This window comes from Monodon monoceros, unplaced genomic scaffold (assembly GCF_005190385.1).
Source record: "Monodon monoceros isolate NGI ecotype Baffin Bay Population unplaced genomic scaffold, NGI_Narwhal_1 Super_Scaffold_6, whole genome shotgun sequence".
NCBI lineage: Eukaryota > Metazoa > Chordata > Mammalia > Artiodactyla > Monodontidae > Monodon > Monodon monoceros.
In genome coordinates, this window is record NW_021703783.1 from 21,528,703 (window position 1) to 21,652,082 (window position 123,380).

A 123,380-nucleotide genomic window follows, 5' to 3' on the forward strand; every position below is an offset into this window, starting at 1 on the left:
ACTATCCTTTCCTGAAATCATTGTTCAGATGGAGTCCCCTCTCACAAGTTTTTATGACCCCTAGGGCCCCATGCCCCATGCCACAGCATCCTAAGAAACCTAGAGTCCAGAGGAAAGAAAGATGGGGAGTGCCTTTTTCATGTCTATTTGACTATTTATATATGTGTCTAGTATTTATGGCTTGAAACAAACCAGCTGTATAATAAATATTATTAATAATCCGCTTTTAGAAATAGCTAAATTCTAGAAAGAATAACAATGAAGGCAATTATATTCCATCTTTATGATAAATAAAGATTGCTTACCTAAAGCCCAACTTCCACATTTCAAATAGCTTAATAGAATTTTACAAGAACAATTTTTGAACAACTAGTAGGAGAGAAAAATGTCTAGGAGGAAAGAGTATTCTCTGGGTCTATAACATTTGGTTTGGTTATAAGCTGAGTACATTTGATTTACTTTTCACAGAGTTCTATCATAGAACTGTTGGGTCTGTAAAGACTGCTTTTCTTTCTCAAATTATAGCGATAATGCCAAGCCATAGTACCCCATTACACGCTACACAACTTTGTTGCTAAATTACATAAGAAAAGCCAGTATTTTTCTCACACTTTTGTGCCTCTAAATGCATCATCCTGGGCCTCTTCCCTCTTTCCCAGCTTCATCCTTTTTCTTCATAGAAACCATTGTCTGGCTCCATTAAAGGTGCACTTCAGCTTGCTGCCGAATTTTACCAAGGAAAAAACAAAAACTTAATTAGAAATAAAATAAACACTAGGGCTTCCCTGGTGGCACAGTGGTTGGGAGTCCGCCTGCCGATGCAGGGGGCACGGGTTCGTGCCCCGGTCTGGGAGGATCCCACGTGCCGCGGAGCAGCTGGGCCCGTGAGCCATGGCCGCTGAGCCTGCGCGTCCGGAGCCTGTGCTCCGCAACGGGAGAGGCCACAACAGTGAGAGGCCCGCGTAACGCAAAAAATAAAATAAAATAAAATAAAAAATAAACACTAAAAGGCTATCATTAGAGCTTCACTGCTTTAATGTAAAAAGGACTTATTCTAATCATTTCATTTCTCTTGAATTCTCTTTTTCACAAAACAGTGCTTTTCTGTACCTCCTTTCACAGGAAATGTCTCCACGCGATGCATGTATTTTCTACCAGTTGTTCTGCCACCAGCAGGTTCAACCCAGGTGGGTAGTTTTTTGGTTTTTTTTTTTTTGCATAAGTTGTTCACATTGAGTACATACTGACTTCTCTCACCCAGAAACCACAAGTCTCAGTTTCTCCTCAGCTGAGGCAAAATGATTCTCCCCAACTTCTCAGCAGTTTTCCAGCAAACTTACTAAATATTTCATGATCTTTCTGTTTCATAAACTTGACCACGTTAGCTATCATTAACCCGCTGAATTGGCCAAGGCCTACCAGTGTCACCCAAACCTGTCATGAAGTAATTTCTGCTCGGGGTCTACCGTGTACAAGGACATTTTAAACAGATGAATGGAGCCCGAGAGCATTTTTGGAACCCGTAAGATGCTATGTTAAGTGTGGGAAAACTCCTCAATGCTACAGCAGACATGACAGCCTCAGTTCAGAATCTAGTGCCTCCACTTCCTAATTCTGCGACTTTGGGCACACTGTTCAACCTCTCTGTGCTTCACTTTCTTCATGGACTTGTTTTTCTCTGTCCTTGTGCCCTGTACTGAGCTCCATGGTGACTGGTACGTCAAGCCTGTATCACCCAGATGCCCCTGACCTCAGGCTTCTAGTTGTTTCAGCCAATAGGAAATCAGAAGGAGGAAGAGCCCTAGTTTCCCCAACACCTCACCAACCCCCAAGACGTTCACTTCCCCTGCTTCTCCCAACCCCACACCACTGGGGCTCTGGCCTCATCCCTCCATGACTGCCATCGGCCCCTTAGAGCAGCTCTTCCTCGAATGGCTCTTCATCAGGCTCTAACTACACCATTTTCTCACCTGCCATTTTGGTCTAGGAGTAAGAACAGCTTCCTGCTATGGCTAGTCTCCTGTGAGCCTCCATATTCCTGATTGATTCCCTTAAATCTCCCTACACATCTGCAAATAGTACCTTCTTTGAATTCTCTTCAGAATTCCATCTCTGCGTACCTCCTATTTCTTGCTGCAGGCTTGACTAACATACCTCATAGGACTGTTGTAAGGATTTAATAAATTAATACGTATAAAGTACTGAGAACAGTACAGGGCACAGATTAAATACTATATGATTAGCTGTTGTTATCACTAAGGCTGCCCTCTCTTCCTTTCCTATCAGTCCTGGACGACACAGAACTCTGGTTGCCAAAATAAACAGGGGTCCTACCTCTAGAAAGCCGTGGGTGTCTGGAGGGCCTCCTGCTAACCTCCCTCCATGAGGACATTAGCACAGGCTTGGATGGTGAAGCTAGCGGGAAACCGACTCAGATACAGATGGGAAATCAACAAGCTGGGGCAGGTGGGAGTGGGAGGGGAGTCAGGGAGTCTCAACAAGTAAACGGGCAGAGGCTGAAGAGCTCAGTCCTTCTGGCAAGATTTGGGCTCCAGGAATGGAAAATTCGAGGAGTCTTTGGTTGACAGGATACTTAGAGGGTATGGCAGAGTGCAGAGGAGTATAAAATGCCCGAGACAAACTTCCTCTACTTCACAACTTGGCCAAGGCCCAGCCTGGCTGTTTTCCAAGTTTTTGAAGACCAGGTGGATTTAAGTGTTGAGGATGAATAAGATCTTATCTAAAAGAGTGCCAGCTGGCAGAGTTCACGTTCACATATTTATCCTGGTGAAATCTTGTTGGGGCAGGAACAAAGATCATTCTTTATTAACAGGACTGAGGATGTAAATAGAGGATTAAGAGGCTGTATACAGCAGTGGTTGAAAATCAGCTCTACCAACTTTTTAACTGGGCAGCACCGGGCAAGTCACTCAGGCTCTCAAAGTCTCAAAATTTTAGTCTGTAAAAATGTTAATGACAGATTCTACCTGAAAGTGCTTATGAGAACTAAATAAAGAAATTCAGGTGCAGTGCTTCACACGGCTCCTGAGACGTAGTAAGTGCTCCGAGATGTTTGCTTTCGTAATTCTCAACATTATCATGATCTCCATCACGGTTCTTAACAGTCATCTGGTAAAAATCTTGCAGGCACAAATTAATGAAAGGGTAACAAGCCTTGTGAGGATATTATAAAGGAAATGGAAGTTACACTGTATGATGGTATTAAGTCAACCAACTTATTTTTTCTCCTTTTGTCATAATAGCAGATGCACAAAATCCAGACATGGGAAAATTGCAATCATTAGCCAAACCTCAGGATGCACCTGCTCTTTAGCATAGTGATTTAAAAGTCAAGTTCTAGGGACTTCCCTGGTGGTGCAGTGGTTAAGAATCCGCCTGCCAGTGCAGGGGACACGGGTTTGATCCCTGGTCCGGGAAGATCCTTCATGACGCAGAGCAACTAGGTCCGTGCACCGCAACTACTGAGCCTGTGCTCTAGAGCCCACGAGCCACAACTACTGAGCCCATGCGCCACAACTACTGAAGCCTGCCAGCCCTAGAGCCTGCGTGCCACAATTACTGAGCCCGCATGCTGCAGCTACTGAAGCCCGCCCGCCTAGAACCCGTGCTCCGCAACAAGAGAAGCCACCACAATGAGAAGCCTGCGCACCGCAACAAAGAGAAGACCCCGCTCACTGCAACTAGAGAAAGCCTGCGTGCATCAACGAAGACCCAACGCAGACAAAAAATTAATTAATTAATTAATTAAATTTAATTTAAAAAAATAAAATAAAAGTCAAGTTCTAGCCTTTCTGCCCGTGGACGCCACCAAGTAAGCATCGTTAAAGTCTCCCCCCACCCCGCCACGACTGAGGTCATGTCTAAGTCAAAGTCTCCCAAAGAGCCTGAACAGCTGTGGAAGCTCTTCATCGGAGGTTTGAGCTTTGAAAGAGAGCCTGGGGAGCCATTGTGAGCAGCGGGGAGCGCTCACAGACTGTGTGGTAACGAGGGATCCAAACACCAGGCGCTCCAGAGGCTTCCGGTTTGTCACGTATGCCACTGTGGAGGAGGTGGATGCGGCCATGAATGCAAGGCCACACGAGGCGGATGGAAGAGTGGTGGAACCAAAGAGGGCCGTCTCGAGAGAAGATTCTCAGAGACCTGGTGCCCACTTCACTGTGAAAAAGATTTTTGTTGGTGGCATTAAAGAAGACACTGAAGAACATCACCTAAGAGATTGTTTTGAACAGTATGGGAAAATTGAAGTGATTGAAATCGTGACTGACTGAGGCAGTGGCAAAAAGAGAGGCTTTGCTTTCGTAACCTTTGATGACCATGACTCCACAGACAAGACTGCCATTCAGAAATACCACACTGTGAATGGCCTCAACTGTGAAGTAAGGAAAGCCCTATCTAAGCAAGAGATGGCTAGTGCCTCATCCAGCCAAAGAGGTCGAAGTGGTTCTGGAAACTTTGGTGGTGGTCGCGGAGGTGGGTTTGGTGGGAATGACTCCTTTGGTCGTGGAGGAAACTTCAGTGGTCGAGATGCCTTTGGTGGCAGCCACGGTGGTGGGGGATATGGTGGCAGCGGGATGGCTATAATGGATTTGGTAACGATGGAAGCAATTTTGGAGGTGGCAGAAGCTGCATTGATTTTGCCAATTACAACAATCAATCTTCAAATTTTGGACCCATGAATGGAGGAAACTTTGGAGGCAGAAGATCTGGCCCCTATGGTGGCGGAGGCCAACACTTTGCCAAACCACGAAACCAAGGCGGCTATGGCTGTTCCAGCAGCAGCAACAATAGCTATGGCAGTGGCAGAAGGTTTTAATTACTGCCAGGAAACAAAGCTTAGCAGGAGAAGAGAGCCAGAGAAGTGACAGGGAAGCTACAGGTTATAACAGATTTGTGAGCTCAGCCAAGGACAGTGGTGGCAGGGCCTAGCTGCTACAGAGAAGACATGGTTTAGACAACACTCATGTGTATGGGCAATAAAAACCTCAAGGACTGTATTATTGTATAACACGTTATTTCAGTTTCTGTTCTGTGGAAAGTGTAAAGCATTCCAACGAAGGGTTTTAATGTAGTTTTTTGGGTTTGTTTTGTTCTTGTACCCAGGCTGTTGATTGCTAAATGTAATAGTCTGATCATGATGCTGAATAAACGTGTCTTTTTAAAAAAGAAAATAAAAGTTAAGTTCTAGAATCAGGCCCATCTGAGTTCAAATTCCAGCTCTGCCACTTAAGAGCTTTTTGGCCTTTGGGAAACTCACTTTATCTCATTAAGCTTCAGTTTTCTCATCTGTAAAATGAAAGGAGTAATAGTTCCTACCTCCTAGAATAGCTATGGGTATTGAGATGATGCAGCAAACGTTGGCTCTCACTAGTTTACTTCCAGCAGATGAAAGGTGTCAGAATTCAAATGTTAAATAAAATAGAAGACATCCCTAAGAACATCTGGGGGCTTTCACAATAAAAATTCTGCCATATTGGCAGGACAATTGACTGGAAAGGGGTATGAGAGTATTGTGGAGGGAGGTGATAAAAATGTTAAGTTCTTGTTTTGGGTGGTAGTTAAATGAGTGTATAGAATTGTCAAAAACTCATTGAATTGAACACAAGATCTGTTCATTTTACCATATAAAAATTATACTTCACTTAAAAGAGAAAGATAGTTATGAACCCTGCTCTGGATCTAAGATTTTATCTCAGCCAACTCTCTATGTGAAGCCTGGAAAGTATCACTGATAACATTTATTTAGAGAAGAGGTGAGGAGGTACTGTTGTCCATAAGTCACTATTTCTGCTCTAAACTACTTGTTCACTAGAAACCGGTAAGGGCAATGGGGAGGCCCTAGTCGTGAGCGTCGTTCATCAGATCCATGGGAATAGTGACTCTAGGGCTTATCTTCACTGATCTTACTACTTAAGGCTTCCATCTAGAGCTGACTAGATAAATGGCTAGGGCAGTCACACCCATCCAACGACCTAGTTGTAAATATCACAAAACGTTCATTAACAGTGTCTACAGTCTTGCTATACAGGAGTAAGGCATGCATAACTGATGAAAGAAAGGGTGAACATATGAGTGGATAGATGAATGAATGAACAAATAAGAATTTACTGAATGGTTGTCATGAATCACCTTGATTATTTAACATGATTTAATTACCACAGAAAGATTGTGAAGTACAGGTTATTATCTCCACTTTACAAATGGGAAACTCTATGCTCAGAAAGTAAAGCGATTGATGAAGTTCTACAGCCAGATCATAGCAGAGATAGACTCCATATAATCTAATTGTATTCTAAGTAATTTCTGTTTGTTGCATATAATATTTTTTAAGAGCTCCTATGTATTATATGAGAGCATGTATGCATCATTCAGTCATTCATCAAGAGGTTTATTCTGTTTCAGATGCCATTCCAGTCTGTGTTTCAGACCTCTGTTAGGGAATTAATCAGTAGAAAGTTATGAGGTAGGATACAGTTTTGAAGTACTTGCCAATGCTTTCCTCTATTATTTTCTCTACTTCTTCATTCTTACCATCTTCCAAACAGCAGATAGGTTACTTGAATTCTATTACCTTCAGGGAGAATAAGTTAACAGAAAACAGAAAATAATGAGCTTCTTTTGGATTTTGAGTCTCCAAACTACAGGTCCCAAGGGCAATGGCAAATGCGCAGGGCGTAAATAAGATGTAGAAATCTACTCGGTAATTTAGAGGAAGGGCTGCCTCACAAAGATCTCCCGGGGCAGGAAGCCGTCATAACACAGATGCTAATATGGCCCTGGGATGGGCCTGCCCCCTCCCCTTCTCCCTCACCCATTCAAGTGTCAGGTGGGAAGGAGGCATTACCAAAGCTCCAGACAAGTTTGTGGATTCCCAGATCAAAGGGAAAGAGCAAGAATAACCTAGCAGAGAAATGACTGTGAGGTGAGTCCAGCAGATAGATACTGAGGGTATGGTCCCTGTGGGAACTGGAGTGGCAGGAGGTCTTTTACGTTCCTGGCGTTGGCCATCGCAGTGATGCCAGAATGGACAAATGGTGACCAGAGGTCAGACTCAACCTGGTACTCCCACCCCCAACCTCTTGTCACTTGAACATCCTCCAGATATTCAATGCAACTCTGGGAAGTGTGGGAGGAAACCCCTGAATTGACAGAGATTCATTTCTGCTGCATTGGAAGAATGCTCAAAACAGAAATTAGGTTATAGAAAAACAGGCTTCTGGGGACTTCCCCAGTGGCCCAGTGGTTAAGACTCCACACTTCCCCAGTGGCCCAGTGGTTAAGACTCCACACTTCCACTGCAGATGCGGGTTCGATCTTGGTTCTAGGAACTAAGATCGCACATGCCACAGGATGCGGCCAGTAAAGAAAGAAAGAAAAGAAGACTTCTGTGCTCCCTTCTATAGCTCAGCTGGTAGAGCAGAGGCCTGTAGAAAAACAGACTTCTTGCACGGTTCAGTTTGCTGACTGGCATTCATTTTGCTGCAGTTGTATCTGTATTAGATAGTCATACTTCAGATAGAGTGGAGAAAGGAACAGTACTTGAAGCTTACAAACAGAAATCTAGGGGAAAAAAAATTCATTAAAGACAAATTGTCCCTTTCAACTTGGCCCCTGTGTTTAATGCTGTCATACTCAGAGGACTTCCCTGGTGCCACAGTGGTTAAGAATCTGCCTGCCAATGCAGGGGACATGGGTTCGATCCCTGGTCGGGGAAGATCTCACATGCCGCAGAGCAACTAAGCCCGTGTGCCACAACTACTGAAGTCCGCACACCTAGAGCCCGTGCTCCTAAACAAGAGAAGCCATCACAATGAGAAGCCCACGCACCACAGCGAAGAGTTGCCCCCCACTCACTGCAACTATAGAGAAAGCCCGCACACAGCAAAGAAGAGCCAACACAGCCAAAAATTTTAAGAAAATAAAAATAAAAATAAATGTTATCATATTCACTGAGGTCATCCTATTTTGTGTGTATAGCCCCATGTTTATCTTTGCTTGAAAATTCCTGGACCTTATTCCTCATGAGTTACGTGATCTTCTGCTTACTCCCCTCGGAGTCTCTAATTATATTAAACTTTTGTCCTGGAACTTGTTTATTTTGAAGCAGAAGCTGTTAAGATAGGAGTCACTTATTCGTGCAAAAAATCCTCCTGTCCAACATGAACTAGAATATTCTTTTCATGATTCTTCTCTGTGTGCTCTACACTCCATAGCAGCTCCTTATTCTTACTTATGTAGTAATATCTAGTCTCTCATACGTCACCTCTCAGGGATGAGCCAGGGACGACCATCCAGATAAGGCAAAAACAAACCGCGTGAGGGGCGGGACCTCCAAGCCAATTTCCTTGAAAAAATGTTGCCATTTAAACCTCTGGAGACTCAGTGGCCCAACCCGACAGCTGGGTGGGTGGGAAGGTGGTAGAAGGTAGTGGAAGTAAAGAAACCAATTACAACTCTATTTCAGCGGTCCAGGAAATAGTTAATGGTGTTTTGGACTAAGATGTAATGTTGAGACATACTTGATTTAGGAATATACTATATTTTGAAAGTAGAACCGACAGGATTTGGATGTAGGGTATGAGGTAAAGAAAAGGGTCAGGTCTGATGCCCATGCAGGCCACACTTACCTGGAATTTCACATGAATGGATAAAATGTGCCTGAAGGTGAGTTTAAAAACTGAAACTCACTAACTAGAAGCCAAAGAGGAAAAAGAAAAAGGAAACTTGAATGAATTTTTTTTTAACTTAGTGAAAAGTGAACTTTTCATGGACTCAACAACAACAAAAACCTCCGTCTAATCAACTAATCAAGTGACTTAAACTACCATTAAAGATCCACGTAAAGCATGAAGTTGCACCTGATTGAAAAGGTATCGCGTTGGCCAAAAAAGTCGGCTCAGTTTTCTCGTAACATCTTCCGAAAATCCCGAACGAACTTTTTGGCCAATCCAATATATGCAAAACCGAAGTCCCCAAGTTAGTATTGAAAGCCAGCTGGTTTTCCTGCTCCATACAGAGAGTTCAAAATGCAATCACCTCTCTTTGTGACCACCTAGAGGGCTGGGATAGGGAGGTTGGGTGGGAGACACAAGAGGGAGGGGATGTGGGGATATACGTATAGCTGATTCACTTTGTTACACAGCAGAAACTAACACACCATCGTAAAGCAGTTTTACTCCAGTAAAGACGTTAAAAAAGAAAAAAAATGCAATCACCTGATTGTAGTCAGCTAGGGTCCCTGGTGGTAAATAGAAAAAGTACCTCTGGGTAGATGTATACTCAGTGGCCTGTGCTAATTTTGCCCTGAGCAAATGTGAGGTAAGCCAAGTTATCTCTTTTATGTTATATCTCTCCTTTCACTTGATGCCTAACTCACTTCCACCAAGACTATCACCAGCATCCAGGGCTCCCATGCAGCACCCCATCTAAAGTCTATATCCTAAGAAATAACATTGCATTTTCCTGGGACTCTTTATATATATATATATATATATATATCTTTACTGGAGTAAAATTGCTTTACAGTATTGTGTTAATTTCTGCTGTACAACAAAGTGAATCAGCCATACGTATACATACATCCCCGTATCCCCTCCCTCTTGAGCCTCCCTCCCACCCTCTCCTGGGACTCTTGAAAACATCCTTTTATGTCTCATTTGTTAAAACAACTCTTTGTGACAATGTGCAGCGAAGGGTCAAGTACTTTAAATTTGCCTTCTCAATAATGTAATGTTTTTAAACTAAATACAGATTTTTTTTCTCATGAAGAGAGAATAGTGTAAAAATTTCAGATAGGACTAGTGATGAGAAAGGCATACCGATCAGAAGAATATTGTTGAAGATATGAAAAAAATAGAGATTTCTCATCACACCAGGCTATCCTGGTAAGCATGGTGTCCACGATATTCCCTATTTAACACTAGGCTTTTCCACTCCAACACTCCCTTCACCTGCTCCCCCTCAGGGCGAAGGGTGGTTGCCCCAGTCTCCTGACCTAGAGAAAACAGTGCATGGGGAGTGGGCCAGATGGCCGGGGCCCAAGGGAAAATACGGCTGTTTTGGCTTCTCCAGGCAAGATGCGGAGGACAGCTCGGAGACCTGGAGTCAGGCTTTCACTGCAAAACGATACAGGAAGGGTCACTTATATCTTGCAACAGTCACCATGGAGACAGGGAGATGAGCTCGGTGCTTTGTGACCATCTACAGGGGTGGGATAGGGAGGGTGGGAGGGAGAGGCCAGAGGGAGGGGATATGGGGATGTATCTTTACATATAGCTGATTCACTTTGTTATGCAGCAGAAACTAACACACCATTGTAAAGCAGTTATACTCCAATAAAGATGTTAAAAAAAAAACAAAAAAACTTAACTATCAACTTCACTTTTGTGCCCAGAGCTCAAGCAGAGAGAACAGGGAGAAGCCAGGTGCTAACAAGTAGCAACGAACAAATTAGAAGGCGCATACGGAAGGGGGCGCTGGTGAGTACGCCAGCTCTCAGGTTTGATATCTGAAAAAGGAGAGAAAATGGTCTTAATGCCCCAATGGGAGTGCTAAGCTTTATCTATTATTCTTGAGAAAACTTTAACACATACTAGTGCTAGAGCCATTCCTGTTCATTTAAGAGCCTGTGTGTTAATGGGCTTTTTATTCTGTAATATCTGATTCACTTATGTGGCTGCGTTATAAGGGGCTGTGCTCAGAGCTCCCAACCAAGATGCAAAATTTTTTTTTCAAACAAAACTTTTTCTTAAGAGCAGTTTTAGGTCCACAGCAAAATTGAGTGGAAGGTACTGCGATTTCCCACATACTCCCTGCCGGCACAGATTCACGGCCTCCCCCGTTATCAACAAAAGGGGTACATTTGTTACACTGATGAACCAACATTGACACATCATAATCACCCAAAGTCCATGGTTTACGTTACGGGTCACTCTTGGTGTTGTATATTCTATGGGTTTGGAGAAATGTATAATGACATGCATCCATTATTATAATGTCATACAGAGTATTTTCACTGCCCTAAAAAATTGCTTTACATAGGGATTTAATTTTTAAAATAAAGCTATTTTTGTACACATAGAAAAATACTAAAATTTGATTTTTTAGTTCTAAACTAAAAATTTTCTTCACTTCCTTTTCCCACTCTTGTCTAAGAATTACACATGCCAGGCAAATGTTCCAATGTTTTGTTTATTAAACAGCCTTTCTTGATATAATATATTTGAAAGTTTAACCTTCTCTGAAAGGTTAAAAAAAGGTCAAATAATTATTATATTTTCTTCATTATTCATTGCTCCCTTTCCCACCCCACCCTCCATGTCTCTTTTATAGGGACATAGTTTCTAGATACCATTTTATATGCTGCGTTGTGACGTAGTACAATTTTGACTGAAAAGGTCCATGCGGACCCATAAGAGTGAACACAGAGGTGGTTAGGTAGCAGCTTCTACCACCGGTATCCCGGTCCTCATTAAACTTTGGTAATGGAATCGTCCCTTGTCTCATCTGCCCTCCATTCAAGGACTGTGCACTGTAGGAATGGGGTTGTTTTGCTCCCTGTTGTATCTCTAGCACTTATAACAATGCCAGAGACCACAGTGGACACACAATAAATATTTTTTTAAATTATGGAATAAGCTGCTGTTTTGTGAAATCTTTGACTCAGGGATTCCTAACTGCTTACCTGTCTCTTTGAGACCAGCTTTCTAGATTGCCTACTTGAACAGGACTTGGAGGAACAGGGATGGTCTCATCACTGGCCACTCACTCTCCCTACAGTGAGAGCCACATTCAGCTAACTGCTTTCCGAGAGATAGTGGAAGTTTCTATGTATAGTCTGCAGTAAATCAAAGAAATGACAGCATTTTTAAGCTGAAAGAAATCTTGGGTCTCTGTGGGCTACAGGAAGCAGTAGCTGAGTATGGAGTTTCCTTCCTTTTGTTATCTGGTTGAGGAACTCTTAAGACAACAGCAGGTTTCACTGTGTCCTGTAGAGGTAGAAACAGGGATACAGCCATTTGCCTTTTTCTAGGAACATGGTGTTTACCAACTTGCTATTGGCATTAAGAGTAGTCTGTTCATGTAAATTTCCAAAGTGAACTATTTTTCAGAATTGTTCTCAGAAAGCAATACCTGTTTCTGACCTCAGGGCAACTGAGAAAGTCAAAAGAAAAAAGAGAAGGCAAGGAGGAATGCTTTCCTGGGTGTCATCACAACACACCTGGCTATATCCATCCGTGGGAATTCACACTTTCAGACCCAGTATCAAGTATGAACAACTCCCAGTGTGGATCTTGCACGTAAAATAGTATAATTTGTTTATTAATATTAAATTACTAGGAGGGATTCCATCCAAGTCTCTTTTAAAACGTACATTTTACTTTTTCAAGTCAATAATACAGGTCTTGAGTACAGTAAATTCTGAAAGTTGGCAAGTGTCAGGTACTATGTGCCATGGATGTTACAAAAACTAGAACTACGGCCCCATTTACATTGTAATAATTCTCATTTGCTCTTTCTGCTAAGCTTGATCCAAATTGCGTGGCTTTGTAGTCACTGGCATTTTGTGTCAAAAAAGAAATTCTGGGGGCTTCCCTGGTGGCGCAGTGGTTAAGAATCCGCCTGCCAATGCAGGGGACACGGGTTCGAGCCCTGGTCCGGGAAGACCCCACATGCCGCAGAGCAACTAAGCCCGTGCGCCACAACTACTGAGCCCATGCGCCACAACTACTGAAGCCTGTGCACCTAGAGCCCGTGCTCCACAACAAGAGAAGCCACTGCAATGAGAAACCCACGCACCACAACGAAGGGTAGCCCCCGCTCGCTGCAACTAGAGAAAGCCCGCACGCAGCAACGAAGACCCAACGCAGCCAAAAATAAAAATAAAATAGTTATTAAAAAAAAAAAAAAGAAAAGAAATTCTGGTGCCAAAATAAATTGCATTCAACTTGGAATTTTATAAGATTATTCCATTTCCAGCAGTATGGCAGATTACACGCCCTAAATGACTCTCGCAATAGAAACAAAGTGATGGATAAAAATAGGAAGAAAGTAAGAAATATTCAGATCTTCTAACCAAGTAAGAGCCCTCTCTGACAGAAATTAACAGCCTGACTTTCACAGGGACTTATAGCCTGAATTGTGATTTATAATTTGTCGCTGTGATAAAAACAAAACAAAACAAAACAAAATTTAAGATGACAATTTTATTCAAAGTGGTGATATTGTCTCCTAAATGGTTGGCAGAAAAGAGTAAAATCCAGGACTCAAAAATTCCCATACAGAAAGATCCAAGGAAAAGGAGTAACTCACAGCTGAATATCACAACGCACGAGGAAGCTAGGCACCATGAAAAAGAGACAGCAGAAACAACAGGGGAAGAAGATCCCCAAAGGCTTCTGATGTGGGAATGATTAGACACAGAATATAAAATAACTATATTTAATATGTTTAAATAAATAAAAATGAAAACTCAAAATATGAGTAAAGAACAACAGACTTGGGAGAGACCTTCAAGATGGCGGAGGAGTGAGACGCGGAGATCACCTTCCTCCCCACAAATACATCAGAAATACATCTACACGTGGAACAACTCCTACAGAACACCTACTGAACGCTGGCAGAAGTCCTCAGACCTCCCAAAAGGCAAGAAACTCCCCACGTACCTGGGTAGGGCAAAAGAAAAAAGAATAAACAGAGACAAAAGGATAGGGAGGGGACCTGCACCAGTGGGAGGGAGCTGAGAAGGAGGAAAGGTTTCCACACACTAGAAGCCCCTTCGCGGGCAGAGACTGAGGGTGGCAGAGGGGGGGAGCTTCGGAGCCGCGGAGGAGAGCACAGCAACAGGGGTGCGGAGGGCAAAGCGGAGAGATTCCCGCACAGAGGATCGGTGCCGACCAGCACTCACCAGCCCGAGAGGTTTGTCTGCTCACCCGCCGGGGCGGGCAGGGGCTGGGAGCTGAGGCTCGGGCTTCGGTCGGAGCACAGGGAGAGGACTGGGGTTGGCGGCGTGAACACAGCCTGCAGGGGGTTAGTGCGCCACGGCTAGCCGGGAGGCAGTCCGGGGAAAAGTCTGGACCTGCAGAAGAGGCAAGAGACTTCTTCTTCCCTCTTTGTTTCCTGGTGCGCAAGGAGAGGTGATTAAGAGCGCTGCTTAAAGGAACTCCAGAGACGGGCGTGAGCTTCGGCTATCAGCGCGGACCCCAGAGACGGGCATGAGACGCTAAGGCTGCTGCTGCCGCCACCAAGAAGCCTGTGTGCAAGCACAGGTCACTCTCCACACCTCTCTTCCGGGAGCCTGTGCAGCCCGCCACTGCCAGGGTCCCGGGATCCAGGGACAACTTCCCCGGGAGAACGCACGGCGCGCCTCAGGCTGGTGCAACGTTATGCCGGCCTCTGCCGCCGCAGGCCCGCCCCGCACTCCGTGCCCCTCCCTCCCCCCGGCCTGAGTGAGCCAGAGCCCCTTAATCAGCTGCTCCTTTAACCCCGTCCTGTCTGGACGGGAACAGACGCACTCAGGTGACCTACACGCAGAGGCGGGGCCAAATCCAAAGCTGAGCCCCTGGAGCTGTGAGAACAAAGAAGAGAAAGGGAAATCTCTCCCAGCAGCCCCAGGAGCAGTGGATTAAATCTCCACAATCAACTTGATGTACCCTGCATCTGTGGAATACCTGAATAGACAACGAATCATCCCAAAATAGAGGCAGTGAACTTTGGGAGCAACTGTAGACTTGGGGTTTGCTGTACGCAACTGACTGGTTTCTGGTTTTATGTTTATCTTAGTTTAGTATTTAGAGTTTATGATCACTGGTAGATTAGTTTATTGATTTGGTTGCTCTCTTCTTTTTTTTTTTTATATACATACATATATATTTTTTTCCTTTTTCTTTTTTTATGAGTGTGTATGTGTATGCTTCTTTGTGTGATTTTCTCTGTGAAGCTTTCCTTTCACCATTTGTCCTAGGGTTCTGTCTGTCCGTATTTTTGTTTTTTTAATATCGTTTTTAGCACTTGTTATAATTGGTGGATTTGTTTTCTGGTTTGGTTGCTCTCTTCTTTCATTCTTTCTTTTTTCTTTTTTTTATTACTTTTTATATTTAAAAAATTTTTTTATTTTTTAGTTCAATAACTTTCTTTCTTTTTATTTTAGTTTTTTCTTTCTTTCTTTCTCGCTTTTCTTCTGAGCCGTGTGGCTGACAGGGTCTTGGTGCTCCAGCTCAGTGTCAGGCCTGTGCCTCTGAGGTGGGAGAGCCAAGTTCAGGACATTGGTCCACCAGAGATATCCCAGTTCCATGTAATATCAAATGGCGAAAATATCCCAGAGATCTCCATCTCAACGCCAAGACCCAAGTCCACTCAACAACCAGCAAGCTACAATGCTGGACACCCTATGCCAAACAACTAGGAAGACGGGAACACAACCACACCTATTAGCAGAAAGGCTGCCTAAAATCATAATAAGGTCACAGACACCCCAAAACACACCACTGGATGTGGACCTGCCCACTAGAAAGACAAGATCCAGCCTCATCTACCAGAACACAGGCACTTCCTCCACCAGGAAGCCTACACAACACACTGAATGAACCTTAGCCACTGGGAGCACACACCAAAAACAATGAGAACTACGAACCTGCAGCCTGCAAAAAGGAGACCCCAAACACAGTAAGTTAAGAAAAATGAGAAGACAGAGAAACACACAGCAGATGAAGGAGCAAGGTAAAAACCCACCAGACCAAACAAATGAAGAAGAAATAGGCAGTCGCCCTGAAAAAGAATTCAGAGTAATGAGAGTAAAGATGACACAAAATCTTGGAAATAGAATGGAGAAAATACAAGAAACGTTTAACAAGGACTAGAAGAACTAAAGAGCAAACAAACAATGATGAACAACACAGTAAATGAAATTAAAAATTCTCTAGAAGGAATCAATAGCAGAATAACAAAGGCAGAAGAATGGATAAGTGACCTGGAAGATAAAATACCGGAAATAACTAGCGCAGGGCAGAATAAAGAAAAAAGAATGAAAAGAACTGAGGACAGTCTCAGAGACCTCTGGGACAACATTAAATGCACCAACATTCCAATTATAGGGGTCCCAGAAGAAGAAGAGAAAAAAGAAAGGTTCTGAGAAAATATTTGAAGAGATTATAGTTGAAAACTTCCCTAATATGGGAAAGGAAATAGTCAGTCAAATCCAGGAAGCACAGAGAGTCCCATACACGATAAATCCAAGAAGAAACATGACATATTAATCAAACTATCAAAATTTAAATACAAAGAAAAAAAATTAAACGCAGCAAGGGAAAAGCAACAAATAACATACAAGGGAATCCCCATAAAGTTAACAGCTGATCTCTCAGCAGCAACTCTGCAAGCCAGAAGGGACTGGCAAGACATATTTAAAGTGATGAAAGGGAAGAACCTACAACCAAGATTGCTCTACCCAGCAAGGATCTCATTAAGATTTGAGGGAGAAATTAAAACCTTACAAACAAGCAAAAGCTGAGAGAGTTCAGCACCACCAAACCAGCTTTACAACTAAGGCTAAAGGAACTTCTCTAGGCAGGAAACACAAGAGAAGGAAAAGACCTCCAGTAACAAACCCAAAACAATTAAGAAAATGGTAATAGGAACATACATATTGATAACTGCCTTAAATGTAAATGCATTAAATGCTCCCGCCAAAAGATATAGACTGGCAGAATGGATAAAAAACAAGGCCCATATATATTCTGTCTACAAGAGACCCACTTCAGACCTAGGGACACATACAGACTGAAAGTGAGGGGATGGAAAAAGATATTCCATGCAAATGGAAATCAAAAGAAAGCTGGAGTAGCAATTTTCATATCAGAAAAAATAGATTTTAAAATAAAGACTATTACAAGAGACAAAGAAGGATACTACATAATGATCAAGGGATCAATCCAAGAAGAAGATATAACAATTGTAAATATTTATGCACCCAACATAGGAGCACCTCAATACATCAGGCAAATACTAACAGCCATAAAGGGGAAATCAATAGTAACAAAACAATAGCAGGGGAATTTAACACCCCACTTTCACCAATGGACAGATCATCCAAAATGAAAATAAATAAGGAAACACAAGCTTTAAATGATACATTAAACAAGATGGACTTAATACATATTTATAAGACATTCCATCCAAAAACAACAGAATACACTTTCTTCTCAAGTGCTCATGGAACATTCTCCACAATAGATCATATCTTGGGTCACAAATTGGGCCTCGGTAAATTTAAGAAAATTGAAATCATATCAAGTATCTTTTCTGACTACAATGCTATGAGACTAGATATCAGTTACAGGAAAAAAATCTGTAAAAAATACAAACACTTGGAGGCTAAATAATACACTACTTAATAACCAAGAGATCACTGCAGAAATCAAAGAGGAAATCAAAAAATACCTAGAAACAAATGACAGTGAAAACACGATGACCCAAAACCTATGGGATGCAGCAAAAGCAGTTCTAAGAGAGAAGTCTACAGCAATACAATCCTACCTCAAGAAACAAGAAACAACTCAAGGGCTTCCCTGGTGGCGCAGTGGCTGAGAGTCCACCTGCTGATGCAGGGGACACAGGTTCGTGCCCCGGTCCGGGAAGATCCCACATGCCGCGGAGCGGCTGGGCCCGTGAGCCATGGCCGCTGAGCCTGCGCGTCCGGAGCCTGTGCTCCGCAACGGGAGAGGGCACAACAGTGAGAGGTCCACGTACCACAAAAAAATATATATTAAAAAAAAGAAAAAAAGAAACAACTCAAATAAACAACCTAACCTTACACCTAAAGGAATTAGAGAAAGAAAAACAAAAAAATCTCAAAGTTATCAGAAGGAAAGAAGTCAGAAAAATCAGATAAGAAATAAATGAAAAAGAAATAAAGGACACAATAGCAAAGATCAATAAAACTAAAAGCTGTTTCTTTGAGAAGATAAACAAAATTGATAAACCATTAGCCAGACTCATCAAGAAAAAAAGGGAGAAGACTCAAATCAACAGAATTAGAAATAAAAATGGAGAAGTAACAACTGACACTGCAGAAATACAAAGGATCATGAGCAATTACTGCAAGGAACCCTATGCCAATAAAATGGACAACCTGGAAGAAATGGTCAAATTCTTAGAAAAGCACAACTTTCCGAGACTGAACCATGAAGAAAGAGAAAATATAAACAGCCCAGTCACAGCACTAAAATTGAGACTGTGATTAAAAATCTTCCAACAAACCAAAGCCCAGGACCTAATGGCTTCACAGGCGAATTCTATCAAATATTTAGAGAAGAGCTAATATCTATGCTTCTCAAACTCCTCCAAAGTAAAATAGAGGGAGGAACACTCCCAAGCTCATTCTATGAGGCCACCATCACTCTGATACCAAAACCAGATAAAGATGTCACAAAGAAAGAAAATTACAGGCCACTATCACTGAAGAACATAGATGCAAAAATCCTCAACAAACTACTAGCAAACAGAATCCAACAGCACATTAAAAGGATCATACACGATGAGCAAGTGGGGTTTACCCCAGGAATGCAAGGATTCTTCAATATACGCAAATCAATCAATGTGATAAACCATATTAAAAAACTGAAGGAGAAAAACCATATGATCATCTCAATAGATGCAGAAAAAGCTTTCGACAAAATTCAACACCCATTTATGATAAAAACCCTCCAGAAAGTAGGCATAGAGTGAATTTATCTCAACATAATAAAGACCATAGATGACAAACCCAAAGCCAACATCATTCTCAATGGTGAAAAACTGAAACCTTTTCCCCTAAGATCGGGAACAAGACAAGGTTGTCCACTATCACTAGTATTATTCAATATAGTTTTGGAAGTTTTATCCAAAGCAGTCAGGGAAGAAAAAGAAATAAAAGGAATCCAAATAGGAAAAGAAGAAGTAAAGCTGTCGCTGTTTGCAGATGACATGATACTATACATAGTCTCCTAAAGGTGCTACCAGAAAACTACTAGAGCTAATCAATGAATCTGGTAAAGTAGCAGGACACTAAGTTAATGCACAGAAATCTCTTGCATTCGTATACACTAATGATGAAAAATCTGAAAAAGAAATTAAGCAAACACTCCCATTTACCATTGCAACAGAAAGAATAAAATACCTAGGAAAAAACCTATCTAAGGAGAAAAAAGACCTGTATGCAGAAAACTATAAGACACTGATGAAAGAAATTAAAGATAATACAAATAGATGGAGAGATATACCATGTTCTTGGATTGGAAGAATCAACATTGTGAAAATGACTCTACTACCCAAAGCAATCTACAGATTCAGTGCAATCTCTATCAAACTACCAATGGCATTTTTCACAGAACTAGAACAAAAACTTTCACAATTTGTATGGAAACACAAAAGACCCCGAATAGCCAATGCAATCTTGTGAAAGAAAAACGGAGCTGGAATCAGGCTCCTGGACTTCAGACTATATTACAGAGCTACAGTAATCAAGACAGTATGGTACTGGCACAAAAAGAGAAATATAGATCAATGGAACAGGATAGAAAGCCCAGAGACAAACCCACGCACATATGGTCAGCTTATCTTTGATAAAGGAGGCAAGAATATACAGTGGAGAAAAGACAGTCTCTTCAATAAGTGGTGCCGGGAGAACTGGGCAGCTACATGTAAAAGAATGAAATTAGAACACTCCCTAACACCATACACAAAAATAAACTCAAAATGGATTGAAGACCTAAATATAAGGCCAGGCACTATAAAACTCTTAGAGGAAAACACAGGAAGAACACTCTTTGACATAAATCACAGCAAGATCCTTTTTGACCCATCTCCTAGAGAAATGGAAATAAAAACAAAAATAAACAAATGGGACCTTAAAAACTTAAAAGCTTTTGCACAGCAAAGGAAACCATAAACAAGATGAAAAGACAACCCTCAGAATGGGAGAAAATATTTGCAAATGAAGCCACTGACAAAGGATTAATCTCCAAAATGTACAAGCAGCTCATGTAGCTCAATATCAAAAAAACAAACAACCCAATCCAAAAATGAGCAGAAGACCTAAATAGACATTTCTCCAAAGAAGATATACAGATTGCCAACAAACACATGAAAGGATGCTCAACATCACTAATCATTAGAGAAATGCAAATCAAAACTTCCATGAGGTATCACCTCACACTAGTCAGAATGGCCATCATCAAAAAATCTACAAACAATAAACGCTGGAGAGGGTGTGGAGAAAAGGGAACCTAGTTGCACTATTTGTGGGAAAGTAAATTGATACAGCCACTATGGAGAACAGTATGGATGTTCCTTAAAAAACTAAAAATAGAACCAGCATACGACCCAGCAATCCCCCTACTGGGCATATACCCTGAGAAAACCATAATTCAAAAAGAGTCATAAACCACAATGTTCATTGCAGCTCTATTTACAATAGCCAGGACATGGAAGCAACCTATGTATCCATCAACAGCTGAATGGATAAAGAAGATGTGGCACATATATACAATGGAATATTACTCAGCCATAAAAAGACACGAAATTGAGTTATTTGCAGTGAGGTGGATGGACATAAAGAGTGTCATACAGAGTGAAGTAAGTCAGAAAGAGAAAAACAAATACCGTATGCTAACACATATATATGGAAGCTAAAAGAAAAAAAAAAGGTTCTGAAGCACCTAGGGGCAGGACAGGGATAAAGACGCAGATGTAGAGAATGGACTTGAGGACACGGGGAGGGGAAAAGGTAAGCTGGGACAAAGTGAGACAGTGGCATGGACATATATACACTACCAAACGTAAAACAGATAGCTAGTGGGAAGCAGCCGCATAGCACAGGGAGATCAGCTCGGTGCTTTGTGACCACTTAGACAGGTGGGAGAGGGAGGGTGGGATGGAGATACAAGAAGGAGGAGACATGGGGATATATGTATATATATAGCTGATTCACTTTGTTATAAAACAGAAATTAACACACCAATGTAAAGCAATTAGACTCCAATAAAGATGTTTACACACCCAAAAAGAAGAACAACAGACTCAAAAGATGAACAAACAGATTTTAAAGAGAACCAAACAACTGACATGTACACAGTGCTATATTTAAAATACATAACCAACAAGGACCTAGTGTATAGCACAAAGTCTGCTCAATACTGTGTAATAACCTAAATGGGAAAAGAATTTGAAAAAGAAGAGATACATGTATATGTATAACTGTATCAATTTGCTGTACACCCGAAACTGAGACAGCCTTGTTAATCAACTATACTCCATTATGAAATTAAAATGTTTTAAATAAAATAAAATGCATGAGCAAAACATAAATACATAAATAAATAGAACCAAACAGAATTTCTAGAGGTCAACAATTGAATTAATAAAATATCCGTGGACAGGAATAATTGGTTAGCTACAGCTGAGAAGAGAATTTGAGAACTGGAAGAAAGACACAAAGACGTTCAGGAAATATCCCAGACAGAAATGAAAAGTATGAAATAGAAGTTAAAAGACATGGAGTGTAGAGTGAGGTCTAACTACCATTCCAAAATGAGGTAATAGAATAGGTTATAAATAATATTTGTCAGGATAATGGCTGGTAATTTCCAGAATGGTTAAAAGACACAGATCCAGGAAAACCAAACCAAATGAAAACAAAAACAAAAAGCAGGATGGAAAAAAATTCCATACCTAACCACAACCGCAAAACACCAATAGACAAAAAGCCTTCAACAGCCCACAGGGAGAAGACACAGCACCCACGATGGAATAACAATGAGGCTGACAACTGACTTCTCAACAGTAGTGAGACAAGCCAGAGGTAGTAGAATATCTTCAATAGACTGAGATAAAACAATTGACAATCTATTACCTTTAAGAAAATAATTTTTAGACAAATAAAAACTGAGAGACTTTACCACCAATGAGCTCACTAAAGGAATATTAAAGGAAGGACTCTGTTACTAAAGAAATGGTGATCAAAGACACTGGTAATATATGGGTAAAATAAAGCAACATCGATGGTTTATAATAATTGGCTACATTGATTGTCACATAATAAAAATCAATGGGAATAATTGACCCAAAAGACCATTATAGTAGCTCATAAATAGTGAGGGGGTGATCAGAATTAAAACACTCTAAGGTCTTTGCAATTTTTGGAAGGCAAAAATATTGAACAACTATAAACTCTGACAAGCATTCACATTAAAATAATCTGAGGGACTTCCTGGTGGCACAGTGGTTAAGAATCCGCCTGCCAATGCAGGGAACACGGGTGTGATCCCTGGTCCAGGACGATCCCTCATGCTGTGGAGCAACTAAGCCCGTGTGCCACAACTACTGAGCCTGCGCTCTAGAGCCTGTGAGTCACAACTACTGAGCCCGTGTGCCACAACTTCTGAAGGCCTTGTGCCTAGAGCCTGTGCTCCGCATCAAAGAGAAGCCACCGCAATGAGAAGCCCGTGCACGGCAACAAAGAGCAGCCCCCGCTCACCGCAACCAGAGAAAGCCCGCGCGCAGCAACAAAGACCTAACACAGCCAAAAATAAAATAAATTAATAAAATAAAATAATCTGAATAACCACCAAAATAAAAGACACAGAGCTTATTATTTCCAAGTTAATATATGTAAAAGACTCAAATAAGAGGAGGAAGGGAAAACTCAATGAATTTGAAAGACAGCAATAATAAAGAGGGGAGGCAGAAAAGGCAGCACAAAGAGAAAGGACATAATAAGACTTATTTCTACAATCCTAATATTTTAATAACCACAATAAAGGAAAATGTATTAAATTTTCCCACTAAATAAAAAAGCAAATGTCAGTCTGGATTTTTTTAAAACCCACTGGTACTTACAGAACGTTTGAAAATCAAACTGATAATCAATGAAATAAATCATTTAGTGTTTGTGTTTTCCCTGAATTTTCTTGTTTTAGAATCAGGCTACAGTGAAGTGGCCCCCGTAGTCACTGTAAATAAGCAGTTACTAGGCAACCGCTGCACACAGCATATCTAACCATGCGCTGCTGAGGTTCTGAGCAGGAAAAGAAGCAACCTCGAATGTTTTTAAGATCAAAACTTTATGAATTTTCTAGCCACAGTTTTTTGAGTTGTATGATTTTTAGATCTTGCACATGAAATATACTTTTCTTTTGGAAAAGTATCTTAAAATCAAGATTTTAAGAATGAGATCATTCTCTGTTGTTTACTTCTTCGATCATCCCGTTCACCAACAAAAGGAACACAGAATCTAAAACTCTGGCAAAGTTATTCTATTATTTATATTCTAATTGTTATCACTTGTTGCAGAGAATAGAGAGTCCATTAAGTTCCTACCTATTTAAATGAACGGGACTTCCCTGGTGGCACAGTGGTTAAGAATCCTCCTGCCAATGGAGGGGACACAGGTATGAGCCCCGGTTCGGGAAGATCCCACATGCCATGGAGCAACTAAGCCCGTACGCCACAACTACGGAGCCTGCGCTCTAGAGCCTGCGCGCCACAACTACTGAAGCCCGTGCGCCTAGCGCCCGTGCTCCGCAACAAGAGAAGCCACCGCAACGAGAAGCCCGCCCACAGCAATGAAGAGAAGCCCCTGTTCGCCGCAACTAGAGAAAGCCCGCACGCAGCAACGAAGACCCAACACAGCCATAAATAAATAAATAAATTTTAAACTAAATAAATAAATGAATGAACAGTAGCTTTCTGACGGACTCAATCACATATTCTCAAGCTCTCCAGTAAATCTGTTTCAGGGTTTCTTTAACCCTGTGTGTCATGAAATGGAATTTGAAGTGCTCAGTCTGTTCGACACTCTGGAGTCACTGAAGTGCTTCCAAGTAAGACAGCCAAGTCAGCAAGGGTAGTTATTTCTGTTAATTCTCTTATGATTGCCACAGGGAGAAGGATTCACTTTAGTAAGTTCTTGAGGCCTATTACTACAAAATCATAAAAGGTGAAGAATCAAAAGAGACCATAGGGAACTTCTGGTCTGACCCTCTCTAATTGAACAACTGCAAAATCTGAGACCATGGGAAAGGAAGTGAGGCTCCCAAAGTGTACTAGCTGATTCATTGTGAAAGGGACAAGAACCCTTTGACTCCCTCCAATTCAAAGAGCTTTCCATTCACTCCCCCACTTTCCATTGATCATTTCTGTTGATAAAGCCTTGAATGCCTAATACGCAGAGTACAAACTGTTGAGTGGAGGGACTTCCGGTTTTCAGGACTCATCAGAATGATGGATTCTAACTTTCTTGGGTCATTGATTCCCAGTGAAACAGCTGGCAGTTTGTCCGGGTCCACATTCCCTTTCTGAGACATACGTGCATTCCCTCCTGGCACCACCATCCTATTCACAGGGAGTTCAAAGGGTGGACCCCGGCAGGTGTGGGAAACCTGCAGGGGTGGCAGTCATGCTCATACAATCAGCTACTTTCCCAAAGGCAGCTTCAAATGTTGCTAGTGCTTTGCCACATTTCCCCCCAGTCATTTTTTAGTGAAATTGTCTTTTTATATTTAGACAAGATGAAACCCTTCCTTGATGTTTACTTTTACTCTCTTCATGTGAAAGGATGATGGAGATATTAAAGAGGGTCTAAGATAAGTAACTAAAAAGCCTAAAGGACAGGAAGTGGTTTCTTTGCAGGAGTCGAATGAGCTGGGGATGTTTACCTAAGAAGAGACAGCTAAGTGATGATTTAAGTGCAGAAAAATACGTTAAGGAGGAATTGCCTCATTAAAAAGCAAAGTGCTAATCCTTAAGGTAACTTCAAATTCGGGATTCTGAAATGTTATATTGCCACTAGAAATAATAACAAACTGTATATTTGATAAATTCTATATTTATGTGATTAGCTCTATCAGTGTGTTTTTCAGTGTCTGTGGCATTTTGTAACTATATTAGCAATGTATGAGAGTTCCAGTTTTCCCACATCATTGCCAGCATTTGATACTGTCAACTTAAAAAAAATTAATCATTTTGGTAATTATGTGCTTTTTATATCCTAAGAATTCTTTGTCTAATCCAAGGTCATAAAGCTTTCCCCCAAGTTTTCTTCTAGAAGTTTTATAAGTTTAACTCTTATATTTAGATATAACCTTGATTTTTCAAACTAAAATTAAGTTCAAGGCACAAGCCAGGGAATGGGCTTAGGAATGCTTTGGCCAAAAAAAAAAAGAAAAGGAAAGCATGGGCAACAGTTATTTAAGTGAGTAGTATTTTATTTTGTTTTTGCAATTTACAAGTAAAACCAATAATCATTTCAATATTTCTCAACATTCTGTGTGTAATACACACAAACAGGAATTGTGGGCAGGGAAGAATCTCAAGAAGTAGTAGACCCACTGACTTTTTCCTAATGTGTTTCCATTTATGTAAAGAGATGAGTCATGAGAATTTAAATAATAGAAAATGTTTTTAAAGCAGCACACATTTCACTGAGAAACATAAGGTATAGACCAGTGATTCTCAACAGGGAAGGAGCCATATCCTTCTATGGAGACATATCAGAATCACTGGGGAGACTCTTTCAAATTATACATGTCCCCCATACTTATGTGCTGAAATTCTGGCAAAAACCCTCCCTTTTCCCACTGAGAATAATGCATATTGAGGCACTGTTACAAAAGGGCATATTTTAACTCTCAGATAAGTTGCTTTGGGAAAAGCTGTGGATCACTGTTCTAAGTGCTTTGGGAGTTGTCTACTGAAGATTCATGGATGCTTTTAAACTGGGTCTTAAAGCATAGGGTTTGGATAGACAAAGAGGGCAAAGATCATTTCAGGTTTGATAATTGGTAGAGAGACAGGAAAATGACCAGGAGTTGTTTACTTTCCCCTGGATCACAGGTTAATGCAGGGAGATACGTCTGGAAGGATAGATTAGGGTTAAATTGTGGAATATAAACTCCATAAACGTAGGGGCTTTACCTATCCAGTTCACTTCTGTATGCCCGGCACCCACAATAGTACCTTGCACATTAAACAGGCCCTCGTGAATGTTGAATTAATGAAGTCTTGACTGTCAAATTAAAAATTTAGGACATTATCTTCCAGCATCTAGACAGTGGAGAATAACTGAAGAGAGTCATAGAGACATAAGCCTAGAGCTCCAGCAAGAGATCAAGACGAAGCTATAGGTATGAGAAGCTAAGGTATAGAGAGAAGGCAAAAGTCAAGAACCAACATCCTGGAAACATGCAGAGAGAGGGTAAGACTAAAGAAAATAAGAGAGAAGGGCTGTTAGATAATAAAAACAACGAATATAAAATGTCACTTCATAATTTACAGACTCTTCCATATGCATGATAACAGGTAAGATAGGCATAGCTTCTCCCATTTTACATAGACTTCAGTGGTGGAATAGTAATAATAAAACATTACCAACCTAAATATAAGAAAAGAACAAAGCCAGTCACAGAAACTAAAAGTAATGTTAAGAATAAGGGGTGAATCAGTCTGGACAATAAGGAAACTGGAAACACAGTATGTTTGAGCAGGGAAGGTTTTATGTAAAGAATTATTAACTTAAAGTAGGAGAGTAGCTAAAAAAAGATGTAAAGAAGACTCTAAGGGTACCTAGGGCTGCTGGAGAGTGCCTAAGGAAGAGAAAACTTGGGGGAAGGCCCACTCTCCAATAGTAAGGTTTAGATCTCTTTAGAGAAAAGGATGGTTGCCACCCATGGGATGGCAGGGAAGTTTACTGGGTTGTCAGATGCGGAGCTGGTCCACAGTCACCAGGCAGCAGGAGACAACCTTGCAGGGTACAGATGCGCCGACGCTGGTGGGAGGATGCACAGACAGGGTCTGGGTGCCGCTGCTGACACGAGGTCTGGAACACACCAGCGTCCAGGCAGGAGGGTCATGGTTAGTGGCCAACTGGGCCTGGGCTGGACTGCAAGGTCACCAAGGGACAGTGTGAGGCTGGTGCAGAGCGCACTGGATATCCGCTTCCACATACAGCCTTGCTGAGCCCTACAGCAGGAGCTACCGAAAGCAAAACAGCGCCCGGAAACCAGACGCCTCCTTCTTCCTGCAGTGTCTCTCCAGTGCCCTCTACTGGCCAAGCTTAACATCGTGTTCAACATAAAGAAGAAATGCTACAGACACTAGTCCATTGGGAGCTGAAAAGGAATACATTGCAACTAGGGCCGTGGGTTATTCCACATTTTCCGGTGTGCCTGCCTGTACATGACTGGGCTGTTCTATAACAAGTTCCAGAAACAAGAGGAGGCTGGGCGCGGGGTGCTGGGAGAGGATTGAGGTGGGGTGGGGAGGGGAAGGCGTAATGATGAAGCGGCAGGTTAACACGCAGCCCTAGAGAAAAGAGAGATTTTATGTCCCAGCACGTCCATGGAAAACCCCAGAAAACAGTAAAAGCCAAGACTGGGTCTCCTCCCCGAACCTGGGCTTTCCCCACAGCAAGAGGCACTGAGGATTTTTTTTTTTTTTTTTTTTTTTTTTGTGGTACGTGGGCCTCTCACTGTTGTGGCCTCTCCCGTTGCGGAGCACAGGCTCCGGACGCGCAGGCTCAGCGGCCATGGCTCACGGGCCCAGCCGCTCCACGGCATGTGGGATCTTCCCAGACCGGGGCACGAACCCGTGTCCCCTGCATCGGCAGGCGGACTCTCAACCACTGCGCCACCAGGGAAGCCCGGCACTGAGGATTTTGACCTACCAGCCCCGAGTTATTTGCTCACCTCTCTGGCCAGAGAAATGGGTGACTACGATTGGGAGCTACATCATTTGGTCATGAGGTAGGCGAGGGAAATTTTCCCAAAGGGAGGTTGTTATGACCAAAAGAGGGACAGGGATGCTGAGAAACCTCTGATGTCTATTATGGGGGCACAGATGAAAATGGGAATAAGGCTATCTTTGCGGAAGGCTTTTTATTGCTGTATTGTATTTGTTTTTACTGTCTTATTACATTAACTCATCCTTTTATGAGCACCGTATTAATCTCTAGGTACCGCTGGATGGAGATCACTAAAGGAGCCATGCAAGGCAGACTCTATGTCAAAATGCATCAGTGGTCTCCCTCTCTCACTTGTGCTTTCACCACAGAGCAGTGATGTTTTGAGATAGTGGGAATCTGTAATTCTCCGTTGATCCAAATGATATGTGAAAACAAAAGGATTCTAAACCCTAAATATTGCTCTGAAGATAGATAAGAAATAATCGGTTGAGCAGTTTGCGGTTCAGTAAGGTGATATCCAGTTACCCAAGTGGAGCTAACTATACAGAAGCCATGGATACCAGTAAGAAACGCACGGGAGTGGACCTTGCCAGCACCCGTCAGTCCCTGGACTGGATCCGAAGAGTTTCAGCAATACCATATCTTGCGCTGGTGCTGACCTCTGTCTCCATGCATGGGCTGGCTGTGACAACTCACTATTCATGTGCAGAGACCCGAGTTCTTCACAGCGTGCCAGACACAGCTGCTCTCATTGGAAAATTATTCTATTATCCAGTTTCTCCATATGCCTTCCAAGGGAAAATAAGTCAGTTTCAGGTAAGCATCTAAGTATCTCTAACCAATCTGTTCAGCACCGTGTTTTGTAGATATTAAAAATAAACAGGGTTCAAGATTTCCAAGTAGTCCCTGTAACCCTGTAATAGTTTATATGTAGGTGTCTCAGGGCACTGTCCAAGAAAATGAAAGTACTTTTAAAGGCTTACAAATAATGAGCTACTGTAAGGAACCTAGTCTGAGAGGAAAAGCAATCCAATATATGAATTTAATAGAATTTAGCATTTTTAGACACGAGCCTTAATTGTCAATCATATTAAATAGTTCCTAGGCTTTGTAAACTTCTTTTAATGAAATACTTGACCCAGTATTTTAATGAGTTTAATGATTATTCTGTGATTTCTACTCAAAGTTTATGTTTTTCAAAAGAACTTTATGAACCTGAGAAGAAAGAAGTATATTCTTAGCATTTAAAAAAAAACTGGTTTATGATTAAACTTGAAATGTATACCTCAACAGAGATCTTTAACTCTTGTTATCAGTGCTCTGGCACAGGGACAGAGCAAACAAATGTAAAACCTCTTCCTAAAGGCAAGTTCAGACTCTATTTCATGTGTAATTGAACAGGTTACAGGGGTTCGTTCATAACGTCAAACTGCCAAGATGGCTGGAATATAATCCTTCTATCAAGACCTTGCAAGGACTGCCCTTAGAAGATGAAGGAAGAGATTACCAAATCATGGCGCTAGTGTCTGGGGATTTCTGTTTCCAGCAAACATGAACAGCCTCCATCACCTTTACCCTTCATGTACTGGATAGGGATGAAGTAAAGGAAGCAAGCTTGATTCCTTCTCCAAGTGGGTAAGTGTCTGCATTAAAAAAGTACCAGGACACCTGGGTGTGGTGCTCAGCCTATGAGTTTAGTCAGAAGAGCAAGGGCAGGATAGGAAGAAGCAAAACCTTGCACTGGAGGAAGAATAAGGAACAGAAGACCATCACAAAAGGGAGAAGTAGACACATTTCACAGTGTTGCTAATAAACAGGCTCTTAGAGCAAAGCTTATTATGGTAATTCCTTGAATTGGAAAACAACCTCCCCAAATAAATGAACTCTTGGGAACTAAGTTTTTATTTCTCATACCATTTTATTTTACACTCATGGACCACGCACTAACTGAGAACAGTCCTTTTCTCTTTTCCTCCTTCAAAAAGCAGCATCTGAATACACATATGCCTGGTAAGCATAGAATACATTGGAATATTATGGTAACAGTAAGGGAGGAAAACTGGGAGACTGGGCAACAAGGATGACGGGCTAAAAAAGGAACACAGTGTATTTTACATGATTTTCATTTTTGTGCCTTGTGAATCTTATATTGTGTTCATGTATTATCTGTTTTAAAATCGATTAAAAGGTAATTCTATATGGTTTAACAATTCACATTTTGAGTATTTTTTATTTTCCTTAAGTTATTTTCCAATATGGAAATTACCATCTTGTTTGCTATCCCTCTTAATCTAAAATTTTGAAGTTTTTCTCTAGAAAGTTGCTTTTTAACTTCTAGAATAATTTTTATGCAAAACTATGAAACCTAGAGTTCAGGCCAATAATAACCAACTCTTACACAGCAACTCACAATTTATAAGGTGTTTTCCCATGTATCATTGCATCTTTTTTCATCTTTTTTTTCATTTACTTATGCATTCATTCATTAAGAATTTAGTGAGTGTCTACTATATGCCAGATCCCTGAGCTGGGCGTAGGAGATAATATGAATAAATTGCTGCTGAGGAACTTGCTCCAGTAGGGTGTGTGGAAATGTAATTTAAAAATGGTAATATGGTGCAAAGAATGCATTACATATATCTTATATATGTAAGATATAGAGGCTAAATTCGTAGATTAACTCACCTTGGGGGAGGATGTTGGCAAAACTTTTTGGATGAGGTAATGTCCATGATGGATATTTAAAGTTGAAGTCAGCTAGCCAAAACAGGAGGAAAGGCACTATAGGCTCAAAGAAGGACCTGTTGAATGGTTACAAAAACATTAAACAGAATGTTATGTTTGGGAAACCACACAAAATTTGGCATTGCTGAAACACAGGGTGAGCTGGGTAGTGGCGGGACATGAAGCTGGAGAAGTTAGCAGAGGCTGGATCTCGAAAAGCCTTATGGGCTCCGTGGCACATTTGAAAGTCTTAGAGATGAAGGGAAGAAATGGAAGCCTTAACAATGCATTCAAAACAGAATCTAATCATTTCACCCTAAAAGTTAATCCTGTTTTCATTTTCTTAAAAGAACTAAATTTTTTTTTTTTATACTTTTTGGTTTAGCATACCTGTTCATTTCAACAGTAAACTAGGGCTATACTGTGCTCACATCCTTTCTGGATCTGTGAGAGTTATTACTTGGGTTTCCATTCAGCAAAGCCACGAGCTTCTAGAGACATTGGCCTCACAACCCCAACTATGGACTAAAGTCAAATCATGGGCTATTACTTAAAAGAGCGCATTTAGCAATTGCAGGGACTACTAACCAGTACTTCCATTTAAGAGGAGGTCCACTGTTGGTCTAGATGCAAAAGATGTGAGATAAAGAAGTACAAGAGAGCAAAGCAAAAGGAAGGATGCAAGGAAAAGAGGGATACAGAAGGATGAAAGAAAAAAAAGAATGCAAGGAAGGAAAGGACACAAGGTAGGATGAAAGGAAGGACACCAGGAAGAACACAAGGATGGGAAGGATAGGAAAGGTCATGGGGAAAAGACGAGAAGGGACAGAAAGGAACAGGACAGGCGCAGTAAGAGTGAAAGTCTTATTGTGTGCCAGGTAATAACTTGCGAAGTGCATATATCAATTAATATTCAAAATAGCTCTGCAAGGGAAATTTTTACACCCATTCTCTATTCGAAGAAACAGAAGCTCAGATCAGTTAAATAACTCAGAACTTTCTAACTCCAAAACAACTTTCCCACTGAAATTCTTACCTTCTGATCGAAGTCAGAACACCTGAATTAGGATCAGGTATTTACTCTGTGCCTTTGGACATTTTTCTTAGCACTTTGAATCTCAGCTTCTTCAACTATAAATTAGGGATTATAATAACTGTCTTCCCTATCCTCCTAGTTATTGGAGGTAACAATAAACGATGTATGAGAGAATGCTATATATACCCGGAAGGCCTACATAAAAATAAGGGATTGCTAATAAAGCAATAATCCATGCTGTATTGTTCTTTTCAATCTTCAGTATTAGGGCTCACGGAGGCTCAAAGGAGTTTTCCACCATCATAGCTGAAATTACTCTTAAAGCAGCTGCCGAAACTCTTGGTGTTCAAGACCGTCTCTTTTTGGTACACACACTGGCAGACTATTTCCACTTGGATCCTTCTTTGGTGACCATGAGCACATTCAGAAGCAAGGTAAACAAGCATCTCTGGAACCTTCCAGTGTTGGCTGAAGATCCTAGGCAAGTCATTCCTTTACAAGGTCACTCTGTACAATTCCACTGGTCTATGGAATATGATGTTTCTACAGCACTGCGAGAGCTAATGCAAGTTTTTCAACAGCATGCTTCCTCTAAGTATCTTGCCCAAATCTTAGGATATAAGATTGAAGGTTGGAGATTACTTCAAAAATCTCAAAGAAGATCCAGGCAGTTAAGGGCTATCCCAGTCCCAACAGTGGGGCCAAATGAAATGATGAGAAAACCAAACAACCCTTTCTCTGTTTCATTACCCACCTTAGTGTCTCCTTGGATCCCTAAAGATGAGGCCCCTTCAATTTCTGGCTTATTTGCTGCCTTAAGACAGATCACTCCTATCCTCCATCCTGCCTTTATTCCAGGTACTCCAAGGTATACAAAGATGACAAGGCCACTGCATACAGTAGCATCACAGAATTCATGAAAGGAAATGTCCTTGACAACAAACCTTGAATATTCTTTTGCTTTTCCTGAGGTCCTTCCTTCTATGGTATTAACAGCTACTTCATTCACAGATTCTGACTTCCTTCAGAGTAGAACTTCTACAGTATCAGTGTTGTTAGAAAAACTAGACTTGACAGAGTGGGAGATAAGGGGGCACACCCCAATCCACGGAACAAAAATACAAAAGCATCCTGTTTTATCTGACCTTGTCTCAGAGTCAGTTAGTCAACCTTGGTATTCACGAGCCTTTCTTGCGTCATCCAAGTACTCTCATTTTCCTGGGTCCTCAGTCTCTGAGGAGGTGATACAGGATGTGGCCACACCTTCCAAGGGACTATCTTCAATGACAACATTCCTCTGCAGATGGAGTGGCTCTCACCCAGTCTACCTGGGAAGGTTTGTACAGTCACCTAACAGTCTCCTGATACCTGCAGTCTCAGCGAGGGAGATATTGGCAGTCTCGCATTTTCCCCTTGAGTTCAGCCAGTTGCCCCTGTCAAGCTGGCTGAGGCAGAAGCATCTTCATGAGCATGGTCATGTGTCTGAGACTCCTGAAGTTTCTCAGTGGACTCATTCATTCCCCACTCCTACAGAGACAGTTTCACCTCTTGGCATGAGCGTAAATACCAAATTTGCATGGGATAGTACATTTGACTCAACTCTTTTGCTGTGGGAAACTGCTCATTTCTCCAGCAACCAATCAGAGGAAGACTCGTCATCTGATGTGATTTTGAAAACTCGACCTTATTCTAAGGAGACCTCATCATTTACTCATTTACCTGATTTATTGGATTCATCCCTTTCTGAGCTGCCCAAATTTGCAAATGCATTTGAGTTACCTGAAAGCATGGGCTCAAAGACTATAATGCGTTTTCTTAGTGACTGGTATTCAGGCATAGAACATTTAGCTTTTAGCAAATTCTCAAGAACCAGCCAAACTTCACCAGGCGACACAATGTTTAACCTGGATCCTACTGGAATGGTGGTAAGTCACCCACATACCACCCAAAGCTTATTGACAAGATATGGGACTATTTCTGACGTTAACAACATGCAAGGTAAGATTGTGGTAGTTGCTTAGTTTTCTATTTGCTGTATTTTTCACTGAATCTTTATACTAACAAGTAGTAACCAAATAATGTTGGTTAAAATATTCAGATTAAAATAGTGTTAAGATTAAAATACAGTGCCTAATGTTAACTGTGATGACGTTATGAGTGCTGGATTTTCTTCTGTCTATATTTTCTGTATTTTCCAATATTTCTACAAGGAGCATAGTGATTTTCAGGAGGAAAAATTTTTAAGAAAATATTATGTAAGAAAAGTCAACAACAAAATGCAGTACCCATTTTATGCCCTCTACACATTAAATACAATTCAGATTTATCAAAGATTCACAAACGTGGAAGGAACTCAAGCCATCACTTAGACCATACTCTGTCTAGTTACTATTATTCCTTAATTATCTCAGAAAGACACTGATAATCTGTTGCAACCTTATGGTTCATCATAATTAGAAAAAGGCTTGCTAACAAATTCAATCTCTATTGGTAAAATTAAGACCATCTTCTCTCTCACCATATACTCTAAACACAGGCAGTACTGTGATTAAGAATTCAGTATCTATAGTCAGACAAGGGTTCAAAATCTAGCTCTATAACATACTATTTGTGTGACCTTGAGTAGCTACTTAATTTTATTATTTTATTTTCGTCATTTATAAATTGAGGATAATCATTATCCCAATACGTTTGTCATGAAGGTAAAATGAAATATGTACTTAGTGCAGTGCCTGGCATTGGGTGAATGTTCTTTAAATGCAACCTGTTATCATGTCTGCCCAGCTTCTCTTTTCTGAACTAGGTAACTCATATCGGAGTGATTCTCTTAGAACTTGTTTCATTTTGAAGCATACTTGTATGGTAACTTCCATGGAAAATTGCATGGATGATTTTTAATTCTGGGGGATTTCCTATGTTTCAATTAAACATCTAATTTAAATTGAGGCTCACCATTTTATCTGGATTCACTACAGAGTTTCCAGAGACATCATTTAGACAAGGTACAACCAGTTTGTCTCTCAGTAAATATGAACTGCTTCACACAACAAAGATTCTGAAGACATGTGCTCTCCATCCTGAATCTCAGAAACCCGAGGACATGTCACCCCCAGGTAAGCAATTCTATCACCAAGGAGGGAAAGCTGATGGAACTTGAGCCTGTTTGAAACTTATCTCCCTGGTAGTTAGAACATACACCGTTAGTCAATCCCATGAAATATGCAACAGTGCTCAGATCTCCCTTCAAAATAGTCTTTCCTTCATCAAGTAATTGTCCCATCCTGTCTTCTAGGTTCACTGCTTTTTCCTAGTATGACACTCTTCTTTCCAACGTAGTGTGACTCACAATATCTAAAGCCACCTGCCTTTGTTATATTGCAGCATATTCCCATTTTTGCGATAGTCACCTACCTCATCGTCTCTCTCAGACAACACCAAACCTTTTCTGTGCAGAGCTTGAATTGTTTTCTAGGTGCCTTGGGATTTAAATGTGTTCTTTGAAATTAGAGCACTAGTTCATTACTATGTTTCTGTTCAATTATACAACTGTTACGTCCTGAACTTTAAAAAATGTCCCTCTTGAGCTTTTTAACATAGACATACAGACACACACACGCACAAACACACACACACAATCAGTTTAGAAATTTGAGCCCACCGCCAAAATATTGTTTTTCTGAAGCCCTCTAACCCAGACTTAGTTACTTGATACTACTAATGAGCTAATCTCAAGATCTTCTTCCATACTATAATTTAAGGCTGAGAGGATTAGGAAATTTGGAAACTAACAACCTCTGTGAATATGTAGAAGTAGCATCAAAGCTATAATGCAGATTCTACCAGTTGATGATAAGACAGAAGATAAAGAAGGTCAGAGAAGAGGGAGAGGGAAGTGAGAGAAAGAAAACCAAAAGAGAAAGTGCAGACAGAGCTTAAGACGGATGAACCTGACCCTTGAGTAGATGGAGGAAGTGTCCCCAAATCAAAGGCTAAAAACAGAGATGAAAGAAGTCAGTCTCTTTCACTCCTTCCTGGAATTACTTATGTGGTACCCAAATACAGGATGTCTGTGATTTCCCACATTCCTATGCAAATCAGGTCCAAAAATGAATATGGGGGGAAATAAGTCAACCACCAAGACAACCTTAAACATCTAAATAAGAATGGTTTTTATTGAAATTTGGTTCTTGTTTGTTCCTTCTAGGTCAACCCAACACATCTCCAACAGTTGTTAATCCAATTCAACTGATAACAGCAACTGTCGGGCACAGACTCCATTTCCCAATCCATCCTGACACATTTTATGATCAGGAAGATGGCAGCTCAACTCATTTGACACTTGCAATAAAATCAGTAGATGCATATCCTTCAGGCTCAGAAAGCTGGCTGCAATTTAATTTGACTCATCAAATACTATATGGATATCCCCTAGAACTGGACTTTCAGTATTCCCCTCAGGACTTTATTCTTCGTGCCACAGATTCTGGGGGCCTGGCTGCTCAGATGCTTTTCACCATTGAACTGAAGCTGCCCAGAAGTACACCCTGCCACACTTACACTCTGCACACTAAAAACAGTTTCTACTCATTTATCAAGAAGAGAGAGAGGATTAGTTTGTTTTTTGCTAAACTCACTGACTATCTAAACTCCAGTAGCCCTGAACAAATTGTATTAACCACCCTGAGACCAGGGTCTACTATTATATCCTGGTATAACAGAACCTTATGTGAAGTCAACGGCAGTTCTCTGAAAAGGTGTCCTAACAGAAAAATTCAGGAAGTGATGTTTAAACTAAGAAGGCCTGATGGGAATGTCCATCCAGATTTTGCATATGCTATGTCACCGGAATACAAAATTGGCACAATTGAGAACATCACATATGGTGGAATCTGCCTTATTCTGGAGCCAGATAATGGGTCGTTAATTGAAAACAGCATTCTTGCCTCATCTAACGTAGAAAATACCCACTGGATTAGAAATCTTATTTTGGCTTTGTTGGTAAGTATGTGTATACTGATTGTGGCAATAGCAGCGAGTGTAGCTTACCATTTCTATAGGAACTATAAGACTTTTCTTATTCCTCAGTCCCTGGTGTTTCAAGGGAGAACCTTAATAAGTAATTCAGACCAAGAAATGTATGTGCTAAGGCCGAGAAAGCCCCCTATCCTGGAGTGTGAGGTTCCACCCTCACCTGGATTATGGAGAGGGACACCGTTGTCTTCTCAACATCAACCTTACAGAGAAAACGTGACCTCTGCCACAGACACAAGAGTAGTCAATCTTCCAGCCTTCAAAACGTCAACTCCCATTCCATGATGAAATGGATCTCACTAGCCAGAGGATAAGTGAGTAATACTATCAGAAATCCAAATGTATCAACAACTGTATGAGAAACAGGGATAACTGATCTAGAAAGCAGGTAAAATAAACAATTGCTGAGTCAAATTGTAAAAAGATAAGCAATAAATAATTCATCCTCCATGTTAACTGTATTAACATACTACCAATTAATTCTAATCACTTATTTCTCCTTAGAAGCCTGATGGTCAATTATAAATTTATGTCACCCAGACCACCACTACCATAAACAAATCATGTAATGAATCATCCATTATGGAAAGAAATTGCATCACTGGCAACAGCATTTCCAAATGTAAAAAAATGCTGTAAACTGCCGGCCCAAGATACTCATCACAACCTTCAGTATGAAGGCATAAATAACATAACTATAAATAACAAATTCCGCAATAGGTTAAGGTTTGACTGTGTATAGGAAAGAATGATTAAATGTTTACCTCTCCATTGTATTTTTTTTTTTTTTTTTTTTTTTTTGCGGTACGAGGGCCTCTCACTGTTGTGGCCTCTCCCGTTGCCGAGCACAGGCTCCGGACGCGCAGGCTCAGCGGCCATGGCTCAGCGGCCATGGCTCACGGACCCAGCCGCTCCGCGGCATGTGGGATCTGCCCGGACCAGGGCACGAACCCGTTTCCCCTGCATCTGCAGGCGGACTCTCAACTACTGCGCCACCAGGGAAGCCCCCTCTCCATTGTATTTTTAAAGTTTTTGTCCAGTTTTATTGCGATATAGTTGACATACAGCACTGTATAAGCAATGATTTCACTTACATATATCATTAAATGATTACCATGATTTAAAGAACATCCATCATCTCATATAGATACATTAAATAAATAGAAACAAATATGTGTCATTGTGATGAGAACTCTTAGGGTTTACTCTCCTAGCAACTTCCATATATAACACACAGCAGTGTTCATTATCTTTATCATGTTCTACGTTACATCCCTAGTACTTCTTTATCTTACAACTGGAAGTTTGTACCTCTTGACTGCCTTCATCTATCCCCCCTCTGGTAGCCACAAATCTAATCTCTTTTTCTATGAGTTTGTTTATCAGTTTGTTTTTGAAGTATAATTGACCTACAACTCTAGGTTAGTTCCTGGTGCACAACATAATGATTCAATATTTCTATAAATTTCAAAATGATCATGAGAAGTCTACTTGTCATCTGTCACCATACAAAGATATTACGTAGTTACTGACTATATTCCTCACACTGTACATTTCACACCCTTCACTCATTTATTTTGTAACTCAAAGTTTGTACCTCTTAATCTCCCTCACCTCTTTCTCTCCTCCCCCTACCCAGCTCCCTTCTGGCAACCACGTGTTTGTTCTCTGAATCTATAACTCTGTTTCTATTTGATTTTGTTTGCTCATTGGTTTTGTTTTTAGATTCCACATATAAGTGAGATTGTACAGTATTTGTCTTTCTCTGACTTAATTTCACCTAGCATAATACCCTAGAGGTCCATTCTTGTTGTCACAAATGGCAAGATTTCATTCTTTCTTATGTGAGTAATATTCTATTGTGTGTGTGTGCATATGGGTGTGTATATATATATATGCCACATATTCTTTATCCATTCATCTATTATGGGTCTCTAGGTGGCTTTTATATCTTGGCTATTGAAAATAATGCTGCAATGAACATAGGGGTGCATATATCTTTTCTAATTAGTATTTTCATTTTCTTTGGATAAATGCCCAGGAGTGGAAGTACTGGATCATATGGTAGTTCTATTTTTGGCTTTTGAGGAATCTCCATACTGTTTTCCACAGTGTCTGCACCAATTTACAATCTCACCACAGGGCACAAGTGTTCCATTTTCTTCACATCCTTGCCAACACTTGTTATTTGTTGACTTTTTGATAATACCTATTCTGACAGGTCTGAGATGATATCTCATTGTGGTTTTGATTTGCATTTCCCTGATGATTAGTGATGTTGAACATCTTTTCATGTGCCTGTTAGCCATCTGTATGTCTGCTTTGCAGAAATGTTTATTCAGGTCATCTGCCCATTTTTAAAATTGGGTTGTTTGGTTTTTGGATGTTGAGTTGTATAAGTTGTTTGTATATTTTGGATATTAACCCCTTGTCAGATATATCATTTAGAAATATCTTCTCTCATTCGGTAGGCAGCCTTTCATTTTGTTGTTAGTTTCTTTTGCTGGGCAAAAGCTTTTTAGTTTGATGTAGTTTAATTTATTTATTTTTGCTTTTGTTGTCCAGCCTGAGGAGACATATCCAAAAAATACTGCTAAGACTGATGTCAGAGAGAATACTGCCAATATTTTCTTCTAAAAGTTTTATGGTTTCAGGTCTTACATTTGAGCCTTTAACCCATTTTAAGTTGATTTTTGTATATGGTGTGAGAAAGTAGTCCAGTTTGATTCTTTTGCATGTAGCTTTCCAGTTTTCCCAAAACCATTTATTGAAGAGGCTGTCTTTTCCCCATTGTATATTCTTGCCCCCTTTGTCATAAATCAATTGCCCATATAAGTGTGAGTTCATTTCTCAGCTCTTTATTCTGTTCCATTGATCTATGTGTCTGTTTTTGTGCCAGTACCATGCTGTTTGATGACTGTAGCTTTGTAGTATAGTTTGATGTCAGGGATGTGATACATCTGTTCCGTTCTTTTTTTTCTTAAGATTGTTTTGGCTATTCAGGATCTGTTGTGTTTCCATACTAATTTTAGAATTATTTGTTCTAGTTTTGTGAATGCCACTGGTATTTTGATAGGGATTGCATTGAATCTGTAGACTGTCCTGGTTAGTATGGTTATTTTAACAATGCTAATTCTTCCCCGAAGACTGAATCAGGAAGAAATAGAAAACATGAATGAACCACTTATCAGGAATGAAGTTGAATCAGTAATTTAAAAACTCCTAACAAACAAAAGCCCTGGACCAGATGGCTTCACAAATTCTACTACACATTTAGAGAAGAGTTAACACCAATCCTTCTCAAACTATTCCCGAAAATTGCAGAAAAAGTAATGCTTCCAAACTCAGTCTACAAGGCCAGCATCACCCTGGTACTAAAACCAGACAAAGATATCACACACACTAAAAGAAAATTATAGGTCATTATCACTGATAAACATAGATGCAAAAATCTTCAACAAAATATTAGCAAACTGAATTCAGCAATATATTAAAAGGATCATACTCCATGATCAACTGGGATTTATCCCAGGGATGCAGGGATGGTTCAATATCCACAAATCAATCAATGTTATACACCACATTAACAAATTGAAGAATAAAAATCATACGAGCATCTCAATAGATGCAGAAAAAGCTTTTGACAAAATTAAACATCCATTTATGATTTAAAACTCTCCAGGAAGTGGGCATAGAGGGAACCTACCTCAACATAATAAAGGTCGTAGATGACGAACCCACAGTTAACATCACACTCAATAGTGGAAAGCTGAAAGCATTTCCTCTAAGAGCAGGAACAAGACAAGGATGCCCACTCTCACAGAGAAGTCCTAGCCATAGCAATCAGACAACTAAAAGAAATACAAGCATCCAAATTGGAAAGGAAGACATAAAACTGTCACTCTGTGCCTTTGACATGACACTATACATAGAGAATTTTAAAGATTCTAGCAAAAAAACTACTAGAACTCATCAATGAATGCAGGATACAAAATTAATATAAAGAAATCTGATGTGTTTCTGTACACTAACAACAAACTATCAGAAAGAGAAATTAAGAATACAATCCCATATACAATAACAACCAAAAGAATAAAATACCTGAGAATTGGGAGTTCCCTGGTGGTCTAGTGGTTAGGGTTCAGTGATTTCGCTGCTGTGGCCCAGCTTCAATCCCTGGTGGGGGAACTGAGATCCCTTAAGCCACAAGGAGGTACGGCCTAAAAAAAAAAAAAGCCTGTCAATAAATCTAACTAAGGAGGTAAAAAACCTGTACTCAGAAAACTATAAGACACTGATGAAAGAAATTGAAGATGACACAAATAGACATACTGTGCTCATGGACTGGAAGAATTGATATTGTTAAAATGACTTCTCCATTGTATTCTTACCTTTGACTCACAAACAAGCACCTCATACTGATCTTTCAAAAAACTGACAAAAGGGCTTCCCTGGTGGCGCAGTGGTTGAGAGTCTGCCTGCCAACGCAGGGGGTGTGGGTTCGTGCCCTGGTCCGGGAAGATCCTACATGCCGCGGAGCTGCTGGGCCCGTGAGCCATGGCTGCTGAGCCTGTGCTCCACAACGGGAGAGGCCACAAGAGTGAGAGGCCCGCCAACCGCAAAAAAAAAAAAAAAGACTGACAAAAAATAACAATAAACCTTCCCTTGATTCTATTCTTTTATTGAGCTACCATAACAGGCAAGGGTGCTTTGGTCACTACACTTCTGAAAGAGCTGACTGATATCCTCTACTTCTAACTTCATTCAAGTAACATTTTAATCACTACAATTTAGTTTCTACTCCCGCTGCTCCATGGCAATGGCTTTTTGGAAGTAATCGCCAGCATCTTGGTTGGCATATCTGTTGGTTGGCCTTGTTTAAGTCTTCAGGCTTCTGAACACCTCTGCAACTTTTGTGGCGCTTCTTCATTCTGACCTCTCTGACCTTTATTTTTCCTTCTCTTCTACCCCTTAAAACATATTCCCAAGGACTGTCCTTGGACTTGGTATGTACATAAATTTAATGTGATGTCTACTTTTAAATAGGACAATATTTTCTCTCTTCTTTTAATATTCTCATCTAAACAGTTATGACCCCATTCCTTACTAAGAAAGAAATTACAGGGGCATTTTAATTCAAAATGTTTTCTCCTTTGAAGCTTTTCATTTTCAGTTGATTCAGAGCAGTGATGGAATTAAATTTAAAATGTTACAAATAAGACAATCCTAATCAGACATTAAGTTTACACATTTCACTAGGAGGAACTTGTTTCAATATACACAACCTGCTAAATTTAGTTTCTACTGAATATTTAGACAGGGTATAAAAACAAATCTATAAATTGAACCATATGAAATGGCCAATATTCAATTTTGTTTTGAATATAAAAATGGCAATTTTGTATGGTTCAATCTAATATGTTCATTTTAATCATGGAAATAGATCTGAATGAAATTAAACCTAATAAGTGTAAATTCAGATCCTGGAGATCTCAAAATTAAGTCTAGTGCTTCAAATCTTTACAATAATATGGAAATTTCTAGATTTGCTCATATGAGCAGCATCTCCATAACAAAGTTAGCATCTGGACACTTTTGTTCTCTACACGTTGTGCAATTATACTGGTGACTTTAATTGAAATATTCCAGAAATAACAAAGCAAATAACACAGTGCCTCATAAAACAAGTTGGCCAAAGTACTGTAGATTGTTTTGCCCTCAATTAAGGGCACCTTAGTACTGTAAAGTCAGGAATACAAGTGCAGTATGCAAGAATTCAAACACTTGGTGACCTTCCTCTAAAACTAAGCTGTGTATTTTTCAGTCTTATTCTTAATACTTGCATGATATACCAGTGTCAATCCATATATTAATAAGTCTATGTATTAATGAGGTTTGCACATGTCCACACAGTGATTTTGAACAATCTCCATATAAACTGGAATTTTTGGAGTAAAATATCACAGTATTTATGACTGTAATAGTTTGTCAAACAAGCCATGCAATTATCAGAGGATTGTGAAAATTTTGCCTTATACTATGATTACAAAAATAAAAGAGCTTTTAGTCAGTAGACTCTTTCCCCCCAGCTTTATTAAGATACAATTGACATATAACATAGTGTAAGTTTAAGGTGTATACTTGATATACTGCACTTTTATATTGCAAAATGATTACCACCATAGGGTTAGCCGTCACCTCCATCACGTCATGTAATTACCATTTCTTTTTTGTGGTGGGAACATTTAAGATCTACTCTCTTAGAAACTTTCTAATATATAATACAGTAATACTAACTAGAATCACAATGCTGTGCTTAGATCCCCAGAACTGATTTGTCTTATAACTGGATTCTGTATCCTATGACTGACATCTCCCTGTTTCCCCCACCCCCAAGCTCCTGGTAACCACCATTCCACTCTTGCTGAGTTTGATTTGGTAGATTACATATATAAGTGATATCATACAGTAATTGTCTTTCTCTGACTTATTTCACTTAGCATAATACACTCAAGGTCCATTCATGTTATTGCAAATGGCAGGATTTCCTTCTTTCTTATGGCTGAATAATATTCTATTATATATATATATACATATATATATTATATATACATATTATATATATATATAATACAATAACAATTTCTTTATCCATTCATTTGTTGAAGGAAACTTAGGTTGTTTCTTGGCAATTATGCATAAAACTGCAATAAACGTGGGAGTTCGGGTACATTTTCAATATCCTGTTTCCTTTCCTTTGGATATATACCCAGCAGTGGGATTGCTGAATTATAAGGTTGTTCTATTTTTAATGTTTTGAGGAACCTCAATAATGTTTTCCATAGTGGCTGTACAATTTACATTCCCACTAGCAGAGCACAAGGGCTCCCTTTTCTCCACATCTTCATCAGCATTTGTTATCTTTTTGATGATAGCCATCCTAACAGATATGAACTGATGTCTCATTGTGGTTTTGATTTGTATTGCCCTGATGGTTAGTGATGTTGAGCACATTTTCATGAACCTGTTGGCCATTTGTATATCTTCTTTGGAAAAAATGTCTTTCAGTCCCTCTTCTGCTATTGAGCTGTATGAGTTCTTTATATATTTTGGATATTAACCCCTTATCAGATATATAATTTGCAAAATTTTCTCCCATTCCAAAGGTAAGGTTGCCTTTTCATTTTGTTGTTTCTTTTGCTGTGCAGAGGCTTTTTAGCTTGATGAAGTCTCACTTATTAATTTTTGCTTTTGGTGTCATATCCAAAAAATCATTGTTAGGAACTTTTCCCCCTATATCTTCTTCTAGGAGTTTTATGGTTTCAGGTCTTGTGTTTAAGTTTTAAATCCATTTCAAGTTAATTTTTATGAGCTAGGGATCCAGTTTCACATGTGGTTATCCAGTTTTCCCAACACCATTTATTGAAGAGACTATCCTTTCCCCATTGAGTATTCTTGGCTCCCTTTTCAAATATCAGTTGACCATATATGCAAGGGTCTATTTCTGGGCTCTTAATTCTGTTCCATTTGTCTATGTGTCTATTTTTATACCAGCACCATACTGTTTGATTACTGTAGCTTTGTATTTAGTTTAAAATCAGGGAGTGTGATGCCTCCACCTTTGTTCTTTCTCAGGATTGCTTTGTGTTTCCATACAAATTTTAGGGCTTTTTTTTTTATTTCTGTAAAAATGCCGTTGGAATTTTGATAGGGATTGCATTGAATCTATAGATGGCTGTTGGTAGTATGGCTATCTTAACAATATCAGTTCTTCTGATCCATGAACATGGGGTATCTTTCCATTTGTTTGTGTCTTCTTCAATTTTTTTCATCAGTGTCATAGCTTTCAGTGTGCAGATCTTTCACCTCCTTGGTCAAATTTACTCTTAAGTACTGATACTTTACTTTTTTAATGCTATGGTAAATGGAATTTCTATTATTTCTTTTTCAGATATTTCATTGTTAGTGTACAGAAATGCAACTGAATTCTATATGTTGATGTTGTATCCTACAACTTTACTGAATTTTTGATTAGTTCTATCAGTTTTTCTTGTGGCATCTTTAGGATTTTTCTATATGTAAGATTATGTAATCTGCAAACAAAGTCAATTATACCTCTTGCTTTCCAATTTACATGCCTTTTCTTTCTTTTTCTTGCCTGATTACTCTGACTAGGACTTCTAGTACTGTACTGAATAAGAGTGGTAAGAGTGGGCACCCTTGTCTTGTTCCTGATCTTAGAGGAAAAGTTTTCAACCTGTCGTCAATGAGTATGCTGTGAACTGTGAGCATTTCATATACGGCCTTTATTATGTTGAGATGTTACCTCTATACCCAATTAGTTGAGTGTTTTTATCACAAAAGAATGTTGTATTTTATCAAATGTTTCTCTTGCATCTATTGAGGTGATTATATGGTTTTTATCTTCTATTCGACTAATATGGCACATCACATTTACTGATTTTCATATGTTGAACCATCTTTGCATCGCAGGGATAAGTCCACCTTAATCATTGTACACTTTTTAATTTGCTGTTGAATTTTGTTTACTAACATTTTGTTGAAAAATTTGCATCTATATCCATAAGATCTAGTTTTATTTTCTTGTAGTATTCTTATCTGGATTTGGTATCAGGGTAATGCTGGCCTCATAGAATGCGTTTGAAAGTGTTTCCTCTTCAGTTTTTTGGAAGAGTTTGAGAAGTGTTCGCATTACTACTTTAAAAGTTTGGTAGAATTCACCAGTGAAACCATCTGGTCCTGGGCTTTTCCTTTTGGGAATTTTTTTTATTATTGATTCAATCTCCTTACTCATGATTGGTCTGCTCAGATCTTCTATTTCTTCATGATTCAGTCTGGGTAGGTTGTATGCTTCTAGGAATTTACTCATTTTTTTCTGGGTTATACAATTTGTTGGCGTATAATTGCTCATAGTAGTCTCATCATCTTTTGTATTTCTGTATTATCAATTATAATGTCTCCTCTTTCGTTTATAATTTTGTCTTCTTTTTTCCTTAGTCTAGCTAAAGATTTGTCAATTTTATCTTTTTAATAAATCCAGCTCTTAGTTTTTATTGACCTCTTCTATTGTTTTTCCAGCCTCTATTTCATTTTCCTATGCTCTGATCTTTGTTGCTTCATTCCTTCTGCTAACTTTGGGCTTAGTTTGTTTCTTCTTTTTCTAGTTTCATGAGGTGTTAAATTAGGTTGTTTACTTCAGATCTTTATTTTTTTCCCTAATGTAGGTGTTTATTGCTACAAACTTCCCTCTTTTGCAGCATACCATATGTTTTGATATGCTGTATTTCCATTTTTGTTTCAAGATGTTTTAAAATTTCTCTTTGATTTCTTCTTTGACCCATTGACTGTTCAAGAGTGTTAATTTCCACATTTTTGTGAATTTTAAAGTTTTCCTCTTGTTAGTGACTTCTAGTTTCATACCATTGTGGGCACAAAAGATACTTAGTATGATTTCAACCTTCTTAAATTTGCTAAGACTTGTTTTGTGACCTATATGAACTATCCTGGAGAATACTGTGTGTACTTGAGAAGAATTGAGTATTTTGTTGATGTTGGATGGAATGTTTTGTATGTCTCCTAGGTTCATTTGGTCTAAGTAATGTTGGTTACAGTCCAATTTTTTTTTTTTTGGTTTTATATCTGGATTATTTATCCATTGTTGAAATTAGGGTACCGAAGTCCCCTACTATTATTGTATTGTTACAATATGATAATATTTATCCTTTCAGATCAGTTAGCATTTTCTGAATATATTAAGGTGCTCAATTATGGATGCATATATATGATTCTTGTATCTTCTTAATGAATTGACCCCTTTACCATTATATAACGACCTTCTCTGTCTGTTATCATTTTTGGCTTTAAGTCTATGTTGTCTGATCTAAGTATAGCTACCCTGCTCTCTTTCGGTTTCCACTTTCATGGAATATGTTTTTCCTCTCTTCATTTTGAGCCAATGTGTGTCCTTAAAGCTGAAGTGAGTCTCTTGTAGGCAGCATATAGTTGTATCTTGTTTTTTTTTTTTTAATCCATCCAGCCACTATATGTCTTTTAATTGGAGAATTCAATCTATTTACATTTGGAGTACTTATTGATAGGTAAGGACTTAGTAATGTCATCTTTTTTCCTGGCTGTTTTGTATTTCTTGCGTTCCTTTCTTCTTCTCTTGCTACCTCCCTTTGTGAACTGATGATTTTCTGAAGTGGTATGCTTCAGAAAGCTCTTTATGTTTTGTGAATCTACTGTAGATTGTTGCTTTGTGGTTACCATGAGGCTTACATAAAATATCTTATACATATATCAGTCTATTTTACACTGGTAATAACTTAACTTCAATCACATACAAAAACTCTACACTTTTACTACCCCCTTCAAGCTTTTGATGTCACAGTTTACCTCTTTTATATTGTATATTCATTAACAAATTATTGTAGCTATAGTTATTTTTAACACTCTTGTCCTTTAACCTTTACACTAGAGTTAAGTGGTTAATACTCCACAATATTATAGTATTATTCTGAATTTGACCATACACTTACCTTTACCACTACATGTTCATGTTTCTATGTTACTAATTATTGTCATTTCATTTCAACTCGAAGAATTCTTTCAGCATTTCTCATAAGGCAGGTCTAGTAGTGATAATTCCCTCAGCTTTTGTCTGGGAAAGTTCTTTCTCTCTCCTTCATTTCTGAACAGCTTTGCCATATAAAATACTCGTTTGGCAGCTTTTTCCTTTCAGCAATTTGGATATATCATCCCACTCTCTCGGCCTATAACGTCTCTCTGAGAAATCCACTGATAATCTTTTGGGGGTTCCCTTATAAGTTACTAGCTTTTCCCCCCTTGCTGCTTTTAAGAGTCTCTGTCTTTGATTTTTGACACTTGTATTACAGTGTATTTTGGAAAGTTAATTTTGTTTGATGACATATGAACTACATGTACTTGGATATCCGAATCTCCCCCCAGGTTTGGGAAGTTCTGTCATTATTTCTTTTTTTAAAAAATTTGTTTATTTTTGGCTGTGTTGGGTCTTCGTTGCTGCGTGCGGGCCCTCTCCAGCTGCAGCGAGTAGGGGCCACCCCTCGCCGTGGTGTGTGGGCCTCTCATCGTGGTGGCCCCTCCTGTTGCGGAGCCTGGGCTCCAGAGCGCAGGCTCAGTAGTTGCAGCTCGCGGGCTCCAGAGCGCAGGCTCAGCAGTTGTGGCTCACAGGCCCAGCCGCTCCGCGGCATGTGGGATCTTCCCAGACCAGGGATCGAACCTGCGCCCTCTGCACTGGCAGGCGGACTCCCAACCACTGCACCACCAGGGAAGCCCTGTCACTATTTCTTTAAGTAAGTTTTCTGCCCCCTTCCTGCTCTCTTCTTCTGGAACTCCAGTAATTCACCAACTGGCTCTTTTGAGGGTAGCCCATAGAACACTTAGGCTTGTTTCACTCCTTTTCATTCCTTTTTCTTTGTATTCCTCTGACTGGATAATTTCAAAGTTATGTCTTCTGTTTCACAGATTCTTTCTTCTGATTGATCCATTCTGTTTTTGCTGCTCTCTAGTACATTTTCATTTCATTCATTGTATTCTTTATCTCAGGAATTTGTATGGTTTATGACTTCCTTGTATTAAACTTCTCATTTTGTTCATGTATTTTTGTCCCTGATTTTGTTGAATTGTCTTTGTTTTCTTGTAGCTTATTGTGTTTCCTGGTCAACAGCTATTTTAAATTCTTTACTGAGTAAATTGCAGATCTCCATGTTTTGGGGTTGTCATTGTGATCCTTTTGGTGGTGTCATGTTACCTTGATTTTTCATGTTTCTTGAAGTTTTGTATTGCTTTTTTTGCTTTTGAAGTAGCAGTCACCTCCTCTAGTCTTTACTAACTGCCTGTAGGAGAGAGATACCTTCTGTCAGCCCTGCTAGGTGTTCAGAGGCTATCTCAGACCTTCTGTGAATACACCTGCTCCACGCTCCTTTCTCCCTCTTGTGGAAAAATTCTTAAGCTTATCTGCCTTCTCTGGATTCTACAATACAGCAGGCCAAGTGCTGACAGCGTCTCTTTGTTTTCCCAAAGGTGGCTAAACCTCAAGTTTGTAGTTTCACCCTTGCCTGCAATTTCAATCCAGCTTTCTGCATGTGCTCACTAGCTGTCTGTCAAAGCTCACTCTCACTGCTGCCATCAGCAGTGCACAAAGGGAGCTGGCCACAGCGTGGTAGGGGTCTCTGGGTGAGGCATGCAGAGCACTGAGTGTTGTCCATGGGCTAGCTGGGCAGACCCAAGGTGAGGTGTTCCCAGCAGCTGGTGGATGGGCTTCTTGATAGTCTACAACACAGTAAGATTCACATCCCTTTAATGCCCTCTGAGAATCCTATCTGCCACTCTCCCAGCATCTTCCCACCCCCTCCCACCAAGCCCCTTGTCTTGTAGCTCACAGTTCAGTACTCTGGATGGGCCAACAAAGAAATGAGCCCCCTTGGCAATGTTCCATACAGCTGGGGAAGTTGGGTGCTCGCTCACACACTCTCACTTTCCCCCACAGGAGAAATCATGGGCTGAGCTCTCTTTTGGCCCTAAGCTGTGTCATCACCTTGGAGGAAGGGTAATGTGGGTAAAGTCAAGCTATTTCTCTTATCTACTCCAGTGCTTCCAGATGCATATTTTTTTTTACTCCAATGGTGTGCTGAAACCTCTCAACTAGACACCTGGAGTTCCACAAGGCTCTCATGTCCATGGATGAGTGCCTAAGATAGTGTTTTCCAGGGGTTCCCAGACTGTGGCTGAGAGGGTATGGAGCCTCTTCATGGGCTACTGCAGGGTCCACAGCTGAGACCAAGGTTTGTCTGCCTATTTATCCAACACACAGGTGGGTGACACCCTTCCCAGGTCACTTGGCATTGGATGCTGGATGCCACAGCTCCCTCAAAGGCACTTTTGTCCATGGATGGATGTCAAGTTTTTGATGTTGTTGGGGAGCAAGCGGACAAAAATGAGGGACATCTTTTGCTACCATGATACTGATATCAGAATTTTATAACTGAAAGGGCACTTGTTCTCTCTAGGGTAACTTTCATTCCCACAATCATTAAGTCTGGAAGGGTAATAATTTTTTTTTAATTTAAATTTTGTCCACTTATCTTGACTAGTAAATCCTCAATATGGATCCTGTTTTAGAAGAGCCAACAACTACCAGTCATTTTTCTATTTCTGTCCTAAAACAGTCACTTCCACCAAAAGGCTGTAGAATGTATCTCAAGATAAGACCAAGAATATATAGCTTGATGCTCTGTGGGAGGTGGAGGAGGAGCTCAATTTTAGGTGCTCAAAAGGCATCTAGTTAAGCACACAGAATGAGTCTGCTGGACAATCTTAACCACCAACAATATATGGAATAATATAGAAAACTACTTGTACAGTAGTTCAAAATGTAGCCACAGAAACATTCTACCAGTTGGTAGAACACAATAACAGCAGTATATATGCAAAAATAATACTTAAAAATGGAGACTGAAATGTAGATAAGACTGTCAACAAGCATGGCCTTAGCACATGGGAAAGGAGGAAGCACAAACTGAGAGTAAAAAAAGGGTCTTTGAAATGGTTTATAAAGAAAAGATTTTTGAATCAAGAACTACAGCAGGGACTCCTACTTGGTACAAGCTGAATGGGTATCAAGGATAAGACACAAAAGGTCAGAACTCAACCACAAGTAAATATGATCCAATAATTGAGTACTGGGTTACAGCTCCTGAAATCTTGCAAGTCTAGGCGCTAATAAGGCCTGGTCATGCTTTTGAGTAGTGTATATCTAAACACAGTGGTAAGGAATAAAAATGGCTCTAGCTTAGGGGAGAGGGCAGATGCAAGGGCTAAGAATGATACAGGAGTTGATAAAGGAGAACAATGTATATTTCACTGGATTGAAAGCCTGCTGAACCCTTATTTAACCACCAGTTATTTTTTTTTAAATAAAAAATACTGAATCTCTATATTTAAAAAAAGAGCTTTTCCTCTTCTCTAATAGATACTCAAGGAAAAATGACAAGCCTAGAATTAGCATTTAACATTGAAATAACATGTTTCTTGCAACATGTTATGAGCTTCCAGAAGCAGCACAGGAAGAAGACTCACCAAATATACACCATATAACCATGACATTTCTGAGAGATGAGGAGACCAAGATTCTTTTCTGGGATTAAAACAAGTAACACAGTAACTTTTCTTTCTTCCAAGTCTGCGAAGCAATCTCCTTCATGCTTCTCTTGCAACATGAAAAGTTAATGAACAATAAGTTTTTAGCATAAAAAGTATATATAACATCATCCAATATGGGTAAACATAAATTTACCCCAACTACCTGAAAACTCTGCTTTTAAGTAGGCAACACACACACAAAACAACTTAAATTAAAATACAAAATAAATAAACAGAAAAACATTATTTCTTGGAAAAGCACTGCATATGCTGCAGGTTCATAGGCAATATTTTATATTAAACATAAATCTCACCCAAATTCTGTTAAAATTTCTTACAATTGTCAGCCATTATATGAATATTATCTTTTTCCTAAAGGAATACTCCGGTATTTTGCATTTCAGATATTTTAAGAGTTTTATTTGGCAAAGAGAAGCCTAAGAATTTTTTAAAAAACATTTCCAGAGGGAACACCCTTTACCATAAAATAAATTTGTTTAATTTGGGAGGACAAATGTATATTTCTGACATATGTGCTAATTTTACAATTAATACAAAAAAGATAAAGTTAGTTGAAATATTTTAAAAATGTAAAAACCAGTCCAGGCAACATAACTATACAATCTTGCTGTAAAAGTTCTTATATCAAATTCCATCCAAAATATTTATGCAATATACTAAATTCAGTTGCTCAAGTCACTCTTCACTGACGGCTGGCTTTTCCATTTTCTGTTGTCTCCATTCTGAAAAATAGGAGGAAAAAATAAGTTGGTAAAAGTAACTAAAATTAACTACTCCTTATCTAACTATTAAATGAAATTAAAATTTAATATAGTCATAGAAGAGAAGAATGTAAGCACTTTAGAAAATGACTAAAATTAGGGTTCCCCCTGGTTAGTTTAACTTCCTCATTTTGCAAATGAGTGAAAATTGAGGCAGGCCCAGAGAGATTACATGACTACCCCAAGCTTTCATTTCAAAGGCCCCTGGTTTTTTTCCACTATACTGCTCCAAGCAAAACTAAGGAAAAAAAATCTCTTCCATTTTGACAAGGATTTATTTCCTCTTCCACTAAAGAAATTCCTTTATCAATACATTTTTAAGAGAATTTCTTCCAAAAAAGATTAAAATAACCATTTAAATTATTTTAGATTTATTCTAATAAATCTTCAATTATTTTTAGATTTTAGATTTATTCAATTAAAATCAATATTCCTAATACTGTATTACTTACTAGGAAAATATTTTCTCCCTTGTTATTTTATACAAGTCAGTGTTGCATACTATGTTTTCTCTACAATTTTTCCCTCTATGATGTTTAATGAACATTCATGGTTACAATCAATAATATCAAGTCTTTTACAAGTACCAAGAATCAAAGAAGGTAATTTTTTTTCTCTTCATAAGTAACATGTATGAGTCCATAATATTGTAAGTAATAAGATAAAAGTTATTATAAGTAATAAAAAAATTGCTGACCACAACAAACAAGCAGCGTTTGTTTTTCTAAACTTACTATAAGGCAATTAACAAAACTAATTTCTACAATAATGAATACAAACCCATTTTCCTCTTTAAGATGTTGATATAACTCAGCTCTGTTATTAACAGAGTTCAAACGTCCAGCAAATTCCTGATGTTTTCTGGAATTGGCAGTATTGATTCTATTACTCCATAAGGATAATAAGGACACTGGCCCTGGTGTAATATTTGAAAGAGAACAAAGGTAGAATAATTCATTACTTCAAAATTTACAAACTTAACAAATTTACCCCTTAGTCTATTGTTCACTTTATATAATTTAAGCAATATCATCTTCCCTTTATTCTAAAATTTGTATGTGTTTAGGGGTCCCCAAGACTAACTACTAGAGGTTCAGTGATTTGCTGGAAGGACTCAAATGACTAAACATAAAGTTACAGTCACAGCTAGGAATCATTACAACAGTATAGTAAGGACACATAGCCAAACCAGTGTGGGGAAAAGGCACAGTAGTCAAAAGACGAGTGGAATCCATTTGCAGGCTTTCCATGCTCTCTCCCTCCCATGAGGGTTCACACAAGAGTACATACTCCCTCCAGCAGCAAAAATGCAGCGATGTGTGTACAATATTTCTGCCACAAAAGCACATTTAAGATTCCAGAGTTCAAGGTTTTTCTGGGGGCTGGTCACGTAGGCATTCCCTGCCTAACTACAACTACCAAAATTCCAGACTCCCAGAAGGAAAGCAGGTGTTCAGTTCAGATATAAGGCAAAATAACTTTATCATTTGGGGAATGTTTCAAAAGCCATATTCCCAGATGTCAGCCAAGGGCCAAACTTGAAAGCAGGCTTTTCTAATAATAATAGCCTCAGGCCTGCTATAGTTAACTCTTTTCTGCACAATAGAAAAGGCAAAAAACATTCTCTAACACCATATACAAAAATAAACTCAAAATGGATTAAAGACCTAAATGTAAGACCATTAACCATAAAACTCCTAGAGGAAAACATAGGTAGAATACTCTTTGACATAAATCATAGCAATTATTTTTTTCTGATCTGATTCCTAAAGCAGAAATAAACAAATGGAACCTAATTAAACTTAGAAGCTTTTGCACAGCAAAGGAAACCATCAACAAAACAAAAACACAACCTACCAAATGGGATAAAATATTTGCAAATGATATGACTGATAAGGGGTTAACATCCAAAATATAAAAACAGCCCTTACAACTCAACATCGAAACAAACAAACAAACAACTTGATTTAAAAATGGGCAAAAGACCCGAATAGGCATTTTTCCAAAGAGGAAATGCAGATGGCCAACAGGCACATGAAAAGATGCTCAAATCAGTAATAATCAGGGAAATGAAAATCAAAACCACAGTGAGATATCACCTCACACCTGTGAGAATGGCTACTGTCAAAAAGAACACAGATAACAAACGCTGGCAAGGATATGGAGAAAAGAGAACCCTTGTGCACTGTTGGTGGGAATGTAAATTGGTGCATCCACTGTGGAAAACAGTATGGAGGTTTCTCAAAAAACTAAAAATAGAACTACTATATGACCCAGCAATTCCACTCCTGGGTATATATCCAAAAAAAACCCAAAAACACTAATTCAAAAAGATACATGCACCCCAATGTTCATAGCAACATTATTTACAATTGTCAAAATATGGAAGCAACCTAAGTGTCCATCAACAGATGAATAAAGATGTGGTGTGTGTGTGTGTGTGTGTGTGTATGTATGTATACATATATACACATACGTACAATGGGAGACTACTCAGCCACAAAAAGGAATGAAATTTTGCCAGATGCCACAACACAGATGGACTTGGAGGGTATTATGCTAAGTGAAAGAAGTCAGACGGAGAAAGACAAATACTGTATGATATCACTTATATGTGGAATCTCAAAAATACAACAAACTAGTGAATATAACAAAAAAGAAGCAGACTCACAGATAGAGAAAACAAACTAGTAATTACCAGTGGGGAGAAGAAAGGGGGAAGGGTTACCAGTGGGAGGAGGGAAGGGGGGAGGGGGTTAAGAGGTATAAACTATTACGCATAAAATTAGCTACAAGGATATATTGTACAACACTGGGAATACAGCTAATATTTTATAATAACTATAAATGGAGCATAACATTTAAAAATTGTGAACCACTATACTGTACATCTGTAACATATAATATTGTACATCAACTATACTTCAATAAAAATAAATAAATAGAATTATAGCACTCCTAAAAGAAAACATAGAAATAAATCTTTGTGACTTTGGGTTAGCAAAGATTTCTCACATATAACACCAAAAGCACATCATAAAAGAAGAAAATTTATATATTGAACTTCATCAAAATTAGAAACTTCTGCTCTGCAAAAGTCGCTCTCAGGAGAGGGACAATCCACAGACTTGGAGAAAACATTTGCAAATCACATATCCAACATAAGATTTGTACCCAGAATAAATTAAAAATTCTCAAAATTCAACAATAACCCCCCCCCCAAACAACCCAATTTAAAAATGAGCAAAATATCTGAATGGACCTTCATCAAAGAAGATATACAGTTGGCAAATAAGCAAATGAAATGACACTCGCCATCATTAGTCATGAGAGAAAATATAAATTAAAACCACAAGGAAATACTACTACATACTTATTAGGAGAGAAAAAAAAATCATGACAATACCAAGTGCTTTCAAGGGTGCAGAACAACCAGAACTCTCACTAACTGCTGGTGGGAATGCACATGCACAGCCACTTGGAAAAGTGAGTTGGCACTTTCTAATAAAGTCAGTCATGTACAGTGGAATAAAAAAAAAAAACTAATGATAAACACACAACACAGATGAATCACAAATGCATTATGTTCTATGAAATAAGCCAACCTCAAAAGGCAGCACACTCTATGATTTTATTTATATGACATTCTGAGAAAGGCACAATCATAGAGGGAAAAAGACACATCCATGGTTATGAGGGATTGGGGGCAGGGCAGTGTAGGACGAGCACAACTGTTCTATATCTGACTGTGGTAGGGGCTGTTACACAACTGTATACAAGGTCTAAACTCACAGACTGTGCACCAGAGAGAGTTTATATTACTGCATATAAATTTTCCATAATAACAAAATTAGAAACATTTTTTCTTATTATAAAACTAATACATATTCATTAGATAAAATGTAGAAAACAGCAAAACATATAAAGAGGGGATAAATCACCCATAATACTACTGCTCTAACAACTATACATATTTTTTTTAATGCCAATCTATAGCAATAAAATTACATTTTGGTTTTTCTATTATTGCATTACACAAAGAGAGGTGAACAGATTTTCATCACATCTATAGGGCATGTTTGGAATAGCCCAACCTTCCATGCAGACTACACAGCAAGCACAAAATTCACTTTGGAGAGTCCTAGGAAGTTATTTTCCAAAGCAGATGAAACAGAGGTACAATAAAAGACCCATATCAAATTGCTGATCAGGAGAGACATATGACTTAGGTTGTAAAATAGAATGAAAAAAGAAACAAAAATACCAGTCTTGAATGGAAAGTTACAAGGGCAGGCAGTGATTTGCAATCAAGTTACTTCTCATACAGGCCACTCTATATAGTGTTTCCAGGGTGAAAAGCTTCAGGGATCTAGTTAATTGAATTATAGCTGATATTTCATCTAAGTGACACGCTCTAGTGCATATGTGTATAAAAATTCCTTTTAAAACAAAGTGGACATCATGGTATATATGGCTGTGTAACCTGCATTTTAAATTTAACTTATTATACATTAATTCATTAATTCTTTCATTTAACAAATAGTAATTGAACTTCTACCATGAACCAGGGACTGTAGTGAGTGCTAATGAAAATTTACAACAGTAAATTTTTAAAAGCCCCGCCTTTGAAATGTTTCAGCCGAATAGTAGAGGCAACATATCAATCAATAATGTCAATGCAGTACTCTTTTAAGTGCTACCATAGTATTAATCATGGGACGCAATGGAAACACAAAGAAGTACCTGACTTAATTGTGAAAGGAAGTCCTCAGGGAAGTCTTTTCTGAAAAAGTAGTTACTTAAGTTAAAATCTGAATGATATACATTAGCAAGAGGAAAGAGTGGGTATTTGTGAAAATAGTTATTCTGGGGCTTTATAAATTCCACCCTATGGACACACCATCATTTAAGTCATTCTCTTGCTAATTCATGTTTCAGTTGCTTGCAACTTTTTGCTACTATAAATAATAATTTTTAGAGTTCTATTTTCCAAACAGTGTTGAAGCATTGCTTAGATTAAACCTAAATTAACCTCATCCTAATCAGCAGTGGCATGTGAGTAACAGAATAATTTACCAATAGACATTTATTTAAATCCCACTATTTTCCAGGTACCCTGGGCAAATGCCTAAAAGACAAATATGATAAGATCTTACCTCTAATTTCAAAGAAATCAGTGAACTGGACAATATTAACATGTATTACAATATATACTACAACAATAGTATATAAAAAAACAAACAATCCCACCTTCTCCCTAGGATGAGCTGCCAATAATTGTAACTAGCTCTGAGGTCTTATGTAAAGGCACAGTGGTAAGAACTCAGTCCTTTGTCATACCATTTCCCATTTACCCTGAAAGAACTGAATTTAGTTTACCTTCAAGATAACTAAAGCCTGCGGTGATTTCAGGCACTCCCAAACCCGAATCCTATCTTTGACTGCTAGAATTCCTCAAGAGGAAATTCAGCTTTTCAGCGTATAAGTAAGACATTAAAGGCATTACAATAAAAATATTGTTTGTAATACCTTTACTGAAACCCATTCACAAGACATTTTAATTTATCAATAAATGGGGATAGTAGATCCTTCCCTAACTTCAGTAACAGCTTAGAGAAAAGAGTCTGTCCTCAATAACCTAGCACTTAGTATAGTGTTAGGAACATACACAGATTCAAGATTATGTAATTAAAATTTCTTAAACCACAGACTTTATAGTAAAAGTGTTTATCTTCCAAAGGCTTCATTAATAAAGCTATGACACTACGTTTCCTTTAAAACTGACAAATGGGACTTCCCTGGTGGCACAGTGGCTAAGAATCTGCCTGCCAATGCAGGGGACATGGGTTCAAGCCCTGGTCTGGGAAGATCCCACATGCCGCGGAGCAACTAAGCCCATGTGCCACAACCACTGAGCCTGCGCTCTAAAGCCCGGGAGCAACAACTACTGAGCCTGTGTGCCACAACTGCTGAGGCCCACGCACCTAGAGCCCATGCTCCACAACAAGAGAAGACACTGCAATGGGAAGCCTGCACACTTCAACGAAGAGCGGCCCCCGCTCACCGCAACTAGAGAAAGCCCATGCACAGCAACGAAGACCCAACGCAGCCAAAAATAAATTAAAATTAAAAAAAAAAAAAAAAGCTGACAAATGTATTTACTGCCTATATTTTCCAAGGCTGTGAACAAAGGGTCTCCTAAACAACATCAGGAGCAGTGAGTAGCTCTTCCTCACACACAACATAAAAGGATACTGTACAACAGAACTAAACTGGAAAACTTTTTACAAACATAGTTACCGCAGTTCTACCTTACCTTTTGATTTTTCTACTGGTGGAGTTTCATCCGTCTCAACAAGAGGCTTTTTATTTGGAGGTTCTGGGGAATCAGGTGAATCTTTGATAATCTCAGCTTCAGCCAACTCTTCTTTTCCACGTTCTAAGATTCCTTTTAATCTTTGAGAGAGACAAATAATAAAAACGTAAAAAGTTTAAATTCTTAGAAATCTGAATGGTTCAATAATTTAACTAGACTTTACATACCAATCAATAAAAGATACCTGGCTCTCACAACATAAGCCTAGGAACAAATCAGAAGCTATACCTCAATTTAAAATCAGGTAAGAGAAGTTAACAAATTTAAACACAAGTTTCCCTTTTCCTCCCTATAATGCAGTAATTCAGTAACGTAGTCAGCTGTAAAAAGGGGCTAAAATTATAAAAGAAAATGAAGAAGAATTTATAAAGGTAAAATTTTAAAGGTCAGAAATAATGTGATCTCTGTTGCAACAAAAAGAATAAAATACCTAGGAATAAACCTACCTAGGGAGACAAAAGACCTATATGCAGAAAACTGTAAGACACTGATGAAAGAAATTAAAGATGATACAAACAGATGGAGAGATATACCATGTTCTTGGATTGGAAGAATCTATATTGTGAAAATGACTATACTACCCAAAGCAATCTACAGATTCAATGCAATCCCTATCAAATTACCAATGGCATTTTTTACAGAACTAGAACAAAAAATCTTAAAATTTGTATGGAGACACAAAAGACCCCGGATAGTCAAAGCAGTATTGATGGAAAAAAACAGAGCTGGAGGAATCAGACTCCCTGACTTCAGACTATACTACAAAGCTACAGTAATCAAGACAATATGGTACTGGCACAAAAACAGAAATATAGATCAATGGAACAGGATAGAAAGCCCAGAGATAAACCCACGCACCTATGGTCAACTAATCTATGACAAATGAGGCAAGGATATACGATAGAGAAAAGACAGTCTCTTCAATAAGTGGTGCTGGGGAAACTGGACAGCTACACGTAAAAGAATGAAATTAGAACACTCCCTAACACCATACAAAAAAATAAACTCAAAATGGATTAGAAACCTAAATATAAGACTGGACACTATAAAATCTTAAAGGAAAACATAGGAAGAACACTCTTTGACATAAACCACAGCAAGATCTTTTTTGATCCACCTTCTAGAGTAATGGAAATAAAAACAAAAATAAACAAATGGGACCTAATGAAACTTCAAAGCTTTTGCAAAGCAAACTACAAACAAGATGAAAAGACAACCCTCAGAATGGAGAAAATATTTGCAAATGAATCAAGAGACAAAGGATTAATCTCCAAAATATATAAATAGCTCATGCAGCTCAATATTAAAATAAACAAACAACCCAATCCAAAAATGGGCAGAAGACCTAAATAGACATTTCTCCAAAGAAGACATACAGATGGCCAAGAAGCACATGAAAAGCTGCTCAGCATCACTAATTATTAGAGAAATGCAAATCAAAAGTACAATGAGGTATCACCTCACACCAGTTAGAATGGGCATCATCAGAAAATCTACAAACAACAAATGCTGGAGAGGGTGTGGAGATAAGGGAACCCTCTTGCACTGTTGGTGGGAATGTAAATTGATACAGCCACTATGGAGAACAGTATGGAGGTTCCTTAAAAAACTAAAAGTAGAACTACCATACAACCCCGCAATCCCACTACTGGGTATATATCCAGAGAAAACCATAATTCAAAAAGACACATGCACCCCAATGTTCATTACAGCACTATTTACAATAGCCAGGTCGTGGAAGCAACCTAAATGTCCAATGACAAAGGAATGGATAAAGATGTGGTACATATATACAATGGAATATTACTCAGCCATAAAAGGAACGAAATTTGTAGAGATGTGGATGGATCTAGAGACTGTCATACAGAGTGAAGTAAGTCAGAAAGAGAAAAACAAATATCATATATTAATGCATATATGTGGAATCTAGAAAAATGGTACAGATGAACTGGTTTGCAGGGCAGAAATTGAGACACAGATGCAGAGAACAAATGTATGGACACCAAGGGGGGAAAGTGGCAGGGGGGTGTTGGTGGTGTGATGAATTGGGAGATTGGGATTGACATATATACACTAAACTATTAGGTAACTAATAAGAACCTGCTGTATAAAAAATAAAGTAAAATTCAAAAAAAAAACAAATAAAGTGATCTTTGGAAGATACTTCACAATTTTAATTTCTAAAGATATAGACAAAATACTATTTCAAATTACAAATAAGATTCAGACATCTACTAGCATTTGTTCCCAAGTTTATGTACTGTGGAAATGTACTTATGTTCCTTAAGGTAGGAACTTAACTCCAAGCTTATTTTGAATTTCATATACTTGAAGATCAGTGGGATCTGAATGAGAATATTCGTTCCCCCCTCTTCTTAAAGCAAGACAATTCTGTTTCAGAAACTCAGCAGCACTAAGGAAGAAGTGAACCTCTAAGGCCAAAAGGAATAAAAGTGTCTTACTTATTTATGAATGAAATAATACACTTTCCAGAATTAGCTTCAAACTATTCGGGTGGGGGAGTTGGAGGGTGGTAGTGGTGAGGGGAATGGATGTGAATATATATGAAATGAGATCTGCCATGAATTGATTAACTTTTAAAAGTAGATAATAGGTAACTCTTTATTCTACTCTTGGATTAAGTTTCAAATTTTCCATAGTAAGTTCTGTTTTTAAGGACTGACTACATTGCCATTGTAATAGTTACCTGGTTCTCTGCCTGATTTCTGGCAAGGAGGTAGAAGATAAAGCCAACTACTGATAATATGTCATGATATTTTTATTTATAGACCTTTATTACTTTTAACGTTTTTTTCCAAATTTAACCCGGACATCACTATATAAATCATGAACTGAGGAAAAGAGTGTACTATTGAGGAAGGTTTTCAGAATAGGACTATGATTTTTCATGCTTTCAAGGGTTTCCTATGCCTATTTTTATAATAGCATCTTCCACACTTTGCTGTAAATTGCTCATTTACTTGCCTACCTCTACACAACACTGTACATTCTTCCAGGGCAGGGATCGTATGCCAAATGCCTGGCACATCATAGGCATTTAATAAGTATTCACTGAATAAAGAAATAAAACTATGCCTTTGATGTTCATAACACATAAAAGCAACTACTGATACCAAAAATCATGTATTATGACTTTCAGAAGTTAATTAGGAAAAAAATTAAACACTATCTTTGCCCCAATAGTAAAAAACAATCATACCTCTTTAAGCCCAAGAAAGACCTTCCAGACGTGAAGAATGATAAAATAATAGTTATAAAATACAATAAACACATATTAAATGAAGTACTAATAAATAAGGTCTGAATGTTCAAATGTGCTACATGTAGAATGGATTATGCCAAAAGGCACCACAGTGCTATGTTAATTTAATTAAGAAATCACCTCTCTGAATCTTGCCAAGATTTCTCCTGTTCATAATCTTTCACTGCTTTCTCTGACTTGTCCTCTTTGTCCTCCCTTTTTCTTCCTCGTTTCTTTCGTTCTTCTTCTTCTGGGGGTTTGCTCCTACATGCCATTAGACATTCCAAGACTCTTTGATGTTTCTCTGAGTTGTTGATATGGGCTCTGACAAGCGTTTCTAATTCATTCCACATGATACGGTACTGTTCATCTCTAAAAGTAAAGATTTAAAATAATGTTCTTACAAAATACTCTTTAAATAATATCCAAGTGTCACCTGTTACTGATAAAGTTAAAAGAAATAATTAAACATGGGTTTCCTTTCTCTTCCAACGGTGCAATTCTAAGTGATAATGTATCTAATTCTGCTATTTTATATCATTTCGTCTTAATCATATGTATGTGTATATACACACTCCCAAACATATAATTTACATATGGAATAAGTTAGCTCAAAAAAACAGTAAGCATCAAGAAAATGTTATATACGAGAAAGAAAGAAAAAAACCCTACCTTTTAGGGCCTTTTCCTCTTGTACCAACTGTGGAAATAGGTAGAGGATCATTTTTTCTTTCCATATCAACTAAGTTGTATATTGTTTTTTGACAGTTTAACACATCTTCTTCTGTCAAAGATTCTTTCACAATAACACTGGCTAATGGAACTACCTGTTAGATTTTAAAAAAAAAAGAAAGAAAGAAAGAAAAAGAAAATCTGTCTGAAAAGTAAGTATTGAAGCATCTAGACAGTACTTGAATTGATTTTAAACATCACCATGGAGAGCTAATCTATAACCATCACTTCCATTTTCTATTACTAATTCTTTAACTGTAGCAAACTCTTATATTTCATTCTTTGCTTGATAAATGTTATTTGTAAAGAATATATAACTAATCTAGAAGAAAAACTGAAACTATTTAACACTTACCGCTTGCATGTTAAAGATGGTGGTCTGTGAAATAATCATAGGCCAGTAACGGGTGTGTTTTTCTAACTGATCTTTTGCTCGTTCCAAAGGGATCTCAAGACTTCCATCGATTTTATATCTGGGGTCTAGAAAAGGAGTTAATCTGTTTTCCCTCATAAATTCACCAAAATCCTAATGATAACCAAATAAGATAAAATTAGAAACTATTTTCTAATGTTTCAGTACGGATTACATGTAACAGTCTGTTCCCCTGAGGTCTTCTGTCCTGTGATATGCAACAAAGCATTTTCTCTGACAGCCCGCCCTCCACACACTAATTTCTTCCTTTCTTTTTGAACATGAAACCTATCAGCTTTTATTCAACAGAGATGAAGAAAGCTTCAAACATTAATACATTCATGGTTCTTTCCACTTCTTAAAAACACTCATTTTTCTTCACTTCTATAATTTAACTCTTTTCTATTATATGCAGATAAAAGAATAAGTTCATCACATTAGAATACCATTTTGCTTACTTAAAAATTACCTTAATACAACATCAAAATGTTAACAGTGGTTATCTTTGAATGATGGAATTACAGGTAATTGATAGTCTTTGTTTTTGCTTTTTTTATAAAAAGAATCTACATTTTCTACAATGAATACTTACTAGCTTTCTCCTTATTTAAAAAATTATGTAAAAATAAAAATGAAAAGCCTAATCAAAAACAATTACAGTACAAAACACTTTGTGGTTTACAAAGTATATTCATATACATCATTCACATTTAATTTTTATAACCACCTTAAAAAGTAGACAGCCATGAAATATCAAAGAGGGGTGGAAGAGTGAAAAATTCAAATCAGAACAATACAATTTCTACTAAAAATAGATAAAATTTCCTTGTATGCACCTCTCAATCATATAAAAATTTATAGTGTTATTTCAAAGTAGCAGAATCCAAACTTTCAAATGTTTATGCTTGGCACTTAAGTTACTAGAAATAAAATTCCACCTAAAATATTAGTTCGAATCAACTTCCATTCTCGCCTATAATTCCAGTGTGTGTCAATGCTATTCAGATACTTCTCAGCATACACTGAGTATGTAAGGAAGACAACATAGTGATATAAACAGCTCTTTTGAGCAAGTACTGCAGGAAATTCACCTAATTAAAACAATAATAAAAAACCAACTTCTCTAAACTTTTTGCCACAGATCTTAGCATATAATAGGTACTCTATGTACTTGCTGAATGACAGACTCAAAATTTATAGATATTAGAGTCTTACTGTAATCCGGTAGTCTGTAACTCTTCCTCCACACCCTTCACTAATTGAAGGCGGATCTTCTAGAATGGATCGAGAACTGCTAAGGACGTGCAAAAAAATCTCTCCTCCATGGCTACTAAGCATATGACTAATGACTTTGGAACCTGACTTTCGTGGTTGTTCCAATAAAACAGAACGACCTGTCAAAAACAAGATTACTCTATCAGTAATGAAATCCCAAGGGCTCTTAGTTCTTCCCTTAAGATTTATGTCTAGATTTTTCATTTTATTTATTGCTCTTCATATTTTAACCAGCATTGCTAATTGAGTGTATCTGCATATCGAGTCCTAAAAATCTGCATTCTAGCCTTAGCTTTCTCTTTGCTTCTCCAAGCTTACATAGTTACACAGTTTTCCAAAGTAAGTACAGTGGTCTCTGGTATAATGTTTGGTTATATTATTCATTCAATTACAAGTTCATACAAAATTTTTCTCCTGGACATCAAGAAGAAAAGTGGGACAACTCTTATATAACCCTTAGGTTATCAAAGCTACAAACCATTTGGGGGAGAAAGCAAGTCTCAATTCACTTCTACAATACCTCCTTATTGGCACTGTTATTTTAACTACTTGCTACTTTACATGACCAAATGTTATTTAATCTGAACATTACATAATCTGATAATCAAACTGTGCTTAATATAACAATGAAATTAACCTTATGATAAAGGCAGAGTAACTCTTTACAACAGTGGTTCCAAAACCTAGTTATTATAAGAATCATCAGAGGAGCCATCAGAATTTAGATTTAGCAAATGGAATTCAATAATTTTTTTAAAAATTTTTTACACAAGGAAACATCGGATTTAAAGTCATATCTATAAGAATAATATGGTATATTATTGAAAATAAGATGTTTATTTATAATAAAGATATAGTGTTTAAAGAGAAATAATTCCATATATATTTTGTAATTTAAAATTCAATAGGCCAAGATAAACAAGTCTATATTATTCTACCTTCCAAAAAAAATTAACTTAGACTCTAAATGTCAAATTTTTAAAATAAAAATTCTAAAAAATATATTAAGTAAATTTACTTAGCTACAATAGTGTGAAAGACAAAGTCAACTTATTTTTAAACATTAGTAAAACTGTTAAAGGGTATTTACCATTATATAAATTTAAAACAGCTTTGGGAAATAAAATGGTTAGACTATATTGAAAAAAACAGCTTTTCGAGAATTCACATTTTCACATATTCTCACTAATGATTTCACTTGTCATAATCTCAGTCAAAACAATTAAATGATGAAAGTTACCATTTAGAAGAAAATTAGTAAGGCAGGAGGAAGGTCTACTATTTACATCTACGGGTGAAATTCGATAAGCGCCAGTGCAATAGTGTAATTCTGAAATAGAAGAAAACACTGATTTGAAAGAATATAAAGAAATATTTCCACAATTAAAAGAGGAAAAACAAGCAAAAACAAAAGCTTGTTCCTTGATCCTCTAAAACAATGAAAAACAAAAATTCAAAAAGAAACAAATAATCCCTACACAATACTTAAAGAATCTTTTGATTATTATTTTCTCTTTCAATTATTTTTAAATACCTACCAATGTTATTTGTCCTTGGTGTGCACCACTTTAATGTTATTGTTTCTTTAAATGAGCCTTCTCTACTGCTTCCACTTAAGTGGTTATCACCTTTAAAAATAAGTTAGAGAAATAATAACATTACTAAATAATCACAAACTTCAAATGTTTGACAAGATTTCCAAGAGTTTAAGGTCTATAAGAGAAAATATCTCTGAGAGAACATCTTTGTTTAGAAAGTCTCCTAGAAAAATACCAAATTGACTTTGGATATCAGTTATTATTAAAATAAGTACTTTGTTTTCCTCCAAATTTCTCATTAATTAATTTAATCATTTCAGTCACTACACTAAAAATAACAGCAAATTTTTAAAAATTTTAAGAATCTACAACTGCTACCCTCTGACACCATTAAATGATAAAATAACATGGTTATGTAGAAAGCTTCAGGAACCTAAAATGCACAACTCATTGTACTGAATCCCAATAAATTTATTAGAAGAAACATAAAATGAGGAATCTATAAGGTAAATATATAAGAAGATGTAACAGTGAGCACTTTTTGCCTTAATGGAGTTCAGAGTAAACAGATGTTAAAATAATAATGAACACTTAAGTCTTAAACCCTCAAAGTCATCCAAGAGGGTTGGAATCAACTTCTTCCAAACTCATGTTAACGTTGATATTTTGACCTCTTCCCATAAAAAACAAATGTTCTTAACAGCATCCAGAATGGTGAATCCTTTCCAGAAGGTTTTCAACTTTCTTTGCCAAGATCCATCAGAGGAATCACTACCTATGGCAGTATAGCTTTATGAAATATATTTCTTAAATAGTAAGACCTGAAAGTCAAAATGACGCCTTGATCCATGTGCTGTGGAAAGGATGTTGTGTTGGCAGGCAAGAAAACAACATTAATCTCATTGTATGTCTCCATCAGAGCTCTTGAGTGACCAGGTGTACTGTCAATGAGCAGTAATATTTTGAAAGAAACCTTTCTTTCTGAGCAGTAGGCTAAATCGTAGGCTTAAAATAATGAGTAAACCATGTTGTCAACAGATGTGCTGTTATCCAGGCTTTGTTGTTGTACTGATAGAGCACAGGTGGAGTAGATTTAGTGTAATTCTTAAGGGTCCTAGGATTTTCAGAAGGGTAAATAAGCTCTGGCTTCAATTTAAAGTTACCAGCTGCATTAGCCCCTAATAAGAGTGTCACCCTGTCCTTTCAAGTCAGGCACTGACTTCTCCTCTCTAGCCATCAAAGTCCTAGATGACATCTTCTTCCAATAGAAGGCTGTTTCATCTACACTGAAAATCTGTTTAGTGCAGCCACCTTCATGAATTATCTGACCTAGATCTTCTGGATAACTTGCTGCAGCTTCTATATCAGTACTCGCTGCTTCACCTTGCACTTGTATATTATGGAGACAGTTTCTTTCCTTAAACATCATGAACCATCCTCTTCTGGCTTCAAACTTTTCTTCTGTACCTTCCTCACCTCTTTCAGCCTTCACAGAATTGAAGAGAGGTAGGGCCTTGTTGTGGATGAGGCTTTGGCTTGAGGGAATGTTGTGGCTGGTTTGATCTTCTACCCAGACCACTATAACTTCCTCCATATCAGCAATAAGGCTGTTTCACTCCCTTATCATTTGTGTGTTCACTGAAGTAGCACTTTTAATTTCCTTCAAGAATTTTTCCTTTGCATTCACAACTTGGCTAACTGTTTGGTGCAAGAGGCCTCGCTTTCAGTCTATCCTGGCTTTTCGACATGCCATCCTCACTAAGCTTAATCATTTCTAACTTTTGATTTAAAGTGAGAGACATTTCACAGCAAAGGAAACCATAAACAAAATGAAAAGACAACCAACAGAATGGGAGAAAATATTTGCAAATAATGCGACCCAACAAGGGATTAGTCTCCAAAATTTACAAACAGCTCATGCAGCTCAATATCAAAAAAAAACAACCCAATCAAAAAATGGGCAGAAGACCTAGAGACATTTCTCCAAAGAAGACATAGCTTCAGCTGGCCAACAGGCATATGAAAAGATGCTCAACATCACTAATTACTAGAAAAATGCAAATCAAAACTGCAATGAGATATCACCTCACACTGGTCAGAATGGCCATCATCAAAAAATCTGCAAACAATAAATGCTGGAGAGGGTGTGGAGAAAAGGAAACCCTCTTGCACTGTTGGTAGAAATGTAAATTGATACAGCCACTATGGAGAACAGTATGCAGGTTCCTTAAAGAACTAAAAATAGAGCTACCATATGATCCAGCAATTCCACTCTTGGGCACATATCCAGAGAAAACCATGGTTCGAAAGGATAAACGCACCCCAATGTTCACTGCAGCACTGTTTACAATAGCCAAGACATGAAAGCAACCTAAATGTCCAGTGACAGAAGAATGGATAAAGAAGATGTGGTACATATATACCATGGAATATTACTCAGCCATTAAAAAGAATGAAATAATGCCATTTGCAGCAACGTGGATGGACATGGAGATTACCAAACTAAGTGAAGTGAGACAGAGAAAAACGAATATCATATGATATCACTTATATGTGGAATCTAAAAAAATGATACAAATGAACTTATTTACAAAACAGAAACAGACTCACAGACTTAGAGAATGAACTTATGGTTACCGGGGGGAAGGGAGAGGGGGAGGGATAGATTGGGAGTTTGGGATTGACATGTACACACTGCTATATTTAAAATAAAATGCCTTTCCATGAAAAAAAAAATAAAGTGAGAGATGTGCAGCTCTTCCTTTCTTAGAGGCCACTGTAGAGTTATTAACTGGACTAATTTCAATATTGTTGTGTCCCAGGGAATAGGGAGGCCCAAGGAGAGGGAAAGAGATGGGGAATAACCAGTCAGTGGAGCAGTGAGAACACACACAACATTTATGGAATAAGTTCTCTGTCTTATATGGGTACAGTTTGTGGAACCCCAAAACAATTTACAAGAGCAACATCAAAGATCATTGATCACAGATCACCATAACAAAAATAATGATGAAAAAGTTTGACATACTGCGAGAATTACCAAAATGTGACACAGAGACATGAAGTGAGCAAGTGCTATTGAAAAAATGTCGCCAAAGATTTGCTCAACCCAGGTTGCCACAAACATTCAATTTGTAAAAGAACGCAACATCCATGAAGCACAATAAAGCAAAGCATGATAAAATGAGGTATGTCTGTATTTGTTCCATTAGCCTAGTCTTTCCCAAAGTAAATTCAATAGAACACTAGTTCCATGGCCATTAATGGGTGATATTGTCAGCTAAGTTTGGAACGGGATGAACTAAAGTCAATCAGGTTTATTTACTCAAGAACTTCTCAAAGCTGTTAGTATGCTTTCATATGTTAGATCTTACAAAATAGTATTTTCCAACGTCTCTTACTTACCACTTTTCAGAAAATCTACATGTGCATCTTTGTGATGAAGTAGCTCCACATCGTAATTGGCAGATGTGTTAGCATGTTGTTCTTCCTTAAAGCAAAATTTAAAATAACTTGGTTTTGTTTTTAAAACAATGAAGTAATTATTCATTTTGCTTAAAGTGAGATCAAATATACCCAACAATAATTAGCTATAATAAGGGGATAGTTTGCTCAGTAATTAATCTATTTAAAGATGCAATAATTTTCCACAGCAATATAAACTATTTTAAAAAACTACTGGCTACATATCAGTAATAAAGTAGTGATTTTTCTTATGTTATGTCAGAATTAACATAGATGGTTCATCTAGAAATTTTAGAAATTTTTTTACTCTGAATGCATTGTCCTGCCAATACTTTTTATACACAAATATGATGTAATTGAAATAGTTTACTCAATGTAAAATAGTTGATTGAAGGATGAAATAGCATCTTTAAATACCTATAGTAAATTAGCAAGCACCAATTATATAAAATAGCAAATACAGACTAATAAACAAGTTTAGTAACTTGTCCTCACTAAACAGTAAATAGAAACTTCAGTATTATCTATTTACAAGAAAAAGACAAAGACTGAGGAGTCACACCAGTAGCACACAAATATGGTCAAATTTAAAAAGCAAGGTATCTGTCACCCTCAGAGTATTTTTCTTATAACTCATGAAATTATATTAAAATACGTCTATCATGCTATTTTAGTTGTTCACTGCTGCCTCACCTAAACTGTTCTACTGGTTAAGGCTATAATTTCTATTAAAGAGCCAGCCAGTGGTATAAGGAGGAAATTAATAATGAAAAGATTACATTTCTCATGCAATTTAGTTTTCATCATATGGCAAAAAAAATGAAACTGGACTTATAAGAAAGCTAATTTAAATTTTTAGATATACTGGCTACTTTATATTTGTAAATATAATCAATACAATTAAATGTAACTCCCTCAGTAAAAATTCATTTGAAGCTTTCTATGGCCCAGACATTGTGCTGGTCTTAGACAACTAAATAACATAATGAAAATGACAAGACAGTAACAGATTCCTAAGAAAATCCATTAGTAAAATCATAAGACTCATATGTTTTTCAGCTAGAATCATAAACTTGTTTAAAACTATAAACTATTTTTCCCTAGTTAGACCTATTAGTTACAAACACCTTTATACTGGGTAGGCAAGAACAAAAATATAAGAAAGAAAAGATCTACTAGAACACACAAAGTGAGTAAAATCTAATAACAACTGTCAGGAAAAGAATCACAGAAAAAGTAATCATTTCAGATAGAAATTATATTTTGATGAAAGTAATGAGAACAAAATTAAAAACAAAAAAGCTGATACAGAATATTCTTATTAGGAAAAAAAAATACAGCACTTTGTTCTGTGATCCTTTCTTGTTGCTTTTCATTATTTACTAACCTGGTCAAAGACACTGAATGTGTGCTAGCAAAACAGAAAATATGATATGGGAAGAAAAAGTTAAGGTTCATTAAAATAAATAATGCATATCAAATATTTAAAAAGCAAAGCAGACCTTTCAAAACAGCAAGAAAAAGAACTGCCTACCTTCATTGGAATATTTGTAATAGTAGTTGAAGCCAAGTCGAAATGCTGCTGTACTAAAATATTTAATTTGGTAGCAAGATGCCGTCCTGCACGAACACTATGAACTTCGCTGGTTAAAACGGGGGACAACTATAGAAAGGTATGAAAAAAAAAACCCACAAAACTTTAAACATTTTAACTTAGTGCTAAATATTTTACTTCAACCCATGAAAATTAAGTACTTTTACTTGTGAGAATTTAGGGGGGAAAAGGTCCATAAATTAACCATAATCATTATTTTAGTAATACATTTTTATACATTCACTCATTCAATGATAGGTATTAAAGAGAACTTACTGTATAAATTGCCAGGAGCTGTGTGAGCTACTGGAGGATACAGCAGTGAACAGGCAAAATCCCTGTCCTCTTGAAACTTAGCGTAGAACAGTCTTTGATTTAAATATATATTTTAATTTATAATTTTTACTTCTATTTATCTATATGCAAAATTGATTTGAAGTGTCCCACAGAAATACTATAGAAAAAATAATTAATTTTGTGGAGAGGACAAACCTCTGCAGATACTACTACTTATTATGAAGAATGAAAATCACTACAATCATCATATTTTGTCACCAAGAAATGTATAAGGCAGCCAAAAGTTACTTATAACAAGGCAACAAAATTTTACTCATTCCAGGGTAATAGTATTTATTGTAAGTAAATTATTTACTTATCTCAAAGTAAAGCCAATATAATGTTATGTCACTAAGAGTCAGAAAAAAGTTAACAAAAAATGGGCTTACACTGGAAACCACATAAAACACAATGATAGAGATAATGACCTAAAAAAGAAATCAGCTATAAAAAAAAAATTATCTAAGTTAATACTTCACATTTATATTAAGTAATGCTAACTAAAAAAAACAAAAATAAGAACATACACATTTAATATAGTTATACAAACACACATATCTCTATTTCTAAACACAGACCACCAATGGAGAATATTATGTGATGTGAATCCATTTAACAATCAACAGACTCATCTCTTCCTTTAAAAGTGTTCAAATTTATTTGAAAAGTAAAACCAAGGTTGGAAATTAGTCTTTTACCCCTCTGGATAGGTAAAGTTAATTTCTTTGTTATAGGAGTGTATTTTGATTAAAGAGTGTATTGTTTTCCTAATGAGAAGAAAAACAGTTCTACAGAGTAAGAAGTCATGAAAGCAATTGAAATCCATTACAGTAACTGAAATTTGAGGAACAATACAAATTGTGTATGGTTTGAGAACACAGTTATTTAAAATAAACATCAACAGGCAAACAAAACAAAATGCTTTCAAAATCTACAATTATAACATAAAGAACTAATCTAGGTACTTTGCCATACAGGTTGCTTTCAAAACTCGAAATATTTTTGTATCAGAAAATGTTGGCAACCTGATCATTCTTATGCTAAACCTTCTCAGCATTTATTATTAATAATTAACAGTGATCTCTTCTTCCATTACTTCTGCACTTACCTCTTTTTTAGGACGATCAGATACAAGGCTGTCTTCACCAACTGGGTAGGTATGGATCAAGACTAGCTCACACTTCTGAATCTGCATGAGACTTAAAGAGAAACTTTTCACTTAGAATATAAGACTATATACTACGTAAAGAATTCAGGCAGGTAAACTATAAAAAGTTTTATATACTAAAACAGTGTGTCTCTATAATCAGATACCACGGTTAACATAAAAGCTAAATATTCAGAAAGACTGTATAACTGCTGTACTTGTATGAACATTTAATAAATAATTTATATGAGTTTAATTCAAATGCAAAAATGATCATTTTGTGTATTCGAAGGATAAAATAAAGAGAAAATTCTTATACTCTGGTATAATTTTCAATAAACTGCCACAGAGAAAATGAATATATTGTGTATTAATTTCCCTTTACTATTATTTTTCAAGAACAAATTATATTACCTATAATTGGTTATTTCCAAGAATACAGAATTTGTAATACTAAAAAGTTACCCCCAACTTTTTATTTTATTTATTTTTTGCCCCCTCCATTTTATTTCTTTTTTTAAATTGAGGTACAGCTGATGTACAATAATAAAAGTTTCAGACATACGACAGTGATTCACAATTTTTAAAGGTTATACTCCATTTATAGTTACTATAAAATACTGGCTATATTCCCATGTTGTACAATATATCCTTATAGCTTATTTATTTTATACATGGTAGTTTGTATCTCTTAATCCTTACCCCTATCTTGCCCCTCTCCCCTTCCCTCTCTCCACTGGTAACTACTAGTTTGTTCTCTATATCTGTGAGCCAACTTCTTATTTTAAAATTTCCAAACCTACAGAAAAATTGAAAGGAAAGTACTATTCAATGAACACCCATATATCCTTAACATAGATTAGCTAATTAGCTGTTAGCTACATTTGTTTTCACTATAAATGCCTAAATAGATGTACATTCTTTTTTTTTTTTACTAAGTCATTTGAGAGTAGTTGCAGAGGAAATGATACTTCATTCCTAAATACCTCAGCATGCTTCCTTCTCCTAGTGAGAATAATCCTATTTGATGATAATAACAGTACTCCACCTAGAAAATTAATAGTAGCTCGATCTAATATAGACTCCTCACAGCAATTGTCCCAAACATATATTTAGTGGCTTTTTTCTTTTTAAAAAATTCAGACAATATAATTAGTTATGTTTTGATTTGGTACATACTGAATAATGCCACCAATGATTTGCTCATTTTATAGATCTGTAATACAGAGTATGAGAACAAGCCATCAAAAAAATATGCATTATAAATTCATGTGTTATTTTATCCTTCTGCTCACCTTTCCTGTGAGCAAAAAGTAAAATTTTAAACTTAAAGGGAAAATGGGACAAGAAGTTTCTGATCGAACATACATTTTTGACTAATTTGTAGAGCCAGTAGAGAATTCAAGGGAATGGTACCAATTACCATTAAAATTATTGGAATAATTATAATGAAATAAATATGACTATAAAATGGAATATTTATTCCATTTATGGATCATACTCACTGATCTGAATTTGCAGCAAGCTTGTTATGTTCATGAATTGTTTCCTGGACACAGTCCTCAAGCATTCGCACATGACTATCACTATGGCATAAAAAAGATAAAACCAACTTAAATAAATAAATAGTAAGAGAAAAAATTAAACACACTATTCAGCTGTAGTATCTTGTTACAGGCACTTAAAATTACTTCAATAAGGACTGTCTGTAGTGTGCTCATTCACAATACCAAACAACCAATTGAATGAAAAACTAGTGAGGAAAAAAAGTCAAATCGACCTACGTGATAACAATCTGAACAGTTTTCAATAAGATGAACTGGATATTTTAGAACTGGATAAACACAGTTTCGATATTAGAAAGGCCACATGTGATATCCTTAAATGCTAACATGTTGCCCCTGCTTTTTTTAAATAAAAACTACAATAGGATATTAAAATTCCCTCAGTGAAAGGATTACTGTGATTAATGTCTCACCTTTTTGCATTAGTAATGCAAATTATTCGTCCTCTATTTCCAACACGTTCTGCATTCTCCATTAGTAGAGTACGAGCCTCATGTTGGTATTCGGTAATTTTACAAAGGGTTTCCACTGCTGCAACAAGACCATGCAGAATACTGCAGCATTCTGGATCTGCCCGTGGATTAGGAGGCCCAACAGCAGCTAACGCTGCCATCAGCTAAGTAAAAGGGAAAACAATCATGTTGACAAGAATAAGCACAAGTCAGACAAAGGCATCACAAGAAAATGAAACTACAGACCAATGTATCTTATAAATATGGATACAAATATCCTCAACAAAATACTAGCAAACTGAATCCAGAACATATAAAAAGAATTATATACCATGACCAAGTTGGACTTATCCCAGGAACACAAAGTTGATTTAACGTCTAAAAATTAATTAATGCAAACGATATCAATGGAATTTTAAAAAATCACATGATCATCCCCATAAATACAGAAAAAGCATTTGACAAAAATCTAAAACCCTTTCATGATAAAAAACACTCAAACTAGAAACAGAAGGGAACTTCCTCAAGCAGATATAAGGCACCTATGAAAAACCTATACATAATATCATGCTTAATAGTGAAAACTAGATGTGTTCCCTCTAAGATCAGAAACAGAGGATATCCACTCTCACCACTTCAATTCAATACTATACTAGAGCTTCTAGCCCAAGCATTAGGAAAGAAAAAGAAATAAAAGGAATTCAGATTGGAAAGGAAGAAGTAAAACTATCTCTATGTTGCAGATGACATGATCTTGTATGTAGAAAATCCTAAGGAATCCATTAGAAATTTTTTAGAAATAATAAGCAAGTTAAGCAAGGTTGCAGGATACATGATCAACAGACAAAAACCAATTGTATTGCTGTACATTTGCAAAGAACAAGCCAAAAATGAAATTAAGAAAACAATTCCATTTATAATAGCACCAAAAAGAATAAAATGCTTAGGAATAAATTTAACAAAGGAAATGCAGATTTTATACTCTGAGAACTATGAAATACTGTTGAAAGAAATTAAAGATCTAAATGAATAGAAAACATCCTATGTTCATGGACTGGAATACTTATTATTGTTAAGATGACAACATTACCCAAACTGAACTACAGATTAAACATAATCCCTGTCAGAATCCCAGCTGACTTCTTTGTATTGATAGAAATTGATAAGGTGATTCTAAAATTCATATGGAATTACAAGGGATACAGAATAGCTAAAACACTCTTAAAAAAGAACAAAGTGTGAGGACTTTGATTTATATATGCATAAAGATACGCTGGAAGGACCCATTAAAAACTAATAGTGGTGGGGATAAATAGTGATGTGCTGGTAAACCAGCTCTCCAAAGGGAAAAAAAAAACCTAATTTGTAGTGTTTGCCAATATCTATGGTTAAGTACTCCCATGATCGCTACTTTCAAGCTTTCACTGAATGTAAAGTTGATAGGAGATGCACACACTCAGCTCTTCCAAGTTGGTATAACCAGGCTCTAGCACACCACTAACTGGAACAGGGATGAATGGGAAATTTTTCAAGGCTTAGCTTTTACTTACACACACACACATATGTATACATGCAAGTATATACGTAAAATTTATTTTTAAACTACATAGGTATTACCTATTCATAAAAAGTGATCAAAAATGAAAGAAAAAATACTATATATATAGGACTATAAAAAGTCCCTGGTACATAGGAGAAAAAATAAAAAGCTTTTTAGGACAGGGGTGTTGTGGTCCTGGGAAAGCAGCAGAAAGCTTAACTTCTGGAGTCAGGTAACTATGGACTGAAATGCTGGCTCTGACTTTTAATATTGTGTGATCCTGGTTTATCTCTCCTAGCTTTTTTCCTAATCTGAAAGTGAAACTAATAATAGAACCTGTGCCACATTAGTATGATACTTTCAAACTTTAATTTACCCAACAAAAACAAGACCAAAACTCCTGAAATCTGATAAATTTTTTGTAATAAGATCCACAATGTAGAGGATAGAGTCACGTGCTGTAACAGAAAGAGTCCTGGACCCAGGTATGCAAGTCAAACTACCTCTGGCACCTGTGGGCTTCAGTTCCTTCACCTGCACAAAGAAGGAGTCAAAGCAAAAGATGTCTACAATCTTTCCAGCCCAAACATTCTTCAATCAATCTACTTCAATTGCTTCTCATGATCAGTCACAATAACTAGAGAAAGGTGTGACACAGATAACCAAAGCTAAACATTAAATGTGTTTACACAGACAAGATTATACATAATTTATACAAAATGTCAATTACTTTATATCATCTTAAACATTAGGGATTTGTTATATAGTTGCCTTCACACCTGGAGCTTCCCCTTCTGTTCATAATCTAAAAGCAATGCATGTGATATAATATGCCTTCACCTTCAGAAAGCAGAAGGAAGCAGTAATTCTCGTATCATCAGTATAGCTCCCATTATTAAATGCACACCTCTTACTGCACTGCAGAGGTGCAGTAACGAAAATCTATTCAAATTTGTACTTATTTTTATTTATACACAACTAGAGAAGCTTCAGTCTTCTTTCACAGTACCTCTTGAAAGAACAAAGCAGAATACATGCTATTTCAAAAAGATAGTACAGGGGGAATGTACGGAATCCTTAATATTTTTTCAAGCAATGAAAGAATAAAGAACATTTTGGAGTGATATAAATGCAAAGCCAAGCCAATAAAAGTCCCCCTTCAGTGAGTTACCTCAAAAGAAAAAAAGGTTAGATATGTTTACATATTATAATATTAATCACAACATTTTAAGACCAAACATCGTAAGAAGCACATTTTCATTAAAACACATTTGCATGGCATTATTTCCACTAAAGGGCATCCATTAACAGAAAAATTTTAACATGAGATAGTTCAAATAATGTATTCAAATATTTCACTAATGCCTGTCTCTCATGTTCATATTCATCAGTGAAGGACCTAATAGACTGAAGTCTTCTATCCACCTAAAGGACAGAAAAGAACGTAATCTACCACGAATTCAATAGCTTTAGACACATGTTTAAAAAGCATAAACTTGATGAATTGAGCATGGGTCTATTTCTGCTCCCTCAAACTCCACTAAAACTGTAGTAAAGGAATTTAATTTAAAAAAGCAAACACCAGGGCTTCCCTGGTGGCGCTGTGGTTGAGAGTCCGCCTGCCGATGCGGGGGACACGGGTTCGTGCCCCAGTCTGGGAAGATCCCACATGCCGCGGAGCGGCTGGGCCCGTGAGCCATGGCTGCTGAGCCTGCGCGTCCGGAGCCTGTGCTCCGCAACGGGAGAGGCCACCAACAGTGAGAGGCCCGTGTACCGCATTAAAAAAAGAAACACCAAAGGGGGTAAAAAAAAAACAAACCCCATAAACCCACAAAGATGAAGAGAATGGAGGAGGAGACAAGAGAACAATCAAGAGATGTCAGCAAGAATATATGAAAATGGATGGAGGAATGGTAATGGACTTAGCAAGACTGAACAAACTGAAATCTAAGCGCCTACAGAGGGAAAAGGCAAGATGATATGCCTTTCAGAATCCAGGAGAAGTTCAGGAACTGGAGGCATCAAGTACCACATAAAGCAAGGATGAGGCAAGATACTGAAAACTGAATGACTTGAAGCCAGTATAAGGAACAACTTGACTCCCGATCTTACTCACATCCTACCCATGCAAGTGACTCTCTCTTCCTGACCCCCCCAGATACAGAATCACAGTACTTAGAGGAAATGAACCAGAGAGGTACCAAGCATGGATACCACAAAGCACAGCGGAGTGTCAGGGGAAGACACTAGACCAATGCTGCCCAAAAGAACTTTCTCTGATGATGGAAAAGGTCTATAACTGTGCTGTACAGTAGCCACTATCCACATGTGGCCTACTGAGCGTTTGAAACATGGCTAGTGCTACAGAGAAACTGGATTTTTTATTGCATTTAATTTTAATTAATTTAAATTTAAATAGTAGCTATTTGATAGCTAATAGTAGCTACATATGGCTAGTAGCTACTATATTGGACAGCACAGTACTAGACCAAAAACAGAAAGACTGAGTGAAAGTTCACCTACTGGATGGTAGAACCTACCCTCTCCCCTGGCTCCCAGAAGGCTGACAACCAAGTTTATAGCATGCAGGTGGAAGAGTGGAAGATCTTCTCTGGAGAACCTGAGAAGTCTCGGAGGGACAATCTGTCTATTCTGACATCTGGAGGCCTCCCAGGGAAAACAACTAGATTACATAAATCACGATGAAGGCCAGTCAGCAATACCTACTCATGCAGATCTTCTAACCTAAATAAGGTTGCATAGCTAAATATCAGTAGGCATTTAAGAAAAGCCTCAACATGAAAAGAACACTGAAAACACAAGGAGATCAAAAGAAAACTTCAAATAAACTAATACCTTTGGATTAAAAAATTACACCCATAAAACAAGAAAAGGATACGACAAAAATGGACGTAATTAGAGCGTAAGTAAAAGTTCTTGGAAATTAAAAATAAGATCAAATAAAGAGTTCCATATAAGGATTAAAAGGAAATAGGTAAAAGGCCCAGAAGGAACAACAATGGGAGGATCAGTGAGAAAAAGAATAAGGAATTTAATCCAGGAGGTCCAACATCCCATTCATAGGGATTCCAGAAAAACACAGAACACAAAGACAAGAACATTATCAAAGAAACAACAGGGGAAATTTTCCTGAAGAATATAAAGCCTAGCACAATGAATGAGAAAGGACCAACATCAAGGCCAATCATTGAGAAATTTCAGAACATAAAGGGGGAAAGAAAAGATTCTAAAAGGTTTCAGAGAGAAATTATGAAGAAAAATGATACTGCACTTCACAGTAACACTGGGAGTTATAAAACAGTGGGGTAAGGCCCTCAGAATTTTGAGGAGAAAATTATTTCCAATCTGACATTTTTATACCTCAAGTATCAATAAACTGTAAGGTAAGTTACAAGAATTCTGGAAGTTATATTTTACCAAAACAAGAGATTACACACACACACAAAAAGCAAGGAGGATGACAGCAGTGTACCAGGCGTAGAAAGCAACCAGTTCAAAGTGCAGCCCAAGACTGCATTCCAAGAAGTTTTTCAAGGGGGGAAAAAAAATCAAACTACTAAAATTCTAATACATTAATGATAAGTATATTGAGAAGTTTCACAGACACATGAGGAAAAGCAGCAATAGATTCTCAGAAAACCAAGCATATTAAAGGGGAAAAAAAGGAAATGATAAATTCCAGGAACACCAAAAAGTTGTACAACAAAGGAAATAACACAGAAGTCAAATCATTGTGCTGTAGACCTTAAACTTATACAGTGCTGTATGTCAACTATATGTCAATAAAACCTTAATAAAACACAAAACAAAGGAAATAATCGCATATGCCACTTGGCTTAGCAGTGGATAACACTTTAGGTAGACATTATAACGTAAACATGAAATTTTGAATTAACCAAAACTTCTGATATAATATTGAGAAAATCAGGGAAGGGAAGAAGGCAGTGAGAGTGGCATGGGTGAGAGGAAGTATAAAAGGTAAATCCTCATCGACAGTAATGATAAATGAGGTTTAAATTGAGAACTCTGTAAATAGCAGTAAAAACATCTTATTTAGAAATATGAAGTAAATACTAGATGAGCTAAAGAGTTGAAAGCTTGCTTCTAGAAAGTGGGGAAAGACTGGAAGACAGACAGCTGGTTTTCTTTTAGTATTAGTTGGTGTTTTAAAACTATGTGCAAATACTATACCTATTTAAAAAATTAATTATATTTTAAGAAAGTATTATCAGGTCCAGATAATTTTCAAAAATGGCCACAGCTCAAAATCTAAGCATACCTCCTGCAAATTTTGGTCTTCTTGAGTCCAAGAATTTAAAACATGTGCTCCAGAGTCACTCACAATGAAATTCACCTAATAGAGTTCAAAGAAATAATTAGTATTCAACTCCAAGTCTTCTCAATCACATCATATTTAAAACATTTATTTTATTATAAATACCTTTTAATATATTATATATAACATAAACATAAATAGAGAGTGCAGTCTCTAGCTCTGGTTTGCTGATTGATTCATTCACTCATTTTATAGTTACCGAATGCCTAGTACAGGCCAGGTGCTATTCTCAGCACTAGGGATATGGGAATACAGTGATGAATACAACAGTTCTGTTGCTCACAATGTGAGGAAAGCCGGGGTTCCGGGGTGTGGTAAGACAGAGGGTAGTGCAGGAAGAATACAAACAAAAATAAATGAACAACATAATTTCAGAGAGTGATAAATGCTATGAAACAGAAGTTGTTTAGCTTCTTTAGGTTGGGTGATCAGAGAAGGGCTCTCTACAGAAGTGGCAATTGAGGGAAATCCAAAATGACCAAAAGAAACCAGCCAGGGAAAGAGCTGGAGGTAGAGAATTCCAGGTACAGCAAACAGCAAATGCAAAGACCTCTAGGTGCACACCCTCAAAAGGGTGAAGGTCAGAGAGGTAGGAGATAAGGTCAGAAAAACAAGCAGTGGCCATATAACCTAGAGCATTGAAAGCTAAAAGAATGGATTTGCACTTTATTCTAAATTTTAAAGTAAAGGGACTTCCCTGGTGGCGCAGTGGTTAAGAATCCGCCTGCCAGTGCAGGAGACAAGGGTTCGATCCCTGGTCCGCAAAGACCCCACATGCTGCGGAGCAACTGAGCCCGTGTGCCACAACTACTGAGCCTTTGTGCCACAACTACTGAAGCCCGCGTGCCTAGAGCCCATGCTTCACAACAAGAGAAGCCACCGCAATGAGAAGCTCGCACACGGCAACGAAGAGTAGCCCCTGCTTGCCACAACTAGAGAAAGCCCGTGCACAGCAAAGACCCAACACAGCCATAAATAAATAAATAAATAAATAAATAAAAAGCATCCTAATTCTTCCACTGTATCTGTCAAATTTCTTTAAAAAAATTTTTAAAGTAAAATGCAAACAAAATATATCAGGTAAGATGGTAACAGTAAGGATACATTAGAAAATATATCAAATGAGGGTTATGTTCCCTTTTGGGAGGAGGGTGAGATTACTTCTTTCCCCTGGACTATATTATCTAATTCATGATCTTTTTTCTTATTATCCATGTAATACTCATTTTGCCTCCCCAGTAAGTTTGATAAGCAGCCTTTTCTCCTAAGACTTACCTGACAGGAACATATTTTACTGGCCACTTTACCCACATTACCTCATTGAAATCTTACAACAATCATAGTTATGCTTACATGGGAAGAAACTGAGGCTTGGAGAAATGAAGCAAAATGATCAAGGTCACATTGCTGGTAGCTTAATGATGCCAGGACCTGAACTGAAACCTGTGTGCTAAATCACTACATTATGCTTCCTCTCATATATACTTTTTTTCCTTACATGATACACAATTTACAGAGGGACTAAAACAATTTATATTTTAATTTGGAACATATCTGAATGTATAATATATATTAGCCTCTCTGTGTTCAGCCTTACTGTTACTGTTGTGCCTGTGCCGGTCTATGAACAGGCTAGGTCCCAACCTATGCTGCTCCAACTGAGACAGAAAGCAAAGCATCCACTTGTGGCTTAACCAAATGACTTTCCCAAAATAAAACAGTTGGGATTCTGAAAACTGAAGATAATTTTCACACTTGGAGTTTCTATCAATCTTCAATTTCTCTTCTTACTGATAAAAACAATTTCCCCTTAGCATTCTTAAGAGCATTCTTTACAATACGGCCAAATCCTGCAGCAATTTAGGACACTTTCACTAAAATTGTAAGCAGCCAAGTTCAAATTCTGGTTCTTCCTCTAACTAGCTACATGACTCAGGGCAAATTGCTTCTCTCTACCTCAGTTTCTGCGTCTCCAACAAGGCAGTAATAAACAAGGCTGATATTCAGATGGAACATACCAACACATTCTGACAAAGTGCTTTCAGCCAACATCCCTTCTGCTTGGGCTGACAACAGTTCTCAGTGGTCAGCGTCTGTTCCATTCTGGTTTTATACACTTTGAATACTGTCCCAGTAATTACAGTAGCTACCTCATAGGACTGCTGTTAAGACTTAAAGGAGTTAATATGAAGCACACGTTAAGTGCTCCATAATTGTTAGCTGTTATTATTGTTGTTGGCCCCAATTAAATACATATATTAACCCCAAAGGGGAGTTCTATATACTACACTTTTAAAGTAGTAAATAAACAGTTGTAAGTCAAATCTAAAGCAAAGTCATACATAAAAAGTGTAAAAAGCAGTCAAGTACATCCCCCAAATCATGATTTTACTTGTACTTCACACTCACCAGCTTTTTGAAAGGAAATATATCATACATTATTCTACAATATTCCATGGAAGATTCTACTGAGCAAGTCCACAATGATTTAGATATAGGGGCCAAAGGGATGATTCCTTGGGTCCTATTCTTCACCAGCATATCAAACTCGACATGCTGTCTGCATGATTCTGCCATGTAAGGGCAGTGATCCACAACAAATACTGTTTTATGAGATTCAGAAAAAATCTTCATTTTGTTTTAACCTGTAAGGGATAAAATATATTAGCCAAACACCTTATACATAACATTTAATATCTTAAATTATTGCTAACGAATGCGTCTTTTCCTCAAGATTTGATAGGGAACATGAATAATCAGTAGTCAAACAAATTTATCGAACAAAGGACAAGATTTAACGAGGTCATGACCAGAAAGTAACAATTCAAGGGATGAGCTACACCATATTCACCTGTCATTCTACCAGACACAGGCAGATTACAATACATGCAGATATTTTTTGCTTTTGGAATGAACTTAAATTTGCCAGAAGAAAACATTTTTACAAATAATCGTATTGGTTTCCCTTACATAATACCAAACAAAATAAACGACAAACACCCTTCAAACACACTTTTGATGATCCTTGCTAATTGACATCAATCAAATATAAACCCCTAAAGTAATATAAGTCAGCATTTGGGGGCTTCCCTCCAAAAAAATCTCAAGACTTCTGAAAAAGGGTGAGGATTGGGGAGAAAGAATGAACTGGAAAGAGTGACAACAAAAGGTAAGCTCAAAACATAACAAACGTCTCCTAAGATAACTGCATATCTGGTCTTCGCATTAGGATAAGGACCTCAAATTCACACTCTCCACCTTAGCTTCTGAAACACCACGGTAATTCATCATGTAGAACAGAAAAACTTAGGTGCTACCATCACATGGTGGGAAGGAGGAACTTTTGAAACTTTTTCTTGTAAGAACTCCCTTGCTTCGCTAATAAAATCTTATACTGAATAGACAATCCACCTTCGAAAAGCACAGGGTAAACACAGAAGTGTTCATTAAAACGAACCGACTTTTTACAATCCAGCTATTTTCTTCTCCTGCTTTCCAATGCATTTCCCCTTCATGCAAAACTCTTCTTTGAGAAACCTAGACACACTCTGCTGGAAACTGGGGTGGGGGGGGGGAGTACAAGGTGAGTGGATAAGGAAGACCTCAGGATCGAGGTTCGCTTACTTTCGTGCCTGGTCCTGCAGTGAAAACGAACAGAGGCTATGCACCACAGCCTCTCTGGAAAAGGCTGCTGGCTGGGTGGGGAGGGTCAGCGCTCAGTCAGGAGTGTCTGGTACCAAAGACAGGGGACTATGCTTTCCCCGCTCATCTCCTAACACACCGGTCCTTCTCAGGCTTCCTAAATGCAGGAGCGCGCGCCTGCGCGTGAACACAAACACTCACACACTCGGACTGGCGCGTGCGCAAAGCACTCTTCTGCAGCCCCGCCAAACTGCCCTTCCCCCTCTGCGGGCCAGACGCCCAGGTCTCTAACAGGAAGAGGGCGGAGCCAAGAAAAAAAATGCCTCCGACCCTCAAGATTTTCTACCCCCTAATTTTCCAGTCACCCATTGGGAAAATTGATCCGGGCGACCTGAGAGCCTCCCCAACAGCGAAGTACCAACCACAGCACCGGCTAACGGTGCTACGGTCCCCTAAGCGCAAGGCCCGCCCACCAGATCTCCCCTTCTCAGTCTCTCCACCCAGGCCCGTTTCCCCTAGCAAAATTCGCGAGACTTTGCGAGAGGCCGAGAGAAAGCTTGAGCGTGGATTAGTGGGGAGGCCCGCCCCTACCTCTCGCGCATGTCAGCTAGAGGCCTCAAAAAAAATCGCTGGGCTCTGCCCCCACGGTTACGCGAGGAAGGAAATCTCGCGAGGTTGAAGCGCTCTGAGAGCGCTGGTCGGAGGCGGTGAACGGAGGTTTTCCGTTGGCAAGTGATGGGGCTGAGCCTCTCTGATTCCCCCAGGCCGCCCCTGCACTGCCTCTGCTTGGTTCTGCGTCTGCTCGCTGAAGAAGCTGAACAGGCAAGAGGAGTCTCTTTCCCTGGGTGCATAGGTCCCCGCTGGCCGAGGCTTGAGTCCTAACCGCCACAGCTGACGGCTGCGAGGGATTGAGACCAGAGTAAGTGGAATCAATCCAGGGACCAGAGCGGGCATAGGGAGTCGGAAGCTTCCTTCCCCGATGGTGCTTTGCACCACCTCTTGAACTACCGGCTGCCAGTTACTGGGCGCGGTACTTCCTCTCCTTGTTCAGCTCTGAGCACCTCTTTCCGGAACTGAGGTGCGGAAAGTTCGATCAAAAGCCTTGGCCCTAACCCTATGGACACACCTTCCCTCTCTGTTTCCTGCCTAACCCACCTGGGAGCTCACCGTTTGTGGGGCGGGGTTGGGGGGTGGTTGGCAGGGATGCAAAAAGGGGTCCTTTTCAGTTTTCAATTTACCTCTTTGCATATGACATGGAGAACCATTCCCTCTTTCTTGAAACTGCCCTCCAAGAAATATTACTCTTTTCCTGGTACTCTTCACGGATAACCATACTGTCTGGAAACTGCCCTCTGAAGAATCCTACTCTTTTCTTGGTTTTCTTCCTGCCTTTTTTATGTATCCCATCTCAGATAATGGTACCGGTGTCCATCCTGCTGTCCAAACTAGGAACCTAAGGCTCATCCTTGACTGTGTATTTCCACTTACACTACACGATGCTATTTCTTTTTCTTTCACCAGATGATTTCTCCACCATCATCCTTCCCTAGAGTTACCATTCTGAAATACAAATCTGTTCATATCAATACTTTCTTTAAGCTTTTTGAATAACCGTATTGCTGACAGAATTAAGTCCTAATTGTTAAGCATATCACTTAGGACCTTATACTGTCTGTTCCAATACATTCCATTCTACCTTTTCTGTCTTATTTTGCCTCTCCTCCAAATACTTCAATACCCAGTCATGCCAGACTGCTGGATGTTTCTCCAAACATGCAAGCACCTTCACAACTCTGTGCCTTTGTATGTGTTGTACCACCTGTCTTGAATGCTTACTCTTCCTTTTTTATTTAAACCAACTTTCAAGATCCAATTCATAGACCATTGTCTTCTCAGGCTCCCACAGATGATATTGATAGTACCACCACAGTGTTCCCAAAGCACTTGAGACGGTACTTCTGCAGTATTTCTTAGGTTGTATAACATTATTTGTTCCAGTATCTGTCTCTTGCACTAATTTGAGCTTGAGCCTGGGATCCCGTCTTATTCATCTTTGTAACAAAAGTTAGACCAATGCTTGGCACATAGCAGGTGTTATAGCTCTGAAGATTCACCATAGGAGTAGGAATCCTTAGCATCCTTAAAAGTGTAGAATTTTAGAGCCAGAGGAACCTTGTATATTAGCTTAAAGAACCCTGGCCTGTTTTGAATATGAGGAACCCTGTACCAACCAATACACAAGTAATTGTACTTTTAGTATCTGTTAGTTGAGGTTGTGCATAGTGGCAAAAAGACTGTTATGCTTTTAAATGCTTTTGTATTTTATTATTACTAGTCTCTATTAAAAATAGTGGGCTATTTATGTGAGAGAAATATTTAGACTACAGACCATGCTTGGTATATGTACATCCATGCAGCCCTTCCAATGATTCCTTGCCCATAGGTTAGAAATAACTGGTTTAGATTAAGTTAGGTCCTTCTTGAATTGTCATACCTGTTTGAACATACAGGTGTATGCAACTTATATTTAGCCACAATTCCAAGGTAACGTATAATTAAAAAAAGAAATTCTCCTGTGTCCTTACTTTCAGATTGTTTCTTATAACTTTAAAAATTCATTTTCTTCATAAAGCACCTTCATAAAACTCCAAACGTGTTCATTCCATCATTTTCAAGGACAGTGAAAATTTTTTGTCCTTTCAGATACAGTGCTATGTCTGTATAAGATGCTTTTAAAAAATATGTAATTTATAATTTACATGTTTTCTTTCTTGATCTCTTTATAAGTTTCTAAGAAAGCCATAACTAGGACTTTTTATATTTCCATATGTGTCAGTTAATATTGTCTACTAATTAACTTTAGAGGCACCTGCCTGAACAATAAAAATTTTTAAACTAGATTGTTGACATTGATAGACACATCTGTGTTATGTCAGTGGTCACAGTATTTCTGTGTAGTTTCAGCTATAGGGTAATGGATTTGTGGATAAAGGGGAAAGAAGACTGGTTTGAATTTCTTTAAATTCTTCTTAACCAAAATCTAAAACTAACAGCTGGCAGTTTCTGTCTTGGGTGGGTGGTGGTTTCTCTTTTATCGGCAGCACAATGTTCTGAACCCTCTGCCAGGAGTCTGACTGCGAATGTCTTTGGGCGGTAAAGTGGGTGAGAATGTGGCTAATGTGGAGGGCGGGGAACTGCTTTAAAAAATTTTACCTGTAATATGAACCTACCTACAGAAGATAATGTAAGTAAGTACACTAGTTAAGTGTGACTAGTTAAGACATGCTCTCTAAAAAATAGATAAAATTGAGAATATCTTTTTTTTTTTTTTTTTAACTGGAGTCTTTTAAATTTAAAACTTGTTAGAGAATGTGGAAAACGATCTTCCTCCCACTCCAGTTACCAGCCAAACAGTGCAGGGGGAAAAGCACAATGGTTTTCAAAAAAGGTGGCAAAGTAAAGGCATATTATAAAATATTTTAAACTTTTCTGTGGTTTTACATACAGGAAATGAACATGCAGATTCATAGAAACTTTGTGTCACTGTTTTTCTGAAATGCTAATAAAGGTATGCTTTTAATTACCTGCTATTTATAATTCCTTTCCCTGAACAGGTATGTTTTTATAGTTAAAAAAGAAATTTCAAATGTAGTTCATTTTGATAGTAGTATTTCATTATGCAATGTAGAGAATGTTTTTTAAAGTGGATGTTAATTCTAGTTTCAGAAAGTCTAATTGGTCTCCTTAAAAAACAAAATTCAACTGAGTAAACTTTAAAAATCTTATTGGCTTTGTTCAACGACTCATGAATCAGGCTGCATCCCATCTAGCAGAAAGGAGTTCCAAGGAGCTGTACAAAATGAAAGACTTTTATAGGAGAAGGGACAAGGAAGTTATACTAACAAAAAGCAGATTGGTTGGGACAAGATCACTTTCCTTTAGGGGACGGCAGGGGTCTGTCAGACAAATTACCTCACAGTGATTCCTGATCGACAGATTTAAGGTTCCATTTCTGGAAGAGGCCAAAACTGTAAGTTAAGTCTTGGTTTGGTGATGTGGGGCTTAGCATAAGTGACATGGCATTTAGGGGCCTGTTTTCTTGTTTTTAACAGTCTTATAATTAACTGTGATGGCTGGTTAAAATAGGTACTAGGCTTTTATTGGTTATGCAGAAAAATATTAAATATTTGTTATTTTTTCATCTTCATTTACACTTCCATTTATTTTCTATTGCTGGTTTGAAATGCAATTTATATAATACTTTGGAAGTCTCATCGGTCGAGTAGGGTCAAGGAGTTTGCTTTGTTTTTCCACCCAGGAGACCAGGATAGTCTATATAGGTAAAAGCAAACAGGGCCCTGGAGAGCCATCTTGGCTCATGAATATCCACTAGACTGGGGGTCAGAAGTTCTATTTCTGGTACTAGCTTGGCTCCTTCCTTGCTACATGGTGCTGTCAGTCAGCTCCTTACCTTTGAAATCCTGAGTCTGTTTCCTCATTGGTAAAATGGAAAAAACAGTTATCCCAATGAGCAAGATTCAGTATAAGGCTGTATTACTTAGGCTCAGAAAGCTACCAACAGTTGGAATTAATTAAAATTATTACCTAGCAGTTTGATTTTACTCTGGAGTCCTCTAGAGGTCCATTTAGATTGAATTAGGTTGGAGAAAAGGCTAACACACTTTTGAAGAAGGAAAAGATGACTTGCCATATCAGATAGCAAGAGTTATTTTACAACTGTAACAGTTGAGGCAGCGTATTGATGTAAAGATAGATACAGAGGTAGAATAGAGAGCTCAGAAACATACCCATACATTTATTGAAAAAACATACAACAGGTGTGGCATTACAATTCAGTGGGGGAAGAACGTACTATCCAATAAATGGGAACTGGCGCAACTAGTTGTCCACGTGAGAAAAGGAAAATATAATTAGATATCTTCCTTATACCACGCATGCAAATAAACAGCAGATGAATTAAAGACAAAGGCAGAACCTTGGGGACAGATAATTTTTTTTTTAAGTTTTAAAATTAACGTATTATGCCCTTTTTTGCAATATAGTTCTATTCATTTTAACATGTGTACAGATTCCACCGCAATCAGGATACAGAACTATCCATTATTTCAGAATACTCTTTTGTGCCACACCCTTCTCCCCCACCCCTGTGCCCACTCCCACTCCCAGCTCCTGACAACCACTGATCTCTTATGTACCCTCTTATCTACCGCTGTGGTTTTGTCCTTTGGGCGGTGCCAGGTAAATGGAAGCAGTATGTAACCTTTGAGATTGTCTTCTTTCACTCAGTCAGCATAATATTTTTGAGATTCACCTATGTTGTTGCCTTATCAGTGCTTCATTCAATATTATTGCTGAGTAGTATTTCATTGTATGGATGGTATGTACTGCAGTTTATCCACTCATTTCTCTACAGTAAATACCCAGAATTGGTATTCCTGGGTCATATGGTAGAATACATTTAACTTTTCAGAAACTGCTAAACCATTTTCCAAAATAACCGTGTTATTTTGCATTCTCACCAGCACTGTGTGAGAGTTCTGTGCCAGCACCTGGTATGTCAATACTTTCTATTTTATCCATTTTAATAGGGGTGTAGTGGAGCTCATCATGGATTTAATTGCTTTTCTTTAATGGCTAATGATGTTGAATATGTTTTCATGTGCTTTTTTTGCCATCCATATATTTTTTTGGTTAAGTGTTAAAGTCTTTTGCTCATTTTAAAAAATTAGATTATTACCTTATTGTTAGTTTTGAGAGGTTTTTATGTATTCTGAATACAAGTCCTGTGTCAGATATGTGATTTGTATCTTCTCCTAGTCTATAGCTTGTCTTTTCAGACTGTCTTAACAGTGTTTCCCAGAGCAAAAGTTTCTAATTTTGATGACGTCCAGTTTATTGAATTTTCCTTTTTTGAATCAAGCTTTTGGTATCATGTCTAAAAAGTGTTTGCTTAACCCCAGGTCACAAAGATTTTCTCCCGTTTTTTCTTCTAGAAGCGTTACCATTTTTCATTTTACATTTAGATCTGTGGTCCATTTGGAGTTAATTTTTGTGAAAATTGTAAGAATTACTTCAGGGTTAACATGTTGGCATGCAGATGTCCAGTCTCCCAGCACCATTTGCTGAAAAGACTATCCTTTCTCCTTTGACTTGCCTTTGCACCTTCTTCAAAAATCAGTTGGTCGTGTTTCTGTGGGCTTATTTCTGGACTCTGTTCTGTTTTATCTGACTGGCTCTGCCAATACCATGCCATCTTAACTGCTATAGCTTTATAGTAAGTCTTAAAATTTAGAAGTGTGATTTCTCCAATTTTGTTTTCAAAATTATTTTGACTATTTGGTTGAATTTGCCATTGAAACCACTTGAGTCTAGAGATTTTTGGCAGAAGATTTTTAACTACGAATGTTTTTAATAGTTGTAGGACTATAGAATAGTTACAGGTATTTAATAGTTATAGCTATAATAATTATTACTAATAGTTGCATCTTGTATGACTTTATGTAGTTTGTGGTTTTTGAAGAATTTGTCCATTTCATCCAATTCATGTGTATGAAATTTATTATTGTATTCACTTATCCTATTAATGAATTAGGAGTCTGCAGTGATATCCCTTCTTTCATTCCTGACATTGGTAATTTATGTCTTCTCTCTTTTTTTTCTTGGTCAGTTACGCTAGAGGTTTATCAACTTTTTTTTGCTTTTTCAAAGAACTAGTTTTTGGTTTCATTGTTTTTTTTTCTGTTGTTTTCCTGTTTTCAATTTCATTAATTTCTGCTCTTGTATTATTTCCTTCTTTCTGTTTAGTTTGTGTTTATTTTGATTTTCTTTTCCTTATTTCATAAGGTTGAGGCTTAGATAATTGATTTGATATCTTTCTAGTTTTCTTATATAAGCATTTAGTGTATGAATTTCCTGCTTTACATGCATGCCAAAATTTTGATATCTTGTATTTAGATCAAAATATTTTCTAGGGCTTCCCTGGTGGCGCAGTGGTTGAGAGTCCGCCTGCCGATGCAGGGGACACGGGTTCGTGCCCTGGTCCGGGAAGATCCCACATGCCGCGGAGCGGCTGGGCCCGTGAGCCATGGCCGCTGAGCCTGCGCGTCCGGAGCCTGTGCTCCGCAACGGGAGAGGCCACAACAGTGAGAGGCCCACGTACCGCAAAAAAATTTAAAAAAATTTTTTTCTAATTTCCAAAAAGACTTTCTTTTTGTCTCATGGATTACTTATGTGTGTTGTTTAATTTCCAAATATTTAGAGATTTTCTTGTTGTCTCTTTGTTATTTATTTTAGTTTAATTCCATTATGTTCAGAGAACATAATTTGTATGACTGCAGTTCTTTTAAATTTGTTAAGGTTTGTTTTTTGATCCAGGATATACTCTATCCTAGTGAATGTCCCATGTGTACTTAAAAATAATGTGTATTCTTCTGTTGTTGGTTATAGTGTTTTATAAATTATCAATTCAGTCTACTTAGTTGATGGAGTTTGTTCATTTCTTCTATATCGTTGCTGATTTTCTGTGTACTAGTTCCATCAGTTACTGAGAAAAAAGTGTTGAAGATTTCAGCAGTAAGTGAGGATATGTCTATTTATTTTTTTCAGTTTTTATTTGATTTTGAAGCTCTCTAATTAGGTACATATACATTTAGGATTCTTATGTGTTCTTGGTGAGTTGGCCCTTTTATCAACTATGTATTGCCCCTCTTTTATCCCTGGTAATTTTCTTTTCTCTGAAGTCTAATTCATCTAGTATATTTTTAAAAATATATTTATTTCTTTAATTTTGGCTGCGTTGGGTCTTTGTTGCTGTGCGCAGGTTTTCTCTAGCTGCAGCGAGCGGGGGCTACTTTTCGTTGAGGTGTGCGGGCTTCTCTTGTTGTGTAGCACGGGCTCTAGGTGTGCGGGCTTCAGTAGTTGTGGCATGCAGGCTCAGTAGTTGTGGCTCACGGGCTCTAGAGCACAGGCTCAGTAGTTGTGGCACATGGGCTTAGTTGCTCCGCAGCATGTGGGATCTTCCCGGACCAGGGCTTGAACCCGTGTCCCCTGCATTGGCAGGTGGATTCTTAACCATTGTGCCACCAGGGAAGTCCCTCATCTAGTATTAATATAGCCACCAGCTCTCTTTTTAAAATATACCTTTATTGAGATACAATTTCACATACCATAATAGTCCATCATTTAATATGTACAATTTGATGGTTTTTTTGTATATTCACAGAGTTGTGCAACCATCACCACAATCAATTTTAGAATATTTTCTTCACTCCAAAAATCTATGCCCATTAAGTCACTACCCATTCCCCTTACCTTCCCCCTCTCCCTTTGACCCTAGACAAATCACTAATCTACTTTCTGCCTATATGAACGTGCATCTTGTGGACATTTCATGTAAATGGAATCAAAATATGTGCTCCTTTGTGACCGGCTTCTTTCACTTAGCATAATTTTTCAAGTTTCATCCATTTTGTAGCTTATATCAGTACATCATTCCTCTTTTTTTTGGGTCAAAAAATACTCACTGTATCACATTTTATTTATTCATTTTTCAGTTGTTGGACATTTGGGCTATTTCTACTTTGGAACTATTATGAATAGTGTTGCTGTGAACATTCATGTACAATTTTCTGCAAGGACATGTTTTCATTTTCTAGGTGTGTACCTAGGAGGGGAATTGCTAGATAATCTGCTTAACCTTTTGAGGAACTGCCAGACTGGTTTCCAAAGTGGCTGCACCATTTTACATTCCAACCAGCAGTCCATGAAAGCTCCAAATTCTCTACATCCTAGCCAACACTTACTATCTTTTTTATTATATAGCCAGCCTAGTAGATATGAAGTAGAATCTTGTTATTTTGATTTGCAGTTCCCTGATGGCTAATCATGTTGAGCACCTTTTCGTGTACTTATTATTAGTACACTGGTGTTATTTTGATTGGTGTTTATATAGAAAGTGTCTCTTTCCATCCTTTTACTTTTAACCTACCTATATCATATTTGAAGTGAGTTTCGTGTAGACAACATATAATTGGGTCCTGTGGTTTTTTTTTTTGCTGTACGCGGGCCTCTCACCGTTGTGGCCTCTCCCATTGCAGAGCACAGGCTCTGGACGCGCAGGCTCAGCGGCCATGGCTCACGGGCCCAGCCACTCCACGGCATGTGGGATCTTCCCGGACCGGGGCACGAACGGCTGTCAACCACTGCACCACCGGGGAAGCCCCTGGGTCCTGTTTTAAATCCTAATTAAAGAGTTAGATTATCAGACTGCATGTTCTAATGTGTTTAGAACATTTATATTTAGTGTAGTTATTAATGTTTGTATTTAGATCCACTATCTTATTTGTTTTCTGTTTGTACCCTCAGTGTTTTGTTCTTTCCTTTCCCCTTTTCTCCTTCTTTTGGGTTATTAAAACTTTTTATTCATTTTAATTCATCTGTTATGATTTTGACTCTTATCTCCATACTGCTTTTTTTTAGGGATTTCTCTAGTATTACAACATATATGTTTGTTTACAATTGACATTTTATCATTTCAACATTAACCCTCCCCGTTAATGTTGTAGTTATATATTACATCTACATAAATTGAAAATTCCATCACAAAAGTTATAGCTCTTGTTTTCAAATATCAGACATTTTAAAGCACTCAAAAAGAGAATAGTCTATTATTTTTATCAAGATATTTATGATTTCTCTTGCTCTTCCTTTATTCCTGATACTCTTAAGTTTCCTTCTGCTATCATTTTGCTTCCCTCTGAAGAATTTCCTTTAGAACAAATCTAGAAATGGATTCTGTTTTTCTTCCTCTGAGAATGATTTTTATTTTACCTTCATATATGAAGGATATTTTCACTGGATATAGAATTATGGGTTGAGAGTTCCATTCTTCAGTGCTTTTAACTGGCCTTCCTGATTTCTGATGAAAAATCTATAGTCATTCAAAATATTGGTTCTCTGTAAGTAATATGTTATTTTTCTCTGGCTGCTTTCAGGATTTTTTCTTTGTCTTTCATTTTCAGAAATTTGATTATGATGTGTCTGAGCTTGGACCTTCTTGGATTTATCCTGTTTTGGGTTTGCTGAGGACTGAGAATGATACAAGCAGAAAGATATCTGAGAAAGAGGCAAAGTGTTGCATAATTTAAATTCATGAATAACTGATCCAGTTAAATGTTTCTATTTTACCTGATTGACAAGTTAGAATATTCTTGGAAGGACACAAAATATAATAGTATATTAACCATTGTGAGTATTATGGCTTTTCAGTAGGGGACTTTAAAAATCCATCTGTAACATAAATAAATATACTATTATTAATACATTACTTGTATATTTAGGAATGTTATGTAGTCCTAAACCATAGAGAGAGGCAACCCTATAAAATCCACTTGGAGATGTTCAAAACGTCCTTTAGGAATGGTTTTAGTCCTCGCTTCACCTTTACAGTTTTTCCGGATACATTTATTTACAAATAAGGTGTGTACTGGACCATATCCTCTGCCATCCAAGCAATTTTCCCATCAGTGTTTAATATTGTGGCTAATCTTTTTCTACTGGAATGAGTTAGTGTTCATTCGAGGTTTTGTCTGGTGCTATCAGGTAGCCATCCTGATTATGTCAGCTCTTATACTCATGGATTTTATAACCTGATCATCCCATGTTTCTTTCTGGAATTTGGCAGGCCAGATTTTGTTTGTCTGTGATGGAATCTTTGACTTCTCCATGGATTTCTTAAGATTTTATTGTTTTACGTGAAACCCTTGCATAGGACTTTTAGTAAAAGTAATGTTTTTATAACTATGTACTTTAAAGTAGTTCGCTAGTATCTGTAATATACGATACTAGCTTTAGAATCTTTTTTTTTTTTACTGTGCATCTCTACCTTATTATTTTAGGTAGCATCAAGCCATCAAGTAGTTAATGTATTTGTTGTTTTTTAAAGGATATCTGAGGAACTTCCTTGCAGCATTTAAAGAAGTGAATTATTCCAAAAACAATTCAGCTATTAGTGTATATATTTGCTCTTTCATTTTAACGAGTTGCTCTATCTTAGAAGGCCACAGTTAAGTCATTTGATCAGTTCGGCTTCTGGTAAGAAATTGAATTTTATCAGCATGACTGAAGTGCCTGTTACGTATCAAGCCTGATGCATGTCACTTTTCATGTTTGATGTAAAACCTGTTAACAAACAGTAAAGTCGGGATTTGGTGCTAGAGAATTCAAAGGCTTTGCTTTGGGCTTGGACACTCCTTGAATCATGGGAACACAGTCACGAGATTTTCTTCCAGTAGGTATGATTGTTGGAGTGAGTTTTGTACCAGAAGATGGTAATATGAAGCGGAGAAAGTAAAAACATTTCATAATTATTCCACTAGTAGATGATTTTAGGGTGCTTTCATTTAGCAGTTGAGATTTACTACATATGGGAACATCAGGTATAAAGACCTAGTATAAACTCTGAAGGTGCTTTGACTAATTTAGTTGAGGCCTGTGATTGCTCTGAGGCAAGGAGGGTGAGCCTTAGCTACTGAATCAAAGCATAGGATTTAATAGGCAGTGGGTCTTTGGTGCCATGTTGTCAAGTTGATACCCCCAGAACACAGCTTAACTTTTTCATATTCCTTTTTTTTTTAAAAAATATTTATTTATTTATTATTTATTTGGCTATGCAGGGTCTTTGTTTCAGCACACAGGGTCTTTGTTGCAGCATGCGGGATCTTTAGTTGTGGCATTGCGGGATCTAGTTCCCTGGCCAGGGATTGAACCTGGGCCCCCTGCATTGGGAGCATGGAGTCTTAACCACTGGACCACCAGGGAAGTCCCAACTTTTTCGTATTTTAAAAAGAAAGATTTATGATTATCTGGAAAGATTCCATCTAGTTTCAGGGCTCTGTAGATTCCTTCGCCCAGAGAATTCTGGGAGCATGGCTTTTGGGGAGAGGGCAACTTATTGAATTACACACAGTATAGGTATTCTCATGTCTAGATCACCTATCATCTGATCATATATAGGAACTTCAGTGCATTTTATTTGGAAACGCATCCTATCTATTGTTTGTAGATGTCATGTTGTTACAAAGCATAAAGAGGTATTCTTCTCATAGTAGTCCCAACAGTATCATTTAACAATATCCTAGGTTGGAACCTAGGACTGTCAGAGGTTCCTCATACTTGACTTGTTCTATTAAATCAAGATAAACTTTACTTCTCTAAGATCTTTTATAACTTTCTCTAGACTTTTTTTAAATTTCTTTCACCATCTATTACAACCAGTTATTTTTACTATAAGACAAATATTTTTTTCTCTTTTTAATTTTTTTTTCCCACAAATAACTTTAAAATTTTACTCAGAAGAATCTGCTGTTCTATAGTAGTGGGATTGATGGGAGATATGGAGATATAGTAACTCCCACATAAATAGGAAAGCCATACTATTACCTATCTATAATTTTATTTTTTTATTATTTTTTTTTTGCGGTATGCGGGCCTCTCACTGTTGTGGCCTCTCCCGTTGCGGAGCACAGGCTCTGGACGCGCAGGCTCAGCGGCCATGGCTCACGGGCCCAGCCGCTCCGCAGCATGTGGGATCTTCCCGGACCGGGGCACAAACCCATGTCCCCTGCATCGGCAGGCGGACTCTCAACCACTGCGCCACCAGGGAAGCCCCTATCTATAATTTTAGATTATTCCCCTTGGAAGTTTAGAGGAAGGGCAAGGCATTATTGGAGACTAATGTCTCCCTTGGAGCAGCATCTTAGACAGATTTTGAATGGCTGTCCTTTTGTGTTTTAGCCAGTACGAGCCATTGGTTCCTTTAATTGCCCTTTTGCTTGTATTTTGAAGTACGCTTATCTAAATCTCCTAGATATTAGAGGACAAATCTTTTGGTTGTTTTATCTAGAGAGACAGAAATTATATTAGTTTCCAGCTTAATTCTTAAAGCTCTCTGGAAATGTCTAGTCATGAATATTTTCTAGATTGGCAGTTTTACATTTTAATTTATTTTGATTAAATCTTTTTATTCAGCTTTAAACCTGTTTATAATAACAGGACAGTATACCCTTTGCTTCAGCTGTTGGGTACAACCAAGAATACTGTTGAACGTTTTTTCATCTTTATTTAGTTTACAATTTTGAATCTTTGCTATATAACCTTAAATGAAAGCCTGCTAAAATGGCCTGATGTGTTTTCTTTCCTTCTTTTAAAATGTTACGTAGTTGGGTTATTTAAATCTCTTTTGTACTTACTGCATTTTTCTCTATCTGAGGGGCTAATAATTAACTGAACTATAGTCCAGTGCAGTAGGATCTAACTGTCCTACATTCTGTAGCAAATTTCTGTCTTCCTAAACTTGATGAAAATCCTTCATTATAGCCCTTAACTTGGTTCTGTACCTGAGTTTTAATTTAATATCTATAGACCTGGCTTCTGGCCTAGTAATTTTACAGTGTAATTTTATTTTTTGAGAAAATCTTGAAGAAAGGGTAGCTTATATAGAAAGTAAGGTGACACTTAGTAGAAAGAGAACAATTCAAGAATGATGTTTCAGAAGGTTAAAGTTTTTGAGAGACATTATTTGACGATTAAAATTTTGTTTTGAGGTCTCAGCATACCAGTTGAAGAAACTACAATAACTATTGGCTGCTTCATGTTTTGCCTCCTAATTTTTTGAGTTCCTTTTATGTATATTAATTATTGATTTTAACACCCACAATGGCCAGTGTTGTTCTAAGTTAAAACTTTCTTTGCCATTTACTAAGGAAGGTGCAAGAGTTAGGATTATAATGCAATTTTATATAAGAAGCCAAAGTTCCTCCAGAAGGAGGTTGACACTTGAGCATAGCATGACACAGAGAGGCCACTTTGGCTGGTCAGTAGTGTGCATTTGTGAATGGTGTCTCAGGTCACCTGACCAAGCAGAGGCTAGGAAGGGTCTATGGTCAGAGACCTGACAGTCATTGACTGCAGAATAAAGACTAATAAAGTGACCTTTTTCACAAATGACAAATGACTTGATAGGGTTTGCCCTTATGAAGAGCACAATTTCTGTATAACATAAAATATATCCATTGGATGTGTACTTTTTTTCCCCACTATAAATTCAGGGTGTTTTAAATACATTCTGATTATGTCTGCAAATCATACATGTATGATCGCACACACACACATATGTGTGTGTGTGTATATATATATATATATATGTAATTATATAATTATATTTATACGCATTGTATTTTTTGAATATTATAAATTCACTTTTGAGTTTGTTCTACCTTAACAGAATCAAAACCACAGATGTTCTTAGATGTTTTTTCTTCCGAGACAGTGAGCAATCCAGTAACAAATGTAGCTTAAGCATATCTGTGTTAATGTGAAACTAAAATAAGATGCTATGCCAGCTTTGTTTTGAATCTTGATTTTCATTTTTAATTATACATATTCCTTTAGAAATGAGTTGCACAATTGAGAAGGCACTTGCTGATGCTAAAGCCCTTGTTGAAAGACTGAGAGATCATGACGATGCAGCAGAATCTCTGATTGAGCAAACCACAGCTCTCAACAAGCGAGTAGAAGCTATGAAGCAGGTTTGATGTTTTTCCTTGCTGATTCCATTTTAAAGAAGCAGTCATTGATATTTATGTGTTGCTTGAATTGTAAACTTCTGCTTAATTAGTATTTTATTATTTTTTAATGTTCTCTAAAATTTAAAAGTAGCTTGACTTGTGTGTTTCAGTTTACTTTAGATTGAAATGTAATTTTGTCAAGTTCAACTGGCATGTATATATGTATATATTCTAAAACATATAGACTTGATCACTTTCCTGACAGTGATGCACATTTGAGTTTGGAAAATATATGAATTTTTTAGGTCTAGATACATTTGACAAAGACCAGATAATATCTTTCACTATATAATTGACACATATTTTGCTCTGTCTCCTATTTTTATAATGTAGAAATATTTTTCTTTATAAGAGTATTTAGGTGACACTATTTAACAATAAAATAGTTTTTGAAAATGATGCAGAGCAATATCTGGTTTCCATCTTTTGCAGTTACTGCATTTGTACTTGCTACCTTATTTTGCATTTAATGCTGCCAGTTAAAGAAGAAATAAAAAGGGCTTCACTTCTTGTTATCCTTACTGTTGTATATAAGAACTTTCCAGTGAGCTACTATTTTAAGCCCTCTTTTGATAAAGAGTTTCAACTCTAAGAGAATTATAAAATCTCTGATATTATGATGGAAATCACTGGAGGAAAATATATATTCATAGCTTACACTCTAGAAATGCATCATCCCTTTTGTAAAAGGAAGCAACCCAGGGTTACTGCTTTTAACAAAGCTGCTGAAAATAGTGAAGGAAGTTTACTTATTTTGTTTTGCAACTCTGTTGCCCTAAACACATTACATACATCCCTGTCTACCTTGATTCATGCATTCCAGTGAACATATATATCTGGTATTGAGTTGTAAAAAAGGGGGGTTGACAACCAGAGTTAAGAACCATACCATAAAGTTTACCCTTTTGAAGAGTGCAGGTCATTGGATTTTAGTATATTCACATGCTGTGCAACCATAATTACTATCTAGTTTGAGAACACTTCATTACCCCAAAAGCCCATATCCATTAGTAGCTACTCCCTAGGTCTCCCTTTCCCTGGCCGCTGGAAACTACAAATCTGTCTGTCTCTATGGATTTGCCTATTTTAGACATTTCATATGAATGGAATCATACAATATGTGGCTTTCTGTGACTTTTTTTAACGTAATGTTTTCAGGTTTCATCGATGTTGTAGCATGTATCAGTACCTGATTCCTTTTTATTGCTAAATAATATTCATTGTAAGGATACAGCACATTGTGTTTATCTGTTCATTGGTTGATGGACATTTGGATTGTTTCATTTTTTGGCTATTATGTATAATACTGCTATGAATAGTTGTTTGTAAGTTTCTATGTGGACATATGTTTTCAATTTTCTTGGGTATATACCTAGTTCAATTAGAATGGATGGGTCTTAAAAATCTATATTTAACGTTTAGAGCATCTGCCTGACTGTTTTCCAGAGCAGGCATATCATTTTACATTCCCATGAACAGTATATGGGAGTGATTTCTCCACATCCTCTCCAACACTTGTTATTACTTGCTTTTTGATTAAGCTCATCCTAGTCGTTGTGAAGTGGTATCTCCTTGTTACACTGAATTGTATTTCCTGAATGACTAATGATGTTAAGCATCTTTCATGTGTTTATTTTCTTTAGAGAAATGTCTCTTCAAATCCTTTACCTATTTTTTTCCAGCTTTACTGAGATATACTTGACATACAACATTGTGTAACTTAAGGTGTACAATATATATTGATATATGTATATTTTGTGAAAAGATTACCTACCACAATGAGGTTAGTTAATACCTCCATCACCTCACATAATTACCGTTCGTGTGTGTGTGTATACATTTAAGATGTATTCTCTTGGCAACTTGCAAGTATATAATACAATATTGTTAACTCTAGACACCATGATGTACATTACATCCTCAGAACTTACTTGTTTGCCCATTTTTAAATTGAGTTATTTTTCCTTTTATTGTTGAGTTGTAAGGGTTCTTTATCAAACATACATATATGTGTGTGTGTGTGTGTGTGTGTGTATCAGATACATATTTTCAAATATTTTCTCTTACATTTTAATAAAAATCTTTTCATTAGTATCAAGAAGAAATTCAAGAACTTAATGAAGTTGCAAGACATCGGCCACGGTCCACATTAGTTATGGGTATCCAGCAAGAAAACAGACAAATCAGAGAATTGCAACAAGAGAACAAAGGCAAGCTATATTATCACTGTGTATAGCAAATCAAAAGAGAACTTTAATCTGCAACTGTACTATCAACTTGGGACCAATTACTATTTTTTAAAATGGGAAAAAAGGGAATTCCCTAGTGGTCCGGCAGTTATGACTTTCACTGCCGTGGGCCCGGGTTCAGTACCTGCTTGGGGAACTAAGATTCCACAAGCTGTGTGGCATGGTCAATAAATAAATTAATTAAATAAAATGGGAAAATAGCCAGTTAAAGTTACTTTTTGACATTTCTAGTCCATTATGCCTAAATCGTAGTTATTGCTCTTTTTTTTAAAACATCTTCATTGGAGTAAAATTGCTTTGCAATGTTAGTTTCTGCTGTATAACAGTGAATGTGTTAGTTTCTGCTGTATAACAGTGAATCAGCTATACGTATATGTATAACCCCATATCCCCTCCCTCTTGCATCTCACTCCCATCCTCCCTATCCCACCCCTCTAGGTGGTCACAAAGCACTGAGCTCATCTCCCTCTGCTATGCAGCTGCTTCCTACTAGCTATCTATTTTGCTTTTGGTAGTGTATATATGTCATTGCCACTCTCTCACTTCATCCCAGCTTACCCTTCCCCCTCCCCATGTCCTCAAGTCCATCCTCTACGTCTGCGTCTTTATTCCTGTCCTGCCCCTAGGTTAGTTGGAACCATTTTTTTTTTTTTTTTTTTAGATTCCATACATATCTGTTCGGATACGGTATTTGTTTTTCTCTTTCTGACTTACTTCACTCTGTATGACAGACTCTAGGTCCATCCACCTCACTACAAATAGCTCAGTATCTTTTCATTTTATGGCTGAGTAACATTGCATTGTATATATGTGCCACATCTTCTTTATCCATTCCTCTGTTGATGGACATCTAGGCTGCTTCCATTGTATGGCTATTGTAAACAGTGCTGCAATGAACATTGGGGTGCATGTGTCTTTTTGAATTATGGTTTTCTCTGGGTATATGCCTAGTAGTGGGATTGCTGGGTCATATGGTAGTTCTATTTTTAGTTTTTTAAGGAACCTCCATACTGTTCTCCATAGTGGCTGTATCAATTTACATTCCCACCAACAGTGCAAGAGGGTTCCTTTTCTCCAAACCCTCTCCAGCATTTATTGTTTGTAGATTTTTTGACGATGGCCATTCTGACTGGTGTGAGGTGATAGCATCTTTTCATGTGTTTGTTGGCAATCTGTATATCTTCTTTGGAGAAATGCCTATTTAGGTCTTCTGCCCATTTTTGGATTGGATTGTTTATTTTTTTAATATTGAGCTGTGTGAACTGCTTGTACATTTTGGAGATTAATCCTTTGTCAGTTGCTTCATTTGCAAATATTTTCTCCCATTCTGAGGGTTTTCTTTTCATCTTGTTTGTAGCTTCCTTTGCTGTGCAAAAACTCTTAAGTTTCATTAGGTCCCGTTTGTTTATTTTTGGTTTTATTTCCATTACTCTAGGAGGTGGATCAAAAAAGATCTTGCTGTGATTTATGTCAAAGATTTTTCTTCCTATGTTTTCCTCTAAGAGTTTTATAGTGTCCGGTCTTACATTTAGGTCTCTAATCCATTTTGAGTTTATTTTTGTGTATGGTGTTAGGGAGTGTTCTAATTTCATTCTTTTACATGTAGCTGTCCAGTTATCCCAGCATCACTTATTGAAGAGACTGTCTTTTCTCCATTGTATATTCTTGCCTCCTTTATCAAAGATTAGTTGACCATAGGTGCGTGGGTTTACCTCTTGGCTTTCTATCCTGTTCCATTGATCTATATTTCTGTTTTTGTGCCAGTACCATACTGTCTTCATTACTGTAGCTTTGTAGTATAGTCTGAAGTCCGGGAGCCTGATTGCTCCAGCTCCATTTTTCTTTCTCAAGATTGCTTTTGGTATTCGGGGTCTTTTGTGTTTCCATACAAATTGTGAAATTTTTTGTTCTAGTTCTGTGAAAAATGCCTTTGGTAGTTTGGTAGGGATTGCTTTGAATCTATAGATAGCTTTGGGTAGTATGGTCATTTTCACAATGTTGATTCTTCCAATCCAGGAACATGGTATATCTTTCCATCTGTATCGTCTTTAATTTCTTTCATCAGTGTCTTATAGTCTTCTGCATACAGGTCTTTTGTCTCCTTAGGTAGGTTTAGTCCTAGGTATTTTATTCTTTTTGTTGCAGTGGTGAATGGGAGTGTTTCCCTAATTTCTGTTTCAGATTTTTCATCATTAGTGTATAGGAATGTAAGAGATTTCTGTGCATTAACTTTGTATCCTGCTACTTTATCACATTCATTGATTAGCTCTAGTAGTTTTCTGGTAGCATCTTTAGGATTCTCTCTGTATAATGTCATGTCATCTGCAAACTGTGACAGTTTTACTTCTTTTCTGATTTGGATTCCTTTTTCTTGTCTGATTGCTGTGGCTAAAACTTGTAAAACTATGTTGAATAATAGTGGTGAGAGTGAGCAACCTTGTCTTGTTCCTGATCTTAGTGGAAATGGTTTCAGTTTTCACCACTGAGAACGATATTGGCTGTGGGGTTGTCATATATGGCCTTTATTATGTTGAGGTAGGTTCCCTCTATGCCTACTTTCTGGAGAGTTTTTTTCATAAATGGGTGTTGAATTTTGTCAAAAGCTTTTTCTGCATCTATTGAGATGATCATATGGTTTTTCTCCTTCAATTTGTTAATATGGTATATCACATTGAAGAAGAATATATTCTTCTTCAATTTTTCTTCAGAATATATATTGAAGAATCCTTACATTCCTGGGATAAACCCCACTTGATCATGGTGTATGATCCTTTTAATATGCTGTTGGATTCTGTTTGCTAGTATTTGTTGAGGACTTTTGCATCTATGTTCATCAGTGATATTGGCCTATAGTTTTTTTTGTGACATCTTTGTCTGGTTTGGGTATTAGGGTGATGCTGGCTTTGTAGAATGAGTTTAGGAGTGTTCCTCCCTCTGCTATATTTTGGAAGAGTTTGAGAAGGATGGGTGTTAGCTCTTCTCTAAATGTTGGATAGAATTCGCCTGTGAAGCCATCTGGTCCTGGGCTTTTGTTTGTTGGAAGATTTTTAATCAGAGTTTCAATTTCAGTGCTTGTGATCGGTCTGTTTATATTTTCTATTTCTTCCTGGTTCAGTCTCGGAAGGTTGTGCTTTTTTAAGCATTTGTCCATTTCTTCCAGGTTGTCCATTTTATTGGCATAGAGTTGCTTGTAGTAATCTCTCATGATCCTTTGTATTTCTGCAGTGTCAGTTGTTACTTCTCCGTTTTCATTTCTAATTTTGTTGATTTTTCTCCCTTTTTTTCTTGATGAGTCTGGCTAATGGTTTATCAATTTTATTTAACTTCTTTACGAACCAGCTTTTAGTTATATTGATCTTGCTATTGTTTCCTTCATTTCTTTTTCATTTATTTCTGATATGATCCGTATGATTTCTTTCCTTCTGCCAACTTTGGGCGTTTTCTTGTTCTTCTTTCTCTAATTGCTTTTGTTGTAAGGTTAGGTTGTTTATTTGAGATTTTTCTTATTTCTTGAGGTAGGATTGTATTGCTGCAAACTTCCCACTTAGAACTGGTTTTGCTGCATCCCATAGGTTTTTGGTCATCGTATTTTCATTGTCATTTGTTTCTAGGTAATTTTTAATTTCCTCTTTGATTTCTTTAGGGATCTGTTGGTTATTTATAGTGTATTGTTTGGCCCCCATGTGTTTGTATTTTTTACAGTTTTTTCCTGTAATCAATATGTAGTCTCATAGTGTTATGGTCAGAAAAGATACTTGATATGACTTCAGTTTTCTTAAATTTACCAAGGCTTCATTTGTGACCCTAGATATGGTCTGTACTGGAGAATGTTCCATGAACACTTGAGAAGAACATGTATTCTGTTGTTTTTGGATGGAATGTCCTATAAATATCAATTAAGTCCATCTTGTTTAATGTGTCATTTAAAGCTTGTGTTTCCTTATTTATTTTCATTTTGGATTATCTGTGCATTGGTGAAAGTGGGGTGTTAAAGTCCCCTACTATTGTTGTGTTACTGTCGATTTCCCCTTTTATGGCTGTTAGCATTTGCCTGATGTATTGAGGTGCTCCTATGTTGGGTGCATAAATATTTACAGTTGTTACATCTTTTTCTTGGATTGATCCCTTGATCATTATGTGGTGTCCTTCTTTGGCTCTTGTAATAGTCTTTATTTTAAAGTCTATTTTGTCTCTTATGAGAATTGCTACTCCAGCTTTCTTTTGATTTCCATTTGCATGGAATATCTTTTTCCATCCCCTCACTTTCAGTCTGTATGTGTCCCTAGGTCTGAAGTGGGTCTCTTGTAGACAGCATATATATGGGTCTTGTTTTTGTATACATTCAGCCAGTGTATGTCTTTTGGTTGGAGCATTTAATCCATTTACATTTAAGGTAATTATCGATATGTATGTTCCTAATCCCATTTTCTTAATTGTTTTGGGTTTTTTATTGGAGGTCTTTTCCTTCTCTTGTGTTTCCTGCCTAGAGAAGTTCCTTTAGCATTTGTTGTAAAGCTGGTTTGGTGGTGCTGAATTCTCTTAGCTTTTGCTTGTCTGTAAAGGTTTTAAGTTCTCCTTCGAATCTGAATGAGATCCTTGCCGAGTAGAGTAATCTTGATTGTAGGTTTTTCCCTTTCATCAGTTTAAGTATGTCCTACCACTCCCTTCTGGCTTGCAGGGTTTCTGCTGAAGGATCAGCTGTTAACCTTATGGGGATTCCCTTGTATGTTATTTGTTGCTTTTCCCTTGTTGCTTTTAATATTTTTTCTTTGTATTTAATTTTTGATAGTTTGATTGATATGTGTCTTGGCGTGTTTCTTCTTGGATTTATCCTGTATGGGACTCTCTGCACTTCCTGGTCTTGATTATTTCCTTTCCTGTGTTAGGAAAGTTTTCAGCTATAGTCTCTTCAAATCTTTTCTCAGATCCTTTCTTTTTCTCTTTTGCTTCTGGGACCCCTATAATTTGAATGTTGGTGTGTTTAATGTTGTCCCAGAGAGGTCTCTGAGATTGTCCTCAATTCTTTTCATTCTTTTTTCTTTATTCTGCTCTGCGGTAGTTATTTCCACTATTTTATTTTCCGGGTCACTTATCCGTTCTCCTGTCTTATTCTGCTATTGATTCCTTCTAGAGAATTTTTAATTTCATTTATTGTTTTGTTCATCATTGTTTGTTTGCTCTTTAGTTCTTCTAGTCCTTGTTAAATGTTTCTTGTATTTTCTCCATTCTGTTTCCAAGATTTTGGATCATGTTTACTATCATAACTCTGAATTCTTTTTCAGGTAGACTGCCTAGTTCCTCTTCATTTGTTTGGTCTGGTGGGTTTTTACCTTGCTCCTTCTGCTGCATATTTCTCTGTCTTCTCATTTTGTTTAACTTTGGGGTCTCCTTTTTGCAGGCTGCAGGTTCATAGTTCCCGTTGTTTCTGGTGTCTGCCCCCTGTGGGTGAGGTTGGTTCAGTGGTTGTGTAGGCTTCCTGGTGGAGGGGACTGGTTCCTGTGTTCTGGTGGGTGGGGCTGGATCTTATCTTTCTGGTGGGCAGGGGCACGTCCGGTGGTGTGTTTTGGGATGTCTGTGAACTTAGTATGATTTTAGGCAGCCTCTCTGCTAATGGTGGGGCTGTGTTCCTGTCTTGGTAGTCGTTTGGCATGGGGCGTGCAGCACTGGAGCTTGCTGGCTGTTGGGTGGAGCTGGGTCTTAGTGTTGAGATTGGAGATCTCTGGGAGAGCTCTTGCCAATTGATATTACGTGTGGCTGGGAGGTCTCTGGTGGTCGTGTCCTGAACTCAGCTCTCCCAGCTGAACTCAGCTCTCCCACCTGACACCAGGACCGAGCTCCAAGACCCTGTCAACCACACGGCTGCTGTATTATTTAGGGTTCCACTAGGAAACAGCATGCTTAGCTGGAACTTTGAGGAAAAGGCAGTGAAGGAACTATTTCAGGAATGTGGAAGGAAACAACAAGGAATGTTGAGGCACCCACGGACTAGCAGCCATACCTACACATTTCCTGACTCACTCCATCTTCATTTCTTCTCCATTCTTGCTGCTATCACACATCTATTTTTTGTTTCTGCTGGGTCACACGTCACTCTTTTTACAGTTGAATTTTATTAAATTGGAGAAATATTTTCTCCTTTGCAGAGTCTCAGTTTCTCCATCCACATGATGGAATGGATAATATCCTCGTCTCAGATTTGGATGAGGATTAAGATAGCATATTTTTAATGGACCTGACACTCTACATCTCCCCCCTTGTGTCAGCCAGTACTCTCAGTACTGAGTAATAAAACTTTTTTAGCTTAGCTATGAAAGGCAATTTCATTTGTGCTGTGTGACTCAGGGGTGGAAGACAGAGGTGCACGGTGCTAGCCGGAAGCCAGGCAGAAGTCTGAAGTCAGATTGCTCCTATGTGAAGTTAGTTGGAGCCCATGCAGAAGCAGAACCACAGACAGCTGAGGGCAGAAGGCTCTGATGTGGTGATTAAGAGGCGTGTGATCAAGGTAGCTCCCCAGATAGAGAGGATATTTATTGCTCTTTATCCTGTCCTACATATGAATGTCTACCTTACTTGGATCTTAAAAGACTCTCACCCTCAGTATCCAGTTTGCACCATTGTCATTACCTATGAAATAACTCCGTTTCATTCTCGGCAGTCCCACCACTTTGGCCCACAACTTAGGTGTTCATAGTCTCTTGCCTGAACTGTCCTCATTGGTCTCCCTGATTTCAGTGTCTTTTCCCTCCAGTCCATCTTCAACACAGGCATCAGATTGATTTTTCAAAAATATATCTGCTTATGTTATTCTTTTGCTTGAGAACCTTCACTGTGTACTATTTGCTTATCCATCGTCCTTCAAAGTCGACTCCAAGCCTTCTTTTTTGTATTCTTCCCATACTTCTCTTCTCCGTGAAACCTTTGCTCTTGTAACCCTGAACGATTTCCCAAACACACCATCCAGTTTCATGCCTCCCTGCTTAGAATGCCCTGTCATTTATTTTTCATTTCAAGGAATGCAAGTTGATCTCAATACTATACTTCTGTGAAGCTTTCACCAATTTTTCCTCACAGACTTTCTATATGTATTTGGATAGAGCTCCACTCTACACTTACCACATTGTATTTTAATTATTTATGTTTTGTTTTCTCCACTAGACTCTGAGCTTTATGGCCTTTTGGTATTCCTAATATAGAGCATGATCTGATACTTAAGTCCTATTCAGTAAATATTTGTTAAAATTATTTCTCTTAAAATGGTCATTTTGAGAACTAATAAAGGACTCCATTTGGTATCCTTTATTTCTTTTTTTTTTTTCTTTATTTTTTTTTTTTTTGCTGTACGCGGGCCTCTTACTGTTGTGGCCTCTCCTGTTGCGGAGCACAGGCTCTGGACGCACAGGCTCAGCAGCCATGGCTCATGGGCCCAGCCGCTCTGTGGCATGTGGAATCTTCCCGGACCGGGGCACGAACCCGTGTCCCCTGCATCGGCAGGTGGACTCTCAACCACTGTGCCACCAGGGAAGCCCCAGTATCCTTTATTTCTATGTGGCTAGATTTTTGTACGTCATGTTTTCTTTTTAAAATACCCCCTTTATAAATTGCTTTTTTGATTAATGTGGAAGAGAATACTTTGTACATCCTGAACTCAAGTTTGAATAAAATATACTGTTGTTTTTGATAGAATTACGTACATCCCTGGAAGAACATCAGTCTGCCTTGGAACTTATAATGAGCAAGTATCGAGAGCAAATGTTTAGATTGCTAATGGCTAGCAAAAAAGATGATCCAGGGATAATAATGAAGTTAAAAGAGCAGCACACCAAGGTAATCCTTTCTGTAAATATAATTTGAAATAGAAAAGGACAATTGGTTAACTTGTGTTCAGATTTTTAAAAAAATCATAGGAATCTTACTTACATGATATTGAATACTTCGCTTTTTGACATTTTCTTCTCCTTATTTTTTTCATGTTACGTGTCATTTTCTGTTTGATTTACTCTTCTAACTCCCATTCTTCCCTAGTAGCTTTAATATATATTAAAAAATAAACTTTATTTGGGAAATAAAGGTAAGTCTGTTCAATTCAAAATTATTTTTATAAGGTTATCTGCTTGTAAGAAATACTTCTTTTAATTTGTGTATTGATATCTCTTGCAAAAACGAAAATTAAATGCTTAAAACTTTTTTAAAAATCTGAAAACAGCTAAAGGTAGATTTGTTTTTCTTAAGACTATTTTCTGAATGAGGTTAATTCATCCAGACTATAGATACTCCTGATTATTAATGGAAGTGCCATGGTGGGGGGGAGAGGAAATATATATATCAAATATATGTATATACTTATGTATATATAAAATATATTGCCTCCCCACCCCCTCCTCCATCACATATCACTTAATATTTCTAGAGACAGAGCTGAACTAATAGAAATTAGTGTTTTTCCTGCTGTTCATCATACTCATTCTGATCCCTGTGTTTACTAGCACCTGTTTTGAAAACAGGTAGAATAGTCCTTTTCCGTTTATGTTTTATTTTAAACTGATTTTTAACTGCTGGTGTGAAATAAAAATATTAGAATAGATTGTGACTACTAGGCCATTATCTGTATTGGATAATGGTGAACTAACTATAACTAATATTATTTAAGAAATATTCATATAACATTTTTATCTTTCTCGATTATTGAAACACTTTTTAGATTCCTTAAAATGTTATATTTCTTCCATCTTGGTGCTTGTAGGTATTTTAAAATTATTAATTCTATTAAAATTAAATACCTAGTGAATTGCTTTAATATGTAAATTCAACTCTACATATTAAGGAAGTTAGTAATCGACAGCTTTTGTGTCAAATAGTAAAACAGTAAAAATAAATGTGGCTTTAATATTATCTAATTATGTTATTCATCTCCTATCCAAAAGGAAACCTTGGATAGTTAAATGGCAATCTTTTGACTATAAACTGTATCTGTTGTTAATGAGATCATTATAAAAAGTTTAATTTTAAATATATAATTTAAGAGGTTTTTTTAAGGTACAAATATGAACTGACTTAAAATTATTGGTAAGATAAGTATAATCTTGAGGCATTCCAAAAGGCCCTTATGTTTAACAACTTAGATTTTTTAAGATCTAAAGAGAATGCTCTGGCAAACTAGTGCTTAAGAATAAGATACTGAAGCTGGCTAGTCTCTTGTGGTAGCAGCTATGTCAGAAGCAAATGTTTTCTAAAACACATTAGATTTTACCACTCATCACAGCTGTTTTATTAATTAGCAAAGTTAAACATTTCTTAAGATAGCTGTAAATCATCCTTTTTCAATTATGTCAATTGAATTCTTCATCTAAGTGCTGATTCTTGCCTTCCATGAAATGACAGTTCTTGTTATTAATTCTAACTAATACATATTAATGTTTGTGATTTTGATTTTTCCCAAAAAGGAGACACTTTGATTCAAACAGATATTTATTAACACTTGCACTGGCTTAGTTATTATTAATAATAAGATGAATGAATAAGTTTATTACTCTACCATAGAAGCTTTCAGTGTATTGGGAAATACAGACACAAACATGATTATCTAATATAAGGTAGGATGTGATGAGTCCTAAAATAGAGATCTGAATTATTACTGGAATACTAGAGGAAGCAAGATTAGTTCTCATGAGGAGAATCTGGGAAAGTGGCAAGGAAAGGTAGCAAACCCATCTAAATCTAGCCTTGAATTAATTATTGGGGTCAACAAGCAGAAGTGGGTGAGCAGAGAAACTTGTGTGATAAATATGAGCTTCCAAGATATGTTTAGGTACTAGTGCTCTGATATGCCTAAGCACAAAAATAATTTTATAACACATTTAGGGCTAATAAACAAAGTTACACGTAACAGCATTTTGGAGTAAGAGAACCGTTTGAGACTAGTGCAACATAGAATTTTGTCCTCAACCTGGAAGTTTTTGAGCACACATTTAAAAACCAATAAAAAGTTTAAGGAGAACTCATTTTCATTCAAATACTCATTTTTACATTATTTTTGAACTGCTACCTTTTTGGAAATCTTAAAAAAACAAACATTTCAAACAGTTGGCTAACACGCATGAACTAACACTCATTCAGTTTTTAAATTACGGATAATATCCGTATTAACATTATAATGACTCTGTACTACAGATTGACATGGTGCATCGTAACAACTCCGAAGGATTCTTCCTTGATGCATCTCGACACATCCTTGAAGCACCTCAACATGGACTGCAGAGGAGGCACTTGGAAGCAAATCAGAATGTACACTAAATAAAACAGTCAGCTTTTGGGGTGTGGATGGAAGGGGGGTCCATTTAAAAAGTTCTTTTACATTGAATTCTCCTCCCAAATTAAATCAGCAAATAAATGAAATTGCTTTTAAAAATGCTGTGCTTTTCATAGCCTTGCAAAAATACTCAGTGTAGAAACTTTAAGTCTGTCATCAATTCTCTGTGTATTGTATTATACATAGCCTGTTAGATAATTGCAGGCTTTAAAGGTTCTTTGGGCCAGCCTTTCATGTTATTGTTCTTGTTAGCTATAGATGCAAAATTTTAGTAAGCTTCAAACGGTCATCCTCTTGCTGGACATCAAAGATGTTTTCTTGGTAATAATTTTAATCTGATTTTCTAAAAATTTTGTTCAATCAAACTATTAAATGAACTGTTTTAATTCAGATTTTCGATAGTTATAGTCCTTTAGTTTGAGTTCACAGTAAAATTGCCTTTGTTTAGGTGTTATTAAGTATAGTAGTATACCCTCTCCATTGTGTCTATTGTGTTTTAACTGCCTTTTCTTCTTGAAAGGCATTTCAAGACAGTGCAAGGTTTATGTTGCTAGCACTTCTTGCCTTTAAGACAGTTTTGAAAGCACAGGTCTTGCCTTCTTGTGCCTATTAAGAGATCCATGACACTTCCCTGAAGATTTTATTGTAATAAGTGAACCACCCAGGAACCAGACCTATAAAAATACACTTCTGTTTGAAGTATTGGGGTTTTTTTCTTACGATGATTTTATTAAAACAGACTGTCCTGAAAAAATCAGTAGTTTCTTGTCTTCTTTCGTTTTAAAGGCAAGTAATTATCTGCTTCCTTGTAGTCGTTTAACCTAGGTCAGTGCCATAAGACACCAAATCATAAACTGAGAAAGCTGTTGGTATTCAAAATTTTTACTCATTACCCTTATTCAGTTTGCTGCTGCAGTTATCTATACTTAACTTGCATTTAAACATTAAGCTCCCTTTACAGTGGGAGGGATTGTAATCATTTTTTTTAAACTACTACAGAGTGTTTTTAAACTACGACAGATGTTTGTCTTGATATCATTCTTGCTATCATAATCTAATCCAGAGCTGTCCAATAGAACTTTCTGCAGTGATGGAAATGTTCTTTATGCTGTTCAATATGGAAGCCAGCAGCCACATGTGGCTATTAAGTACTTGATGTGTGACTAGTGCGACCTGAGGGGCTGAATTGTTAATTTCTTAAAATTGTATTTGACTTCAAGTAATTTAAATTTAAATAGTGCCATACTGGACAGCGTAATCTTTTATTTTGACTTCTTCCTGCGTACTAGCTTTTTATAGATTGTGTTAAAATAATATAAGGATCTGTATTTTTGTTGGTTAAGAAGATATTAAATGTGTGGTTTGCTAAAGATATTCCTATTCTCTATTATATTCCTTCCATAGTTTACTAGTTTTGTAGGTTTTGGGGGGTCTTGTTCAAATACTTTTTACAGAGTATATACAACTATTTAAGAGACAATGTTTATTTGGGGAGCTATTAACTTTTATATTTAAGTTTTGTCCTTAGTATAACAAAATGACCCTCAATTGCTAGTGAACAATGGTCTATAGAAGTTGTTCATTTAAAAAAGTATTATTCTCATGTTTGTTGATTATAAACCTTTTGTCTGTCTGTTTCATTGACTGTAAGCTCCTTGAAATCAGGGAACATTTCTTAACAGGCTTCATATTCCTGTCACCTAGCACAGTGCCTGGCTCATCATAGGTATGCAAAAAAGAATAAGAGAATGAGATTGGAAGAAATTTATGCTACTTGCTGTGCCAAACAAATGTGGATGTCTATTTTATACTAAAATTATATTTTGAACAGTTTGCAAAGGCCATTTAATATTCAATACTTTAAAGAAGAACTCTGTTCATTTTACTCAATACTTATTATCTATTATGTACCTAACATTAAATAGTAGGCAAATATAAGCAATGTACAGTTCCTGCTCTCAATGAGGATTATAATCTAGAAAAGGTTCTGGATTGAATTGAGATGAATTTTTAGGCATGGAAAATACAGAAAATATTTTTAAATCATGAAGACTTCAGTGAGGAAAAGAGATTGAATGCTTATCTTTCCCATTACTTTGGTCAATGGGGTATGTAGGTGCAGAAAAGAAAAAGTTGCTGATCATTTGTGGTGAGAGGAACGTGAAATGAGTATTTTTCCTGTTTATGGGTTTAGATATACTGTGCTGCTTATCCTTAATCCTAGTCCTAACAGAAATCTGACTTCAAAAGCACATTCATGGTCAGTCAACTTTCTTGTAAATATGTTTGATATATTACATTTATGTTAAATGGCAATGTAAAGATATTACATTCATATTAAGTGGCAATGCAGATTTTATAAAAAGGGGAGGATCCAAAAATTTTTAAAAAGTATTTCACTGATTCACAACTTCCATCTCTTTTTTTTCAGGAATTACAAGCACATGTTGACCAGATAACTGAAATGGCAGCAGTAATGAGGAAAGCCATTGAAATCGACGAGCAACAGGGTTGCAGGGAACAGGAACGAATATTTCAACTTGAGGTAAGTTTTAAATTGCACATGTAGGTGAAAACTGTCCATACAAAGATTTATGCCAGAAAATATATCCCACTTTAAAATATATACTTTCTGGGGACTTCCCTGGCGGTCCAGTGGTTAAGACTTCACCTTCCATGCAGGGGGTGCGGGTTTGATCCCTGGTCAGGGAGCTAAGATCCCACATGCCTCGTGGCCAAAAGAACCAAAACATAAAAAAAACAGAAGCAATATTGTAACAAATTCAATAAAGACTTTAAAAATGGTCCCCAAAAAATCTTAAAAAAATAATACACGTATGTATATGTATATATATACACACACACTTTCTGGGATACTAGTAATGTTCTTTTTCCTAATCTGGATACTGGTTATATGGGTGTATAATGCAAGACCATTTATATAGTAATGCAAGAGTCTAGGATCAATAGTAAACTTATACCAGTAATTGAGAAAATTGATTTTTTTTTTATCCTGTGTCTCTTCTGTTATTAGGTGAATATACTTCATCAGCTTAGTAATTTTTTTTAATATCTTTATTTTATTAGAGGTCACAGTGATGCAGGGAGAAATGTTTTCAGTCCACAAATCATATTCTTTGGCCACTTGTATTTTTCTGGGGAATAGAAAAGCTTTTATCGCATCTGTCCTTTATTTTGTGGTAGCAAAAGCACAAGTCATTGTTGAATAACTGAGATCAGTAGAGTAGACCTTTATACTTTTAAAACCTTTCTTTTGAAATCATGGTGGAGAAATTGGTTATAGAGGGCCAAAAATGATTTCTCTAAGTGTACAAAGTTCTCTCATTCTTTATAACAAAGGTAAGCAAACTTTTTCAGTAAAAGGCCAGATAGTAAATCTTTTAAGCTTTGCAAACAGGCAGTCTCTGTTGTAGCTACTCACCTCTGGCATTGTAATGAAAAAGCAGCTATACACACAAAAAATAAGATTGGACTCAACTGTGTTCCAGTAAAGTTTAATTTACAATAACAGGCCTCACTCAAGCCAGGCCATAGTTTGCTGATCTCTGCTTTATTTATACCATTGAAACTTAGAAAGTAAGACCAAAAGACAAAGCAGTAGAGAATAAATTATGAGAGTTATTTGTAAATGTCCAAAAATTTCTTGCAGTAACGAATCTAGAAGAAAAAGGCAAAGGCAAAGTTGTTTACCAGTGCTAGATTTGGTCACTTAACTTTCCTTCTAAGAAATATCACAATCTATTCAGCCAGCCCTGCTGCTGTTAAATTCCAGTGAGGGAAGCAAACCAGGGCTTGCCCTGCATTCCATGCTATCATGGAAATAATCAAATTACTAAAGTACTGAGAGCTTTTAGCCCCAGGGTGTTATTCAGACTTTCTGAGTTTACACAAATATAAATCTAGGTGTTATTTTCTTACTGTGATTTTCTATACTGTGATTATAAAATAAGGCTGTTTCTGAGGTTCTGTCTGCAGTTACAGCTGCATAAATAAAAAGGCTTTTCCGTGGTGGAAGACATTGAATACATGATTCCTACCTCTTTAAAAAAGTGTCCCGTGGATTCAAGTTGTCAGCTTCAGCTGCATCTATCATTTAATACATTTCTGTCAATTACAGTACTTGCTTTTTATTTATCATAACTTCATAAGTTTGGCTTTTCTTAAGATATGTTTGTACTCTTGTAGCCACCTTGGTGACTGCTTCTTTGTTTTTGTGCTTTCTTGTAGCAAGAAAATAAAGGCTTGAGAGAGATCCTTCAAATAACTCGAGAATCATTTTTGAATCTTAGAAAAGATGATGTGTCGGAAAGTACATCTTTATCAGCATTAGTGACCAATAGTGACCTGAGTCTGAGGAAGAGCTGAAGAGCTTTTAAGTCTGTGAATGAATTAACAGAAAAATCCATCTCAAGCTGCCCTTTGTTTTATTTTTTATAATATGTACAGTGCACTGGCAATGACATTTTTAAAAGACAGTAACAAGAAAATGCATAGTCAATGGTCAGAGACATTATTCCAAACTATAATTGAAAAATAGAAACTAAGCCTTTGTTAATTGGTGAACAAGTTAAAGATTTTCACAGTGACTGCTGAATGTATCAAGAGCTTTCAGCAGTGCTGCTGGCTTTCTGGTTGACACTTGGATAAACATGAATATGCCCAACAAGTGTCTGGGAATTAATAGAAACATCCCAATTTTAAAATACAAATTTTGCCACAGTATTGTGAATGGAAAATCGTCATACTAAATTATATCCTCCCTGTATGGTGAAAGTTAGCAAGTAGCTTATGTACCATGAGACTTCAGCTTTAATGATTGCCTATCTACCTTCTCATTAATTTAAATTTTTGTCAAAGAAAGTTCAGTTTGAAAGACTTAGGAATGTTTTACATGCACCATAAATAAAAGGTAATTTAATTTTAGCTAATTTATCCTAATTAACACTGACTAACAGTTGTCCATGATTTGCTTAAGTATATGAAATATTTCAGGAATGAAAGAGAAGGAATACTACTTTCTAAGAAAGAAGAGCTTATAAGAGACGTATTTAGTAGGTTAAACTACTTCTTTGAAAGAATAAGTTTTGGTTCTAAATCAGTAATGAAGATGAGATTTTTCTCTTCTCTGGTTGATCTTTAAGGATATTATGTAGTTCATTTAGCTAACAGTTGAAATGTTTGATATAGCAAGATAAGTATGGTAATTTCAAAGTAAATTGGGAATTCCTCTGCCTCAAAACCTTTTTTTTTTCCTTAAGTAATTACGCTTAAGACATATAGAAACAGTAAGTTAAAATTTAAAAAAAAATTTTTTTTCTAGATCTATTCTTAAGTTCCATCTGGTTCTCATAACCTACAAGATGTTTCTTGTAACCTTTCAGTCAAAGGGCTAGGGGGTGGTGAGGGGGAAATCTGGATTGATAAGTATTTGTTTTATTTTTTACAGAATATATATCCAGTATATAAATTTTTAAAAGCTGCTAGAAATAGAAATGTGCTTTAACATCAGTTGAAATCTAAATTTTTCATGTTTTGTCGTGATTACAGAAGAAAAGGTAAGAGTGTCAAATATGATTATTAAATACAGTGTACTCACATTAAATATATATTTAAAATAGCACAATAGAAAATCCGACTTTGGAGCATATAATTTGTTAAAGTAATACTTACATGGTAACTTTTATGTATAATTTCATATATTGGTAAAATTCAAAACTACTTTTCACTTCGGAACTTTTTATCTTAAGTTTGGGGAAAGTGGGGTTGATGGGACTGATTGAATAGAAAAGGGCTAATGGCCCAAACATTAAATAGATTTCTTTTCTCATTCAGAGGCCTTAATTGTTATTTGGTAAACAAGTGACAGTTTTTATTTTTAAACTTTTCTGTTGGTTTTGGGGAAAGTATCCTTTAATTTGATGGCACATTCATTCATAGAGTTTTTATCCCAAGTCAGAATTGAAATAAGCTACACAATTGAGAGTAAGTCTGAGGCAATTCATTGGGGCAGCTCTATTATAAAACATTACTTGATAAATAATTATTTTTGTAAACAGATAAGTTGAGTTAATTTATTCTTGGTCTTCTTACTTGGATATTATTTTAAGAACTTGGTGTTTAAAGACATTTATGTTATTATATAGCAAGTGTTCTAGCCCATACTTTTTTTTTTAAGCAGAACCTTAAAATTTATGTCTGAGAATATGTACTACTAGGAACCTATTTTATCAATAAAGATGAGCGATTAAAATTGGTATGGTCTCCAAGTTTATTTTTTCTTACCAGAAACTTAGTACTTAGCAACAGCTTCTATCTGTATTTCTTAGGAATTGGCCAGCAACTTATTGCTGACTTGGCAGACCTTTTGATCATCTGTGGTGGGTTTAATAGTGTCCCCCAGAAGTATGCCCAGGTCCTAACCTGTTGTACGTGTGAATGAGAGCATATTTGCAGATAGAGTCTTTGCAGATTTAAGGATCTCAGGATAAGATCATCCTGGATTTAGTATGGGCCCCAAATCCAATGACTGTTGTCCTTATAGGAAAGGGGGAGATTTGAATCACACAAGGAGAAAGTCATGTGAAGACAGAGGCAGAGGGTTATGCAAATCAAGGAGCCCTAAGGTTTATGAGGTGCCATCAGAAGCTAGGAGAGATGCATGGAATGACCTCGGCCCTCTCAGAGCCTCCAGAAGGGACCAACCCTGCTTGATTTCAGACTTCTGGCCTGTCAAACCAAAGGCTGACGTGAGAGCAAGTGAATGAATTTCTCAAATACTAACTTCCCCTAGAATATGTTCATTTTAAGACCTACCTCAGTGATTATAAGGTTTTTGTTCCTAGCTCATGCAGACTCTAGCATATACAGAATACAAGAAGTGAAAACCATCTCTATTCAGTAGAAAGAAAATCACTGGTATCTATCATTGAAGGGATTCAGGAGGGAGAGCTGGTTTGGAAGAAAGGTTGAGTAGCTCTACTTGTGGAATGGGAAGTTGTCCTCTGTTGGAAAAACCTTCCGACGTTAATAAGCAAAATGAGAGAGTGCATTTTTTGTTTTCTTTTTCAGAGAAAGGGCTTCAATCCCATCCCTGAAATTAGTCCCCTAAAACAACGGTCCCCAACCTTTTTTGGCACCAGGGACCGGTTTCGTGGAAGACAGTTTTTCCACGGACGGCGGGGGTGTCGGGTGGGGGGCTGGTGTCAGGATGATTCAAGCGCGTTACATTTATTGTGCACTTTATTTCTAGTCTTATTACATTGTAATATATAATGAGATAATTATACAGCTCACATCATGCAGAATCAGTGGGAGCCCTGAGCTTGTTTTCCTGCAACTAGATGGTCCCATCTGGGGGGGGATGGGAGACAGTGACACCCAAGTGTGCTGCTTATGTTCAGTCTACTCTGTGATCTCGCTTTGGTCGCCGTCACTGCAGCAAACCCTGCTTCATAAAGATAGGATGTTGGAAATGGAAGCAGGCCTTTTGGTGCTTTTGTGGCAATCTCAGGATATTCCACCTTGACTTCAATCCAGAACGTATGGAGATTTGAAGTTGTCTCACATATACCTTTAAGGCCACCGTCATTTGCGATCTCAAGCAGTTGATCCTCTTCTAGCACGGACAAAGTCAATTCACCTGGCTTATTCACAAATGGGTCGCAGATCCATTCCTTCCCAGTTCGGGCTTTTGTGATTAAGAAGTCATGCTCGAACTCTTTTGAAAGCTGAGACAGGTGATCATGCCCCAGCTGGGAGAAAGAAGGCCCTGGCTCAGTCTCTTTCAAAATCTCTGCTAATGTTTGAAACATGTCAAAAATCCCAATGTTCACTTGTCGCCCCCATAATTCCAGTTTGGCTTTGAAGGCAGCCACTTTATCTGCCGACTTGAACACAGTTGTCGTTCTCCCCTGAAATGACAGATTGAGTTCGTTGAGCAGGTTGAATATGTCACACAAGTAAGCAAGCTTTGCGACCCATTCTGTGTCACTGAAATGTGCTGCCAGTGGTGACTTTTTCTAAAAGAAATCTCTGGAGCGGCTCTTGTAAAAAAAAACTCTGGCCAGTGATCTACCTCTAGAAAGCCATCTCACTTCTGTGTACCGGAGAAGACCTGTGTGCTCTGCACCCATCTCCTCAAAGAGCTGCGTGAACAGACATGAGTTAAGGGAATGTACTTTAATGTGGTTGATAATTTTAATCACATCCTGCAAAACACTGTTAAGTTCAGGTGACATTTTTCGGCTAGCCAGCATTTCTCTACGGATGACACAGTGCGTAGACTCACATTCAGAAGCGACCTCTTTGACCTGAGTAGTGAAACCAGAAAGCCATCCAGTCATGGCAGCTGCTCTGTCTGTGCATATACCGACACAAAGTGACCAATTCAGTTTTCCTGATATGTAATCAATCGTTCAAAGACTTGAATAGTTCTGCAGCTGTGGTGTTGGCTGGCAACAAAAGTGCACATAACATATCCTCATGCACATCCTCCTGAAAAATGTATCGCACAAAAGCGAGTATTGTTGCCTTGTTTTCGACATTGGTAGACTCATCAACCTGGAGTACCACGGTGACTCATTAATCCTCTCTAACAACTGCTCCTCAGTATCCTCTGCTGTTTCATCAATTTGTCTACTTATGGTGCTAGCCGAAAGAGGAACACGTGCCACTTTTTGAACTGCAGCCTCTCCTAAAAGTTCATGACAAATGTCCTTAGCAGCAGGCAGGATCAACTCTTCACCAATACTAAGGGCTTCTCAGCTTTAGCAATGCGGTTAGCCACTAAGACTGATGCTCTCAGTGCAGATACGTCTGATGAAGTGGTGGCCTTCAATAATTGCTTCTGTTCTTTGTGTTCACGGTTCGTTTTTGAGAAACTCCAAAGGCTTGTCTTTTAATGCAGGGTGCTTGGTCTCCATGTGGTGAAGCCGTTTTGAAGGTTCCATGGCTTCGTTGGATAGCTGGTCGCCACATATTATACAAAGCGGGCTTGGAGAATGTGAATCATCACCTGTTGCAGTGAACCCGTGATTTAAGTAGGACTCCTGGTATTTTCTTTTAAATGCAGCTTTCTTTTTGTTGGCAGTCTTGGAGCCTTCTGCTGTCTCATCATTGTGTCTTTCCCCTTTTCAAAGAAGCTCTCCAGCGACGTTTGGTTTTTACTCATTTTGGCGAGGGTTAGCTTGTGGGCTTACCAAAACTGTGACTGAGAGAAGTGCGCAGTGTGGGAGAGGCACGGATGGAAGTAATAAATAAAATAATGGGTGGGCCACGCACGGACTAAAATACGTGTCAGATTCTGACTTAAAGCCTGCCCCCAGATGCAGCTTAATTGTCACTTGCCACTCACTGATAGGGTTCTGAAATGAGTCTGCAAGCAATTGATTTATTGTGGTCTCTGTGCAGTCAGACCTCTCTGTTAATGCTAACCTGTATTTGCAGCCGCTCCCCAGCGCTAGCATCACCGCCTCAGCTCCACCTCAGATCATCAGGCATTAGATTCTCATAAGGAGCGCACAACCTAGATCCCTCACACGCGCAGTTCTCAGTAGGGTTCCCGCTCCTATGAGAATCTAACGCCGCCGTGGATCTGACAGGAGGCGGAGCTCAGGCGGTAATGTGAGCGATGGGGAGCGGCTGTAAATAGAGATGAAGCTGCGCTTGCTTACCCGCTGCTCACCTCCTGCTGTGCGGCCCGGTTCCTAACAGGCCATGGACTGGTACCAGTCCGTGGCCCAGGGCTTGGGTACCCCTGCCCTAGAACCTTAGGCCCGGCCCTAATGATACATATATTTTAGTCATTTTAAGGAATTTTGATACACGGATGGTCTCCAAATGAGACAGCTAGTTTACTTTAAAAAGTTGAGAACTGGTTCAATTCCTGAAAACACAGCCCATGGAGAATGGGGGAGCCAAGGCAAGCTTAGTAATGTGTCTCGCTTGCTTATTGCAGCTGCATTCATCTTCTTATCCTCTAGCCCTTTCCTCAAAGCTCCCAGATCATCCATCCTGCACCATGAGTGCAGGCAGGCCAAGCACATTCAAGCTAGTCTGGGAGAGAGAAGCCATTACAGGAGGAGCCATGAGAACCTCATGTGAGACAGAATAGGCCTTTTCACCCTTAAGGACTTCAAAAAGAAAAAAATTGTGGCCATTCTTTAACCTCCTTCCAGGGGAAGGCATTCACCCTTAGGGGCAGTAGAGTCAGGTATATTATTATACTCGTATAGACTCTGGAATAGAAAGAATGATTCCGAGGGCCACAGCTTGTGGATCACTCAAGTTCTGACCTACCTGCCAGGGAATGATTGTTAAATTCTAGAGTCTTGGAAGGAATGGGAAAAGAAAGGTAAATAAAGAGGTAAGGTGTGCTCTGTGCAGTTCTGTAGTACAGTTAAAATTTAATGAGGAAGAGAAGACTGACAATAAAAACGGAACTACCATATAATCCAGCAATCGCACTTCTGTATATCCAAAAAAAAACCAAAAACAGGATATTGAAAATTTATCTGTACTCCCAAGTTTACTTCAGCTGCAGCATTATTCACAATAGCCAAGATAGGGAAACAATCTAAGTGTCCTTCAACGGATGAATGGATAAAGATGTTGCATTTGTATACAACTGAATATTATTCAGCCATGGGAAAGAAGGAATTTCCGCCATTTGTGACAACATGGATGGACGATGAGAGCGTTATGCTTAGTGAGATAAGTCAGCAGAGAAAGACAAACACTATGATATCACTCATCCATGTGATCTAATAACGCCAAACTCCTACTAACAGAGGGCGGAATGGTAGCTACCAGGGGCTGGGGGTAGGGGAACTGGGGAGATGTTTAAAGGTATGTGCTTACAACTAGAAGATAAATACATTCTGGAGATCTAATATCCAGCATAGTGATTATAGTCAACAGTATTGTATTATAAACTTCAAAGTTGCTAATAAACTAAATCTTAACTGTTCTCACCACAAAAAAAAGAAATAATTATGTGACGTGATAAGAGATGTTAGTTAATGCTGTGATGATAATCATAATATATAAATGTATTAAATCAACACGTTGTACACCTTCAACTTATAGAATGTTGATATGTCAATTACTACTCGATTTTAAAGAAAACAAAACAAAACCTGACAATGTCCTGGTCTGGATCAACTGCTCAAAATGTCTAAAGCTGAGAATAGGAGAGCTGATTCCCACCAAGCACCAAAATGAAGGGCTATAATGACTGGTGGGCATACAAGTGAGACTCCACTGGGGCACCTCCCAAGTGAGAAGGGAAGGCCTCCAGGCTTTTGTTGGTGCTTTTCCTCCACTACATGGAATGCACTGAGCCTCCTTCTGGTCCTGCTCTTCCTCCAAATCTCCACTTAAGTGTCACTTCCTGGGCTTCCCTGGTGGTGCAGTGGTTGAGAGTCCGCCTGCCGATGCGGGGGACACGGGTTCGTGCCCTGGTCCGGGAAGATCCCACATGCCGCGGAGCGGCTGGGCCCGTGAGCCATGGCCGCTGAGCCTGCGCGTCCGGAGCCTGTGCTCTGCAATGGGAGAGGCCACAGCAGGGAGAGGCCCACGTACCGCAAAAAAAAAAAAAAAAAAAAAAAGTCACTTCCTCAAGGAATTCTTCCCTGGCATCTCAGATTCCACCCCCAATTCCATTGTAGATTTTCATTGCATATTGTTACTTCTTCTATAACTATTTTAGTATCTGTCTCACTTATCACACTCTAAGCCCTGAAGCAGGGACCAGGCCTGTATTGTTTGTCATCTTCTTCTAGGCCCCAAGGCGATGCCTGGCATTTAGGAACTCAACAAAATATTGAGTGAATGGGTGAAGGTGAGATCGAAATCAGACTATTATCATTCACTGTATTACGGTTATTAAAATTCTGCCCCTGGTGCTGATGTAGCTTCATACAGGACTGCCAGCCTCCCCCATGTAATGATTACGGCGTAGTCCCTGGTAAGCCCAAGTTTCCACTAAACTTGAGCCCCTCTTTACCTCAATTTCATAAAGAGTGGTCCTTGCAAACGTAGTGGCCAAAGTACCCAGGTGTCTTTCAATCAACCATCAGGATAAAAGGACTTGTAAAGTGTACTAGGTCTGCTAGGGCCGCCATAACAAAATACCACAGACTGGGTGGCTTAACAACAGAATCTTTCTCACAGTTCTGGAGGCTGGAAGTCCAAGTTCAAGGCTGATTTCTTCTGAGGCCTCTCTCCTCTGCTGGCAGATGGCCACCTTCTCACTGTGTCCTCACATGTACTTTGCCCCAGGGTCTCTGTATGTTCTAATCTTTTTGTAAAGACACTAGTGAGATTAGATAAGGGCTCACCCTAATGGCCTCATTTTAACTTAATTATCTCTTTAATAAAGCCCTCTCTCCAAATATAGTCACATATTGAAGTACTGGGAGGTGAGGGCTTCAACATATGAATTGGGAGGGGGGAACACAACTCAGCCCATATCAAAAAGGAAAACACAGGTAGCCTCCCTCCCAAGAAGGGCTGTAGCACAATGGGAAAGCCTCCACCCAGTTCTCAGGAGATTAGCCAAGAATTCTGGGGTTTTAATGAAGGTTAATAACAGGTATCAAGTACATCATCAAGGAGTGAACTTTATACCAAAAAATTCTTTACAAATGCTGCTGTGGAGAAATACTTAACGGATATTGGAAATTTTAAGTATCTATCATGTACTTTGTAATGAACAGGAAATGGTCCACGACCACAGAGAATTAACTTAGAAAAACATGTTTTCACTGTGTAAAATTAATAACTCCCCAAAAGTAGAGATCATGGCAATATTAGGAGCATAGGCGCTTCCTACCAATTCACCAGCAGAAAACTGAAAATAATCAATGAATTACATTTTCATTATGATAGAGTATAAAGCACATTTGGATAGGGAGTTCTCAAATTTTGGTCTGGGCACTATTATTTGATAACTGTGACTTCA

General features: G+C 37.7%; 2 protein-coding genes, 1 non-coding gene and 1 pseudogene across 5 annotated transcripts; 2 read left to right on the forward strand and 2 right to left on the reverse strand.

Moving 5' to 3' along the window:
- The first annotated feature begins 3,877 nt into the window (after nucleotides 1-3,877).
- LOC114886066 lies at nucleotides 3,878-4,834 on the forward strand (annotated as a pseudogene).
- A 46,280-nt stretch (nucleotides 4,835-51,114) lies between these two features.
- INTS13 (integrator complex subunit 13) lies at nucleotides 51,115-83,390 on the reverse strand. 2 transcript variants are annotated; one of them, XM_029204126.1, is made up of 17 exons: nucleotides 83,181-83,390; nucleotides 81,966-82,201; nucleotides 79,500-79,574; nucleotides 73,621-73,823; nucleotides 73,148-73,228; nucleotides 71,604-71,694; nucleotides 70,100-70,228; nucleotides 68,506-68,590; nucleotides 65,101-65,190; nucleotides 64,803-64,892; nucleotides 63,503-63,681; nucleotides 62,231-62,401; nucleotides 61,816-61,970; nucleotides 61,285-61,515; nucleotides 57,822-57,961; nucleotides 52,286-52,421; nucleotides 51,115-51,466 (listed from the first exon to the last, which is right to left on the reverse strand). In XM_029204126.1, the coding sequence occupies exons 2-17, from the start codon at nucleotides 82,188-82,190 to the stop codon at nucleotides 51,427-51,429; spliced, it is 2,121 nt and encodes a 706-aa protein (XP_029059959.1). In that variant the 5' UTR covers nucleotides 82,191-82,201; nucleotides 83,181-83,390; the 3' UTR covers nucleotides 51,115-51,426. The 2 variants fall into 2 exon arrangements, with proteins under 2 accessions (XP_029059959.1, XP_029059960.1); XM_029204127.1 differs by lacking the exon at nucleotides 63,503-63,681 and having other exon boundaries at nucleotides 62,231-62,355; nucleotides 83,181-83,355.
- Nucleotides 83,391-83,893: 503 nt separating this feature from the next.
- Nucleotides 83,894-116,666, forward strand: FGFR1OP2 (FGFR1 oncogene partner 2). Of its 2 annotated transcripts, XM_029206540.1 has the most exons (7): nucleotides 83,894-84,117; nucleotides 97,668-97,804; nucleotides 99,936-100,053; nucleotides 107,774-107,916; nucleotides 110,260-110,373; nucleotides 112,830-112,943; nucleotides 114,647-116,666. In XM_029206540.1, the coding sequence occupies exons 2-7, from the start codon at nucleotides 97,670-97,672 to the stop codon at nucleotides 114,782-114,784; spliced, it is 762 nt and encodes a 253-aa protein (XP_029062373.1). In that variant the 5' UTR covers nucleotides 83,894-84,117; nucleotides 97,668-97,669; the 3' UTR covers nucleotides 114,785-116,666. The 2 variants fall into 2 exon arrangements, with proteins under 2 accessions (XP_029062373.1, XP_029062374.1); XM_029206541.1 differs by lacking the exon at nucleotides 110,260-110,373.
- Nucleotides 94,964-95,036, reverse strand: TRNAW-CCA. The gene has a single exon. It is a non-coding gene; the product is annotated as a tRNA-Trp (tRNA).
- Nucleotides 116,667-123,380: the final 6,714 nt, after the last annotated feature.

Coding starts and splice junctions, on each gene's coding strand:
- FGFR1OP2 (XM_029206540.1), top strand. CDS start 97,670: ATGAGTTGCACAATTGAGAAGGCACTTGCTGATGCTAAAGCCCTTGTT. Junction 100,054..107,773: donor ATTGCAACAAGAGAACAAAG/GCAAGCTATATT, acceptor TGTTTTTGATAG/AATTACGTACATCCCTGGAA. Junction 107,917..110,259: donor TAAAAGAGCAGCACACCAAG/GTAATCCTTTCT, acceptor TCTGTACTACAG/ATTGACATGGTGCATCGTAA.
- INTS13 (XM_029204126.1), bottom strand. CDS start 82,190: ATGAAGATTTTTTCTGAATCTCATAAAACAGTATTTGTTGTGGATCAC. Junction 79,575..81,965: donor TATTTCCTTTCAAAAAGCTG/GTGAGTGTGAAG, acceptor GAACTCTATTAG/GTGAATTTCATTGTGAGTGA. Junction 65,191..68,505: donor TGTAGATTTTCTGAAAAGTG/GTAAGTAAGAGA, acceptor TTATTTTTAAAG/GTGATAACCACTTAAGTGGA.